Source organism: Sturnira hondurensis, unplaced genomic scaffold (assembly GCF_014824575.4).
Source record: "Sturnira hondurensis isolate 20B ecotype Veracruz unplaced genomic scaffold, ASM1482457v3 Scaffold0023357, whole genome shotgun sequence".
NCBI classification, from domain to species: Eukaryota; Metazoa; Chordata; class Mammalia; order Chiroptera; family Phyllostomidae; genus Sturnira; species Sturnira hondurensis.
This window is the reverse complement of record NW_028095988.1, coordinates 10,517,400-10,639,295: the sequence shown is the minus strand read 5'-3', so window position 1 is coordinate 10,639,295 and position 121,896 is coordinate 10,517,400. Positions and strand designations below refer to the sequence as shown.

General features: G+C 50.9%; 7 protein-coding genes across 12 annotated transcripts; 3 read left to right on the top strand and 4 right to left on the bottom strand.

The window, feature by feature from the left end:
* Positions 1-1,325: 1,325 nt before the first annotated feature.
* Positions 1,326-7,202, bottom strand: SLC22A17 (solute carrier family 22 member 17). 2 transcript variants are annotated; one of them, XM_037037551.1, is made up of 8 exons: positions 6,865-7,202; positions 4,294-4,448; positions 3,527-3,692; positions 3,192-3,337; positions 2,909-3,014; positions 2,531-2,748; positions 2,122-2,233; positions 1,326-1,970 (listed from the first exon to the last, which is right to left on the bottom strand). In XM_037037551.1, exons 2-8 carry the CDS (start codon positions 4,355-4,357, stop codon positions 1,682-1,684), a joined length of 1,101 nt encoding a protein of 366 aa, XP_036893446.1. In that variant the 5' UTR covers positions 4,358-4,448; positions 6,865-7,202; the 3' UTR covers positions 1,326-1,681. The 2 variants fall into 2 exon arrangements, with proteins under 2 accessions (XP_036893446.1, XP_036893447.1); XM_037037552.1 differs by lacking the exon at positions 6,865-7,202 and having other exon boundaries at positions 3,527-3,567; positions 4,294-4,381.
* A 4,322-nt stretch (positions 7,203-11,524) lies between these two features.
* EFS (embryonal Fyn-associated substrate) lies at positions 11,525-20,583 on the bottom strand. 3 transcript variants are annotated; one of them, XM_037037504.1, is made up of 6 exons: positions 19,140-20,583; positions 15,531-15,797; positions 15,143-15,283; positions 14,321-15,043; positions 13,834-13,923; positions 11,525-12,516 (listed from the first exon to the last, which is right to left on the bottom strand). In XM_037037504.1, the coding sequence occupies exons 1-6, from the start codon at positions 19,155-19,157 to the stop codon at positions 12,082-12,084; spliced, it is 1,674 nt and encodes a 557-aa protein (XP_036893399.1). In that variant the 5' UTR covers positions 19,158-20,583; the 3' UTR covers positions 11,525-12,081. The 3 variants fall into 3 exon arrangements, with proteins under 3 accessions (XP_036893399.1, XP_036893398.1, XP_036893400.1); XM_037037503.1 differs by lacking the exon at positions 19,140-20,583 and adding an exon at positions 16,230-17,191; XM_037037505.1 differs by lacking the exons at positions 11,525-12,516; positions 19,140-20,583 and adding exons at positions 12,722-13,156; positions 16,230-17,192.
* Positions 20,584-24,373: 3,790 nt separating this feature from the next.
* Positions 24,374-31,110, top strand: IL25 (interleukin 25). The gene is made up of 4 exons (XM_037037506.1): positions 24,374-24,548; positions 27,825-27,997; positions 28,174-28,418; positions 30,364-31,110. Exons 2-4 carry the CDS (start codon positions 27,989-27,991, stop codon positions 30,617-30,619), a joined length of 510 nt encoding a protein of 169 aa, XP_036893401.1. The 5' UTR covers positions 24,374-24,548; positions 27,825-27,988; the 3' UTR covers positions 30,620-31,110.
* A 602-nt stretch (positions 31,111-31,712) lies between these two features.
* On the top strand, positions 31,713-34,438 carry CMTM5 (CKLF like MARVEL transmembrane domain containing 5). 3 transcript variants are annotated; one of them, XM_037037489.1, is made up of 5 exons: positions 31,713-32,084; positions 33,051-33,203; positions 33,770-33,862; positions 34,003-34,087; positions 34,275-34,438. In XM_037037489.1, exons 1-5 carry the CDS (start codon positions 31,959-31,961, stop codon positions 34,286-34,288), a joined length of 471 nt encoding a protein of 156 aa, XP_036893384.1. In that variant the 5' UTR covers positions 31,713-31,958; the 3' UTR covers positions 34,289-34,438. The 3 variants fall into 3 exon arrangements, with proteins under 3 accessions (XP_036893384.1, XP_036893383.1, XP_036893386.1); XM_037037488.1 differs by having other exon boundaries at positions 31,714-32,084; positions 34,186-34,438; XM_037037491.1 differs by lacking the exon at positions 33,051-33,203 and having other exon boundaries at positions 31,714-32,084; positions 34,186-34,438.
* A 2,218-nt stretch (positions 34,439-36,656) lies between these two features.
* LOC118980806 (myosin-6) lies at positions 36,657-61,507 on the bottom strand. The gene is made up of 38 exons (XM_037037458.1): positions 61,473-61,507; positions 60,932-61,153; positions 59,572-59,715; positions 59,174-59,330; positions 59,048-59,075; positions 58,701-58,812; positions 58,320-58,412; positions 57,607-57,670; positions 57,243-57,341; positions 56,681-56,784; positions 56,447-56,585; positions 54,783-55,051; positions 54,352-54,522; positions 52,899-53,211; positions 52,147-52,211; positions 51,776-51,863; positions 51,570-51,687; positions 51,303-51,426; positions 50,883-51,019; positions 49,151-49,406; positions 48,773-49,015; positions 48,409-48,585; positions 47,975-48,120; positions 47,633-47,723; positions 45,196-45,585; positions 44,709-44,835; positions 44,500-44,618; positions 43,959-44,155; positions 43,239-43,422; positions 42,899-43,064; positions 42,674-42,798; positions 41,481-41,789; positions 41,026-41,229; positions 39,941-40,066; positions 39,564-39,839; positions 37,923-38,018; positions 37,109-37,243; positions 36,657-36,738 (listed from the first exon to the last, which is right to left on the bottom strand). Exons 2-38 carry the CDS (start codon positions 61,133-61,135, stop codon positions 36,715-36,717), a joined length of 5,820 nt encoding a protein of 1,939 aa, XP_036893353.1. The 5' UTR covers positions 61,136-61,153; positions 61,473-61,507; the 3' UTR covers positions 36,657-36,714.
* Positions 61,508-66,259: 4,752 nt separating this feature from the next.
* On the bottom strand, positions 66,260-87,850 carry MYH7 (myosin heavy chain 7). The gene is made up of 40 exons (XM_037037459.1): positions 87,802-87,850; positions 86,389-86,431; positions 85,774-85,982; positions 85,338-85,481; positions 84,906-85,062; positions 84,676-84,703; positions 83,972-84,080; positions 83,798-83,890; positions 83,636-83,699; positions 83,139-83,237; positions 82,803-82,906; positions 82,029-82,167; positions 81,800-81,918; positions 81,536-81,685; positions 81,105-81,275; positions 80,192-80,501; positions 79,840-79,907; positions 79,394-79,481; positions 78,633-78,750; positions 78,366-78,489; positions 77,946-78,082; positions 77,444-77,699; positions 76,615-76,857; positions 76,251-76,427; positions 75,310-75,455; positions 74,107-74,197; positions 72,975-73,364; positions 72,613-72,739; positions 72,358-72,476; positions 71,482-71,678; positions 70,740-70,923; positions 70,415-70,580; positions 70,158-70,282; positions 69,288-69,596; positions 68,833-69,036; positions 68,586-68,711; positions 68,209-68,484; positions 67,218-67,313; positions 66,965-67,099; positions 66,260-66,378 (listed from the first exon to the last, which is right to left on the bottom strand). Exons 3-40 carry the CDS (start codon positions 85,972-85,974, stop codon positions 66,361-66,363), a joined length of 5,808 nt encoding a protein of 1,935 aa, XP_036893354.1. The 5' UTR covers positions 85,975-85,982; positions 86,389-86,431; positions 87,802-87,850; the 3' UTR covers positions 66,260-66,360.
* A 19,470-nt stretch (positions 87,851-107,320) lies between these two features.
* NGDN (neuroguidin) lies at positions 107,321-114,994 on the top strand. The gene is made up of 11 exons (XM_037037567.1): positions 107,321-107,375; positions 107,676-107,735; positions 108,360-108,431; positions 112,039-112,176; positions 112,424-112,508; positions 112,594-112,646; positions 112,890-113,010; positions 113,104-113,272; positions 114,016-114,172; positions 114,313-114,370; positions 114,821-114,994. Exons 1-11 carry the CDS (start codon positions 107,355-107,357, stop codon positions 114,838-114,840), a joined length of 954 nt encoding a protein of 317 aa, XP_036893462.1. The 5' UTR covers positions 107,321-107,354; the 3' UTR covers positions 114,841-114,994.
* Positions 114,995-121,896: the final 6,902 nt, after the last annotated feature.

Here is a 121,896-nt window from a genome sequence, read left to right as displayed (position 1 = left end):
ACATATTAACTTTTGAACATCTATCATGAGTCAGACTTTAGAGTTTCAAAGCTGAGTAAGCCCAGTCCAGTGTGGCTCAGTCTTGGGCATCGTCTGACAAACGTGAAAGTCGTTGGTTTGATTCCTGGCCAGGGCACATGGCTGAGTGGCAGGTTCGGTCCCCCCGTTGGGGCACATATGGAAAGCAGCCAATGGATGTTTTTCTTGCACATGGATGTTTTTCTCCCTCTCCTCCCTCCTTTCCCATCTCTCTCTTAAAAAAAAAAAAAAGTTGAGTAAGACAAAGTTCCTGCCCTCAAGGAGGTTACCAGCTAGTGGATTAATTTAAGAGGCACTTGAATTGTCTCATTTAATCCTCATAGCAACCCTTGAAGGAAGCTGGAGGTTAAGAGATTTGCCCAAAGTGGTAAAGCCAGGCCAGGACTGGTCTGACCTAGAGGCAGAAATTCTAGTCTTTTACTTCTACCACTGAGCGCCTAGAGACTCACCCCTCACTTCCAATGATAGCACCCAAAGCTTGGATGCAGCTGGGAAGGTGGCCACAGGGTGCGTCAGTGAAGAGCTCCAGTCGTAGATCTAATCGTATCTCAGCTCTCCCTCGCTAGCTTTGTGGCCTTGGGCAAGTTACTCAGTCTCTCAGAGCATCCGTTTTCTCCTCTGCGAAAGCAGAACGCTGCAGTGGGCACCCATTGTTTTTACCTGTACAACATCCAGTCCTATTGCTGCTCATAGCACTCAGGTGTTGCTTTCCCACTGCCCAGCTGTCAGTGATATGGTGGAGGGGAGTGGTATGTTACTCAAGCCAGCCAGTCACTTGCTCTCTGGAAACAAATCTTCAGTGGGGAGACCCAAAAACTGCATCTCACTGGAGTTCACCAGGTGAAGCCCTGAAAAAATATTACTGGTTCCTATTCCCTCTGGTTTGTGAACTTTTTTTGACCAGTTCTGCTTCTCCTAACCTCCTCTTAGCTCCCCACCGCATCCCTCTATTTTCCCTTTTGTTTAAGTTTATTAGAGTCAGTTTTCATTGCTTGCAACGACAACAGAAAAAACTTAAATCGATCCAAACACCTACCTTGCAGTGTTGTAAGGATCAAGTGATTAAATGAAGTTTGTAAAGTGCTTAGCCCAGTCCTAGAAGCACGGCAAGCAATCAGTGACGGAGGTAGTTGTCTGGGAGTTAATTCAGGGTTGGGGGGCGCTGTGAGGGGATGAGGCAAGGGGCGGGGCACAGGGAGGGGAGGGAGATTGTTATCAGTTTCAGTTCCACTGAGAAACCTTCCCCCCTCAAGAGGTCATTAGAAGGACAACAGAAGGGAGGGAAGTCCAGGCTAAGGTATGCTCATTTATTCAAAATGTCTTTATTGAAACAGAATGATAGAGCAAGAAAGAATGAGGTCTGGGAGGATGTCTTTGGGCACAGGATGAAGCCCAGACCTAGTGCTTACACTGTGGAGCTCTCTCCCTGTCCCCTGACTCTTGCTTAGGAAGTCAGCACAAAGCAGCAGGGAAGAGATAGGGTAAGGACAGCCCTCTGGGCTCTCCTTGTTGGCTGGCGTGAGCTGCCTCTGAGCCTTCTGGGCAGCCTGCCTTCCTCACTCAGTCCTCCCAATCTCCTTGCCAGGGCCTTATGTCACCTTTCTGTATGGGCCAGCCTCCTGTCAGGGTGCTCAGAGGCCACTCAGAGGGCAGGGTTGGGGGTGGCAAGCAGCGGGACATGGTCACAGCGGTTAGGGGGCGGCTGCCTCAGCAGAGAAGGTCGGCGGCACAGCTCCCCATCCCGGAGCACCTCAGGCAGGAGCTTGCGCTTGGTTTCTGGCAGAAGCATGATACTGAGGATGCAGAGGAGAGCACAGGCCGCCAGCACTACATGCTGCAGGAAGGCTCCATGGCCCATGTGGAGGCGCTGGGCCGGGCCACTCAGTCCTCCAAGTGCCCCCAGTGCCATGATCAGGCCCAGACCTCGGCCCCTGGGAGAGATGGAGTTGGCACTCAGCCTCCAGCTGTGACCCTCACCCCAACCCTTCTCCAGCAGCATTCCCACCTTCATCCCTCAGGCCCTGTCCTTGGTGGGAGACTGGGAGGCCTGGCCCTGCCTCTGGGAGCACCCCTTGCTCTCACCGGACAGTGGTAGGGATGATTTCAGCAGCAAGGAGGGTACTGAGGAGGCCAGCAGCTTGGGACGAGAAGAGACCAAGGACAGAGAAGGTGGTGATGGCGGGCTCATTCAGATCTAGAGGACCAAGAGGGAGGTGTGAATGGAGGCTGGAGATCATGTTTGGCTAAGCCCTTGGTTCAGAGCCCCCTTGCTCTCTGATCCTATGGCTCTAGCTAGGTGGGCTCTGGGCATTCTCCAGTTGATTGGTAGAACAGACAGGGTGTGTGGCCAGGGGAAGGACTGTGGAGATCCGGGCAGGGGCTGGTCTTGTCTTAGGAGGCTTGTGCCGGAAGCAGTGCCTGAACCTGTCTGAGGCACCTCTGCCAGGGTTCCTTTGTTGAGGCCACATTGTGGGGAAGGGAGGATGCTCACAATCCCACAGGCCCAGCAGGACCAGGGACGCGATGCCAGTGAGGGTCATCGAGAGAAGCAGGATGCCCCGGCGGCCAAATCGGTCCACGGTGACCCCCAGGAAGACACAGGCCAGGGCTGCTGTGCCGCTGGCCAGCAGGGAACACAGGTAGAATTCCGATGGGCTCCCTCCTCCTCCCACAGGCTGGTAACAGTGGCGAATGGCGTGGGCAATAAAGCTGTGAGAAGGGGTGGAAAAGCAAAGAAGGGTGCCTGCATCCTCACCTGTAGCCTTCCACAGCCGTAGCCGCCCTCTGTGTGGGTCCACAGGCCTTCCCCACCCAGCCAGCCCCCATCCCAGCTACTGGCCTGGCCCTGGGCTCAGACACCCAGGCTCACTTGGTGAAGCCCAAGATAAGAAGATTTTTCCAGATGTTGCGGTAGTTGAGGAGGGATGTGAGGGAAAAGGAGGATGTTGCAGGGAGAGGGCAGGTGTTCTCCAGGTCTTCGGGGCAAAAGAGAGAGAGGGAGGAACTGTCTGTTAGAAGGAGCAGCAGAGATCCCAGAGTCCTCCCACAAGAGTGGTGGGGACCCTGGGAGAAGGTGGCTCAGCTATAGCCATGAAGAGGGCACCATTACGTGTGCACATGAGAGATCATCTGTAAGGACCCCTGTCTCTTACCCTGCAGGGCCTCCTGGGCCTCCTCTCCCAGCATCTGCCCATGGGGACGGTTCCTCTCAGCCAGGATTCTCAGCACTGACTGGGCCTCCTCAATCTGTCGCTTCACTATCAGCCACCGTGCAGACTCCAGAAACAGACCAGGCCAGCTGAGGGCAGGGTTGCAGGGTACATGGTGAAGCCTCCCAACTCCTGACACAGGGATGGGAACCTGCCCCCTCCGAGTGGCTGGGGCTAGGGCAGGACTGGATGAGGGGCAGTGGAAGAGGGGGTTCTCTGGGCTAGAGCTAAGGACTAGAGGAAGAGATGAGTATGGCCAGGTAAAGGGTGATACTGACCCATAAAACAGGAAGAGGATGCAGGGAGCGGTGATCATTCGCTGCAGAAATCGCCAGTCCTTAGAGACAAGGGCCAGGCCCAGGAACAGGAAGTGCCCCCCCACCCCCACCAACTCCCCTGCCAGGGCCACCCGAAGCCTCTGAGTTGGGTCGCACAGCTCCAGGCCTAGAGATGCAGCAGGAACAGGGAGGAGAGGTCAGGGAAGAAGGAGGTATGGGAGAGAAGAGGAGAGAGGGAGGGAGGAGAAGAGAGAGTGAGGTCAGACCCTGAGTGGAGGCTGCAGCTGTCAACTCCCACAGAATAACCTCTGAATGGCAAAGAGTGGAGAGATTGTTCAGTCCTCTCTCCTCTCCTGCTCAAACCTGGGAGGAGGAGGGCTCAAGGGTCAGAGTTCCTGGTGGGTGTTCAACATTTCCACTTACAGGCCCTTTCACATCAGACCTTATTGGACCTTCATATCAACACTTGTTCGAGGTCACACAGCTAGTCAGTTTTTGTTTTTTAAATAAAACTCTCTTCCCTGACAGCAGTAAGTCTAGGGCAAGGAAGTCCTTAGAGATAGATAGAGATAGTGAGGGGGTGTGGAAAGAAGTAAGGCCCCAGATCCTTCAAAGGCCCAGGCAGAAAGACAGCTGAGATTCTGGACAGCTGAAATTTGGAGCTGAAGAGGGACTGAGAGGACCCTAGCGGACAGTGGGAATGGCCTAGGATGCAGACAGACAGGGATGAGCCCCAAAGGAAGGATTTTTCGGGGAGTGCCACTTACGCATCAGGTAGACACCAAGGTCAACACCAGCAAGCAGAAAGCCCAGGAGGAATCGAAGAGCCATGACACCTGTGGAGGAGCCTGCAGCAGCCCCTCCCACTCCGCAGGGGCCCACCAGCCCCAAGGTCAGCAACACGATCCCACGACGGCCAAACCTGGAAAGTGTGGAGGGCCTCTAGTCACCCAGACTTCCTGAGAGAGTCACTGCTGGGTGGGGCCTAGCTCCCCAATTCACAGCTAGAGGTATGAGGATGAGGCCTAGGGAACAAGAGTTGGACTGAGGCTAGAGGAGATGGAAGGGATTGGGACCGTGCATTAAGTGATGTCTGGCAACTGGGCACTAGTGTATGGCTATGGTTCTTCAAGGATGGGACCAGCCTCTTGTGGATGGTCCACGGTGACACCCAGGAAGACACAGGCCAGGGCCGCTGTGCCGCTGGCCAGCAGGAAACACAGGTAGAATTCCGATAGGTTCCCTCCTCCTCCCACAGGCTGGTAACAGTGGCGAATGGTGTTACCAGCCAGTGGTAACACCAGTGCTGACAGCATTTCCCCATGGAAACGAGACCAACTATCAGAGGGCATGGGATATTGCTTAGGGGACTTGGAACCATTGATCCTTGGTGACACAGGTCAGTTGGGATGGAGCTTATCTCACTCAGACTGGTCAGCGAAGATGGGGTCATTGATATATGGGGTTGTAGCTACTGATCGTTGGTCACTTGTGCACAGAAATATATTGGTCATTGGAGATGGAGCTATTGATCTTAGGGGACTGAGTAATTGATTCGGGGGGATGAGGCCATTGTCCCATGGGGTTGGGGCATGGGTCTACTAGTCCACAGGGATGGTCAGTGGGGATGGGACCATTGGCTAGAAGATGGAGCCACTGATCCATGGGAATTAATCCATGGGGTAGGACTATGGATCAGTGAGGATAACCCCTAATCTTGAAGATCGGACATTTTACCTTCGGGGACAGAGCCATTGACTCATGGGATGAGGATCTTAGTTCATGTGGGTTGGCCAACTGGTCAGTAGGGATGAATCTATTAATCCATTGGGATAATAAGTAAGGGGGGGTGGTCACAGGCCAGGGGAAATTAGACTATTGGTCAGTGATGATGAACAGGTTTTCTGATCCTTGGCCACCAGGCTGTGACCTTCGGGGATGAAGCTTGGGATCACTGGTCATTAGGAAAGAGGCCTAATCCCTGAGAGAAAAGCTACTGACACAGTAGATTGGGATCTTATTTCCATGGGGATAAGCTTATTGGTTAATGGGACTAAGGCTACTGAATTTAGGAGACTGAATTATTGGTCTTAGGGGATGAAGCCGTGATTCCATTGGAATGACACTACTGGTCTATGAGAAAGAGACCACGAATGCGGGGGGATGGGCTATTGACCTATGGGTTTAGGATAATTCGCCCACAAGGATGTGTGACTGCTGGGCAGTGAGATTAGGTACTCCTTTTAAGGAACTGGACTATTGAATGTTGGGTTGCCTTTGATCCATGGGAGTTGGGCTATTACTCCATTTGAATAGGACTGTAGATCAGTGGAGATAAGTCTAAGAATCCATGGGGACGGTCAATGGAGGTGGAGCACTTGGTCAGTGGTGATGTGTCCAGAGTCAGAGGAGGTGGAAGTTTTGATCCCTGGGGTGAGCTGTCGGTTGGTGGGGATGAGCTGATCTTGAGATGAGGCCACTGATTCACAGAAATGAGGCCTTTAGTCTGACAGGATCTGCGAGCACTGAAGACCTATGAGGATGGGACTTCCCATTTCTGGGGAGGAGTGCTATTGTGGTCATTGATCCATGGGGGTTGGACTATTGGCCTATGAGGGTGGAATCATTTGTTTGTAGAGATGAACTATTGGTTGACTGGTTCATGCCGATAGTTAGGAACTAACACAATGATCTTTAGAACGGAGGCCATTGAGATGGAGCTGACAGTCCACTTGGACGGGGCTGCTAGTGGGGATGAGCCTATAATTTACGAAGATGGGGTAGGCGGTGGTTAGTGGTGGTGGAAACACAGAGGAAGAGCTAGGACTTCGGATGTGCAGAGATAGGGTTTTGGTCCCTGGGGATGGGGCTATTGTCTTTGGAGATGATGTGGTTGATCAGTGGGTGTGGGGAGTGGGGGGGTGAGGCATTCCCTGTGCAACAGAGGTGTGGAAGGAGTATTTCTCGATGGGAGTGCAGTTGGGACAGGGGTGGGGCTGCATATCATTCAACACAAGAAATCCGGAGAAGGCGGCTGAGTCCAACGCCTCCTGTCCAGCCTCTTGCTAACACCAGCGGCCTGGGCTAGCCTCCTAGCACCCTCTTATCTCTGCCTGGCCTGTCCCTGTTAGCCCTCACCTGTCCGCAGGGTAGCCCAGGAACAAGTAGCCAGAGGCAAAGCCCAAGATGAAGAGGATCTGCTCCAGGATCACCTGCCAGCCCAGGTCACACACCAGATCCCACTGGGAATGTGAGAGGGATGGAGTGGGTGTGAGGCCCTGCGCTGGTGGCCCTCAACCCGCCTGCCCTCAGACCCGCGGCCAATCGAGGCGCCTCACCTGGCCAATGGCGTTGGTGGTGAGCACCGGCAGGCCGTTATAGTCCCAATCCTTGAGACAGTGGTTGAAGTCCGGCGGGGCAAAGCCGCTGCACGAGGGGTCAGTACTGGTGGCGACGTGGCTGGCGGCGCTGGCGGCGCTGGCGGCAAGTGCCGCACTGGCGACGCCAACACTGCTGACGTTGGGGGGCTTCTCCCAGCCAGAGGTGTTGGGGGCAAAGTCTCCGTAGTGGCAATGCAGTGGGGGCGCCAGCGTGAAGATGGGGTCCGAGGCCAGGCCCAGAGCCACAAAGAGCACGGGCAGGCAGCAGAGGCCGAGCTGTAGCTGCTGCCCCCCGCCCAGCGCCCCTACCTGGGCGAGCAGCGCCTCGAAGCTGAGGGGGCCGGGAGGAACGCCCAGCGACAGATTGCTGCCCAGCCTGTCGCCTCCCGCATCGCCCTCCCCATCTCGCTCGCGCTCCCGCTCACCCTGCAGCTGCTCGGTGGGCACCACATCGCCGAGGGTCCCGACCTGCTGGGGGTGGGGGAGGGGCGGGGAGAGGCAGAAGAAGGGTGAATCGTAGAAAAGCGCAAAGCAAGGGAGGAAGGCGCGCGCGCACGAGCAAGACATTTAAGGGCTGAGGAGGAGCGGAGTAAAACGCCAGGCGTTTGTCGTGGGTGCAGGGAGGTGATGGCGTAGTCCTCAGGGCGTGGACACTTACTCCGTTGGGGCTGGGGGTGATCTCTACAGTGCTGTCGATACTGCTGCCGCCCCCGCCATTGGGCTCGGGGGTCCCGGTGGCCACCCGGGGAGCCAGCTTGCAGATTGCAGGGGCCCTGCCGGGCCTCACCGAAAGGATGCGCTGTCCTCCTCTGGCCTAGTGGTGCGCTGGATGCCGGACACAGACGCCAGAGAGACCCCGTTCTGCAGCTCTGGAGCTGCGGGCGCCTCCTTAGCCTCTGCGATCTTGCGCCGATTTCCCCTCCCCTTCCTCCAGACTCTCCTCCCCTTCTCACGTCAGCAGGTCCAGACTCTTCATCAGAGACAGGAAGGGGGGCCCGGGCTCAGAAGAGGGAGGGGATGGGGCTCTCTGTCTCTGTTCCCTGGGTCTGCGGGCCATTGCGGTAAACAGGAAAAAAAAAAAGCTGAAGGATAGTAGCTAACCCAGGCAGATGCCAGAGATTCCTTTTTTGCTTCCAATTCTTCCTCATCGACCATCCACCCGTCCATCCATCCACTCATTCATTCATCGGTAAAATTTATGAAGCTTCTGTTCTGTGGTTGGCCTTGTGCTAGGCTTGGGGGATAACCGAATGGACAAGACAACTTGGAGTAGCTTAGTAGCTTCCTGGGACACAGACGAGTGTACTGGCAGTGAGGGTTCGTGGAGCGCGGGGCTGGGCACGCCACTCAGCCCTGGCTGCTCTACTGGGTGAAAACACTTCTCCGGGGTTCTCTCTGCTTGAGTTACCGGTTCTCAACAATATTTGGCACTGTTGACCAAATCCCTCCCTCTAAATACTTTCTTCTTTGTCTGCTAAGAATCACACTCCCCTGTTTTGTTTTGTTTTGTTTTCCCTCTTGCTTCTCTTATCTCCACTGCAGGTTCACCCTCCTCTTCCTCATCATCGCTCAGTGTCTGATACTCAGAGGCTTAGTCCTAAGGCTTCCTCTTCTCTCACACTGCTTTCTGCACCTGGGGATCTCACCCACACCCCACGACTTCACCTGCGGTATAAACAATACAAACCAACACAAACCTGGTCCCCAGATTTACATTTCCAGCTCCTGTTACTGAACCACCTCCCCAAAGTCAGGTTTGTGTGCCTAATGTGCTACTAAGCCAAACACTGAGATCTGGGGGCTCGGGGACAGAGGTTTGTCTATTTGATTTGGCCAAATCAAGAGGATAGGGGAGCAAGATCTCTCAGATGCATCTTCCTCAAGAACCAAAACCAGGGAGTTTCTATGCACCTAAGGAGTAGGGGTGGTGTGTGTCAGGGACCTGAGGGGGAAATTTGTTTATTCGGTCACTGTTGAGGGTTTAACTTCCGCCCATCTTCTGAGCCCCAGACCTTTAAAGCCACTTCTTTGACCTCTTACCTTGGATGACCCATAGGGTCCTCAAACTTGGCATGCCCAAGCCCAAACTCATGCTCTTCCCCCCCTAACCTGGTTGTCTTCGTGTGTATCCTCAGTGCGTGGCACCCTCATCATCCAATAGCGGCCAGTTCTTTTGGAGATAGCCCTTACGGTGCCCTCTTCCTTACCCCCACATCCAGTCCTTTACAATGTCCCATCCATTTTACTTCCTACATAATTGTCTGGTGTTTCCCTTCTCCCCGTCTCTTAGAACCATTAATCAAGCTCGTCGCACAGACTGCTTTAGCTTCCTAATTCCTAGCTGCTGCTCTGTGTCCATTTGTTTTCAATCTACTTTCCCCACCTGTTATATATCGTACAGATGGAGTGACCTTCAAAATGCCGATCTGTTCGTGTCCCTTTCCTGCTTCACAACCTTCAGTGGCTTCTCCTCACCATGGAGATAGATAATATTTTGGACATGGTCCTGCATGCTTGGCCCCATGCTCTCTGCAGCTCCATCTCACTTCTCAAACATTGATTGCAGCCACACTGGACTTCTTTAGTTTTTTATCAATGCCACAGGGCCCTTGCACAAGCTTGTCTTTATGCTAGAAGGCTTCTCCCCCTGGAGTCAAGTTCTCACTCTTCAGCTGTCAGCTCAAGCATATTTGCCTCAGAGAAGCCTTCCCTAACTCCTGGAATTGCTTCTCAGCATGATTTACAGACCAGCAGCACCCACATCACCTGGGAGCTGGTTACAAAGGCAGAATCACAAGCCTTTTAGCCAGATCCCCATTAGAGATGCACTTGCCTAGATTTGATACCTAACAGGTACTTTATTCTCTAACCTCAGGCAAGGGCTGCAAAGGTGTATCCTGTCAGTCTGTCGGGAAATCCATTCCCTCTTCTCTGCACTGAACTGCACTTCCAATTTATCTCCTCTGTTCACAAATTTTCCATGTGTGGGAACCTCTTCTAGTGCACGTAGCAGCCTCCGCCATTTCCCCTCCCCCAACTCATGTCAGGACCTTTTCAGGGTTTACTTCAGTGCTGTCACTGCCAACAGCACCGAATTTGAGGATTTGTCTGTGTTTTTGTGTCTGCCCTGGAACTACCCCTTCACTTTATGTGGTGTTGGGCTGCTCATCCGTGTTATCTTCCTAGGGCCTCACAAAACCCCCGTGAGCCCATTAAAACCTCATGTCAAAGCTGAAACCAGGACTCAGATGGACTGACAGGATCTACCACAGACACAGAGGACCCTGGTGTTTCTGGGACTTGCACTGAAACTTCTTATTCTGGGCTGATCTCTTAAAACGCTGTCTGGATGATGGAGGGTGGCCTCTATCATGTCTTCAACACATAGGTGTAAATTTGGCCCCAGAATCTGGAAATGAGTGTTGAGAGGGAAATGAGAAAGGAACCCATAATGAAGGAGGCAAATGCATAGGGGACGCCAAGACACTAGGGTGTGACTGGTTTGTTTGGGGTGCTTCCGATCCAGTCTCTGTGCCAGGGCATCGTCCCAGGCAGACAGGACTGAAGCAGTGAAGCTGTGGCTTGGACTTCGCTTGTGGCAAATGGCTGGAGAGACCCTTCACCTGTGCTATGGCTCCCCAGTTTCGCCGAAGCCCCAAGCCCCATGGACTTCCAACATAGTGCATTCACCAGCCCTCAGCTTCTCTAAAAGGTGGTTTGTCCAGAATGGCGGTCAGCAGAAAGCCTGGGATAGATAGTGAGGTTAAGGGGCTAGACCCTCTTGGGCTAACCTAAGGGGGAGGGCACCCAGGCTGGTCAGCAGCACTCTCCAGCCGACCAGAGCTACCCAGTGGCACAAGGCTGAGAGTGAGGGGGACCATCAGCACAGCCCTTTCAGAGGCTCATGTGGCCAGCCGCTCCACGTGGGCAGTTCTCTAACAGCATCATTTGACAAGGTCTGGAGAAGCCCCTGATCAACCATCAGTCTTTCTGGAATGCTGGTTGTCACTCCTCTGGGCCCTCTCATCCTTGGGGGGTCTTAGCTCAGATGCCACCTCCCAACCAACCGGTCTAAAGTCTCCCTCAGTGGCCTTTCCCCCATCTTGTTGGTCCTTCACATTACCCTGTTTATTTCCATTGCCAGCAACTGTCAAATCTGTGGGAGATTTTTTTTTTACTTATTTTTGGCATAGAGGCTCAATCAGGACTCGGGCCTCCCACAAGGGACACTGGCAGGTGGGTCTTTTGTTCATCACGTCTTCTGCGCCTCACCACGGGGCAGAGATTTGGCTTTGGGCTCTTTCCTGTCACTGGGGGAATCCTGGTTAGTTTCTTTTCCTCTACTGACTAATATGCTTAAATTCAGTGGGTTGCCGCACCTGATCTGAGGTCACATTCAATCTACGATTTGAACTGATTAGCTTATGTCCATTCCACACCCACCATGTACCTTCAGAACTATGGCACATCATAGGAACTGAGAACCTGCTGAATGTTGTTCATGTCCCCTGAACCCCTAAAGGCTTCCTGTCCAGTGTACCCCCTAGGTTTGGCTCAGGGGCACAGACCTGCCCTCCTCCACCCCTCAGTCCCCCAGCTCCCAAGAAGCAGTCAGGGAACTAGAAAGTAGGGTTTATTGAGGTGCATGCCCAGTGCCCGAGGCCCAGCGCTCACCAGTTTCCTGTGGGGAAGAGCCCTCTGGCTTCTCCCAAGGTTCACATTCCGGGCACTCCACATCCTGCCCTCACCCTCACCTAACAGAGAGGCACTGATGTTCTACAGCCAGGATAGGGCGGCCCACTCTCATCCACCTGATTCTCTGTAGGGCCAACTTCCAGAGGTGGGTGGCAGTGCAGTGACCAAGTACCCCTGCCCCAGGCTGAGAGGAGGAAAAGTCCAGTTCCTCCTTGCCCCAGAGGGCCTAGCACCTGCTCCTGACAAAGCAGGGAATAATATTAAATAAAAATAATTTATACAAAATGGCTCATACAAAAAGCTGTGGGATGGGGGAAGAGACGCCTCTGTGAGAGACTGAGATGACAGGAAGGGGCAGGAATGGGGAAGTGTACCGCCACCTCTCCTAGTCCCTGAAACAGAGCCCTCCAACCGCTCAAAGACCTGAGCGGAGTGGGGCTCTGGCAGACAGGGGAGGGTCACAGCAGGGCCAGGGGAGCCTCAGGGGGCCAGGCTGGCGAGCAGGGAGGTGAACTGCAGGGCCTTGCCTGCCAGCTGTGTCACACACTGCGCCATCTTTTGGGCTGCGGAACCAGATGGGTAGCCCAGGGCGGCCCCCTTGACAGCGAGCACAGTAGCCCGCAATTCCTGGTCCAGTGCTGTACCTGCAGCCCCAACCTGTGCTCGGAGAGGGGCAGAGGCTGCCAGCCGGCCCAGGGTGTCCCCAACGAACACCAGGCGGTGAGCAGCCACCACCAGCCGCTTGCCATGGGGCACGAAGAGGCGTGGGGGCTGATTGGCCCTGGTGCTGGACATCAGGGCTGCCACAGCCGCCTGCAGTGCTGAGTAGTAGCTCTGGCACTGGCCTGCGTAGAAGTGCAGGAGCTGTAGGTCTCCGGCGGGCAGGACCTGCGGCTCCCCTGCCGGCAGGACCTCCTAAAGGCAAGAGGAGTGGTCAGTGGGAGGGCTCTCACGTCCTTTCTCCTCCCCTCCCTGTGTCCCTCAGTCCTTCCTTTCTGGGGCAATCCCTTTAGCTCTGACCTCTACCATCAGAAAATTTGGATGCTCATAGTGAGCAGCAGGGAAGGGCTTTCCATCGATGCCGGGTAAATCTGGCATCGAGGGAAAGCACAAACAACCTCAAACAAGTCTCTGAACTTTTTTGTTTCCTTATCTCTAAACTGGGGAGTCTAGTGCTGCACTTTCCAAACTAAATGTGATTTTAAATTTTATAGTAACTACCACACTAGGAAAAGAAACTGGTATGTTCTTAAACTCCAACTATAAAAAACGCTAGTCTGCAAAATCTGGGGTGCATTTTATATCACAGCACTTTTCAAGTCAGACTAGTCACATTTTGAGTAATTGGTAGCCATATGTGGCTAGTGGCTACCGTATTCGATAGTGCCAGCCCGAGTATCTGCCCCCTAAGGCCACAGAGAAGATGAAGTGATACAATATACAGAAAAGGCTCAAAACAGAGCATCGCATACTATGTCCTGTATGAATACTTGTTATGGCTATGTTAATGTTGGTGTGTGAGGTCTTAGAACAAGGTCTGGCACTTGGTAAATACCTGATAAATGGGAGCTATTGTAATTAAGACCATTTTAGACAGAGTCAAGGAGACCACTTTGCTTTCCTGAGGCCCAGAGAGACTTACTGGCCACTTCAGAGCCCCTGGCTTCTTAATGGTAGAGCTGGGATTAGGAGCCAGGTCTCTTAGGCGCCCAGGAATTTAGTTGGAAGGAGCCTCAGAAATCACCTGGACCAGCTCTGACCCACAGCCCAGAAACTTTCTGCTCCTGACTGCTTGGTTTTCTGATTCCTCTCCAATACATTCTTTCCCCTCTTTCTAAATTCTTGATATCCTTTTCATTTTTTTAATAAAGATTTTATTTATTTCAAGAGAGAGGGGAAGGGGAGAGGGAAACATCAATGTGTGGTTGCCTCTCACACGCCCCCTACTGGGGACTTGGCCTGCAACCCAAGTGCCCTGACTGGGAATCAAACTGGCGACTCTTTGGTTCACAGGCCGGCACTCAATCCACTGAGCCACACCAGCTCGGGCTGAAATCATTTTCTAAGTTCCAGCTCTTTCCTATTGAATTTTAACTCCCGTCTATTCCAACTGCTGTTTCACTGAACTTTTACCCAGTCCTCATCCAGTTCCCTTGATAGTTAAGAATACTCCTGTGTTCCTGCTCCTCCTTTCCCAGTCCCCCTTCTGTAGCATCGTCCCCACAGGATTACCTGCTGCTCTGGTGGGCCCTTCTCCAACAATTCAGGATCCCCAGGGAAGGTCTTCTCCAGGGGCCTAGATCCTTGAGCTTTATCCACACCCTGCAGGAAGGGGTCAGGGCCTCAGTGCAGGGGTGGGGCAACGGGGCCGGGTGGCTTCCTTAGTCTACCTGGCCCTCTCCACTTCCCATTCCTTCCGCAGGAGGTCCCTCCTGCCATTAGACATTGCAGTCGCTGGACTCCAGGTCTGGGAGAGCTCTGGTGGCAAGTCAGAGGGTTCAGGGACCCCAGCCTGGGTTTAGGGGGAGGAACGTGGCACTGGTACAAATGATATGGACAGGTCCTGGGTCCCAGACCAGAGGATGCAGGGCCAGTGGAGGGGTGGGAGGGAAGGGAGGGAAGGGAGGGAAGGGAGGAAGGGGGGCTCTGCACGTAGGCCCCAGGCCTCCTTGTTCCTTCCTGTGGTTCTTCAGGGAGGTTGAGCTGGAGGTGAGCTCACCTTCAGGTGGACGTAGTCATATTCCTCGGCCATCCGGATGCCCTCATACTCATTGTGGTGTTCTGCCGAATCATCCTCCACCTCCTGGCCCTCTGAATCCCCCTCGATCTTACAGCCCCCATAGCCAGACAGGCGGGGTGGGGGTGGAGGCAGAGGCCTGTCCTGGATGCTGCCCTTTCTGCTTGGAGCAGGAGAGGAAGCTGTGGAAGGACTGGGGACCTCAAGGACAGGCAGGGCAGGCAGAGGGCGGCGGGACAGGCTCTCGGCAGAGGGCAGGCGGGGCCTGTGAGAGGGTGGAGGGCTTCTGGCCAGAAGCAGGGCCAAGGTGTCTGTGTCACTGGAAGCTGAGGCTCTCGGGGGCTCCGGAGAAGAGGGTATCTCTGGCCCCAGCAGAGGCACGTCGTAGATGCCCTCGTCAGTGCCCCCACCTTCCCCGTTTGTCAGCAGTTCCTCTGGTGCTTCGTACAGATTGAGCAGGGCTGATGCCCGTTTCAGGTTGGAGGGGGCAGCATAGAGAGGGGGCCCTGGCTCTCGGCCCTCCTCCCACTCCAAATCTGGGTCCAGCTCTGATGGTGGCTTTGGGGCCAGAGGCACATCATAGGGAGCTTCATCCTCTCCAGGGGGTTTTGAAGTGACTCGGGCCAGAGGGTGGGAAAAGGAGGCAGGGGAGTCATACGGGTCACTGGAGGGAACTCGGAGGGCAGAGGGGGGCACGTCGTAGACCTGGAGAAGGAGTGGCTAGTTACTATCAGGTTTGGCACTGGGTTCCATCCAGGGCTCTCTGTTCCCTGTGCAACATGTGCGGAGACCTCTAACCCTCACCTCCAAGGCATCTCCAGGGGCAGCCAGTTGGGTCCCACTGCCTCTGGGGACCTTGTAGATGGGGTCAGGGGAGGGCAGGCAGGGTCCAGCTGGAGCTCCTGAGGTTAGACAGGGCCGGGCTGGGGGTGGTACCACATAAACCTGGGGGATCAAGACGTGGGGTTCAGGAGACAGTACCAGAGAATCAGACAATGTGGACCTCTGACGAGTAGACACCTTCCAACCCCCTCCCTGTCCCAAGGGGAAGTAGAACCCAGAAAGGGTTGGCAGACAGGCTTTCTACAGCAGAGCCCTGAAGAGCTGCGTTCTTAGGGCTCTCCCTGCCCAGGCACTGGCAGAAAGGGAAGGGGCTCTCCTGGCTGGGGGTTGGGAGGGCTCCAGCTCTCACCTCCTGGTCCTCATTGCTGTGCTCTGGGGCTGGATATGGTGAGCCAGGCACCTGGGAGAGGCTGGGCTTGGGTGCCGGGCCATCAGGAAGGAGCTTCACTCTGTTGGCGGGCACAATGCCCTGCTGGCCATGCAGGGAGCAGAGGCACCAGCCGTCCAGCCCACCAGCACCCTCCCTCTGCAGTACCCGTAGGACGTCCCCTCGGCGGAAGGACAGCTCCTGGGGGGACTCAGCGGTGTTGTCGTAGAGTGCCCGGGCCAGCAGGGTCTGGTGGGTGAGGTGGGAGTGGGAAGAGGGGTCTTCACACACATATTCAGTCATGCCACCTCCTGCTCAAAACACTTTAGAGCTCCCCATTTCCCTCAAGCTAAAAACCCGACTTCCTGTCTCAGCTCTTTCTGATTAGGCCTTGTCTCCCACTTCACTCTCTGCACTCTCCTTCTTCCTTCCTATTCCTTGAACTAGACAAGCTCTTTCCCACCTCAGGACCTTTGTACTTGCTGTTTCTTTTACCCAGAGGGCTCTTCCCCAGCTGGCCCTTTTGCTGTGAGAACAAGGACTGCTATGCTGTATTCCTAGCCTCCGAGACAAAGCCCAACCTGGAATCAGTCCTCAATAAACATACGTTAAATGAATTTCTTCCAAAGTCCCATGTACATATGGAAGTCCTGTTAAGCTCTCCCACAGAATCTCCTTTACCTTCCTTGTTGCCAGGTCAGCATCCCCCACGCACAAAAGGGTAGACAAAGCAGCTGCAGAGACCTCTCCCTGTGAGAGGGACTGGGAGAGACCCAGCCCCAGCAGTACCTCTCTCGGCATAATAAGAAAACAGAAACCCAAGCAATTGTTTTGTTCTCAGTCTGAGCAAACAAGGCTCTCAGAAGACATTGAGGTTACCATGGAGAAAAGTGTATAGACGTGCGTGTGCATCAGCCTGTTTCCGGTCCTGTCTCGTAGGGATATCTAAGCTTTTTCCTTGGAGAACAATAGGCTTAGGGAGTAAGTCACAGATACCAAGGGCAAATTAGGTACCCAGACACTGTGCAAGTCTTTGCACTCGTCTTCTCATTTAATCCTCACAGCAACCTAAGGGGGGCAGAGCCATCCTTGTGCCCACTTGGAAAGGAAACCAGAATGGAGAGGTTAGTACCGTTTCTTACGGCATACAGCTGGGACAGTGGGGGGCATGATTTGAACCTTAGGCCCTTTGATTACAGAGCCCGTATTCTCAGTCACTCTCCCGTCTCTACATAATCACCAACCTTAAGGATCTACTTTTTTCCAGTATTAGTAGCAGCGGTTAAGTCAAGAAAGTCTGTGACTCAAACACACACAAAATCTTCATTATACACAATTTCCCTTTGCCAGTCGCCCTTCGCTGGGCTCTGATTCCTTGGCGGAATCTAGCTCTAACCATAGACAGTACTGAAATATATTCCACTTCAGTTGTGTTTGCTAGGTGACTGGAAGCCAGGCAGTGGTGGCTTACACAGTGATGGTGGAGAACAGGTACTAGGGCATCACTGAGCAAGTACTCCGTTTGGGCTAATTTGGTAAAAAGTCTCAAACTAAAGATCTCTGGCAGGCTGTATCTGGTCACCAGGCCGTGGGGAAAAGGAGGCCTTGCTTAGCCGACAGGAGGGCATGTTTGTCTTGGCTGGCGTGTCCCTCAGCGGGAGTGGCTGTCCACCCCTCCGTGGCAGGGCGATTTCGACAATTTCGAATGACTTCTCTCACCCAATTCCAAACTCATCAAACCGTTTTATGACTATAGTGTCTTCTAATTGATATTGTCCCATAGAAAGAAAACATGCTAACCAGATGATGTAGTCCCAGGGGGACTACACCCAGAATTTTATGAATTCTTGGTTAACATGGCACTTTTCTTTCTAATTATAAATTATGAATTGGTATTTTAGTTCTAACCAAGGCTTTAAGAGTGTAGTTCGGAGGCAGACAGAACTGGGTTTGAGTCCTGGCTCTCTCCTTTTCTAACCGAGTGACTTGGGGCAGGTTGTAAAACTTTTCTCAGGCTTGCCCGGACTGGTGTGGCTCAGCTGGTCTAGCATCATTCACAAAGCAAAAGACCTGCCAGTTTGATTCCTGGTCAGGGCACGTGCCTGGGTTGGGGGCCAGGTCCCTGGCTGAGGGTGTGTGAGAGGCAACCAATCAAGGTTTCTCTTCCTCTCTGGAATGAATGAATGAACGAATAAATAAATAAATAAATACAAAACAATCCTTTCTGAGCCTCAGTTTCCTCTGTAGAATTCCATGTCCAACTATCCATTTTCTGATGAGTACCATCCTTGCAGATACATTGCGAAGACTGGACAAGATAATGCACTGAACAACCAGGACAAAGCTTAGGGCTAGTAAATGCTCAATAAATATTAGCTGTTTTGAGAATCCTGTGAGTTTGATTAGCATAAATACCCCACTTCTTGGTAAAAAGAAAAATGTACCTCCTGGGACTACATTGCTGACATCTTTACGTCAGCATCTTTACGTCAGAGGACATCCCCTATTTTCAGGGCCTCCTCTCTCCCAACCCTGAGCACCATGATGGTTTTTCTCGCCATCATGCAGATGGAGGAACCAAGAGCAGTTTGGTCTGAGGAGTGGAAATTAAACTCTTCCTACAGGGGTATGGGAGGATATCAGAAGCTATACTTGTCTTTCCAGCCTCCGGTTCAGAGTAACCATTCAGAGGGGGCAAGAACACAGGTGGCAGCCTTGCTTTCATTGGGAATCCTAGGGCCGAGGGAGGTGTGGAAAGGGAACAGAGTTGTTTGGAATTCAAACAAGGAGTGCAAGGCAGAAAGTGGAGGTGGGGCTATGGAGAGCTCCTCCCAGAGTTAGGTTTGAATTCTGTCCAATGGGCCAAACTTCCGGGCCTTGCAATTACAGGAACCCAGGCCAGAATTGCTGATAGACTGATTGATGATGGGTGTGGTCACCCCTGCTCTACCCCCTCCTCAGGGACCAGACTGACTTGTGTGGGAGGGGCTGCCTTAATGCGGGTGGCAGTGGGCCACATGCTCTCTGGGACTCCTCCTCCCACTGTCCCATCATGCAAGCTGCCTCCTCCCTTTGTCCCCCAAGTGGCCAGAGGCTAGCTGACATCACCTCCCCCTCCTATTTTCTCTTTCTCCCTGCAGGATCTCCCTCTCCTTCATCCCTCCTCTAGAGTAGGGCCTTCTTGGGCCCTCCTGCCTCTTCTGTTTTCCTGCAGCCACCTCCATTCTTTCAGCCCCCTCCCAACCTTTTACTTGCCTCCCAATCACAAGGCCCTGCCAGCCACCAGTGGCCATCTGTCCCCGCCAATAAATGAGCAGATAGGGCTAGACTTGCCCCCTCCCCTCTATCTAGGACAGCCTTTAGAAAGAAATCGGAGGAAGGGGACAGGGAAGGGAAAGGGGGGAACCCAGACCCAGAAGGAGCTAGGGAAGAGGAGAGAAAATGGAAAACAAAAGTGAGAGGAGAGGGACACAGCCTGCTGGGAAGGGGACCCAGGATAGAGACAAAGAAAAGGTAGAAATTAAAGTGACAGGAGTGCAGGGCAGCTGTGGAGGTCTCTGCCCAGCAGCCTCTTATCCTGGGTGGACTCACCGACGTGGCTATGGCCATGGCCTTGGCCTCCCGCGCGGCCTGCTTCAGGACAGGCTGGGTTTCGCTGACTTCAGCAGTGGCTGCCCAGCACCATGGAGGCGGCTCCCGGCTTTGGCGCTTGAGTCGTGGCCTCCACAGAGGTTGGAGGAGGAGAAAGAAAACCCACAAAAATCCCCAAATAGGAGGCAACTTGACTTGGCAGGAGGAGGAGCAGCGGGGCGGGCTGGGGCGTCGCTGCGGGACCTCATCCAAGGGTGCGCTCTCTGTACTGTCCCCGCGGTCTCCCAGGGGCCGCCGGGTTGGCCAGGCCCCCGGCGCTGCCCACCCTAGGTCGTGGAGGCACCCCAGGTCCGCAAGGTCCGGCTCCCTTCCACGGCCGAGGCAGGCGAGGAGGGAGCTGAGGCGCTCGATGACTGTCCAGGCCACTCACGACAGCCCCGAGGGCTGGAAGAAGCCGCCAGGGCGGTTGGGCTGGACGAGCAAGTTTAGGAACCAACTCAACCACACCCGGGGTCTGAGAGCAGGGCTCCTAGGGCTGCGGTCAGGGTTCCAGCGCAATGTGGCAGCCGGGCTGCGGGGGAGAACGGGAAAGCTAAAACCTAGCCCTAGGTCCCTCTTCAAACTCGCCCAACTTGGCGAAAGGAGGCCAGGCTGACGCCAAAGGCCTGCACGAGCGTGGCCGGGAGGGTGCGTTGCCCGAGCGCCTGTTTTCGGCCCAGGCACGCGCACCCCCGGCGGCGAGGCGTTCGCAGTCACGCACACTCGCTCTCTGCACGCCCGGGGTCTCGGGGAGCCGCGGCGGCACGCGGCACGGCTCGGATGGACGGAAGGGCCTTTCCAAAGCCAAAGAGAGGCTCACCCGGGCCCACTCGCCCTCCTCCGCCACTCGGCAGCAGAGCGCAGGGCCGCCTGCGCCAGCTGGGCCCGCGGCTCCCTGCCCTCGGCGCCGGCTCGCCGTCCCGCTCCCGCGCGCCCTGGACAGGTCCTTTCGTCTCCCCCCAGAGCTCGGAGAAGCTCCCGGTGTCTCTGGGAGCTGAGTAAAAGGCCACAAAGCTAAAGGAGCAAAGAGAGGGCGAGGGAGGGGCAGGGACCAGGGGCTTAGAGGTGGGGTGGACACTAAGAGGGCTGGGAAGGCTCTGGGGGTTGCGCGTGGCCTTTAGGCTCACCCCGGCTCTCGGCTCCCCTTCCCTCCCCTTCCCGGGCTCCAGGCTCCCTCTCAGGGCAGTTCCTTTCTCCTCCCCTCGGGCCCTCTCCGCTCCGGCGCGCGGGGCTCGGTCCTGGGGATTGAGCGAAAGAAGGGAGGGGAAAAGGGAGGGGAAGGGGACGGGAGGAGGAGAAAGGAGGACGCTCCCTCCGAAGGCGGGTGTTGAGTTTCAGCTCGGGACCCTCGGGGCAAACGGCACGCCCCCTCCCCGCCCCTCTCCTGGGTGTTTTCTTTCTCCAGACGTCGCGGGGCCCCTCCGGGTAGTCTAGTCCGCTCACTCCCGGGGGCTTGCCTCTCCCTGCCACGCCCCCGATCTCCCCCGCGGGTGCCGCGCCTCCCTCCGCCTCCCTTCCATTAGCCCGGCATCTGTCTTTCCCGTGGGAGGGAGCGCACTCCTTCCGCCCTTCTGGTGTCCTCCGTAGAGCCTCTCGTCTCCCTTGGCGTTGCCTTTGCAGGGGTGACAGGGTTAACGGCCTTTCCTGCGAGGGACAGGCGGGGGTCTGGGTCTGGACAGGCATCCTGGCCCTGGCGACAGAACGTAAAGCCTGAGCGTCTGGTCCCAGAGCTGCAGCCCCGCGAGTCGTGCTGCTTCTTACGCTCCTCTGCCAGTTTGGGCCTGTCCCCGGCCCTCTCCCCGGCTCGCGGCTGCTGCCATGAAGGGCAAGAGAGGGGACCACGGGCACAAAAGGGCAGAACTCTTTCAGAGGAGCTGTGATCTGGCCTTCCAGGAGTTTCAGCTGAAAGGGCAGGGTTCTTGGGTCTCCATACCTCTCCTGCCATCTTACTACTCTTTGATGTGTGTGTGCTGTTCTCTCTAGCTACCTTCCCCCATTCCTCCTCCCTTTTTTTCCTTTTGGGACACCGCACACATCAAGGCCTTGCAGAGGCTGGAGGGAAGCCTTCTTTCTTCTGTTTTTGAGGTGTCTCATATTTAAAAAGTGAGGTAGCAAACAGGATCGAAAAGTTGTAGTCTATTTTTTAATATTTATGTTTAACAAATTAACACTTCAAGTTGTTGATGTAAGAAACATCTAGACCTGTAGGGAATTTTTAGATGTCTATTTGAGCCAAGCTGAGAACAATCTGGGAAAGCAAGATCTCAAATGCTCAGGGGAGTGACAATTTTGCAGTTTCTTTTATACCTTTGGAGTTAATGAGAGAAGTTAAGGAAGACGACAGGAAGGTGGAAGAAAGCAAGGTACGGGATAGTTAACCAGATTATGTGCTCCCTCAAGGGTGGCTACACCTTCCACTGGTCTGGAAAAGAAGATTGGAAAAGAAGATTACCGGTACTTCTGGCATTTCAAAGGTGTGTTAACCTAGAGCAATGGGCAGGGCTTGCTTAAAAACCTTTACCAAAGAAGTTATAAGCCTGGGGCGTGACTACCATACTATGACCTGCTCAGTTAGGAATTTATGATCAGATCTTCCTATGAGGTTATTTTCAGTCACTTCACTTGTTCATATCCCCTTGTACATCCACAAAACACAAAAAAAATGGACTATGTATAACCTCATTTGGCAATAACATCGCAAATCTAATTTAAGGCCCTTTGTGAACCTTCGGTCTTGGGTAGTTGAATAAGCCCCTCTCCACATTCCACAGGCCCACAGACATTTCCCAGTGTGGGGAGGAGGTGAGAATACCTGCTTGAACTGATATTCTGAGAATACCACCCCTTCTTCCTTCCCTATTGCCTGGGCACCTGTGGAATACGTTCTGCAGCCCTGGCTGGTATGGCTCAGTGGATGGAGTGTTAGCCTGTTTGATTCCCAGTCAGGGCACATGCCTGGGTAGTGGACTCCCCAGTAGGGGGTACATGAGAGGCAACCACACATCGATGTTTCTCTCCCTCTCTTTCTTCCTCCCCCTGTCTAAAAATAAGTAAATAAATAAAATATTTTTTAAAAATAATAAAGATAAATAAATAAAATCTTTTAAAAAGTCAGAAATATCTAAAGAAATTAAAAAAGAAAGAAAGAACCCTTTGTAGAGGGAGGGGTAAAACCTATGGGATGGACAATGTTGGTTCTGGGCTTGGCTCAGGGATGGGAGCCCAGGTATGAACCTGGGCATGGGGCTGGGAATCCTGAACAAACTCAGACTCTGTCAGGATGGCAGAGGAACTTTTAAATCCCCAGGTACATCTGAAGGGAGAGTTCCCCCATCCCAGCTCCAGCCTGGTCCAACTTCCTACAGATCCCAGCCCTAGGAGGCCTGGCTGGGTGGAGCACTTGCGGGAAGGCCTCGACTCTGGGATCTCTGCCCAGGGGACTGCGAAGGTGAACACTCTGAGTGGCACATTGGAAATAGATGGAGGCCAGAAAAGCTAAGCAGGAAGCAAGCTCCAGGACCAGGTAAAGTTGTTGTTTGGGAGCTGGGCGATGGGGTCCAGTACTTGGGGAAACGTGAGTGTGGGCAGCAGAGTGCAAATCTGCAGGAAAATAAGACTGCCCCCGAGCGAAGACTGTCAGACTTGGAAGGGAATCCTGATTCATAAGCTGTGTGATCTTGGTCAAGCTATATAACATATCTGAGTCTCAGCTCCTCATCTGTAACAGGGACTTCGGTGAAGAGTGCGTATGTGTAAAGTGCCCCGCACCGTGGTGATTTCCCTCAATGGCTTTTCCTCTTCACCCTGGCTCTCCCCCAACTTGTGCTTTTGTGGAAGATGAAAGGGTTTTTTGCTGAGGGCAGGAAGAACCTTTCCCTCCTCAAGTACCTCGTGCTTGCCCTCTCTTTCACAGAGGTTTAAGATGATTCTAACTTGTTCAGGGAGAGCTACGGGCTCTGGGTTAAGTTAGAGAAAGCCCAGGCTGGATGGACAGCTAAGACCTGGGAGGCAGCCTCAGGCAGCCAGGCCCTCAGCTTCGAGACCGGCCTCTGCTATTTATATTCAGAGGAAGAAAGGAAGGGACACCTCCATCTGGCTTTCTGAGTCTCAGCCTTCTCTTCCCTTGCCAGCAGGACCCTGCTGGTCTCTCCCTCACCCGTCCCTGACTTCCTTGACCTCTTCGTGTTCTTCCTGTTACTCGAAACTTCTCAGGTGCTCATGGATTCTTCTAGTTCTTCTTTTCTGGGTCCCCGAGCATCCAGATTGCTTGGGTTCCAATCCTGCTTCCAACACTAGCTAGTGACTTCAGCAAGCTATACGACCTCTTGGAGCCTCTGGTTTCCTGTCTATAAAGTAGGGTAGTAGTGGAACTCATGATGTATAAATGTTGGATAAGAACAACTGTTATTGTTATTTGATGTCAGCCCCAAGTCCAGGGAGCAGAATATCAAGGACACGATGCCTGCTTTTGGGAAACTCACATTGCCAAGATCATGCCCGAATCCAGCCAATACTTCCCACTGACCTTGGAATAAAACCCCAATGCCCTACCATGGCACCCTATGTGCCCTGGCCCTGCCCACCTCTTCTACCTCATCACATCCCACTCTTGCCCTATCCTTTGTTTTCCATCTGCATTGTCTTCTCTGTTTCTCAAATGCACCCAGCTGCTTCCCGCCTCTAGGGCTCTGCATGTCCCTCTGCCCCTGCCTGGACCATTCATGCTCAGAGAGGCCTTCCTTGGCTTCCCAAATCAAAGCCACCCCCTGCCCCCATAACTTCTTACCTCATAACACTGTTTCATTGTCTTCACAGCACTTACTATTATCAGAAATGATCTGTTTCCTTATTTATCATCTGTCTCCTCCTGAGTTGGAAGTTTCCTGAGGCAGGAACCTTATCTGGCTTGTCCTCCTACTACTTAAAACAGTGTCTTATACTCTGGTTTCTCTTCAGATCGTATAAATCTTTGCCTTTTAAAATAGTGTCTGGTATAAAGTACAATAGATGCTCAGTACATGTTTGGTGAATGGATAGATGAACAGGGGCAGCCCTGACTGTAGGACAGAGCTGAGTAAGCCAGGGGCCCCCACCCTCAGGGGCGGTGGGGGAGATACAGGCACCCAGCTGGAGAGGGAGTTGTGGGGCTTCTTGTTCTGTGCAATTCGCTTCTCTGTGTGTCTCCCAGGCCAGACGGGGTTCTCTTTGAAGGCAGGCTCCGAGCCTAAGTGTCTTTGCAACTGAAGGTGGTGCTACAGACCACCAGCAACCGGTACCATTACCATGTATCACTTGGTACAGGAAGCGGCGCTCTGGAGGCCCTGTCCAAGCCAGGCCTTTAGTTGCAGGACCACAAGGAGGCTGTAATAGGTCGGGGTGGCCCCAGGCTGAGGATATCATCAATTTACCAGCAGGGGCAGAGGTATTTCAGCATTTTACCCAACAGTGTCCCCGCCTCACATCAGGTGAGTGGAGATGAGCTTCAGTAAACTCTGCTGAGTCCTGTGGCTTCAGCACTATTTCAGGAGCTGAGGTCCAGAGCGGCTAAGCTGGTTGGCACTTTTGTGGCCATCCAGGTTAAACTCCTGCCCACCCCCAACACACATACACTTCTGCAAGTAAGGAGAAAGGACCAGAGAAGGCCCAAGGTCAAGAGCTGATCAGAGGGAGGGTCAAGACTTCAAGGCAGCAGGTGAAGATGTGAGTGACTTTCTGAGGAAGGGCAGGGCAGCCATGCTCTAGCTTTCCTCACGCCCCAGACGCTTTTCCTGACCAAGGGCTGCATCTTCTCTGCCCTTTCCTGCTGGGCACTTGTCTCTCTTCCCAGGGGCACAGGGGTGGGTCTCCCACCAGGCCGGGCCCAGGCAGGTGAGAACAACACTGGGAGGCATCCCTGCTATCAGGTGTTGAGTGAACTTTTCTTTGCTCCCACCTCTGGCATTCTCCCCATTGCTACACCCATCTCCCACACCCCCAAGGATTCCCTGGAAGCTGAAGTGACTCAGGGATTCCAAAACTAGTCACCCCAGGAGGAAAACCCTCTGGAAAATGTTTCTCATGGCAGGGAGTCACCCTAAGGAGTCCCACAGAGATGCTGCTGAGATAAGAGCAGAGGCTGAGTGGGCAGGCGGGGTGGGGGTGTGTGGCTCAGAGCATGCTTCTCTGTCAGGCCTGATCACCCCTAGGGGAGACTCTGTGTGTGGAGGGGACCTCCTTCTGCCTTTCAAGGGGATTCCTCAGAGAAAGTCCTGCTACAGAGGTGGGGGGACACCCCAAAGGCCTCTCCTGAAGGTCAATGTCCTGGGCAAACATGGGGTTCTTGCAACACCAGCAAGTAATGAGTATCTAGGATCACTTCCAGCTCTTTTGAGCACCCCTCTCTGGACTGGGGCAAGGGGTAGGGGTGCGGGTTTGGGCCGATGACAGGCTCTGGGGATTTGATTGGTTTGGGAGAGACCTATATGGATTCAGGTCTTCTGGAAGAGCACTGCTCTCGCAGAGCCTTTTCTGGGGTCGGCGGTTGCTCGTGCCAGACCCAAGGCTGGGGATGGCAGCGAGGAGCAGCAGATCCCAGCCAGCGGGGCCGAAAGCCTGAGTGGCAGGAATGGCCTGTGGCCCCAGACAGGTTTAGGGGAGACCTGTCCCAGCCAAAGTCCAGGTGAGTAGGAGAGCACTTATGCGGGGACCTCCCTTCCCTTTGTGGCCAACCAGGGGCTGCACAGTGTGGCTCCACCATGCCAGGAGCTTGGGTTTGGAGTGGGTCAGGGCTGGAGTGGAAAACCAGCTCTGCCCCTTCCTGCGTGACCTCAAGGAGGCTACTAAATTTCTGTGGGTCTCAGTTTCCTCATCTTAATATGAGATAATAGGGATAAGGGCTTCCACGCATGGTGTTACTGGAAAGTAAAGTGAGCTGATGCATGTACAGGCCTGGACACCATCCTGGCGCGTGACACCCAGAGCTGAGGGATCAACAGAGGGTGGGCGTGAGCGTGTCTGGGAGCTCATGGGCGAAGAGGCGGGCAGTGGGAGCAGGGTGATGGACTCCCGACTCAGTGCTCTCTTAAGTGCTCCTGCTTCCCAGCAGCCACTTGTTGGCCCAGAGCCCTGCCCCACTCCCAGGTCCAGGGCCCTCACCACACAGCTTCTTCTGACCCTGCAGCATGCCCTTTGACCTCATCACTCCTATGCTTCGGCACTGCTTTGCCCTGAAGCAGCGATTTTCAACAGGTGCATGGAGACACTGATGTGCCACAAGAGTTTTTGATACATGCAGTGCCTGACTGTTTAGTCAAGGGCACTGACCTCTCTTCACTTCGATTGTCAAATTCAAAATGACAACAGCCAACACAAAAATAGTCATCTGGTGTGAATATATCAAAACTATACCTAATTTTTTTTGTCGGAGTGGAAAAAATATAATATAGTTTTTGGGGTGCTGCAGAATTTTAGTAATTAGTTTGTGTGTGCCACAGGGTGAAGAAGGTTGAAAATCGCTGCCCTTAAAGCGTTTGAAGGATTCCCCTTTACAGTTAGTCATTCCTGGTTCTCTTTGTTTATTGCCTATGTCCTTGGTTACAAGAGGAGTATTTTCTAAGGGAAAGCACATGCAAATAAGGAAACATCATTCTAGAGACAATGTCAATATACGGTGTGTGTATGAGTGGGGCTGGGTAACGGGTGTGGGGTTGGGGGGGGTCAGTGGCGGGCATGAGGGAAAAGGCATGGAGGGAAGAAGCCTCCAGTTGGCCTGCCCTCAGTACGGTGCCTCTCAGGCTGGGTGGTCCCTGGGGTCAGGCCCAGCTCGAGCCATTGTGAACACAGTTTTGCACTCTCACCCCAGCCAGGTGGGCTCATCTCATGGCCTGAGAGCAGCAGCCGCCCCTACCAAGACCTTGTCCCCAAGGCTCTGTGAGTGGGGGTGGGGACAGGCTGGTCCGTGGAACCAGGACCTCCTGTGGGATCTTAGATGAGTCAGTTTCCAGGCTCCTCCCCTTGGCTCTACCTTCTCACCTGTGCAATGGGACAGTCACCCACAGCTTCTGCCATCAGATCTTGCACATCCAGCCACCAAGCTGATGGGGTGAGGTCTTTCTGGCAGTCCTGTGGGGTCATAGAAAGGGTGGGGATGGGGGTTTGGGTGGCCACTGGAGAGAGTGAAGGTGAGTTAGGGAACAGGTGACAGACAGTGAGGAGAGTCATAGATGATGGGGGTCATAGAAGTTGGGGTCACTGAAAACGAGGAAGGGGTCAGAGAACACAAGGGTTGATGGTTGCGAGGGGTAGAGTGGAAATGTTCACTTGGGTGGCTGACAGGAGGACTTCTGGGAAGAAAGGGAGAGGTGCAGACAAGAGGCCAAGTAGGAGCAGCTGAGACCGTGAAAACGAGGCCCCTTGAAGAGAGGCCAGATAATGTTCCCTAATTTTGGCTACCAAGCTAATCAGAGAAATCCCCATAATGCCAGTTTTCAAAGTCTCAGAGGAGCAGAATACTATTGCTTTGAGTCCACGCAAAGAACAAGGTTTACCTGATTCATTTCCAGGCTTATGACGATGTTCATCACAACTTCCATGAGTACAGCATTTTAAACAGCTTTGGAAACCCTGTCAGGTTTTCTTTGGTTTTGTTTTGTTTTTTTTTAATCTCAGGTTACTCCCTCCAAAAGGTAGTGGAAATAAATTTGAATAAACAAAACAGGTTTGCTGAAAATAAAACCAGGACTCCTCAACTGCTCTAGCCAGCCTGCTTCCACAGGGCCCTGCCTGTCAGCCTGTACAGCACCTCGCTGGGCGAGCGGCATCCGGCATCCGGCATGTACCAGGTGAGTGTGCAGAGGCCCGGTGGGGACGCTGCCAAGTGGGAAAGTGGTAAGGAGGTTGGGCTCTGTGGCTTGGGGCTGGAGACCAGGTGGAGGTAGGAACCAGGATCTCAGGGAACAGCTGGGAGAGGGGCACCTGGACTGGATGGAACAGTTGTCTCACTGGCCTTTTCCTACAGGTGGTTGCCTTCTTGGCAGTAGTCACGGGAGCCCATGCCCTCACTCTGCGGCTTCAGAAAGACTGCATCCTCTGGCCCGGCTGCTTCCCTAGCCAAGGACAGGACCCCACTGAAGAGCTGCTGAAGCTGGACACGGTGCTCAGGCCTCCCCCAGAGGCTGACAGCCTGGCCCGCCACCCAGTGTCCTGCAGGGCCAGTGAAGATGGACCCCTCAACAGCAGGTCCATCTCCCCCTGGAGATACGAGTGAGTCTGCTGTCCCTTCCTGAGTTCTTGCATATGTGCCAGACAGGGTGCATGTGAGGGGCCAGGGGAGATCTACCCAGTTCCAGTCTACCGGCTCCGTTTTGTCTCAGAGAGGCCATGAAGGTTTGGGCGTTAGTCTGGGTCCTAGGTCTGACTCCTACGGGGCGACCTTGAGCCCAGTAACTCAAGGTTTCAACGTTCAGGTTATTTTTCATCTGTAAAGTGAGATAATACCACATGGGCTCGTGTAAAGATCATAGGAAATAATATATGTAGAGTCTATATTTAGTACATAGAATGTTGTTTCTCTCCTTTTTCCCTCCTTCATCCCTACAGCGACCATGCTTTTATAACCAGAATATCAGGGAATGATGCTATGATACAGGCAAGAAGCATCCCAACACCAAATGCTTTGCCCTGGGATGTGAGTGGGTTGTAAATACACCACGATGAGGAAACGCTCAACTGCGGGGGCAGCTGGGTGGGTGGAGCACCGGTTGCTTACCTTGGAATGTGGGCAGTCTCAGTCTTTCGCTCAGTGTGCCCCACAAATATTAGAATTCTCTATTCGTGCCATGATGTGAAAAATATTAGGAAGCACCGAAATAGAGACAATGAAACGGACTACTAGAAATTAGGCCTTAGGGGTCCTAACCACATCTCTCCTGTCTTGTCCTCACAGGGTGTCTGTGTTTTCACTCCTCCCAAGTCTAGTCTGGCTTAACCTTGGCTGTGGGGATGAAGGGAGAAGTTCAGTAGGTAGGGAGGGGGTTGGCTCTCATTGAGACTAGATCCAGGGTGGAGACTGCTAATCACCACGCTTTGAAGTGATTTCAGATGGCTGGTGGGGTCCTGGGCTACATGTGAAGGATGGAAGCCCCTTTGGGAAGGCTGGGGGTCAGCTGGCTCACTGGACTGGGGTCCAGATCCCTTGTAGGGAGGCTGTGAGCCCCTGATAACCACTCAGGTGGTCTTCCCCCACGGTTCTTTGCAACACTTGTCCCACAAGCTGCTCCTCAGGGAAACACTGATGATGTCCAAGCGTGGTGGGTAAGGCTGCTTCCCGCCCTGGCCCCTTGTAGACTCACAGTGTGCTCAGCACATTAGAGTCTGCCTTAAGTCAGCAGGAAAGAAACCATTGAACTCATCTGATCACCGACCCCTTTCCTTACAAGGCACTTATAAGGGAACCCACTTTGGAAAATTCTGTCCTCGCTGAGCCCTAACTTCTGAGGGCTTGTCTACACAGACAATGGTCTTACAACCTAGTAGCTATTTCTTGCTAGGCTTCTGGAGTCCCAGACCTATGAAACACCTATTTTTCACCATTTTTAGACCACCAGATCCTTTCAGAATAACTAAGTAAGTCTCTCCATGCACTCCCTCCCACCTGTGCTTACACTGCCCACACAGCTCTGTCTGGAGGAAGTGCAGAAAGTGCAGAAACGGTTGACAGTGGCGCCCTCTGGGGAGTGGGGCTGGTGGGCAGCTGCACTGTTAATCTTCGTTTGACACTTTGTAATGCAAGGGCAGCTTTTACTTGTATAATTAAAAGCACCCTAAAATGTAATAACGATTGCAAAGACAAACCTCACGTCAGAGCCCAGTGTGCGTTTCGGACAGCAGACCTGTTCTGGTGGAGGCTCGGGCAGGAGCCTGCTCGCTTTACTCTGCCTCCCTTAGGGTTCCGGGCCAGCTGGACAGAGAAGCTGCCCTGCCCACCCTCACAGTGGGGGAAGATAAGCCCCAGAGAGAAGGGGCTGATTTTTTCAAAGTCACGCAGCAAGTGGGTGCCAGAGCTAGGGCAAGAAGCCAGGCCTCCCGACCACACCATTTCCTTCCTCTGGCATTTCCATCCTCCCTGGGCACTCCCTGCTTCTGGCCCAGGCCCTTCTGCCTGGCCAGCTTCCCTCCAGGGCCTGACTGACTGGTGCCATCCCCACAGGTTGGACAGGGACTTGAACCGGCTCCCCCAGGACCTGTACCACGCCCGTTGCCTGTGTCCACACTGTGTCAGCCTACAGACAGGCTCCCACATGGACCCCCTGGGCAACTCGGAGCTGCTCTACCACAACCAGACCGTCTTCTATCGCCGGCCATGCCCTGGAGAGCAGGGCGCGAGTAATGGCTACTGCCTGGAACGCAGGCTCTACCGTGTCTCCTTGGCTTGCGTGTGCGTGCGGCCTCGTGTGATGGCCTAGTCATGCTGCCCATGGTGGTCCTCGGTGGAACGCTGGAGCTGGGTGTGCAACTGTCTACTAGAGTGAGCCCGGATGCCAAAGTGCTCACCCCTCCAAAGTATCACCTGGAGCAACAGGATCATGGGACAGGATGGGGACTTTAGAAGAAAACACACTTTGCACTTTTTGGAGTGGATAGGAAATGCAGGTGAAGCGAAGTGAGCATTGGCTGCAGTAGCCTCTTGGTATCTGGTATCCTGGCATTTCTTCTCAAAAAGGCTTTCAAAGCTCTGCCCATTCCTGGAGGCCACCACCCCATCTCTTCCTTTCCTTCCACCCCAGCTGTCATCGTGAGCACAGGCACTTTCTTGATATTTCCCCCCTTGCCGGCAGAGAGCCCCTCATTTCATTGATTTGTTCATTCATTCGCTCATTCATTCATTCAGTCATCAAACACTCAATGAGCACGTTACTGGTCTTCTGACATGGGTGACTCTGAGGAAGAGGCTGTTATTGAGCACGGAGAGACTTATCCAAATAAATAATCTATGTTTAAAAGTGGCTTAATTTGTCTTTGGCATCCTGGTGCCTGAACATCTTGTGGTCCCCAGCCCAGTCCCTTTTCTGCCCCATGGTCAGCCCTACCTATCGCTGTCTCCACAGTTTCCGCCATGGCCTGCCATCCTTCTCCTTCTCTGGCTCCCCAGTCTGCCCCTGAACACCAGGGTGGGGGTCAGGCCACCCTCCTGGTATACTGGAGAGACAGAGGCCCATTGAGGCACTGCAGCAGGAACAGAGCACCCCCTTGTCCCCCCAACAATCTGCCTTTGTCCTCTTTCTTGGCTGCTACAGCTGGGCCCTGGGGGTGCTGCTGGGCGTGCTCCAGCTCCCACCCTTCCTAAAAGGAAAAGGGAGAAAAGATGGGCCAAGGAAGAGGGTTAAGGTTAGGGGAGGGGATGCAAACTTCTTCAGGCTTAGGTCCTTGGGGGTTCCTAGTCCAGCCCTGTTTCTTGGCTCCACTCCCAACTCCTCCCGGTTGCCACAGACCTCCTCCCCCTCCTCCCTTGTCCAAGTAAGGGGAGGTTTGGCCACTCCTCCTCAGCCTCTCCCCTCCCCATATGCCTCCTGGGGGTTGGTGCAGACACTGGTGGGGCAGCTGAGTGGAAGGCCCATCTGGGCAGGCCTCCCCCAGCGCTGCCTTCTCCCAGGACCTCACAGCAGGGCTGCGCGTTTCACTTTCAGGTTTCTCAAAGTGCTTTCCTTCTTCTGTCTGCTTCCTTATCCTGCCAGGTTTCCGTCTTCCTGTTTCTCTTCCTGGGCTGCTGGCAGTGAGGGGCTGTGCCCAGTGGGCCTTGTGGAGATGCTCAGTGCTCTGGATCGCCGGGACCGGCCTCCTGAGGAGGGGCCAGCTGCAGGGCTCCAGGGCTTTGCTGTGGACAAGACCTTCTTCTCCTCCCTGAAAGGCATCCTGCTGGAAACTGAGCTGGTAACAACAGCCACCCCAACCTGGTGCCTCCATATCCCCTAGCCCTGGCCCCCCTGCCCCGCCCACCACCTCCCTTCCCAGGCTTTCTGGGCACCACTTCTATCCCCAGCTGCCCCTCCTTCATCACCTCCCTGCCTTCCTGTTGCCTCTGTATCTGGAAGTAGGTATAGTAGGTCTCAGGTGGGGCTGCTAGGACTGAAGTTAGATAGGACAGCTTTGTGGGACATTGAGGGAGGGCAAGACACAGGGACGGGATGAGGGTACCAGCAGCCTCTTTCCTGGGCTCTAAGATGGCCACTTCTTGGCATGTCCAAGAAGTCCAGCTATCTGAAACGGCAGAATTCCTGCAGCCCTGTTGTTCCTGTTTCTGCTCCCCGTGAACATCTGCTCCCAGGAAAGCATCTTCCCCTAGTCACTTAGCAAGGCCCTGGTGTGAAGGCAATACTTCTGCACATATGCTGTCCTATAGGGCCAGAGCTGAAGGGACCCCCAGACTCCACCATGGAACGTTTGTCTTCTAAACCTTGTATTTTGCATGGAGCCACAGGCTTCGGCTCCCGTTAGAGGAGTTTGAGGCATGCGGGAGAAAGGATCATGGGGCACGGGCTGATGCCTAGGGTGCGGGGCTGGTGCAGACATGACCCTGGGGGCGGCATTCACACTGCGTTCTGCGTTGCGCCCCAGCAGGACACCACGCGGTCAGGCCTGCTGGGACGCTGGGGCAGGAGGCAGCTTGTTGTCCCCAAACTAAAAGATCTGAGTCCTCCTGGGCTGGCAGAGGTGGGAGGTGGGAGCCTGCCCCTGGCCAAAAGCCATGGAATATGGTTCCTGCCATGAGGGATGGGGAGACCTCCAAGGACAGGTGGTGGGGGCCAGCCTGGGAGGGGTGCTCCTGAGGAAAGGAAGGCCAAGGTCAGGCCATGCCTGTGTCTCCTTCCTGGCAAGTCCACACACTTGGTCCTGCAGGCCCTGACCTTCATCATCTTCATCTGTTTCACCGCCTCCATCTCCGCCTACATGGCTGCGGCGCTGCTTGAATCCTTCATCACCCTCGCCTTCCTCTTCCTCTATGCCACCCAGTACTACCAGCGTTTTGACCGACTGAACTGGCCCTGTCTGGTGAGGGACCCCATCCACCCCACCCCATTCTGCTCCCTCTCTTCTCCTCTGAACTTTGGAGTTTCCCTTTCCTCTCCCAGCCTCCCTCCTTCACTTGGGCCCCCCAACCCCAGCTGGGCTTTGCCCCAAGCTGTGCCCTGTACTCAAAAACTGCTTTGACCTACACAGATTCACAGCTGCTGGGTCACTGATGGTGAGGACACGCAGCCTTTAGATATGCTCTCCCCCCTATTGAAGGCCCAGCCCCAGCCCTGCCCTGCTCTCCCGCACCTCCAGGCTGGCATCCCCAAGATGTGCCCCTTGGCTCCAGCTGCTGAGCCTGGGTCAGCTGCACCCAGACCCCTGGCTTTCTGTCCTGGTCACTCTGCATTCACTTGCATCCCTTCCCTGGATAATATGTGAACTCCCTCCCTCTTTTTCTCTCTTTAGTGCTTTAGGTAGTGTCCAGGGGTATCTTTATACAGGAATTCAGTGCCTGAGGGCCAAGTGCTGACTAGTCTGGAAAGTTCAGGGGGAATAACCCTGTACTCTGACTTCCCTTTGACCTGGAATCTTGGCCCCTCCAGGACTTCCTCCGCTGTGTCAGCGCCATCATCATCTTCCTAGTGGTCTCCTTTGCAGCTGTGACCTCCCGAGATGGAGCTGCCATTGCTGCTTTTGTGAGTCCAGCGCCCTCAAATCTCTTCAGTTCACTAAGGACCTCTAACTGGTGTTACCCACTTCCTGAGCCCCCCCCACCCAGGCCCCTCCCCTAATACCAGACGGCCTTTGTGATGCCATCTCCACTCCTGCTCCACAGGTTTTTGGCATCATCCTGGTTTCCGTCTTTGCTTATGATGCCTTCAAGATTTACCGAACTGACATTGTGCCCAGGGCCACCCAGGGTGAGTGCCTGTGCTCTGGGAGAGGAGGTGCCCCTCTACCCCCTGCCCCAGCTGTCCCAGCCTGATGTGCCCTTCCCTGCCTGGCTCCATTTTCACAGGGGACCAACAGTGACCCCAAGGCTACAGACCAAGGGGACAGTGGAGCCCAGGCGCATCTCCCTTGGATTCACTAAGCCTGCTGTCCCAGATCTGCAGAGATGAAGGCTGGCCTGAGAAGCCATGGGGACTTGCTTGTGGGCCTGATGCTCTGAGATATGGCTCCTGATGAAGCTGGACTGAAGAGGGGTATTATGGAGGGAGGAATGGGCAGGAGAAAGCTGGTCATTCCCAAATTAAAAGATTTGAATCCTACTGGTCAGTCTTTTCCTTCCCTAGGAAATAAGCATATCAGGAGTCCAAGGAGTATTCATGAAAATGTTGCCTGGAACAGGTCATGGTCCTTCTCCAGGAGCAGGTCATGGTCCTTCTCCGGGACCAGGTCTTGGTAATGAGGAAGTGGGGGGCTAGAATAAAGATACTGAAGACATTCTCAACACAAAACTTTCATGCCGCAGCCCTTTGTGTGCAAGGCCACTTTGTGGTGTGCCTGGTGGCTGGGCACCTGGAGTTCTGTGTCTGAGAGGAACAGCTTTCCCAATGTGAGTGCCCACCTGCCACTCCTGTACACGCAGATTTGTTAGTGGGCTTGAGGCTAGGTGCAAGCCTGGGCTGTGTGTAGAGCTCCCCCTTGTGGTGTGGGGAAGACTTGGCCTGCAGGCCACAGGGAAGAAGTCAGCCTGCAGCATCAGAAGAGGGCAGAGGTTCCCCAAAAGCAGTCACTAGAAGAGCCCTTAAATATCAGCCCTCATGACACATAAGAGAAAGCAATCCCATTAAGGAAAGTGACATTCTTATTTGTGATGGGGCTGGGACTAGAACCCAGAGCTCCCAACACTCAATTGGTGTTCTGAATACTGTACAGAACCCACTTGTATTGGCTCAGAAAACATGGCCTAACCTCATCTCCAGCTCCCTCTACCAGCATGTCCATCTTCCCAGCTTGCCAGCACCCAGCAAACTTCCTGAGCATCTCCTGTGTGCATACCTGGGCCCCAGGGATTCAGCAGTGACAAGCTGGGGAAGAGGCAGGCTAGTGAAAGGTGGTTATGATTCTCCACGATGAATGCCCTGGGGGAGATCTGCTCAGGGGGAGTTTGGAGCAGGCACTGCCACAGCCCAGAATCAGCCCTGTGGGGCCCATGAAAGTTCAGTGCAGCCAGGCTGTCCCTGCCCAGCCCCACAGAAACCAGTGTGACCTAGCTCAGCAGCACATCCAAGTGGACTTGCTATCTCCTCTCTCTAATGCTTGTTTGCTCCTATCCTGAAATGCCTTCCTTCTTCTGGGGTGCTCCTTCCAGATGCAGGACCCAGCCCCTAAACCCTGCTTGAGCCCTGGGACTATATATAGTAGAGGTACTTTGCTCCCCTTGGGGTTAACCATGGGTCTCTTGGTCTGATTTCTCTGGCCTCCTGCTTCTTGTTCTCCTAACCTCATGTCCTGGTTCCTTGCCAGGGCTAGAACCAACGTTTCTGTTGATCAATCTGTTCTTCTGGTCTTTACTCACAGTGGTCAGGGCTTTACACACAGACCATTCTGAAGACTTGTGGTTGAGCTTCAAGGGGCAGGGTCAAGGCCTCAGCCTCAGAGGAGGGCTAGAAAGGGCTTAGCCAGGGGCATCTGAGAGATGGGGTGCCAGGTGAGGGGATGAGAAGGTGGTCAGGAGAGCCTGGCTGTAAAGCCCAGGCAGGGGCAGGGATTTGCATAGAGCAGAATGGGGGGAGGACTAGCCCCGTTCCCTGAGCAGCAGTGTGACTCAGACCAGACAGTCTCCAGTGGGGTCTCAGAGACAGCGTGCCATCGTGGTGTGTACCCGCAAGGGCACCCGTGCTCACCTGTGTCTGTGGGAGAGGTCAAAATGAGAGAAGCAGTGCTCAGGTTTGGTGTGCACTGTGTGCTGGTTTGGACTCATCGTCTGCTGGCCCCAGAGCCTCAGGCTGCCCTCCTCGTGAGGAGCTGAGCCAGATCCTGGGGCGGTTCTTGGCCCCAGCTGACTGTCCCTGAAGCTGATGGGGAAAAGGACTCCTTGTGGGTTACTTCTAAGGGGCTGCTGAGCACAGTGGGATCTGTCCCACCTTTTCATCTGCCTCTGCATCCCAGCCAGCTCTGCACCTCTCCTGGTGTCAGTGGGAAATTCATGTTGGTGGAAATAGGTGTCCCAGGACACTTTTAACTCCTGTGGCCTCAGAGGTGGGGTAGCTGGAGAGTGGCTTCAGTTTTGGCACCCAGGGTCTAGAATTGGCCCACCCTTCTGGTGCTTTTGTTTTCTCCACTACTGAGATTTCTCCCTCTCATTCCTTATCTGGTTGACTTTGCAGAACTGAGACTCATGGCTCTGCTACCCCAGAAAAGACACCTCACTTCTTGGGGCCCGGCTTCCTCCTCTATAGATTGGAAAACCTTGGTTACTCCAGGGCAGGCACAGGGCAGAACTGCCCTCAGAGCTCAGGACAGAAATGACAGGGGTTCAGGCAGAGTCTGGGATTCAGATTTATTGTAGGTGAGCAAGAGCAAGGTCCGGAAGGCAGCATCACTCCTCATCATGCAGTTTTTGCTGAGAAAGGAATACAATGTGTGAGGGGACAGCTGGCAAGAGGGAGGATGAATGTGGGGAGAAATCTCTAGGGCTTAAAGGGGCCAAAGGATGACTTAGAGGGAGAGGTTCAGGCCTCAGGAATTTTGGAGCTTCATTTAAGGGGCCCTTGTGGTTTAGGATCCCTTAAATGGAACCCTCAGGTACTGGGGTTGTGTAGCGGTCCAGTCAGTAAGGGTGCTCTGAGCAGGAGGGGGATTCTTATGAATGGGTGCTCTGGGACTCTTGAGTTTGTCCAATTATAGGGTAAGAAGTGCCCACTTGGAGCGGCCCTGATGTTGGGGGGAAGCTGCTGTGGGGGAAACTAGCCAGGCCTGGGGAAGGGGCCAACCTTGGCACCGATGTCGCGGCTCCTGGCCCGCAGCTTGTTGACCTGGGACTCAGCGATGTCCGCCCGCTCCTCCGCCTCATCCAGCTCGTGCTGCACCTTGCGGAACTTGGACAGGTTGGTGTTGGCCTGCTCCTCCTGGGGGGGTTCAGGGCGTGGGAGGGTGAGGTGGGAGCGGGTGGGGGAACGGGGCTCAGTGCTTTCACCTTTCACCCACGTTCCTGCAGCAGCTCTGCCTACTCCTGGTTTGGTACCCTCCTCAAACTTGTCCAGCACTCAGAATCCTTCATGGTCGTCCACTGCCCAAGATGAATCCCATGCAGCCTGGTCCAGCTCCACTCAAAACCACCTTCACTGCACCTGCCACTGTGAGTGTGATACATGCTCCCGGCCCTGGGGTTTCCTGCACAGGCGTGCTCAGCAACACCTCACATCACACTTTTCTGCCCACCCAGATGTCTTCTTCACTGCACTATGCTCGGGCAGTTTCCTTTCCAGGCTCAATTTCACTGCCACCTTTCAGCTTATAGCTTTGTCTCGCCCCCTGACCCCCATTGGCAGCTGCACTGCCTTCTCTCGGGCTTACTGGCATATGAACTATAAGCAGGTTGTGGGCAAGTCCTGGGGCAAATAAGCACTGCTTTTATTAACTCAGAGTGCCTGACACACCTCTGAGCACACTTGGACATATATAACAAATGTTTGAGAGTTAAAGTTTGTAGCAAGCCCATTGTCCTGGCCCCATGCTGGGTGGACACTCATTGGTTTGAACACACAGGGACTGTGTTTATTTGAGTGGACCAAATCATGAACTCACCGCCTCCTCAGCCTGGCGCTTGTAGGCCTTGACCTTCAGCTGCAGCTTGTCTACCAGGTCCTGTAGCCGGAGCAGGTTCTTCTTGTCCTCCTCCGTCTGGGGGTGGATGGGCGGGAGCAGTCAGTTTGCGGGGAGGAGCAAGTGTAGTCATGTTTCCCTCCCTCGCCACTCCACTCTTCTCCCCTTGCCTTAGCTGCTCCTCCCTTGAACTGGCCAGAATGAAAAGGTGGGGGAAAGAGCTCTCCCTGACATTACTTGTAGGTCAAGGGGCCCAGGCAAAGGCCTCAGTCTGAGATCTAAAAAGCAATGAGAGCTGGCCCTGGCCGAGTAGCTCAGTTGGTTAGAGCATTGTCCTAATACACCAAGGCTGTGGGTTCAGTTCCCATCAGGGCACATATGAGTCAACCAATGAATGCATAAATAAGTGGAACAACAAATCAATGTTTCTCTTTCTCTCTGTCCCCTTCTTCCTCTCTCTCTCTAAAAATCAATAAATAACTTTTTAAAAGCCACAAGAGCTGCCGCCTTAAAGCTGGAAGTTGAGGGAAGGGCTCAGAACCCAATGTAATTCCATCATCTAATGATATGGAGACATTGGGCTGTTCCAGCTCCAACTGACCAGTCCCACCAGCATGACTGGAAAGGAAGCAGGGGAACGCAGAAAGAAGAGGGCGTTGTGGTTCAGGTCATTCCAGTCTATCATAACTCAATATTCTTTTTTTTAAAATTTATCTTTAGAGGGGAAGAGAAGGAGAGAGGGGGAGAAATATCAATGTGTGGTTACCTCTCGTGAGTCCCCTGCTGGGAACTGGCCTGCAACCCAGACATGTGCCCTGACTGGGAATTGAACCGCGATCCTCTGGTTTGCAGGCCCGCGCTCAATCTACCAAGCTAAACCAGCCAGGGCTCAATATTCTAATATGCTGTACGGGGCCAGATTTTGGCACCAGGATCACTGACTCCACTGTCACCTGATGCTGCCTGGGTTTTCATCATTGTATGTGCTGGGCTGACATTTCCTAGGCTGATATTATGCCCGTAGTACGTCTGCAGTTCTACGTCTGTATCTCCGTCCTGTGCCTTGTATCCAGTGTCAAGTGGATCAATACCCCTTTCTCTGTCTTTCATTACCAGGCACATTGGTTAAGGGCAAAAGCTATGAGCTATGCGAATACAGATCTTAGAATATTTTGGGATCCTCTTTCTCTATTGCCCCAGGAGTTCCATGCAAGATCTGTCTTTTCCCATCCCTGACTTTTATCCCTAAAGTGCCACACAATGTCCCTCCCGATCAGGCCTCTAGAAGGTGGAGAGCTCCTTGGACTATTCTGAAGCCTTCATGGTAGACCTGCAGGTTATTAACAAACCTGAGGAAATTCTGGTTAAAAAGACTTTCAAAAAGTAGAAGTAGATTCTCTTCCATTCACAAGAAAAATTCATGGACTTAAGCCAAACTGACTCTGAAGTACATGAAAGGAATACAGCTTCTAAAGACAGCTTCTTTAAAAAGCAGGAGCCAGGAGGGCCAGGTGGCATTTCCTGGATGGTGATTTGGCAAGGGATCTGTGGGGGCCAGGAGGGGGCGCTAGGGCAATGCTTCCACTCCTTAAGGTTCCACCCCAGAGCAGCCACCAGCCGCACCTGGTAGGTGAGCTCCTTGATGCGCCGCTCGCTCTTCCTCATGCCCTTGATCGATTCTGCGTTGCGCCTCTGCTCGGCCTCCAGCTCGTTCTCCAGCTCCCGCACCCGGGCCTCCAGCTTCTGCAGCTGCTTCTTGCCACCCTTGAGGGCGATCTGCTCAGCCTCGTCCAGCCGGTGCTGCAGGTCCTTGATGGTCTGCTCCATGTTCTTCTTCATGCGCTCCAGGTGGGCGCTGGTGTCCTGCTCCTTCTTCAGCTCCTCTGCCATCATGGCGGCCTGTGGACAGGAGAGAAGTGAGACACGGTGTGGCCGAGTCCTCTCACACTCATGGAAGGAAAGGCTGGTCTGGAGCAGGCGGGCGGGGTGGTGGCACTTACATCTGTGATGGCTTTCTTGGCCTTCTCCTCGGCGTTCCTGCACTCCTGCACCGCCTCCTCCACTTCTGACTGGAGTTGGGTCAGATCTGACTCCATCTTCTTCTTCTGATTGATGAGGCTGGTGTTCTAGATAAGGGCAGAGAAGACTACGGAATGTATACTGTGTCGCCTGGATCTGCACCTTTATCCAGAGAGAATTAAAACTGGTCATTTGTTAAAAACATGTCTTACTGCAGTATATTCCTTGATTTTCATCTGCTTTCCATTTTCTTCTGAAAATAGGTATGTTCTAAATGTTTTACCTAAAAGCATCGGCTCTGAAGCAAGACTTTAAGCAGTAAAGGGTTTGCAGTTCTGCTCTTGAGCTCTCTAGTAACATGTCTATGCAAGAGCATGGAAATATTTCAAGGAGAACAGGAATAACTTTTTACCAGGACGATGTCCTGGAAATAATTACAGCCCCAGAGAGAATGCAGTAGGGTGAGGAGCAGAGGCCCAGGTCAGTGCGTGACACTGTTCCCACACATTCCAGACGTGGACCAAACCCTGCAGGGCACTGCGGTGAGATGGCACAGAGCTCACTGCAGAGCGTATGGGGCTGCAGAACAACAGGGTTCTGTCGAGAATTTGGTTTGCAAATAGGTGCAGTTGGGCTCCTTTAAATTTCCAAAGTCCCATCTGTTACATAGCAAGATGAAAGTGGCTTCTGGATCAAGGATATCAAATAGCAGCATGTATTCCACTACTCCCAGATTTGTGACCCTGGCGGCCATCACTAATCGATCACGACATGCTTGGGGGTGGGGTGCTGGGTGCAGGTGGACAAAGCGAGAAAAAGTGGGGACAACTGAAATAGCATACACAATAAAATATAATTCAAAAAGTCACGACTATCTCAGCTTTTAAGTATAGACCCCCTTCTCAGGTAGTGGTTTCATAGCCATGACTAACAAATGAGGGCTGGCTCAAGAGATAATTTGTGATCTTGGTCAGACATGCTCACTCAGAACCTCTGGTTCAGAACATCTATGTCCCAGGCTCTGCCACTCAGCAGCTTTCTCCACGGTGGCCCCTGACCTCCTCACCTGGGAGTGCAGCAGCTGCACCCGCTCACTGGTCTCGATCAGCTCCTGCTCAGCCAGCTTCCGAGACCTCTCTGTCTGCTCCACCACGGACCGCAGCTCCTCCAGCTCAGCCTGCAGCAGGTTGTTGCGCCGCTCCACAATGGCGATGTTCTCCTTCAGGTCATCGTTGGCCCGCACTGCGTCGTCCAGCTGGATCTGAGTGTCCTGTGAATCAGGAGATGGGGCATGAGAGAGGCAGCTGGCCTCTGGGCCCACCAGGAAGTTGTTACTCTGAACTGGATGCTGATGGGGAGCCCACTGTGGTGGCTCAGGAGGAGCCTGTGGGTTGTCTCTGCAATGGCCCTGGGGCAGGAGGGATCTGGAGCTGTGACGGGACACCACCACCCAACTTGGCCACGTGGAGGCCATCTCCTCTCTGGGGAGCTGACTTCCTGCTCCCAAGAGTCACCGTGTACCTTCAGCAAGCCCTGGAGGTTCTTGAGTTGCTTCTGGGCCTCAGCAGCCATGCGGTTGGCATGGCTGAGCTGGATCTCCATCTCATTGAGGTCACCCTCCATCTTCTTCTTCACACGCAGAGCCTCATTGCGGCTGCGTGTCTCCGCATCCAGGGAGGTCTGCAGTGAGTCCACCATTCGCAGGTGGTTGCGTTTGGCCTGCTCCATCTCCTCGTCCTTCTCAGCCAGCTTCCGCTCCATCTCTGCCTTGATCTGGTTGAACTCCAGCTGGGCCCGAAGGATCTTGCCCTCCTCATGCTCCAGGGAGGCCTGGGAGAGGGGTGGGGTGAGAGGGTCGAGGCAGAAAGTCAGGGCATGGGGTGGGGTGAAGAGGGAGGCAGATAGGTGTGGGTGGCAATCAGAATTATGGCCTGGAGAGGAGAGCTGGGAAGAGATGAGGGGCTAGGCACTGCCTTTTAGGCCACCTGGGTGCCCTGGCAGGAGGAGAGGCCAGAGGCCCTGGGCTCCCTCTGTCAAGGAAAGTGCTTGGACCTCCCAATTGCCAAGACCCTCCTGCACTAACACTGTGTGGTCTTGACTCGTATAAAATGTCAAAGAAAAAGGAGGGGGTTTTATAACCACAAATTCAAAACTTTACCTTCATTTCCCAGGCTCCTCATCCTTTAGTGAAAAAAGTTAGAAGACCCAAAACTCAGGACTATCCCTAGGTTCTTAAAAATGAATAGTAACAATAGATAATATATCCAGTGCTTAACTGTGTTACCTTGTTCATATTCATAATAATCATTCATAAACCTTATGAGGTATACACAATTAACTTCATTCTCCAGATAAGAAAACTATGGTACAGAGAGGTTAAGGAACTCGCCCAATGACGCAGTGGAGGTCCTGAATCCAAGTTTCAAACTCAGATCTGTTTGACTCTAGAGCCACCCACCATATGAGGAGTTATTATGACAGCCAGGCTTAAATTTTATAAACCTCATGGGGAACCAAACCTGATGGCCTATGATTAGGTTGTGATGTTTTCTTGGCTTTGGAGGTAGTCATGGGTAGTTGGTAGACAACCTTAAACTAAGAATAAGGAGCTAATAGCTTAGTCTTGGGGTCATGGTGAGGTAGTCAGAGACAGTAGGGTTGGAGGGGACGGGAGAGGGTTCAAGGCAGGTGTGCAGGTGGAGCCAGGCCCTCACCTCCGCCTCCTCCAGGGCTGACTGCAACTCCAGCTTCTCCCCCTCCAGCTGCTTGCGGATCTTCTCCAGCTCGTGAACATTCTTTCCTCCTTCTCCCAGCTGCTCAGTCAGGTCGGAGATCTCCTCTGGGGGTCGAAGGGACAAAGAGCTCAAAGCTTGTGCTCTTCCTGACCCTTACTGGTCTTCTTTGCCCTCTCCCTTCCCCAGCCTTGGGCCTCAGCACACCTTGAAGGTTCTTGTTTTCCCTCTTGAAGGTCTCCAGGTGCTCCAAGGACTCCTCATAGGCATTCTTGAGCTTGAAGAGCTCGGTGCTGAGGGAGCGAGCCTCCTTCTGTGAGGACTCCAGCTCTGACTGCGACTCCTCATACTTCTGCTTCCATTCGGCCAGGATCTGCGGGGACAGGGCTGGGGCTCAGTGTGCAGTCCTGCCCCACCTCCAGAGGCTGCCCAGGCCCCTTGCCTGGGCTCAGCCTCCTCCCTGCCTCCAAGGAGGATGTTCCTGGCTTCACACTGATGCAGGTACCCCTGCTCTGCCCCCCTGGCTGCTGCCCCCACCAGGTCCCACCTTGTCAAAGTTCCTCTGCTTCTTGTCCAGGGCTGAGGCGGCTGCGTTGGAGCGCTCCACGTCCACCATCAGGTCCTCGATCTCATTCTGCAGCCGGTGTTTTGTCTTCTCCAGTGATGAGCACTTGGCATTGACAGCCTCCACGGCCTCCTCAGCATCCTGCAGCCTCTGGGCCAGCTTCTTCCTGCCAGGTTGGTTGTGTGTGTGTGTGTGTGTGACTCTACCCAGGAATAGTGGGGGCTTGGGACCACCCGCTCTCCTGGACTGCCACACAAGGAGGACCCACCCCTTTCCCACAGCTCCTTGGGATGATGAGCAGTTCCTTTAGGTCCTGGGACTCTTGCCTTGAGGGAGCCAAGACTATAGGGTGCCTAAAACAGTCTCCTTCTTACATGCACATCATCTGGGTGGCAGCCCCCACCTGTCCCCATGCCAGGCTTATCGGTGGTAGCTCCTCTGACCAACAAGCTTTTTGCTCGTCTTATACGTGAGCATCAGGTATAACCCGGGCCAAAAGCTCGCCCGTCACAGGAAGTGAGCCAGGGCCAGTCAGGGTTTACTCAGAGTGCAGGATCCATGCACCTCTACTTTCCATCACGTTTCTCCCATCCTCCTCTCTCTCCTACCCCAAATCCCCCTCCCATTCTCACTTTGTCTGTTTCACCCCATGTGCTCTGGCTCCTTCCATTCTTAGATTCAATGTGGGGGACTAGGACTTACTTGGCTTCCTCAAGCTCCTCGGTCCGCTGGATGGCGTCCGTCTCATACTTGGTCCTCCACTGGGCCACTTCTGAGTTGGCCTTGGACAGGACACGCTGAAGCTCGGCCTTGGCCTCTATCTCCTCCTCATACTGCTCCCTGAGCAGATCACAGTCATGCCGAGCTGATTGCACTGCGTGGGCCAGGGCGTTCTTCGCCTGGGGAGGTGAACACCAGGAGTGGGCTCAGCTCCCAGGCAACTCTCAGGATTTGCCTTCTGCCAATCCTTTTCATATCTATGAGTTTCAGCTAAGCCCCAGCCACATTCAAGGTGTGGAATGTCAATGTCCTGGAGTAGCTTCCCAGTTTGCCTGCCCCATCCCCTTACAAATAAGAAACGAGGCATTTGCTGACACAGGTGTGGCTTAGCCAAAAGGCTAGAAGAACCTAGACTGGAAGTCTCCCAATTCAGGGGCCTCTCTTTAGCCTTTTTCTGGTGTTGATGCTAACTGCTTCAGGGCTGCCATCAAGCCTGTCCTACTGCTTCCTCGCTGGGCCTTACCTTAACCTCCTCCTCCAACTGCCTCTTGAGGTCTTCCATTTGCTGGGTGTAGGAGAGCTTCCCTCGGGTCAGCTGGGAGATCAGTGCCTCCTTTTCTTCCAGTTGCCGGGACAGCTCACCTGGAGGTGGGAATGTGGGTTTGTAGGCCACAGAAGAAGGCAAATGATGGCTTATCCTGGGAAGACACAGGGCTGGTTAGGGATACCCACCATTCTCAGTCTGCAGTTTGGCTCTCTGAGTGGTGAAGTCATTGAGGGAGCGTTGGGCCTCTTCCAGCTTCATACGGTACTCATTGGCCTGGTCTTCCAATGTCCGAGACATTTTCTCCAGGTTTGCCTTTAGGCAGTAAAAGGACAGGGAATGGTGAATGTGGGAGGGGCTGGAGTTGTCAGGGAGTAGGAGCCAGGTGGACTAAAGGAAGGAAGGGAGGACCAAGACTGGGGGAACACAGAGGGCAGGGGGGTGAAATGGGATGGTGCTAGAGGGGCACAATCTGAAGAGGCTGCATGACTTAAAGAAGGGAAGAATGGCGAGGAGACAGAAATGTGGAGGGCAAGGGAGGGGCAAGGGCAAAGGAGAGAGAGACCAAAGTGTGCTGGAGGAAGTGACAATGACAGGAGAGATGGCAGATAAAGTAAAAGCAAGGCACAAGCTGTCAAGGAGAAGAGGGTGAGGAGAAGCTAAGCATAAGCCTACCTTGGCCTTGATGACCTGCTCCATGTTGGAAGTGACATCATCCAGCTCCAGCTTGAACTCACTCTTCTCCTTCTCCAGCTTCTGCTTCACACGCTGCAGGTTGTCGATCTGCTCGCTCAGCTCAGCCACACTGTCAGCATGCTTCTTGCGCAGGGCTGCTGCCGTGGCCTCATGCTGCAGAGTGGCCTCCTCCAGGTCCCTCCTCATCTTCTGGAACTCAGCCTCACGCTTCTTGTTCATCTCAATTTGGGCAGATGTGGCCCCACCGGCCTCTTCCAGACGCTCACTGATCTCCTCCAGCTCCCGGGACAGGTCTGAGCGCAGCTTCTCCACCTTGGCTCTGGCGGTGCGTTCAGCCTCCAGCTCTTCCTCCAGCTCCTCAATGCGTGCCTGGGCCCGGACACTAAGGGCTCAGACCCATTGCCTGGAACCCTCCATCAGAACCCCCTCCCCCTGCTCCAGAAGACTCCTGGCTCAAGTACTCAGGCCCTGTAGAGCAATGGTTCTCTAGGGGTCAGTTGGCAATGTCTGGAGACATTTTTGACATGGCACTGGGGAGGGAGGTTGCTACTAGCATCTAGGGGCCAGAAGCCAAGGATGCTGCTAAACAACATACAATGCAGGGGCCATCCATACGAATTTGGTTGAAGCCTGAACTTCAAGGCACTTCCAAGGGACATCTCAAACCCAGTCTGAGAATCTGCAGCTCTGAGTCCTGAGAATATGTGTTTGGAAGGAGATTGTAAGATCTTGTAAGATCCTGAATCTCATAGATTCCACAGATGCAGTAGAGTCTGCTCTCCTAACCATAAGGCAGGAAAGCAGGTGCCTTCATTTTACAAATATTTGCAACAACATGCCTCACAACAATCAAAATCTTATGTAGTTTTCCAAGTTGACCACAAAGTCCATCCAACCATATTCCTAGCTCTCCAGGTTTTGCTTTACTTATACCAGGGCTGGGCTCCAGTTTTATTGTTCCCTTCCAGGCCAGTTGAGTGCCTTCTTCTGCCTCTACCTCATTTTTCTGGCCTTAGCTTTGACTAAATTGGAATAATGTCTCATCTACCATTTTGATCTGTTGTCTAAATAGTCATGAGAAAAGGAACAAATTGGTGGGATCCCCTCATCTGTGGCTATGGATAATGTTAATGGAACGTGCATGGGTAGATCCTGGGAGCAGAAGAGAGAGGACCACCAGGCCTCTGCTCCCAGGGTGGAGAATTTGGGACCATGTGCAAGAGCTTGAGCAGGAAGAAAAAGGGGCCACAGCCTGTTGCCAAGATGTCATGAGGATAAGAGTACTATTTTCATGGGTCCATGAGTCAAAGAAGTTGTCTAGATCCATGGTAGAAGAATCTGAGGAAATACAACTTTCTGGCAAAAACCCAGAAGAGGCACCAAAGAAGATGGGAAGACACATTATCATTGATGTCAGGTCAGCTCCTGAGCAGCCCCCAGAGGAGTGGAATTGTGTTCATGTGTCACTTGCCCCCTGCACCATGAGCTCCAAATGCTAAAGGGGGACATCAGCTGTCTCCACCAACTGTCATCTGACTAGAAAATGAAAGGGTAAGGCCCTGCCCCCAGTAGTTGAGTGCCCATTGCCTTTGGGATCACTATGTCTAGAGCAAGCCTTGAAGCTTCTACAGTTATAAAAAGGGGATGATAGTACCTGCCTTCCTTGTTTCCAGGGTTCTGACAAACACAGGACTAAAAACACACTAAAATTTAGGGTACATTAAAAAGTAAGGTAGACTATGGCTGTTAATTTAATCTCCTGTTGAGGGATGAAAAGGCCATGGGAAGAAAAAAGAACCTGTCCTTGCTAGTTGGCTGGCTGACTTCTAGTTGACAGAATGGTTTCACACACGCTGTTTCCCCTGGTCCCCTGTAAGCCAGGGGTTATTAGTCCCATCTGGTAGGTGGTAAGAGACTCTGAGACTGTGAGGCTCTGAGGGGAAGTGACTTGCTCAAGGTTGTAGGAGTTCAGCCCGTATCATGGGTACTCTATTGAGATTTAGCCTGCATCAGTGGTGGGGGTCAGGACCCAGGAAGAATAGAAACAGAGCAGCCTATAGAAGAGGCTCCATGAAGGCACTTCTCACTCTCATGCGGGGCTAGAGGAATATTGAACACTAGCATTTGTCCCAGAGCAGAAAACTCATGAAGCAGAGCACAGCCCAGAAAGAGAACTCCTTTTGATAGGTACGATTCCCACTGCCCCCACCTCCACATGCAAAATAGTCTTGCTTCAGTAAGACATTATTGTTCTAATGGGAGAAGGCTGGTGTTTCCAAGTGCCGATAAATCAGAACTGGTGGGACCTTTGGGGTGACCAGGAATTGTAGATACTGTTTATAGCCCTAAGCAGCTCCTGAAGCCACAGCTCCCTCAGGGCCATGAGCACCCCTTGCCTGCACTGGGAAGAACTTACCTGATTTTCCTTCAGTTTTTTCTGTAGCTGAAGGGCCAGTGCCTGTTCATCTTCAATCTTACTATTCTGTTGGCTAATTTCAAATTCCTTCCTGGAGGAGAAGCAGGGTGGTAGGTGGTCTTTCTTTCTCTGTGCCCACTTTCTTCTCTTACCTCAACAGGCCAGCACTAGCATCCCCTCCCCAGCCCAGGCCAGGAGGATGAAAGAAAGAGGGCTATGATCGACACCTTATTCCCATTGTGCTCAAAGCAATCATGGCCAGTGGGGGTGCAGCACCCTATGCTCTAACCCTCCGTTAGCTAGCCCCTCCGTTAGCCCCTCCTAGCCACTGTAGGCTCCTACTTCTTGAGCTTTTCTTCCAGTTGCTGCTTGTCGTTCTCCAGGTCCATGATGCTCTCCTGGGTCATCTTCAAGTCACCCTCCAGCTTCCTCTTTGCTCGTTCCAGGTCCATGCGCACTTTCTTCTCCTGTTCCAGGGACCCTTCCAGCTGGTGGAGAGAAGGAAACAAACAGGGTATAGATAACCTGAGATCTACATTGCATGCTTACCTGGCCCCCTCCAAACTCAAAGTCCAGAGTATTGGAAGTCAAAGCCTGCAGAGAAATCCCTGCAAGCACAAAAGATTCAGAGACCCCCGGCTAGGGAGAAGCTACGGAGAACAAAAAGGCCCCAGGAGTCACAGAAGTTATTTCTAGGGATCAGGAACCCATTGGCCATTGGTGTTGGCTGCAAAATCCTGACCTGAGAGAGACAAATTATGGTTCAAATTACTCACATCGTCCACCTGCTGCTCCAGCTTGACTTTAGACTTGGTCAGGGTGTTGACCTTGTCCTCTTCAGCCTGGAGGTCATCCAGGGCCTGCTGGTGGGCCTCTTGTAGAGCTTTCTTCTCCTTGGTCAGCTTGGCAATGATCTCATCCAGCCCAGCCATCTCCTCTGTCAGGTTCTTCACCTGTCAACCAAGAACCCCATCCCTTGTAGGGTCAAAGGTCACCAGCATGGAGACATCTATGGAGATCTCCAGTGCCGAGGACCACACTGCTATCAGGATCCCCTGAATGGCTTGGCATTGGTTAAGGTCAGTGTGGTCTTTGAATCCTGAGGAGACCCAGGCTGAAACAAGAGGGAGCTGCCCTCACCTTGTTCTCTGTTGCGTGCTTCTCTTTCTCCACCTTGGCCAGTGTCAGCTCCAGGTCATCAATGTCCTTCTTGAGCTCAGAACACTCATCTTCCAGCTTGCGCTTCTTGGCAGTGAGCTCGGCGTTCATCTCCTCCTCGTCCTCCAGCCTCTCAGTCATCTCCTTCACCTTGGCCTCCAGCTGGATTTTGTTCTTGATCAGCTGGTCGCAGCGTTCCTCTGCATCATTGAGGTTGTCTTGTTCCTGGAAGAAGAGCACAGAGAAAAGAGCTGGTGATTAAAGACAGTAGAGATTCAGGGTCTTAGTCCCTGGTAATGAGATGGGCTGTAATCTTGGTGAGAGGAGATGAGAGCTGTAGAGATAATCATGTGGTCTTACCGCCTGCACTTGGAGCTGTAGGTCATTCTTCTCCTGCAGCAGGGACACCATCTTCTCCTCCAGCTCCTTCCGGCGAGCCTCCGACTTCTCCAGGGCGTCTTTGATGCGATCAAACTCCTCCTTCATGTTGGCCATCTCCTTTTCTGTCTCTGCACTCTTCAGCAGGGGCTTGATCTTGAAGTACAGCTTCATCCAGGGCCAGTTCTTGACTCCCATGAAGGCACGAATGTTCCACTGGATTACCAGCAAAGCATCTCTGGCAAGGAGGTGTGGAGGAAGGGAGGGGCACTATGAAAGAGCCCTTCTTAACCATGGAGCCAACTTCACTTGTCTCCCAGGCCATCTAAGCAAGTTTGTAGGCATCTGTGGGCAGGAACTCTATCTTGTAGCCTTGATAAATACTGCCACCCCAACACTAGCACACTGAACATGGAATTGCTCAAGAAACACTTGTTAGCTGATCATTTAAATGAAAGGGCCCTGGCTGGTGTGGCTTAGTGGATTGAGCACCAGCTTGCAAACTGAAAGGCCACCAGTCCAATTCCCAGTCAGGGCAAATGCCTGGGTTGTGGGCCAGATCTCCAGTTGGGGGTGTGTGACAGGCAACCTTATATTGATGTTTCTCTCACAAAGTGTCTCCCTCTCTTTCTCCCTGCCTTCCCCTCTCTCTGAAAATAAATAAATATAATCTTTAAAAAATAAATAAATAAACAAAAGGGCAAATTACATCTTCCCTACTGGGACTTGAGTAATAATGAAAGCTACCACTAACAAAGTGTTTACTAAGTCCAGTGTTTGTAATCTTATTAGAACCTCACGCATGTTAAAAGTTTTATTTTACATGTAAGGATATCTATATTATATAAGTTATTAAGCATGAAACAAAATGACTTTTCATGAACCTACTGTCCAGATGAGAACTAGAGCATCGCTGGCGGTGACTCTGCCCATGTCCTCCTTCCCCTCCCTTTCCCTGGTGCCCCCGCCTGAGGCAGCCACTGCCTTGAATCTTGTGGTTTTCATCTCTTAGCCTTTGCAAAAAGACTTTAACCTTATATGTATGTATCATTAAATGATGTGCCATCATTTTTACTATTTCTGAGCTTCATGAAAACTGCATCACACTGTATGTATCCTTCTATGACTTGTTTTTGTTTATTGAACAATATTCTTTTAAGGTTCAAACATACTGCACCATGTAGTTGTAGTTCCCTCCTTTTCTTTGCCGTGTACTGTTCTACTAGATGACTGGTAGAACTCTATAGGTGGAAAATAGAGTTGTTTCCAGATTTTTGCTATCTTTAGCAATGCTGCTATGAAGATTCCTTCGTTGCCTTGTGTTCTATACCTGCAGGAGTTTCTCTGTGGGCATGTACTCAGGAGTGGAATTGAAAGGTATGCAACCATTCATCTTTAAAAGATGATAAATTGTTACTCAAAGAGGTTGCACTAAATTGTACATGCGTAAGTGGTGAATAACACTTCTTGATTTTTTGATAAATCTAGTGTGTTTAAATGGTATCTTACCAAGATATTAACTGGCATTTCTCAATGAAAAACACTTTTTTTAAGAATTCAAAATGAGAGCCAGAGTGGCAAAACCATTTGCCCAGGCCAGCTGGTAAGTGATAGAGTCAGGATTTGAACTCAGGTCTTCTGACCCATGCCAGTTGACACTGTTTGTCTGCCTCTTACATCTCTGAGAGCACCTCTCCCTTCCCTCATGCCTCACCTGCGCTCCACGATTTTCTTGAACTCAATGCGCATGAGCAGGCCCCGGGATTGGGCCTGGATGCGGGTGATGATGCGGCTTAGCCTCTCATCTCGCATCTCTTCTAGCAGCCCCAGCAGCCCCGCTTTGAAGAACACCTGTGGCAAGGGGGAGAGCCAAGGGGACCACAGCCTCAGAGAAGGATATCTAGGGTGGAGGAAGGGGGGGGAGACCCAGGCTGAGCTCCCAAGGGACCCATGACCTGCGCATCCTACACCTGGGAGTAAAATGTGAAAGACCAGACAGAGAGGAAGCCTGGCTTCCAGCCTTTGGGTTGACACAGGGAGCCAGGAATCAGGGGTCTGCCTTCCAAACTCCCAGCTGCTCCACTCATGATGGCCGCACACCCTGCAATTCCACCCCATGCAGCTCTAGACTCACCTTGGTGTGGCCAAACTTGTACTGGTTGTGGTCAATGTCCAGGGAGCCCAGCAACTTCTCTGCTCCTTTTCTGCTGTCAATGAACTGCCCTTCAGGGATGGCTGATGGGTTTAGGATACGGTACCTGGGAAGGAGGTGCCCGGAGTCACCCATGGCTGCACAGATCCAGTCTGCCCACAGAATCTGGGGCCACCTGCAGACTCCCTTCCTGACCAAGGCTGCCTAGGCTTCCCCTGTTCCCTGGGCCCTGGGGCATCCTGTACCCACCTCTGCCTGAAGTCCCCATAGAGGATGCGGTTGGGGAAGCCTTTTCTGCAGATGCGAATGCCCTCCAGCACTCCATTGCAGCGCAGCTGGTGCATGACCAGGGGGTTGTCCATCACCCCTGCAGCAGGAGGAAGGAGAGAGGGGTCAGCCTCAGGGTAAATGATGTCAAGTGACCTCCCTAGACTAGACCCTTCCTCATGCCTCACCGGGAGCCTTCCGTTCATTGGGGATGAGGCAGCGCACAAAGTGAGGGTGGGTGGTCTTCAGATTGGCCATCAGCTTGTTCAGATTCTCCTGGGGGTGGGTAAGAGAGAGGAGTCAGGAGCCACAGAGACTATCCCTTTGGTCCCTGAACAAGTGAGCACCAGACAGCCTGTCACCAGAACCCACAAAGGGTAAGGAGTTGACACATAATTTACTATGTGAATTCAAGCTTGTATAGAATTGACATGTCGCAAATGGCCATGCAGCTCAGATTTCTTCCCCTGCCACCCCAAAATTAGAGCGTCAGTTTAGGGAGGTGCACCAAAGGCTCTGGGCTGGGCCTGCCCACCACAGGTGTCTGGGTTCTTCTTACCCGGTGGAGGGCCGACACTGTCTGAAAAGATGAGCCCTTTTTCTTGCCTCCTTTGCCTTTACCGCCACCATCTGATAATAAGAAGGAATGATGAACAAGAGCTTTAAACAGAGGAGCCCTCAGGCAGGGGCACGACTCTGCCCTTACTAGCGTGTGACTTCTTATTTCCAAGTCTCAGTTTTTCTGTGAGGAGGATAGTCACTACCTCTAAAGGTGTGAAGAAGACTGGAGAAGCTCAGCATGTCAGCCAGTGCTTGCCACCTACAGTAGGTGATGAAATTGTATCGGCTCTCTTCTCCCACCTCTTCTAACCCCGCACTTCGTGCTTACATCTTTCCGAAACTTTATGTTTGTCTTCTTGTATGTCATCCTCCTTGTTTCAGACCACACTCTTTCTCCTCTTTTCCTGACCTGGAGGCCGATTCATTCAGTGATCCTCTCAAAGTTTACCGAAACCTCCTGCAGGCACACTCTAACACTGGGCCTGGTGCAGTGGTGTGCGTGCTACCCTCACTGGCCTCCAGGTGCTCAGTCTTGATATGAGACACAACATATACACTGATATCCACAACACAAAGTAGAAAGTGGCACTTTCACAGAAGGGGTACAGATGGACTGCTGTGAGTTCTTCTGGCCCCCACCCCATGGCTCACAGGCTCCCTCCTGCCTCTAGAGTCCGAGCTTTGAAGCAGTGGGTCCCTGGCCACTTGCACCTCCAGAAGCGCTCTGGCCCAGTGCGTAGGCTGCCCTCTTACCAGAGTCGGCGGAAGCATATGAGGAGAAGAGTGTGGCCAAAAGCTTGAGGGATGACTTCTGGTACAGGCCCACCACCGTTTCATTGAGTGGATCTTTGTTCTTCTCCAGCCAGCCTATGATGTTGTAGTCCACGGTGCCAGCATAATGAACCAGGGAGAAGTGGGCTTCCTGCTTTCCCTTGACATTGCGTGGCTTCTGGAAGTTGTTGGACTTGCCCAGGTGGTTGTCATACAGCTTGGACTTGAAGGTCATGTCGGTGGCCTTAGGGAACATGCACTCTTCCTCCAGGATGGACATGATGCCCATGGGCTGAGAGCAGGGTGGGAGGTAGAAAGAGCATCACTGAGCACATAACAGGCTTCCAGAGTCCCACACCCTGACAGAGTATGAGCCCAGTATAACTAGCAAGCCACAGAGAGCCTGCTGGTGTCTCTTGTCCTTGTACAGTAAGCTGGTATTCTTGAAATTAACCCAATTCAATTATATTGAAATCTGGCCTGTATAACTTCTTTCTGCCCCAGAGTACCCAGTGAAGAGCCATGTACCCTAATCACCCTGTGAGGCCCCCAAGGCAACCCAGCACAACATTTCCTCCCTGGACAGCCCCTGCCCCAGAGGCCAGTGAGGGCAGGGATGGTTGCATGTCAGAGACACCAAGCTGCAGGGCTGGCTAGACTCCTATCTACACAACAGGTAACAATTCTTCAAGGGATGATTAGTGGGATCCAGGTTCTGCACAATGTCCTGCTGTTCAGAAAGCGTGGTGGTTCTTGACTTTTCTTGGGGCAAGGATCTTATTGAAAATTTGAGGGAGCAGGGACTGCCTCCCCAGAGAAATACATGTATACATACGCACACTCTCTTTTTCATACAATTACAGGGATTTTGAGGGCTCTGGAAGACCAGTACCCTAGATTACCACCCAAAGCCTATGGGAAGCTCTCCTGAAGGACAGTGGCTGGGCTGGATGAGAGTCAGTCCCTCTGGATTCTGGGCCTTAGCAGAGCCCAAGAACACCCTGAGGGCAAGTCAGCAATGGGCACCTCCCACAAGCTTCATCCTCATCTCCTGAGTATGTAGATAAGAGGGGTGAACACAAGTTTATTCTAATGAACAGGAAAAGGATGGAAAGCCAACATCTCTAGTTTCAGCCCAGAATCTTTCCATGAATGGTGCCTCTCAAGGCATGTCCGAGGGGCCAGGAGTCCCCTCCTGCACTACATCCCCTGCTTAAGACACTGAGATGTGACCACTGTGAGGACAAGTTCCCAGGACCAGCAGAGAGGGTCCTGGCCTGCCTATGCCTGCGACTCCACACTGGGTGAAAGCTGGGCCTGGAGAGAGGATTGGGATTTTAGAGACTCTGGTTTCTTGGATGTGGCAGGAATGGGACTGTCATTTTGTCTGAACGGTGAGGGAAGGGAACAGGTGATGGGGCTGAGGCAGCACCTTCTCTATGAGGTCGATGCAGGCCTGCAGGTCCATGCCAAAGTCGATGAACTCCCACTCGATGCCCTCCTTCTTGTACTCCTCCTGCTCCAGCACGAACATGTGGTGGTTGAAGAACTGCTGCAGCTTCTCGTTGGTGAAGTTGATGCAGAGCTGCTCGAAGCTGTTGAACTGCAGGGGGAATGAGGGCAGAGCCAGGTCAGGTAGGCAGGTGTCTGAGTGGCCAGTGGGCTCAGCTCAGGGCTGTGTCCAGCCCAGCGAGGGGTGTGGCTGGTCTTCTCCCCTGTCAGGGCAGGGAGGGAGTGGCCCTGAAGGCAGGATGATGCCTGCCTCCATCACTGCTGAAGGCCACTGCCTTCCCAGCCCTGGTGATGGCCATCCTGTTACATGTGCCAACGAGTGCATTATTATTCTCTCTACTCCCCACTCACATCGAAGATCTCAAAGCCGGCAATGTCCAGGACACCGATGAAGTACTGGCGTGGCTGCTTGGTCTCCAGGGTGGCATTGATCCGTGTCACCATCCAGTTGAACATCTTTTCATACACCGCCTTGGCCAGAGCCCCAATGGAGTAGTACACCTGCTGCACATTCTGCCCCTTGGTGACATACTCGTTGCCCACTTTCACCCGAGGGTGGCACAGCCCCTTGAGCAGGTCAGCTGAGTTCAGTCCCATGAGGTAGGCAGACTTGTCGGCATCTGGTGGAGAAGGAAAGGAGTGAGTGAATGCTTTCAACAGACTCTTCTTCCCTGCCCCAGGGCCTGAGCCTTTCTGAAACATCACATCCCTCTCATTAAGTAGCTGCAATGGAGGCCTGGAAGGACACAAGGCTTGCTGTGGTCACACCAGCAGCTTGTGTCTGAGTCAGCCTGAAGCCCAGACCCCTTCATTCACTGGGAGCCTCCCACAACCCAGCAGCCCCTCTTGCTCCATCTTTGTGTCTACCGGATGTCTCTGGTCTAGGCTCTTCACTAGGACTGCTGTTAGCATGTTTCTGAGCTCTCTGTACCCCCTCGTCTCTCCAGGGCAGGGGTGGGAGATGAACGCTGCTCCCTTCCTCCTTTGTTCCATCTCGGGACTGGCCCAGGATGGGGTGCACCCTACTCAATCCATATTTTGACCAACTTGACTGGCTGGGAAATTAAGTTCCTAATGCCGTGTTGAGCAGCTTCCTTGCCCCCAACTCCCAGCTCTCCAGATGTGCCTTCCCTATTTAGAGGATATTTACTTGTTTTCATTTCAAGCATTTTGTGATCATTGGTGACACGGCTATCATGACACCTGGGCTTGCATTTTGGTCTGGACAGACACAGAGAACGGCTCCTCAAAGACAGGTCGAGAGAAATGTCTCAGGTGTTTGTCCGTCAGTGTTCACACCTTCCTCTCTCTTTCTGAAAGAATCCTTGCAACTGCCCCAGAGAGAGCTGGGAAGGACGGTCCTCCATTTCACTGAAGAAGAAACTGAGGGCCAGGGAGTGGGCGACACCAATGCTGTGAGTGTGCCCTGACCTCTGGCCTGCTGCCTCCTGAACACCATGACAGGACCTGCGAGGGGTGCCCTTATGCACACGCTGCGTCAATCATGTGAATGCGTGAAGCTCAGGGTCCGCGTTTTCCTGGGCTTTGGTGAGATTCGGGCACAAGAGGAAAAATTCTCACCCCACTTCTGGTTAGTGCTGCCGGTATTGAGAACTTGGGGTGGTGGGGGCCTCCCTCCTCACTGTCTGCCCACCTCTCCCATGTCCCTTTCCCTGCTGCGTCCTCACCACACCCATCTACCCCATGAGCCTCAGGTCCTCTCTGGGGACAGTGGGTGGCCAGGGACCTGGCTAGACTGGCACAGAGCCTGGAGGCTGGGCTGAACAGGGAGGGGGCGGGGCAGATCCTAGCCCTTGGGAAAGGCATCTCCCTCTGACCCCCTGCTTCTCCGACTTCTGGCTTCTTCTCACTTTCTCTACTGTTGTCAACTTCACTCCTTAAGAATTGCTAAAAGGTACCACTTTGGGGCTTGGTGTGGGAGACCCTGCTCTGAGAGGACTGTTTCCTCTTGATGGGTGAAAACCCAGCATCTGAGGCCCTCCTGCCCCTCGAACCTTCGGTGCCATCAGGCTCTGCCTGTTCCTCCCGCTGCTTCTGCTTGAACTTCATGTTTCCATAGTGCATGATGGCACCTGTGAGCTTGTAGACACAGGATTTCTCCTCAGCAGTGAACCCCAGCACATCAAAGGCACTCTGGATACAGTGAGGGAGGCAAAGAAGTGGCTGGAGTCAGTGGCTCAGGAGCCCTCCGGAGCCCTCTGGAGCCCTCACACCACCTCCTCACTCACATCTGTGGCTATGAGCTCCTCGGAGTCATCAATGGAGGCCACGGACACCTCTCCCTGAGACACGAAGGCATAGTCGTAGGGGTTGGTGGTGACCAGCAGCATTTCTGTCCAGGCAAGGGGCAGGGCAGGAGACAAGGGGATGGGAGAGGGGGGCAGGGGGCAGAGAGGGGTTGAGAGGAGGAAGGAGCAAATAGAGATAGAGAGGAAGAGAGTCAGCAAGAACCCTGGAGAGACTCCAAAAGAAATGAAAAGGTAGGTGGGAGGGGAAGGTGACCCGGGGAGGGAGAGCAGTGAGGAGAAGACATCTATGAGTAGAAGAAGCACACAGAGAGGAGCAGGAGAAAGCTAACAAACAAGAGGAGAAAAATACAAAAAGGAAAGGGTGGCAAGGGAGGCAAGAGGAGATGCAGGAAGACCCAAGGTGGGGCAGAAAGAGAAAGCCACTGAGAAGATGGAGGAAGTGGGGAGGCAAGCAGAGCAGTGGGACAGGGCAAGGAGGCGGAGGGAGCCTGCCCTGTCTGGGGACAGCAGCGGGGCAGCAGGGGCCTGCGGCCAGGCTCACCCAGCAGCTCTGGCTTCTTGTTGGACAGGATCTGGTAGAAGATGTGGTAGTTCCTCTCAGCCTTGAGCTGGAAGATCACCCGGGACTTCTCTAGGAGATCTGAAGTGAGGAGAGGAGAAGGTGGATAAGGAAGGGGAGAGAGTCGATCCAGCAAAAGGGTGGAGATTAGGCTCCTACAGCAAGATGGAGAGAGTCAGGGGAAAACCACGGTTTGGGGAATAAAGGACTAAACTAAAGCCAAGAGTCAGATGCAGACAAAGACAGAAGATGGAGAGGAAATGATGAAATAGGGCCACCCACAAGGCAAAGAGGCAGCAGAGGAGGACCCGGAGCGGTGGGCAGGGAGGGCTGTCTGCATACTCACAGGTCTCTATGTCGGCAGAAGCCAGCTTTCCAGTGGCTCCGAAGTGGATTCTGATGAATTTCCCCTGGGGGCAGATGGGGCAGAGAGTGAGGGAACTGGCCGGAAGAGACAGAGTAAGGATTTCAGACCTCAACACAACTCAGAATGCCCTGGAAATGTAAATGACTGACTTGGGCTCCTAGTTCAGTATCAGCAAAATGACTTAGGGAGAGGATGCCCATCCCCACATCCATCCGGAAACAATGGTGCAGGAATGAGGACAGAGAGGATGCCTCCTGTTTGTACTTTTGATTTGACCTCATGTAATCCTCCCAGGGACTGTTAGGACCTGTTCCACAGATGGAGGGACTAGATCTGACAGGTGTGGGACTTGCTGGGTAAGTGCAAAGCTGGGGGATCGGCTCCAGTGCCTATGCTCCCTTCCCATTGTAACATGCAAGAGCTCTGGAAACAGACATAAGGAAAATCTAGAATGCGACCAGATCCACTCCTTGTCTTGGCTGGGAAACAGCTGTGGTGACTGTGGTCTGTTTTCTTGAGTTCCCAGAGCCAGGCTGAGTCAGGAGGGTTGTGTGTGTGTACACACACACTTGTTGATATTCCAAAGCCAAACACAGGACAATCAGTTGGGTGTGGTTAGTACTAGTAAAACAGCTCCCCCTTTTTTGGTTAAGGTCAGATGAAGCCAGTTGGTGGTGGTGGAGGGCACTCACAAAGCGGGAGGAGTTGTCATTCCGGACGGTCTTGGCGTTGCCGAAGGCCTCCAGGGCAGGGTTGGCCTGGATGATCTGGTCCTCCAGGGTGCCCTGCACAGGGAGCAGAACGTTGGGAGTTCATCTTCTGTCTACCTTTGGGAGCTGATAGCGAGGGCATGGGGCTGCTCTGGGGAATGGGGATGGAGCTGGGCGGGCTGCTGAGGAGGCTGCAGCTCCACAGGGCCATATTTGGACCTTCGAGTGTGTGCCTTTGTCCAGGAAGGTCTTGAGCACTGGGCTCAGTGCTGCTGCCACCACCCTTCCCCAGGTCAGGGCTCAGGGACACCAGGGTTTGTCTGCCCCAGACCCCTTCTGCTGAGCCTCTGGCCCATTCCGCACCTGGTTTGCATTGGGATTTTCCTTCTTGCCACGGTCACCTATGGCTGCGATGCTGGCAAAATACTGGATGACACGTTTTGTGTTCACAGTCTTCCCTGCCCCGGATTCTCCGCTGGAGGCAACAGGGACCTATCAGAATCTAGGATTCCCACTGCTCTTCACTTGGGGCTCAACACTGCCCCATCCTCCACCAGGAGAATTTCCCCAACACCATTGGTCACTCTGAGAGCCCAGTGCCCCACACTCCTTGCAATCACAACCTTAAATATTTCCTCCGCCCACCCTGGCTCTCAAGAATCAGCCTGGGTTCACCCAAGCCCCTCTGCGGATAGATGGCGCTCACTCACGTAATGAGGATGGACTGGTTCTCCCGATCTGGAAGAGAAAAGAGGGCAGGCAGTGGGGTCAGGGCTGAGGGCCTAGGCCCATGGCTGTGGGGCTGAGGGGGCAGAGGTTAGGGCCACAGGGCTCACCTGTCAGCATGTACTGATAGGCGTTGTCAGAGATGGAGAAGATGTGGGGCGGCGCCTCGCTCCTCTTCTTGCCCCGGTAGGCAGCCACCACCTCGGCATTGTACACCGGCAGCCACTTGTAGGGATTGACGGTGACACAGAAGAGGCCTGAATAGGTCTGGAGCAGGAGAGAGGCAGGCGTGAGAGGCTGGAAGGGAGAACCCGGGATGGGCAGTGGTTACAGGCAGGAGTCCCTAGTCACCCCAGCTGGCTCTTCTCTTCTTGCAGCTGACTGAGGGTTAGGAAGGCGGGGGGTGTCTCTTGGGAGAGTTTTGACCTTCTCGTCTTCGGAATGTTGCCCTGGCCTACTTAGGTCTCGGTCCAGGACGGGCTCCCTGCCATGTGCAGAATGCACTCACGTAGATCATCCAGGCTGCATAGCGCTCCTTGAGGTTGAAGAGCACGGCGGGCTCGTGCAGGAAGGTCAGCATGGCCATGTCCTCGATCTTGTCGAACTTGGGCGGGTTCTGCTGCAACACCTCGTCCTCCTTCACGGTCACCGTCTAGGGAGGGAGCATGGGCAGTAGGACAGGATGAGTATGCCTTCCAGTCTGTGGTCACCAGCCTCGCCCACTTACCTCCTCCCAGAACACAGGCCGCTACCTGGCCTCACTCCCCCAGCTTTTCTCTGACCGGTACCCAGGTCCTACTTCAGAGCTTCCTGGAAAATTTGCCCACCCACTATCTCTTTCACTCTAAGGATAGTCTTGGAGTCCCTGCATCTTGTTAATACCCTAGATCCTGTGCCCCTGAGTATTGCTTTTCAGTCCCTGCTTCAAGTGTCTAGGGGCAAACTTGGAGGGCTACCAGCTCTGCCACCTGTGCACATAACCTTACCATGACTCCTAGGGGCAGTGCTCGAGGCAAGACTTCGTCTCTACTGGAAAAATGTCTCACACAGCTACCCTGTTTACCCAAAGGCCACCGTCACTGGTCGGATTGGCGCGGGTCAGTTTGCCATGCCCTGGCATCATTAGATTCTGTGGGCAGGTATTCCAGCATTTGTTGCAGTGGAGGACACTGTGGCTTAGATGAAATGATTTCCTGGCATAGTGGCCAGTTCGTGGCAGAGGTGAGATAAGAGTCAAAACCCTTATCGGGCTGTGGCCACGATTCCACACCTCCACGGGATGCAACATTCAGTGAGTGTGTCTGTGAGGCACATGACTCTGAGCTGTTGCTGGTGACCAGTGCCAATTCTCACAGCTGGTATGAGAGACCAGGGACTCGGGGCTTCTGAGAGCAAGTCACTAGCCCCAAGACTGAGCATTCAGCTTAAGAGTTGCTGCTCTTTGTGTTCATCTGGATCTATGAGTTTGCTCTTGGTTTGGGTGAGGAGAATTGGGGAGGGGCTTGTTTGTGGAGGAACTGAGTCACAGAGAAGCTGGATACAAATTGGAGAAGGGAACTTCATGGGATGTTGTGACCATGCCCTCTATCAACAAGATCTCTCTGAGGAGGAAACCAGCTGAGGTTTCCAGCATCCTCTCTGGCAAGCAAGGGGTGTGCAGTGCTGGGATGGTGACTGTGGGGGTCCACCTGAGAAGGTCAGGGTTCTCGCTCAGATACAGGTCTCCTCAAGGGAGCATGTCCTGCCACCCTGCCGCTTTTGGCTCTTCTCCAGGACCCTTCAGCTCCCACTGAAAGTGGCGCCACCCTGCACCTCCCCAGAAACCTTCCGGGTTTCTTCTCCTTCCCCCGGCCCTGTGCTTCACACACCTTGCCATTCTCGGTCTCCGCAGTGACCTTGCCCCCTTCTCGGGATGTAACCTTGGCCTTGACATACTCCTCCTTGTCATCAGGCACAAAGCACTCAGTGCGGATGTCAAAAGGCCGTGTCTGGGCCTCCAGACGCTCCTTCTCTGACTTGCGGAGGTACTGGGCCGCCTCCCCAAAATCGGCCATCTGGGCGTCGTCACTCATCTTGTTGCTCCTCTGTGGCTGAGATAGGAGGGCCCAGGCCTTAGTAGTGGCACTGCTCTCTGTACCCCACTCCCTGCCCCACCTTCTTCTCACCACCTGGGTCCTATGGCTCTTCTGGCCCCTCCCTTGCGAACCCCTTGGTCCAGTCCTCCTTGCTCGAGTTCTGTTCCCTTCCCTTGCCCTTGTGAGTGGCACCGAGAAAGAATCTCTGTGAGGGGTCTGCAGGGGGTGGGACTGGCTTCAGTCTGCTAAGGGGGGTCCTGAGCTGCTCCAAGGACAAACAGTGAGCCCCTGTTCTAGCAACCTGGTTTCCAGGAGAAAATTGAGTGGTTCTCACCTGGTTACCACTTCACAAAGAATTCTGGAGTCTGGACCATGGGTGGAGCCACAGAGGTGCAGGCAGACAGAGAGAAGAGACAGAGGATGAGGAACCAAGGCAGCGGTCCGCCGGGGGAGAAGTGAGCAATCGGTGGAATCAGAGTGGGGGACAGAGAGAAGCAAGGAAATTAGAACTCACAACCAGGAAGGAAGAGCAAGGGGGACAAAGAAGTATTGATGAATATTGACAAAGATGAAGAAGTGAAATAAAACCCAACAAAGAGAGGAAAGCCATTAGAGGAGGGAGAATGACGGAGAAAGTGTGGGGAGGACGCGGAAAGGACAGGACAGTTGCAGGAAAGAAAGGCAGATGGGTGGAGAAAAGAGGTTTCTGATTTTTCCATTGAAACCTCCTCTCTGTCAGTGGGAACTTCCCAGGGCTGGAGAAAGGCAATGCTAGCAGCACCCTGGGGCCTCCAATCGACCTGCACCCCACTCTCCCATGAAGGCAGAGCCCCTCAAGGTAGGAGCTCTAGCAGTGGGCCACAGAGCCCCCCCCAACCCCCCCTCTTACCTGGTTCAAAGGAGCATCTGTCTGTCCTTGCAGCCTGCTCCTTTTATACCCTGCTGCCCCCACCCCCTGCCTAATTTGGAGTCCTTCCGGAGGGACCCTCCCTCCCACCTCTCTCCTCTTCTAGCTCCTCCTCCCTTGATCCCTTGGCTCTGAAGGTGAGAGAAGGACAACTGGGCTTCCAGATTTGCCCATGAAAGGTCTGTTGCCCTAGCCCCTTTGGTTCCAGGACCTTTTTTTAGTCCTTGTGCACATTCCTCCCCTCCAGAGGGCTGATGGGCAGAGAGTGGGGAGAGAGCACCTTCTCATACCACCTCCCCCTCCCTTACTTTGGTTATTTTTAACCTGAAGGGTGAGTTGAGCACACTGGGTGAGGGTCACCTTCTCCTGCAGGCCAGATGATTGTCCCCTGCCCTCCAACCACAGGCTCCCCCCATCTTTTCACCCTCTCCTTTTCACTCTGGCTTGTCTTCACACAGCCTCAGGCTGCGAGCGTTTCCCACTCTCCCACCTGGAGTCCTGTAGTGCTAGGGACTAGGAGCTGAAGCCAGGATGCCCAGGGAAAGGGTCTGCTGACCAGCTCCATGATATCTGTGCTGCTGTCTCTCAGCACAAAGGTTGTCTTGTTACTTTCTGTTCTCCAAGTTGTCAGGCAGGTGTCCTCTTGGGGACTTGAGGCTGTGCTGCCTTGGTGACACATCTGGAGCCCCCAGGCTCTCCCTTCACGCTCCTGATGCATTGGCCACCATCCGACCTCTCAAACAGGGGAAAGGGGGTTCCCTCACGCCACCATAGGAGATCTGTACTCAGACCGACAGTCCAGGACCCTGACATACAAACTTGACCACCACACGTCCACACCCATGCTTAGCCACACACATGTAGAATTTTCACACTTATAAACTTAATCTTGCAAATTATCCTCCTTGCTGTTATGTACACTGACACACACATTTGCACACATATGCTCACCGCCTCAACTGACACCCTTTGCTCCTGGTGGGGGGCAGTGAAGAGGCACTAATCTCTGGGGCCTGAGGGAAGAGGGGTGGGGGGCTGCTCCCTTCCATGTCTCTGGACTGCCAGAGAGTGCAGGAGCTGCTGAGGCTGACTGGGGCCTGGCAGGCCTGGAGATTTGCAACAGTTGGGCCTTTTGCTCTTTGTTGCCTGGGGTGGGGGGTGCGGGTGGAGCTCTGTAGTCTGCCACCCCTTCCCAGGTAGAACTCTGGTGCCCCTTCCAACCCAATGGGGCTCCTATTCACATGCCCTTCTTCATGGTGTCCCCAAGTGCCCCAGGCCCTCAAGGTCTCCCTCCCCAGCCTCCACTGATGCCACCTCTCAAAAGCAGTAGGTGTCAGGTCTTCACCAGCCGTGACTGTTATGACTAAGTGGACATTGTGTTCAGGAAACAAAGCCAGACTCCCCTGCTCTGGCTTTCCCCTACATGCTCACACCCAAGAATACTCTCCCAGCTCCCCCGCCCCCCCCAACTCCATCCACTCTCACCTCTCAATATAGCTCTAGAGTGTGGAGGTGGGTAGGACAGACAGGGGTCAGCTTCTCTGGGTAGGAGAGCTTTCCATTAAAGATGAGGCTTCTCCCTCAGGGTCCCCAACTCCCTAGGACCCTCCACTGCCCCATTAGCAGACTCAGGAATATACATCTGTCTCCAGATGACTTGTATCCTATATCCGATGTCCTGTGAGTCAAGCCCACATTCCCATCTCCTGCAGGTGCACATGTCAAATTGTTATCCCAGGGAATGCAGGCCACCTGTCCCCAGCTCTAGGTCATTTGAGGTCCCATTGTGCAAGCTGGGGGGTTAGTCCTGGCTCAGTGCCTCATGCCTGGTTCCCATTGCCCCGGGGGACGTGATAAGGGGCTGAGAACACCATGTCAGGCTAGGTCAGGTCCTGGTGACAAAGACGAGGCTTTGTCCTTAGGGAACCCTGTGTTCTGAGCAGACCAGATTTAATGTAGGTGGAGAGGTGGGTGAGGGGTGGCAGGCAGTTCCTGCTGTGTCCTATGGAAGGAGGAGGAGGGAAGGGGCTAACTTGGTTCCAGGGCTCTGCCCCCTCTGTGGTCTGGTTTCCCCTCCTCTTCCTTTCCTCGGCCCCTTCCACTCCCCTGGTTCTCACACCCACACTTGCTCTCCATCCTCTCTCAGCTCCTTCCAAAGCATCTCCTCATTCTGCGGGCAGTCCTAGAGTGTGAGGGCACAGGATGGAGGCTGCTGCCACAGGTGAGGGGATGAAGAGGTAAGGCCAGCGTCTTTGGCACCAAGTCGCCTCTCTTTGCCTGGTTCCCTGTATCTTTGTCTGTCTCTGAGTCTGACAATCCCTTCCCTCTGCCTGTTCCCTTTCTGAAAGTCAGAATTGGCCTGTGGCATGTTTCTGTCCATCTTGGGGTCTGACATGCCTATATTTTCACCAGTCTCTGCCTTCTTTGAGACTGATCTTTGCTTGTCCTTCTGCCTGTCTCATCTCTGCTTCCGCATCTTGCTCCAAGGTCTTTGTTGACCTCTTTCTAATCTCACTGTTCTCAGCTTTCTTGATTTTCCTTGCATCCGAAGGTGACCCAGGATTCTTTCCTTGGTGCAGAATCACCCTCATCAGCTCTTCTGGCTCCTCTGTCCAAGGCTCACCCTCCCTTCTCCTCTTCCATCCCCTCTCAGCACCCTCCTCTCCTGTGGCTCAGCTGCCAGGCCTCTCTCCCCCCCGCTGTTGTCTTTCATTCTCTCAGCATCCAGATCCCACTGTCTTCCGCTTTAGGAACTTAGGTTCTTTGGGTGTCCCCTGTATCTCTCTTTTTAAGCGTGTCCCTCTCTTTTCCCTACTGATTTCCTCATTGCTGTCCAAGTCCTTCCTAGGAAAAGAAATGGTCCTAGGGTGGAAGAATGAAGAAAAGTATGAGGAGAGAGGTGGGAGGGGCTGTGGACCTTTTCTCCTCACTTCCTGTATCTTTCTCTTTGTTGGTTTCCCTGGTCCTCCTGTGCCCCAGTTTCTTGAGCTCTCTCCCTTTCTTTCTCCTCAGGTCTTTCCTTTTTGCTTTCCTTCTCCCTTTCTCCCCTGTCTCTTCCCCTCCTGTAATCTAACACTGGCATCCCTCAGTCCTGGGATGGTACCCTGTCCTCACTCTGACTGTTGCATTCAGAGCTCAGGGTCAGAGTGTGGGGTGGAGCGGGAGCTTGGCTGGGAGTGGCTGTGTGTGGTAGGCTTGGGGAGACTCAGTTCAGGGGTGAACCAAGGCTTCAGGAGTTCCAATAGGAGGCCAATGGTCCCATTGCCTCTTAAGCCCTTGCTCTCTGTGATCCACAGTCCCAGGCCTTGCTAAGCAGCCCAGGTGTGGCAGTGACTCCAGGGGCCTGGGCTGGTTTCGCTGGAGTGGGGCTTGCTTTTTCTTCCCAGCCCTTCAGTGACCTGTCCCTTCCTCCTTTCCCCCTAGAGTCTGGTTCACACATGTCTCTTCCAGTCCCTCATCTGCCTGCTTCCTCTAAAGATGGCCTGTCATCAATGGACCAAAGATCCCCCACCTTCCAGCAAACCCAGATGAGGAGGGTCTTGTGAAAGGAAGTTATAGTGGGAAGAAATGAGAGAGAAGAAAGTAGCACCCTGGAGGGAGAGGCCAGGATGGAAGGTGGGCTGGGGGTACAGTTCTGCTGGTGAAGTGGGGAGAGGGGCCTGGTCTTTGCGCGTGGTTGGAGACAGTGGTGGCTGTGTCGGGAAGGGTAGTGGGTTACAGCTGCAAGTCCTTGTGCCCTCTCAGAGACCTGCTTTGGCTGGGCTTGGGGGTCAGTACCCTACCTGTCCAAGTGGGTCACACCTCATAGGGTATCCTACACACTAACCCTCCTCCCCCCAGCCCAGCCTTGTTGTTGTTGGGGGGGGGTAGCGTTGATCAGAGCTGGACTATATGTCTACAGCAGAGTGGCTCACATGCTCTCGGCAAATGTTAAGAGTCTCCCTAAATCTCTTTAACTTTGAGTGTCTGTGAGCCAGGGAGAGGGCTGGGAGGAGAGGTGTCAGCTTCTGAGGAGGAGGTGAAGGGGAGCACAGGCATCATTGCACTGGGGATGATCAGAGCCTCACCGGCTGCCCTGGGGCGCCGCCTTGGTCCAGCCTGTGAAGCTGCCCGCCCCCCACCCCTCACTCCTGTGTCCACCCTGGTATGCGTGTCCTTGTGGTTGGCAGGCAGTGAAGAAGAGTCCAGAGGTGGGATTTCACATCGAAGAACATTACTTTATTCTGCTTCCTCCAAAAAGGCCGTTTTACAGGCCCTAGGACTGGGACTCTGTTGGCATCCTCAGGGCTGAGCCAATCCAGAAGCTGTGGCAAAGCTACTCTTCATTCAAGCCCTTTGAAAGAAAATTTAGTTCAACTTAGCTCTGGAAAGGTGGGTGTTGGGTAGGGATTGGCACACAGAAAAAGGGGAGACAGGGCGCTCAGTGGGGCGGAGGACTGCTGTGTGGCTGGACAGGGGCCCCGCGATGGTGGGAGATGTGTCCTAGGGATCGGGGTGGAGGCCATGTTCTGGGTGGTAGGGCTCTGGGGTCCGCCAGAGGGAGCTGTATGGGTGAGGACAAGGGGTGCTTTGGCCTGTCTACTTTAAGTTTGCATTGCAAGGTTGTATGTAGGTCAAAACGAGGTGAAAGAGAAGTGGAGCCTAGCAGCTGGGAGAGACTGGAGCATACTGGGTATACTGACGAAGTAGGGTTTTCTAGGGTTGCTGACCACCCTAAGGCTGGGATTTGCAAAATGATTGAAAGTGAGAGCTGGAAGAATCTTAGAAATCACAGAGGACTGAATCACCTTGCCCTCCAGGGCCTTGGAGTTCAGTTGTGGCAGATGAATAAAGACATCAGCCACAAGACATCCTTGTGTTTGGGGCTGAGTCTGGGCACTGATGGGGGCCACTAACATTGCCTGGAGTAGGGAACCCACCTTGGTGCCAATGTCACGGCTCTTGGCCCGCAGCTTGTTGACCTGGGACTCAGCGATGTCTGCCCGCTCCTCTGCCTCATCCAGCTCGTGCTGCACCTTGCGGAACTTGGATAAGTTGGTGTTGGCCTGCTCCTCCTGTTGGGGTTCAGGGGGGGGAATGAGGTGAGAGGGGCCCTGGGGTTCTCAGCCTCCCAGCCTGAGCACTGGCTCCCGTGTCCTTCCTCCAGGCTCAGTCCCTAGCAAGGTCACTCACCGCCTCCTCGGCCTGGCGCTTGTAGGCCTTGACCTTCAGCTGCAGCTTGTCCACCAGGTCCTGCAGCCGCAGCAGATTCTTTCTGTCCTCTTCCGTCTGGAGGTCAGGGATGGTCAGGAGTGAGGACAGCACAGTCATAGGAGGCATGCCCCATTCCCCCTCTGGACATTTTTACTCTATTTTCTGATCCTCGCCAAATACTTGTGTTATCCTTATAACTTTCATCTGGCCCAAAAAAGTATAAATATTTTTGCTGGTATGCTTCAGGAAAGGATTAGGGAGCTGATAGGACTCTAGAAAGCAGGAGGAAGATTGTGTGCGTGTGTGCCATTTTGGGGAGCAGGCCCTTGGAGGTTCTGGGACCCCCCCAGAGGACAAACTTCACAGTTGTATAACCCAGCAGGGACTGGCAGTGGCTCTGGGACTGAAGGTTTGATGGGATCTCCTGGTTTGCAGGAAAATGACATAGACTTGATCAAAATAAAGGACAAATGTGTATAGAGAGATGGCGACTTTCTGGATTGGACAGAAACAAAATCTAAGTGAGAATCTATTCTAGAAAACACCATGGAAAGCTAAAGTCTATATCTACTTGTATAACTGAAAAGTTTTGTGATTTATTTGAATGGCTTTGGCATGTTTTTGATGGATTTTGGGGTGATGGTGCCAGGCCAACACTTGGCCACATACTTGCTTTCTGGTAACAGTGTGCAGGCTGAGCTCTGCCTGGAGTTTTGTGCGTGTCCCCAGCAGACAGACTGAGGGTGAATGCTGAGATAAAGCTCTCAGCCAGGAGTCCCAGGGACTGGTCTCTGTGCCTGGGAACACTGAGGGCAGGGCAGGGTCTGTGATGTGAAAATGGGCTTCCAGGGGTTACACTTCCACCCTTTGCCCTGGAGGAGGGTCACAGAGAACACTTCATTCCTTTTGGATGGTTGTCACCCTGGCTTCAGGCCATAATGCAGAGGACCCTGACCCAGAGCAGCCGCACCTGGTAGGTGAGCTCCTTGATGCGCCGCTCGCTCTTCCTCATGCCCTTGATCGATTCTGCGTTGCGCTTCTGCTCGGCCTCCAGCTCGTTCTCCAGCTCCCGCACCCGGGCCTCCAGCTTCTGCAGCTGCTTCTTGCCACCCTTGAGGGCGATCTGCTCAGCCTCATCCAGCCGGTGCTGCAGGTCCTTGATGGTCTGCTCCATGTTCTTCTTCATGCGCTCCAGGTGGGCGCTGGTGTCCTGCTCCTTCTTCAGCTCCTCTGCCATCATGGCGGCCTGTGGACAGGAGAGAAGTGAGACACGGTGTGGCCGAGTCCTCTCACACTCATGGAAGGAAAGGCTGGTCTGGAGCAGGCGGGCGGGGTGGTGGCACTTACATCTGTGATGGCTTTCTTGGCCTTCTCCTCGGCGTTCCTGCACTCCTGCACCGCATCCTCCACTTCAGTCTGAAGCTGCGACAGGTCTGCCTCCATCTTCTTCTTCTGGTTGAGGAGGCTGGTGTTCTGAGGGTAGGGGTGGGTAGAGCATGAAAAGCACTGCACATCCATGACTGGCTTCCAAACCTCCCCTGCTGGGTCCTGTAGCTTGCACTTGCCTCCAGGAATGCCCAGGGGAACCGCTCACCTGGGAGTGCAGCAGCTGCACCCGCTCACTGGTCTCGATCAGCTCCTGCTCAGCCAGCTTCCGAGACCTCTCTGTCTGCTCCACCACGGACCGCAGCTCCTCCAGCTCAGCCTGCAGCAGGTTGTTGCGCCGCTCCACAATGGCGATGTTCTCCTTCAGGTCATCGTTGACCCGCACTGCGTCGTCCAGCTGGATCTGAGTGTCCTGTGAATCAGGAGATGGGGCATGAGAGAGGCAGCTGGCCTCTGGGCCCACCAGGAAGTTGTTACTCTGAACTGGATGCTGATGGGGAGCCCACTGTGGTGGCTCAGGAGGAGCCTGTGGGTTGTCTCTGCAATGGCCCTGGGGCAGGAGGGATCTGGAGCTGTGACGGGACACCACCACCCAACTTGGCCACGTGGAGGCCATCTCCTCTCTGGGGAGCTGACTTCCTGCTCCCAAGAGTCACCGTGTACCTTCAGCAAGCTCTGGAGGTTCTTGAGTTGCTTCTGGGCCTCAGCAGCCATGCGGTTGGCATGGCTGAGCTGGATCTCCATCTCATTGAGGTCACCCTCCATCTTCTTCTTCACACGCAGGGCCTCATTGCGGCTGCGTGTCTCCGCATCCAGGGAGGTCTGCAGTGAGTCCACTACCCGCAGGTGGTTGCGTTTGGCCTGCTCCATCTCCTCGTCCTTCTCAGCCAGCTTCCGCTCCATCTCTGCCTTGATTTGGTTGAACTCCAGCTGGGCCCGAAGGATCTTGCCCTCCTCATGCTCCAGGGAGGCCTGGGAGAGGGGTGGGGTGAGAGGGTCGAGGCAGAGAGTCAGACACGTGGTGAGGGCAGGGGTCTGTCCATGAGTTACAGATATAAAGTGAATTCAAGAACGGTGTAAGTGGTTCAGTCAAAGAAACATCAAGAGGGAGAAGAAAAGAATTTAGAAGAAAAAAACCAGGCTCAATAGAAGGTGATTCAGGCCTCAGAGAAGAGCTAGCAATAAAGACAAAGGAAAATGAAGAGGAAGTTGTTACTAAGGAAACAAATGCAATCAGGCACAGACTGTGAAAATCCCAAAGAGGGAGGCAGAGGTGGAAATGGGAGGAGAGTGAAAACAGGAAATCTTTTCTAAGATGTAATAGGTAAAATGTTTGTGCAAAGTAAACTGGATGAACAGGTCACACACTGTTCATTCATTGTACAATATTTGTTGATTGCCTAGTTAGTATGTGCCAGGCACTGTTCTGGGCTCTGAGGATGTAACAGTGAACAAATCAGACAAAAGGGAGACAACAGCGAAGATTTCAGCCTAGAGCTCTACCTCCCCCTGCCCCCTCCCCCCGACACACACCTCCGCCTCCTCCAGGGCTGACTGCAACTCCAACTTCTCCCCCTCCAGCTGCTTGCGGATCTTCTCCAGCTCATGGATGCTCTTTCCGCTGGAACCCAGCTGCTCAGTTAGATCAGAGATCTCCTCTGTAGGAGGGGCCAAATGACTCAGTTAGAGGCTGCCCTGGTCCATTGGAGGGGGCATGCCTCTTAGTGGCCCTGTGTGCTCCAGAAGGGGGCATTCTTCCTACCCCTCCACAGCCTTGGGCCTCAGCACACCTTGAAGGTTCTTGTTTTCCCTCTTGAAGGTCTCCAGGTGCTCCAAGGACTCCTCATAGGCATTCTTGAGCTTGAAGAGCTCGGTGCTGAGGGAGCGAGCCTCCTTCTGTGAGGACTCCAGCTCTGACTGCGACTCCTCATACTTCTGCTTCCATTCGGCCAGGATCTGCGGGGACAGGGCTTGGGCTCAGTGTGCAGTCCTGCCCCACCTCCAGAGGCTGCCCAGGCCCCTTGCCTGGGCTCAGCCTCCTCCCTGCCTCCAAGGAGGATGTTCCTGGCCTCACCCCTGCCCTGCCCCCTGGCTGCTGCCCCCACCAGGTCCCACCTTGTCAAAGTTCCTCTGCTTCTTGTCCAGAGCTGCGGCGGCTGCGTTGGAGCGCTCCACGTCCACCATCAGGTCCTCGATCTCATTCTGCAGCCGGTGTTTGGTCTTCTCCAGTGATGAGCACTTGGCATTGACGGCCTCCACGGCCTCCTCAGCTTCCTGCAACCGCTGGGCCAGCTTCTTCCTGCCCCAGGAGATGGGGGTAGGAGGAGAGGATGGGGAAGATGGAGAGTGTGGATTTGGACAAGAGGAAATGACACGAGTCTTCTGGCAAACAATGCTTGAAAATTCAGAAGTGTATGGGAGAAGCCTGAGGTTGGGCCCCAGGGGGAGGAGAACTGAGCAGGCAGAGAGTTTTGGTGGCAAGGTATGAAGAACCACAGCACCCAGGAGAGCCTTCTTGGTGGCATCCCTCTAACCCTGGGCCAGCCTTTAGGCTGCAGACATGGAGGGCATATGAGCTTTACAGGCCACCCCACCTCCCCCACCCCAGCACCCTGCTCCAGGTGGGAGCGCTCTGCCCTCAGACAAACCTTTTGTTCGTCTTATATTCGAATGAGAAACATAACGCGAGCAAAAAGCTTCCCTGAGAGGAGAAGGAGATGGAGCCAGGGCAGGGTCCTCTGTGTTGTCAAAACTTAGCTAAGCATCCATCCCTTGTGGCCGATCAACTGGGGATCAGGCTGCACTATGTCCTGTCTGTGTCGGGGCCCCAGACAGAGGCGGGCTGCCTGGGACTCACTTGGCCTCCTCGAGCTCCTCTGTCCGCTGGATGGCGTCCGTCTCATACTTGGTCCTCCACTGGGCCACTTCTGAGTTGGCCTTGGACAGGACACGCTGCAGCTCGGCCTTGGCCTCTGTCTCCTCCTCATACTGCTCCCTGAGCAGATCACAGTCGTGCCGGGCTGATTGCAGTGCGTGGGCCAGGGCGTTCTTCGCCTGGGGAGGTGAACACCAGGAGTGGGCTCAGCTTTCTTTATAAAGCAATGCCAGGCCTTGCCCATTTCCTCACCCTACTTTCAGTAGCCTTTCCATGGCTCACGTATCTCTAACCCCCCGTGGACCAAGAATGGTTTACTGAATACTAATAAGGAAGCCCACCCATGCAGCACTGCACTATTTCCAGGAAGCTTCATGCCTGTCGCCCCTGTGCTCCTCATTGCAGCAGGCATTATCATCCTCCCCCCCTTTTGAAGGCAGGAGGCAGAGGCTCAGAAAGGTTAGGTGATTTCCCCAAGATCACCAGGCTCTAAGAGGCAGGTTAGAATTTGAGGCCTGGCCTTTTTAAAAAGCCACATCCTTTCCCCTTTTTCATGAGCCCAACAAAATCGTAGGAATAGGCTTCAGTGAATTTTTTTCTCTAGTTTCAAATTGCCTTGCTAACCTAGGACTCACCCTTTGCCCCTGACCTCCCCCACAGCCTTCCAGGATGGCAGCAGAAAGCCTCAGCCTAGGGATTAAAGAGGCATGTGGTAGGGTCTAGGCTATTATTCCTTTTGGAATTCTGGGAGAATAATGGACCCACAGCCACCCTAGACTGGGGAAAGGAAATGGATGTGGATAAAAGGCCAACTACTATGCTCTTGGCGGGGGCCAGTAGCCTGAGTCTAGACCTCACCTTAACCTCCTCCTCCAGCTGCCTCTTGAGGTCCTCCAGCTGCTGAGTGTAGGTGAGCTTTCCTCGGGTCAGCTGGGAGATCAGCGCCTCCTTCTCATCCAGCTGTCGGGACAGCTCACCTGGAAAGGTACCAAGGCACACCCAACTCTTAAAGGTCAGGCACTCCTCTCGCCCCCAGCCCCTCTCCTAACTCTCAGGCCTCATTCTCTGGAGAGGTATGTGTGTGTGTCTACCCAAGGTTGGGGTGATGCTCACCATTCTCAGTCTGTAGCTTGGCCCGCTGGCTCGTGAGGTCATTGACAGAACGCTGCGTCTCCTCAGCTTTGCTCCGGTGCTCATTCATCTGGTCTTCCAAGGTCCGGCACATTTTCTCCAGGTTAGCCTAAGAGAGGAAGGAGAGTCATACAATGGTTGTAGGGGGCACTTTCAGGGGCATACTGGGAGCAATTAAAAAAGAAGGAAGAAGGAAAGCATGGAAGGAAGGAGAGATCAGAGAACTCGGTAGAAGAACAAAAGTAGAAAACAGCCATCAAAGAAGAGAGGAGGAGACATGGGCAGAATGTGGAGGTGCGTGGAGGGAATTGGAGGAGGGAAGAGACTAAGCACAGACTAAGCACCTTGGCCTTGATGACCTGCTCCATGTTGGAAGTGACATCATCCAGCTCCAGCTTGAACTCACTCTTCTCCTTCTCCAGCTTCTGCTTCACACGCTGCAGGTTGTCGATCTGCTCGCTCAGCTCAGCCACACTGTCAGCGTGCTTCTTGCGCAGGGCTGCTGCCGTGGCCTCATGCTGCAGCGTGGCCTCCTCCAGGTCCCTCCTCATCTTCTGGAACTCAGCCTCACGCTTCTTGTTCATCTCAATCTGTACAGACGTGGCCCCGCCGGCCTCTTCCAGGCGCTCACTGATCTCCTCCAGCTCCCGGGACAGGTCTGAGCGCAGCTTCTCCACCTTGGCTCTGGCGGTGCGTTCAGCCTCCAGCTCTTCCTCCAGCTCCTCAATGCGTGCCTGGGCCCGGACACTAAGGGCTCAGACAAATTGCCTGGAACCCTCCATCAGAACCCCCTCCCCCTGCTCCAGAAGACTCCCAGTCCGTCTGGAACAGCAAGTTGGCTTAGTTCTCCCAGTGTGGTATGGAGAGAAAAGGATTTGGGGGAGGTGGTTTGGGCAGCAGTTAGCCTTCCTTCAGACCAGAACATTTACGTTCTCTTTACTGAAAGGAAAGTGGCCGAAGGTTGCTCTTGAAGAGGGACAGAAAGACCTGTGCTCTAGGGATAGTTAAAACAGTTTGGTGGGAAAAAGAATAAAAGTTAGAATGAGAGAGCCATGTTTGTCTGACTAGGTGACTAAAGACCTAACAGTGTCTGCTCTAGAGTAAGAACCAAAGTCATAGACCATCAGGGCTGAAGGGATCTTAAAATTACCAGGTAACAGGGGAGGACATGGAGACCCAGAGACCTGGAGCAGGCTCCCCCACTGTCATTAGCTAATCAGGAGCTGAAATAGGAAGCCAAGATTTCTGTCCCCCAGACCCGTGAGCTTTTCAAGATCTCTTCCTACTTAATCCTTGGATCACCCAGTCCCTCATGGAGGTGTTCCATGGGGGAGCTGTGATAGCTCAGTGTCCCGCTTCACGGGCCCATAGCAATCGCCTATAATGCTGGGGAGAGGACAGCCTGCAGGAGGGGGTTAGGAAGCTGAGAACCAGTCCGGGGAGTCCAGAATCCACCCTGGGCATCCCAGACTTTACCTGAAGCTCTTTGATCTTCTTCTGCAGCTGACTGCCCAGGGCCTGCTCATCCTCAATTTTTGCATTAAGGGCATTCAGCTCAAAGTCCTTCCTGTGGGGAAGGAGGGAGGGTGAGGATAGGGAGGCCATTTGGACTCCAGGAGAGCTCACCAGTGGTTGGAAATGGTAACAAAACAAATGAACAGCAGGATTTCATCAGAAAACAGCTTCCAGGCCTGATGGAGGGTCCACTTGCTGAAGGACTGAAGCCCAGCAGGAAATGTAATGGGAAGGGCACTGCCAGTGGAGTGACAGGACCTGGGCTCTGAGGGATTCTCCCTCTTTGGTCTGTAAAATAAGGGCGTTGGTCTGATCGTTTCAAAGACCCCTTTTAGCTCCAATGGTCTTTACTGCTGTCACTCTTGCTTCGAATCTGATTTATTTTTCTGAACCTTTGTTTCCCCTTTGGTAAACGGGAACTAAAAATACCATCCTCAAAAGGTGATTTGAGGACCATTGAGATCATATACTCCCTCATTCCACAGATACTGTGCCTGGGGGAGTGTGAAGCCTCCTGGGCAGACATAGCCCAGTGAGGATATGGATCATGATGATTCTCAGAGCCTTTCAAAGGACTGAGCGTAAAGTACCAGAGGATCCTTGAGTATCCACATATGTTCTGCAGGTTCACTGTTTACCAAGTTGGAAAGTGGAATTATACATTTTGGAAGAACTTGCAGTAAGGATTAGGACCACAAGTTCACCAGAACAAAAGAAATGGCCCAGACTCTGCACAGTTCAAGTGTGATGGCTGACCCATTTCTCTGTGCTCTGAGCTGTCTGTGAAGGACCTAAAAGAATGTTCTTGAGAGGCTGCTTTGTGGAGCCTTCTTTCGTGTTAACAGCCAGTCTCCAAAAAGACTTGTGTGTAAAGGGGGAAAGCTGTTATTTTCTGCCCCTTTTAAGTGCTCAAAAGAAAGAAAGAGCTTGAAGGATTCAAGTTAGACTCTTTGCCAACAAGGACTGTTGGGCCCTGAAGTGCATGTCTTGGGGAGGAAAGCATTCTTCCTAGAGGCTTTAACCACAATTCTGCACCCACTTATTAAAGCTGCACGAGGTGGTTGCCTCTGAGGATGGAGGTCTTGGGTCAGCTTAGACTGCCATCCACAGAACGGGGTGCTGGGCTGGGGAGGGTAAAAGGCAGCAGGGAGGGGAACACACTACTTTTTCAGCCGCTCATCCAGCTGCTGTTTGTCGTTCTCCAGGTCCATGATGCTCTCCTGGGTCAGTTTCAGGTCACCCTCCAGCTTCCTCTTTGCTCGTTCCAGGTCCATGCGCACTTTCTTTTCCTGTTCCAGGGACCCCTCCAGCTGGTGGGGAGAAGGACCGGTATGCTTCATGAGGACGAGATCTTGACTTGGTGGTTTGAAAGCTTAGTCAGTCTGGGGTTGGGGGATCCCAAGAGACATCCAGGAAGGAGGAAAGCTTCCCCAGAGCAGTCCCAATATTACCAGGGAGCTCTGAGAGTGCCTAGCATGTAGGGATGCTCAGTAACTGATAAATGATTCAATGAATGACTATGGGATGAAATACCTAAGCTACATTTATTTATTCTGCATCTTATAAGCACCTACTAGGTTTCAGGGACCATGCTAAGCACTGCAGAAACAAAATTGAATAAATCCAAGTTTCTGACTAAAAGCAGCCCAGTCTTATAGATGTGACAGATACTTCAATAATGGCAAGTCAGAGTAATAGGTGACTCAACAGAGATATGTACAAAGAACTATCTGTGGAAACGATGATCTCTGAGGGCCAGAGACTGCCTAAAATATTAGAAGTCTGAGGATCCTCTTTGAGGAGCCTCAAAAATTCCCAGAGAAATGTGTCGTGTTCTTATGAGATAACCCTCTAAATCCTGTGGTTGAAGGTAGTGATATTTAGACTTGAACCTAAATTGAGATAAGGAAGCCAATATCAGCTGTTGATCATATCAGTGAGATGATCTACATAACTCACATTTGATCACCCTCCCCCTTTTTGATTCCCCTGCTCCCTTCTAGAAAAGTTTTAGGAAAGAAAGCACTCTCCAATACCACCCCACAAACACACACACACAAGCACCAGTGGACATGTGTATGTAGGCCCTGTGACAATCTACTCACATCGTCCACCTGCTGCTCCAGCTTGACTTTGGCCTTGGTCAGGGTGTTGACTTTGTCCTCTTCAGCCTGGAGGTCATCCAGGGCCTGCTGGTGGGCCTCTTGTAGAGCTTTCTTCTCCTTGGTCAGCTTGACAATGATCTCATCCAGCCCAGCCATCTCTTCTGTCAGGTTCTTCACCTGTCAACCAAGAACCCCATCCCTTGTAGGGTCAAAGGTCACCAGCATGGAGACATCTATGGAGATCTCCAATGCCAAGGACCACACTGCTATCAGGGTCCCCTGAATGGCTTGGCATTGGTTAAGGTCAGTGTGGTCTTTGAATCCTGAGGAGACCCAGGCTGAAACAAGAGGGAGCTGCCCTCACCTTGTTCTCTGTTGCGTGCTTCTCTTTCTCCACCTTGGCCAGTGTCAGCTCCAGGTCATCAATGTCCTTCTTGAGCTCAGAACACTCATCTTCCAGCTTGCGCTTCTTGGCAGTGAGCTCGGCGTTCATCTCCTCCTCGTCCTCCAGCCTCTCAGTCATCTCCTTCACCTTGGCCTCCAGCTGGATTTTGTTCTTGATCAGCTGGTCGCAGCGTTCCTCTGCATCAGCCAAGTTGTCTTGTTCCTGAAGGTGAGACACAGAGGGGAGGTTTTTCAGTGGGTGGGGTCTTTGCTGTAGCAGGTGGAAGGAGGGAGAGGCTCAGCTATCACTATAGGAGCTCCAGAACATCCCCCCTCTGAGAAGAATCTCAGATGAATGGGAGGAGAAGAATTTCAGTGCAATGTAATGGGAGTATTGGAGGAAAGAAAATAATAAGTCTCTTCATCTGGCCCTCTTCCTCTGGTCCCCCGACTGAAGGGAGGAACTACATAAATACACATAACTTTATATATTTATAATGTAGTGACATGGACAGCTTTAAAGATGGGGACATTGAGATTCACAGATAATGCATAGTTTGCCCAAAGTCACAAAATTATTGAGCTGTGGATCCAGCATGAACCCAGGTGAAAAGCCTGTGTTTTAAAAGTTAATTCTTCCCCATACCCCTTCGCTTCCCCTCTCTCAAGGGGCCTCTTTGGAAGTCTTTGAAAGCATTGATTCCAGAGTCCTCTGCCTGTGAGGGAACAAGATGAAGAGACCTTGGGTAGGGAGGTGCAGGGTGCAGGCAGAGCTGGGTAGAAGAGCCAGCGGCAGCCCAGAGCCTCACCGCCTGCACTTGGAGCTGTAGGTCATTCTTCTCCTGCAGCAGGGACACCATCTTCTCCTCCAGCTCCTTCCGGCGAGCCTCCGACTTCTCCAGGGCCTCTTTGAGGCGTCCAAACTCCTCCTTCATGTTGGCCATCTCCTTTTCTGTCTCTGCACTCTTCAGCAGGGGCTTGATCTTGAAGTACAGCTTCATCCAGGGCCAGTTCTTGACTCCCATGAAGGCACGAATATTCCATTGGATTATCAGCAAGGAGTCTCTGTAGGGGCCCAGCGAGAGTGGTGGTGAGAGGTCCTTCCTCCTTCCTTCCTGGAGGGCCCTAGGAGGCCCTGACTCCTAGGTCCTTTTTCTCATCCGTCCCATTCCCTGACCATGAGGTCCACCCTCTGTCCCTATGAGACATTCCTGCTGGTTTCATTGTTTGAAGATACCATGAGCTTTTTCTCCTGACATCACCCCTGAACCAGCCTGTGCTGGTTGGCAACCTCCTTTTGAGATCTCCCACCTGCGTTCCACCAGCTTCTTGAACTCTATTCTGGAGAGCACGCCACGGGACTGGGCCTGGATGCGGGTGATGATGCGGCTTAGCCTCTCATCTCGCATCTCTTCTAGCAGCCCCAGCAGCCCTGCCTTGAAGAACACCTGTGGCAAGGGGGAGAGCCAAGGGGACCACAGCCTCAGAGAAGGGTATCTAGGGTGGAGGAAGAGGGGGGAGACCCAGGCTGAGCTCCCAAGGGACCCATGACCTGCGCATCCTACACCTGGGAGTAAAATGTGAAAGACCAGACAGAGAGGAAGCCTGGCTTCCAGCCTTTGGGTTGACACAGGGAGCCAGGAATCAGGGGTCTGCCTTCCAAACTCCCAGCTGCTCCACTCATGATGGCCGCACACCCTGCAATTCCACCCCATGCAGCTCTAGACTCACCTTGGTGTGGCCAAACTTGTACTGGTTGTGGTCAATGTCCAGGGAGCCCAGCAGCTTCTCTGCTCCTTTTCTGCTGTCAATGAACTGCCCTTCGGGGATGGCTGATGGGTTTAGGATACGGTACCTGGGAAGGAGGTGCCCGGAGTCACCCATGGCTGCACAGATCCAGTCTGCCCACAGAATCTGGGGCCACCTGCAGACTCCCTTCCTGACCAAGGCTGCCTAGGCTTCCCCTGTTCCCTGGGCCCTGGGGCATCCTGTACCCACCTCTGCCTGAAGTCCCCATAGAGGATGCGGTTGGGGAAGCCTTTTCTGCAGATGCGAATGCCCTCCAGCACTCCATTGCAGCGCAGCTGGTGCATGACCAGGGGGTTGTCCATCACCCCTGCAGCAGGAGGAAGGAGAGAGGAGTGTGTGGGGAGAACACCGGAATAAGTGCCAAGTGTCCTGAGTTCTGATCCTGCCTCTGCCACTTAAGTGCTGGTAACCATAGCAGGTCCATTTATAATGATCCTTAATTTCTTTTCATTTTTTACAGCTTATAAGAACAACCAAAAGCTTTCACATTTTTTATTGTTAATGTCTATTTTCACAGGGTAGCCAGAGCAGATATATTCCATTTTTCTAGAGAATAAACTAAGCCCAGACGGGTTAAGGCAAGAGAGACTAAGGCACTGGACCAAGACCTCCAAGTTGATCAGAACAGAGACAAGCCTTAAATACAGGCCCCTGAGCCTCCATCTCCTTATCAGTCAAAAAGGGATAAGCAATCTGTATACGTCTCAGTGGGGGTTGTACGGCACTAATGAGGTAATGTCCATCAAAGTCCCTTGCACATTGCCGTAAGTTACACATTCCAAATGTAAGATAGCACTAGGGCAGGGCATGATCTGTGAGATCTCATGGGGGACACGAGGAGAAGAATGTGATTTGGAAAGCACTGTAGTGAGAGATTAGGAGATGACTTAGAAGGCCTGCTCTTGGGCAGTGAGTCCAGCAGGGGGCTGGTCCTGAGGTCTGCGGCTCACCTGGAGACTTGGTCTCGTTGGGGATGATACAACGCACAAAGTGGGGATGTGTGGAGCGCAAGTTGGTCATCAGCTTGTTCAGATTTTCCTGTGACCCCCCAAATATGAGGGAAAAATAAAGAAAGAGAAGTGAGAATGAGAGAGGAGAGGGAGAATGAGAAAGAGAGATGGAGTGAATGCAAGGAGCTAACGAGAATGAAGGAATGTTAGGCAAGCGCACGGGGAAAGAGAGAGAGGATGGAAGGCAGGAAGGAAAGAAAAGAGATGGGATAGGAACTGAGTGGGGTAAGAGGCCAGCAAACAAAGGGAAAGAGAATGGAAAGGAAGATATGAGAAGACCAAGAGTGGGCTCACAGATGGAATGAGGAGACGGGGAATGGGAAGGATCAGGATGAACAAGGCAAGGAAAGAACCATGCTGGGCTGGGGCTGGGCTCACACACTTACCCTGTGCAGAGCTGACACAGTCTGAAAGGACGAGCCTTTTTTGGCCTTGCCTTTGCCCTTATCAACAGCTGTGGGAAGGGGAATTAAAAAAAGGGGCACAAGTGGGTGTGAGGGGAGGTCAGGACATGAGTGAAGAGTCACAGCTTCTAGTTCACATCTTCGCTGGTATTTGGCCTCCAGGGGAGGGTCTTCACTGTGGTTGCCTCAGTTTCTCCACCCAATTCTATCTCAATGAGCCTGTAAATCTTGGGCACAGTCTGACACAGAAATGGTGGGGTGTGGCAACTGACCTGCCTCAGATGCAGGGCAAAAACCTTGTTTTCTAGCCCCCTGGTTCCCAGTCTTTACTTACGTGTATCAGCCCCAGCATAATTGGCAAACAAGTTGCTGAGCAGCTTGAGGGATGACTTCTGGTACAGACCCACCACTGTCTCATTGAGTGGGTCTTTGTTCTTCTGCAGCCAGCCTATGATGTTGTAGTCCACGGTGCCAGCATAGTGGATCAGGGAGAAGTGAGCTTCCTGCTTCCCCTTGACATTGCGTGGCTTCTGGAAGTTGTTGGACTTGCCCAGGTGGTTGTCATACAGCTTGGCTTTGAAGGTCATATCGGTGGCCTTGGGGAACATGCACTCTTCCTCCAGGATGGACATGATGCCCATGGGCTGAGGGTGAAGGGGAGAGCATCACTGAGAAGACCTCATACAGATGGAGATAGATCCTGCTCTAGGGTCAATATTTCCTTATGGAAATGCCCCTTTGGGCATTGAGGTATCAGGCTCAGCTCTGAATATAGTTACCTACTGACTGACACCTGTGTAAGCCATCCCAAAGTGGAAGACTTTTATTTCAGAGGGACCTTTGTGAAAGTCTGGGAATGTGGATGCTATGGGTGCTTTACATGTCACCTGTCACCCACATCCCTGAGATGGTGGGGTTGAAAACAGGGGCACTCTTACAATTCCCCACCCCTACCCTCAAACTTTCCGCTCCTTGCATGGGTAAGGCAGGGTGGCTAACCACACTGGCGTGGGAGACTGTCCTGGAGGTGCCCGTCCTCTGTTTGTCTGCTCTCAAGCCCCTGGGAACTCAGCTCTCCCAGTTGTCACCCTGTACTAGGTGGCTAGGACAACACAGGGCTCTGGAAACTAGGGCTCCAGATTCTTCTGTTATCTAGATTCTGCTTCCCAGAAGAGATGGGGCTGCCATTTTGACTGGGGCATTAAGGTGGGTGTGAGTGGAGAGTTTAGGTGAGGCTGAGGCAGCACCTTCTCTATGAGGTCAATGCAGGCCTGCAGGTCCATGCCAAAGTCGATGAACTCCCACTCGATGCCCTCCTTCTTGTACTCCTCCTGCTCCAGCACGAACATGTGGTGGTTGAAGAACTGCTGCAGCTTCTCGTTGGTGAAGTTGATGCAGAGCTGCTCGAAGCTGTTGAACTGCAGGGGGAATGAGGGCAGAGCCAGGTCAGGTAGGCAGGTGTCTGAGTGGCCAGTGGGCTCAGCTCAGAGCTGTGTCCAGCCCAGCGAGGGGTGTGGCTGGTCTTCTCCCCTGTCAGGGCAGGGAGGGAGTGGCCCTGAAGGCAGGATGATGCCTGCCTCCATCACTGCTGAAGGCCACTGCCTTTTCAGCTCTGGTGATGGCCATCCTGTCACACGTGCCAACGAGTGCATTATTGTTCTCCCTATTCCCCACTCACATCGAAGATCTCAAAGCCGGCAATGTCCAGGACACCGATGAAGTACTGGCGTGGCTGCTTGGTCTCCAGACTAGCATTGATCCGTGTCACCATCCAGTTGAACATCTTTTCATACACCGCCTTAGCCAGTGCCCCAATGGCATATGACACCTGTAAGGTAGGGGAGAGACCCAGGTGAGCAGATTCACTGGGAAGAATGACTTTCAAAGCCCCCACTACACCAGGCAAGTCTTCATCACCATTTATTTTCTGAAGATGACCCACCTGCTGGACATTCTGCCCCTTGGTGACATACTCGTTGCCCACTTTCACCCGAGGGTGGCACAACCCCTTGAGCAGGTCAGCTGAGTTCAACCCCATAAGGTAGGCAGACTTGTCAGCCTCTGAAAGGAAAAGGCAGGTGGCAAAGTTGATAAAGAGATAACTCCTCTGCAGAGGCAGCCTTCAGTGACTCCGCAGCTGCTCCCAGAATCCCAGAATCCCAGACTCCCACCTTCAGTGCCGTCCGGCTCAGCTTGCTCCTCCCGCTGCTTCTGTTTGAACTTCATGTTTCCGAAGTGCATGATAGCGCCTGTCAGCTTGTAAATGGAGCTCTTCTCCTCTGGAGTGAAGCCCAGCACATCAAAGGCATTCTGTAAGAAGGCCCCATATTGGTGGATCATAGGAAAGGAAGTATGGCAGGTAAGAGAGATTTCTTTTCAGTTGGAGAGAAAACTCTGTGAGTTGTGAGATTCCCAGACCCAGTGGTGACTCCACAACAAAGATGAGAAGTATTGGCACAGAGGGCAGGCTGCCTCGGCCCCTGCTTTAGGGGTCACATCTGTCCTCTGGGGAGCCTCTGGGTTACCCATGCATGTTTCCTACTGTTTCTCCTTTTCTAAGCCCCACACTTGCTTCCCTGCCTGGACCTTTCATGTCTGTCCATATCTGGTATTTGTCTAACAGCTTGCCCAGCTCATGGAATCATCAGGACCCTTCCTTCCCTCCTTTCCTATATGATGCCTTATCTCTTGGCTTGTCTGCTTCCGTGCCCCATGGTTTTCAGTCCTCTCTGGTTTGATTGAACACCAAATACTGGCCAGTCCTGTCTCGTCACACCCATACCTTAGCACAACTCTGACCATAGGGACATGCTGCCCTTTAGGGAGGTCTATACCACTATGAACAACACACAGCCACTGTCAGCCCTGTTCCTGGACCAGTGGAATATCCATTTTCCCCTCACCACCAATACCCTCACGTCTAGACTGGGTCATTACACACTTACGTCAGTGGCCATGAGCTCCTCAGAGTCATCAATCGAAGCCACAGTGGTCTCTCCTTGGGAGATGAATGCATAATCATAGGGGTTGTTGGTGATCAGCAGCATATCTGTGGGGAGAAGATGCGGTCAGGACGTGGCACAAGCCCCTGGCTCTCACTGGGCAGCTTGCCACGGCGCAGGGCCTGTAGAGGAGCACAAGACAGGGCCTAATGTGGCTCCACATTCCCCAGAACTGAATCCAGAGTGCCCTAAACCGAGTGCATGACAACAAGCAGCAGCAAGCAGAAGGGACCAGGTTGCCATGGAGATAGTTGGTCTCAATTGGTAGTTCTGACTCACCCAGAAGCTCAGGTTTTTTATTAGACAGGATTTGGTAGAAAATATGATAATCTCTCTCTGATTTCAGCTGGAAAATAACTCTGGATTTTTCCAAAAGGTCTGTGAACAGTAGGGAAGAAGAAAGAAAGAAAGAAAAGGTTGTCGGATTTCGGTACAAGAAATGAATGATAAATGTAGCAAGCAAAAGGCAGAGGGAGAGAAGGAAAGAAAGAGTGAGAGATTCATACAGAGACACACAGAGGCAGGGATGGAGACAGAGACCCGGCAGGATAGAAATAGCCTCAGAGAAAGACACAGACCTGCAGAGACCGAGAGGGAGAAAGACCCGAGGAAGTCTCAGAGAGAGGTGGAGGTACAAACCTAATGCCACAGACACACTGAGACAGAGGGAGAAAGACTGAGGTCTGGAGACTCAGACACAGACAGACAGACAGACAGAGAGATGGATAGAACAAGAATGAGCTCAGGCTGAGCCCTAGTAGACTCATGGCACTCACAGGTTTCTATGTCAGCAGATGCCAACTTTCCAGTCGCCCCAAAATGGATTCGAATGAATTTTCCCTGGAGAGATGGGGGACTGATGAGTTGAGGGAAAGTTCATACTTGATGTCATCCCTTGACTGGCCCAAATCCCAAGTCCAAGGTCAGGGATCACTCACAAAGCGGGAGGAGTTGTCATTCCGGACGGTCTTGGCGTTGCCGAAGGCCTCCAGGGCAGGGTTGGCCTGGATGATCTGGTCCTCCAGGGTGCCCTGCAGAGGTCAGGAGGATGACAGGTGAGAGAGGTCTCTTCCCCTTTTGCAGCATGGGACTTTGGAGGACAATAGGCCTACCTTGCTTGGGTTCTGGTCCTTCTTGCTGCGGTCCCCAATGGCGGCGATAACAGCAAAGTACTGAATGACCCTCTTGGTGTTAACTGTCTTCCCGGCCCCGGATTCTCCGCTGTCAGGACATTCAGGGGCTCATCAGGCAGTGCACAAACACTGCTTGAGGCCAACAAGCCTGATCCTACTCAACAGTGGGAGCCCTGACACCAGCAGCTGACGGGTACTAAGCACCCCAAACATAGCTGTACTCTGACACACAGGGTCAGGGGTAGCAACCAGAAAAATGGCACAAGAAGGTGCTGGATTTGGGGGGCTGGAACATAGTTTTAGTTGGGAGAAGTCAATCAGAAGAGATAGGCCTGGGACATTTTGAATAAGAAGGAGTGGGGCTGGAGGAATAGGGAAGGTTTCTGAAAGAAAAGTGGGAGGAAGAGAAGAGTTGAAGAAAATATGGTGATACTGAGCTTAGGGATAAATGATAAGTGGAAGGATACTGGGTGAAGGAGATTGGAGAGGGAAAATAAGAGAGGGAAGGGAGAGAGCAAAGAGAAGGTAAGAGGAAAGGTGGGAGAAGAAAAAGGAGCTGGCATGGAAGTGGAGGAAAAGAGTGAGCCCTGTACAGGGCTTGGGTGCCCTTATGGGGCTGGGGACCTTGATGGGGCTGAGGTCAGGGGGATTCTGGAAGGGAACTGGGTAGGAACCACACTCACGTAATCAGGATGGACTGGTTTTCTCTGTCTGTGAGGAGGAAATGGGGAGGGAAGGTCAGGAGCCACATAGGATGATGCTCTTGTTTGGCATCCTCCCACCCATCTCCCCACCCCCTGCCCTTCTCCAGGCCTGTCCCAGCTGCCAAACCCCTCAGGAGGAGAAAGAGAGCCAGCATGTGCGGTTCTTACTGCGGGGCCCCCAGGAAAACCCTTCACTTGGGGCCTGTCACCTGTCAGCATGTACTGATAGGCGTTGTCAGAGATGGAGAAGATGTGGGGCGGCGCCTCGGTCCTCTTCTTGCCCCGGTAGGCAGCCACCACCTCGGCATTGTACACCGGCAGCCACTTGTAGGGGTTGATGGTGACACAGAAGAGGCCTGAGTAGGTCTAGGGGGAGAAAAAGAAGAATGCGTTGCCAGTGGGAAGGATGGCATTAGAGTTAGAGAAAGATCCCAAGAAAGAAGAGAAAGGAAAATCTATGAATACACTAAATCTGAGTAATGCCAGCCCTCAGGGTATTAGAACTGACCCAAGGATGTGGGAACTAGGACAGTGCAAGGCTGCATGAGCACAAAGAACAGAAACTCTTGGCTCCAGAGGGTAGATACAGACAGACCAGGAAGCTACCAGATTCAGAGGGATGTCATAGGTGGAGCACTCACGTAGATCATCCAGGATGCATAGCGCTCCTTGAGGTTGTAGAGCACGGCAGGCTCGTGCAGGAAGGTCAGCATGGCCATGTCCTCGATCTTGTCGAACTTGGGCGGGTTCTGCTGCAACACCTGGTCCTCCTTCACGGTCACCGTCTGCAACAGCCCCCACACAGAGCCACTGTCAGCCCTCCCTCAGCAGGGGTAGGAGATGGGAGAGTGACAGGACATTCTTCCTTCGAGAGAGAAGGATGCAGGATCACAGAGAAGATACTCTAGATGTTGGGAATGAGAAGAGCTATTTGGAGGATCTGGATCCCTACCTACAGGAAGGAAAAATTGGACCTTCCTTAGGTCTGTGTGGGGTGGACCCGGATTACACACATCTCTGTCCACACAGGTGTGGAGTTTGTCCAGGGTGGCTTCTCACGCTAGCCCTGCCACCCACCTTGCCATTCTCGGTCTCAGCAGTGACTTTGCCACCCTCTCGAGACACGATCTTGGCCTTGACAAACTCTTCCTTGTCATCAGGTACGAAGACATCCTTCTTGAGGTCAAAGGGCCTGGTCTGGGCTTCCAGCCGCTCCTTCTCTGACTTGCGCAGGAAGGGGGCGGCAGCCCCAAATGCTGCCATCTCTGCATCGCCCATGGCTGTGCCTGCAGCGGGCAAGAGAAGCAGCTGGCTCTCCTCCCCTCTGCTCTCCTGTACCCTGGAAGCCCCAGTGTCTAGCACCATGCAGAGGAGTCAGGCGGGGTCACTGGCAAGTCCCTGGTCCCTTGAACTTATATCCGTTAACCTGAGACTGCCTCAAAAATCTGTTTGGGCAGATGCTGACTTTTGTTCAGCCTGGGGCTCTCCTGGAAAAGGGAGGAGTGTCCTAGGCTTCTCATGGGAGCAGGAATTTGACTATATCCATCTCTGAGCTTTGTCCTTCCCCATCCTCCTCACTAGTCACAGGTAAGGATTCCTGGTCACCAGAACATTCTCCCCAAGGCCACACAGAAACTAGAGTTCTTTATCTTCCACCATCTACCCCCACACCCCACCTGCAGCTTTCCTTACCTTGGCTTCTCAAAAATGTCTACGAGAGGAAACAGTCTCAAACCTGCAGGGGACATGGAGAGAGTGAAGGCTGCATTGGGGCCACCTCCCTGCTGCTCCCTGGCTCTGCCCTTCAGCACCCACTCATCCCTCCCCTAGGGCTGCAAATAGGTGGGAAGTGCTAGTCTGCTCCCCTGGTCCTGTCCTCTCTTGCTTTCCAAGCACACTCTTTCTCCAGTCCCCTGAGCACTGATTCTAGTTTCCTGACATCAAATCAGCCCTGAGCCCTGGTCGTCCTTCCTCCTCCTGGGAGGTGGTCCCACCCTTGCCTATACCCATCTACTGAAACTTGCTTTCCTGGAGGCACCTGATGAACAACAAATGCTCACATTTGTTCAGAGCTGTACAGTCTCCAAAGCATTTTGTGTACATTCTCTTAGTCAATCCTCACCCCGTTCTACAGATGGAGAAATCAAGATTACAGGGTTTGCTTGTCCAAGAACACATAGCAATAAGTGGTGGAGCCAGGATTCGAACCCTAGTCTTATGACTCGAAAGCCAGTTCTCTTCCACTCTGTCTTCATCTGGTTCTCAGTCATTGTGGACACTTTCAGAGGGGAGTGCCTGTGGGCATCCTCTCATAGACACACCTATCACACAGCCAAACTTGTTCTTCATGTCCTTCAATAAATGCGTGTGCCTGCCGCTCATGTCTCACACAGACACACTCCTTTCCTTCACGTACCTTGGCACACACTCCCTTCCAGTGTGCCCTTACGCCTCAGCAATAGATGTGCCCTTAAATATATGCACAGCATAAATAGGCTCACATGCTGTACACTGTCGAGTATACAGAGAACTGGAACAACCTCACTACCTGCCTGCGAACTCCTTTTGCAGAGTGTATGCACACTGCAGCAGTTGTGACTCCTGGATGCGCACACAAACACCTCCATGTGTGTGGACACGGGTAGTTACAGATTGGAGACCTCACACTTCCTAAGTGATCATTCCCTGTCATCCTCTTCCCCTGTGCCTACTGCCAAATGAGGCCACTTGTCCTCAGGAATGATCACAAACACCTGTCTCCCGCTTGATATTTTTTATCTTAGGTAGTAAGGTACATACTCTCCCTCACCATGTGTCAGACCATGCATGCTTGTACACACACACACACACACGCACACACACACACACATGCACACACTCTATTAAATTCTGGTCTCATCTGCATGAATACAGACATCCCCCAGTAATACATGAGCCTCACCCCAGGGCATGTACACACATGTTTAGAGTTAAACATGTGTGTTCAGTTACCAGACCCAGTACTCTGCATGATACCCTGCTTGCAGCTTGCTACTCCTAGAGAAGTCCTTTTCTAAACCTGGGGTCTATTACCCCAGAGGGTGGCTTCCAGCTCCACGCTCCTACCTGACAGCAGAAAGGACAGAGTGCAGGACAGAGCTGTGGAGCCTGACCTGGTTAGGGGCTGTATATATGGGGCAGCAGGGCGCCCCCACCCCCACCTGCGCCCAGTCCCCAGCCGGATTTAGAAAGGACTGTTGTCACTAGAAGCATTTCCCCCAGCCCCCCCCCTTTCTAACAGCACTCCCCTCCCCCTTTCCAGTGAGGAAACAATTGGAAGTGGTCGTCATTGTTATGGCATGGAGTGTGCAGGGTCTGAGTTCCACGGGGCGGGGATGGCTCTAAGTGCAGCCAAAATATCTCCCAGGCCTCACATTCCACAGCTGGCAGGAGAGAGAACTGACCACAACCGACCACCCCGTGACCTCAGGCAGGCAGGGCCTTGGCCCTCCCCCAGGGCTCCCCTGGACCCTAACACTGCTGCCCCTCAGTCCCCTGCCCCAAGCACTGGCCTGGCCCCTTGAACAGTGTCTTCTCTGCTCGCTGGCTTGGATCCTGCATCCAACTTTGCAATGGGAGGGGGCTGAGCATCAGCAGCAGAGGGTAAGGCAGAGCTGGGGGCCTGTCCCTAAGGTGGGAGCCAGACTGAGGCAGCTGAAGAAGTTTTCCCGGCCAAGTGACAAGAACAATGACCAGAAAACTTAGAGATGAGGATTCTGGCTCAGGTACCAATTTCCTTGGACCAACCAGGTGATGTTGAGGTCACTGAGCCTCAGAGCCAGATAGGAATTAGTGATGGGTCCAAGCCCTTCATTTTATGGAGAGGGGAAGTACCTTCTTTAAGGTCGAGCAGCCAGTCAGGGCAGCAAGATTCAAGGGTGGAAAGAAAACTCAGCAAGTCAGCGGAGAGCGCAGCCTGTGGAGGCAGGCTGGGAAAGGGGCGGGGAGTCTAAGGAGACAAGGGCCCAATGTGTGCAGAAGGCAGGGTCTGGCTTTCAGATGGTCCTGCCAGATGGGGCCTTTGCCTGACTCCTTTTCTTAGCTCTGTCCACAGGTATTAAATGCCTAGCCCAGAGCCAGATACTCCGGAACCACAAATGATAACACAGCTCCTGCAGAAGGAGACCCTTAACCAAGACAGCCATTGCCTGGCCCACCCAACCTCTTCTGTTCTGTGGGATGGTCTCTATCCAGACCTGGTGAGACTGGTGCTCTGGCAAGTGGGGCAGAGAGACAGCAAAGATCTCCCCCTTTCCTAAAGGCCTTAGGAGCAGCCACAGAGTCAGTGAGGAAAAGGAGCTGGGGCTCAGCCTGTGAGCACAGGACACAGGCAATGCCAAGCTCTTCCAGCAATGGGGGGAGGGGGAGCTGAGTTTGCAAGCTTCGCTGGCTCGGTGTCCAGGCAATCGCTGCCTAGTTTGGTTTGGAATCCCCCTCTTTTCCAGCCACAGCTCTTCAGCGCATGTGGGTTAACCTACCTGATTAGCTGTCAGCTTGGAAGGACAGTGGCAGGCCTCGGGGATGGAGGCAGAGTAGGCACACTTTGAAGGTGGAGTGGGAAAGGCAGGGAAGGAAAAATCTAGGTAGGGGGCCTCAGTACTCTGCATGAAACCCTGCTTGCAGCTTCTTGGTAACCAAAGAACAGCCTGGGGTCATTGAGCAGCTGTAGGAAAAGGGGGCAGGCAAGCGGGGGTAGACCATGAATGCAAGGGTCTTGCCCCGTGCAACTGCAGCTACACAGATGCTGGCTTGGGGCCCACGGGCTGACTGCTAACAGGTCCAGCAGAACAAACTCAGGGGCCCAAGAGGCCTTGCCAGTGACTGGAATCAAGCCCACTGATAGGGACCCCAGAGATTGGCAATGAAAGGCAAAATCTTTCTTTATTTTTGAGAGGCTAATTACTATTTTATTGTTGAATTATATTGTAAAGTCTACATTTACAGTCTAATCAGGAAGAAACTCTTCAGCAAAGTCTCTTTTCATCCACCCATTCCAGGTGTCCAAGCTCAAAGCTGCCACCCCTCTCTGATTTCCCAGGGCTCAGGCACAGAGGCAGGCAACTGAGATGCACCGAGTGTACTTGGGACACAGCTGAGCCATTTCAAAGCCAGTGTCTTCACCACGGGCCAGCCTCCGTGGCCACTGGGAAGCCTTTCCTGTGTTTAGTAAATCAACTGTGCTTTGTTTTCCTCCTGTTGGGCTTTGGGGCACTGGCTACTGGTATTGCAGTGTTACTATTCTCCGCACCCCATTGCAGAATAGGACTCAGCCTCCCTCCCTCGAGACTCTCTGCCTCGGATCTCCAGTCTGGAGACAGAATGGAATGATGATGTCCTCAGACATCCCCACTCATCCCTCAACCCTCTGGCCCCTGCTTTTGGCTCCACCATGATTCTTTTTCTTCTGCTCACTGTTATATGAACTGAGAAGCTTTGCTGATCTCTTCATTCAGTAAGTATTTATTGAGGGCCTACTACGTGCCAGGCATTGTTCTAGTCAATAAGAATCGAATACTGACCAAATAAAGGCCCTTCTTCTAGGCAGCTCTAGTTACCTAACTGTTTACAGAGTTGAAATTCAAGCCTGAGCTTATAGCCAGTGCCTTTGCTCACAGCACATGCCCGGTGGGGGAAGTGAGGGGCCAGGGGCCCCACCGGGTGAGGGTGGGTGGGGATCTCGCAGAGTGTACTCCAGAGTGATAGCAGACAAGACAAAGGCGAGCAGAGCAAAATGCTATAAATAAAGAGGGCCTGGAGGAAGGCTCCCTCACCAAGGTAGACCAAATAAGGCCTTAAGTGGAAGGAAGGTGATCTGTCCCCCCACCCCTCCCTCTTCTCCCCTTGCCTCTCCCCCCTTCCCTCCCCTCAGATCCCCGGCATTGTGCCTGCTTTGTCTGGGCTCTGTCACCACCCCGATCAAGTGTCAGGCCCAAACAGGGGCCATTTGCTGTGAACATGCCAGTGGGAGTTCAGAGGAAAAGTTGCTAAAATTACTACTAGGAATGGGGGGAGGAGAGGCACACTAAGGCAAGTTAGAGGAGACCCCAGAGTGGAAAGAAGCCCCCCAATCCAAAGGGATGGGAACAGGAGACGGGTAGAAAGAAGCAGGGGCTTGGCCCGAGAAGAGGAATGAGGCACCAGCTGTCTGTGTGCATGGGAGAAGGGACCCACCCTGGAGTGGGCTGGGCGCTCCTGTCTGCCTGCTCCCAGGACCCCTGACCTTGGGGGGATCTCAACCCTGGCTCCACAGGAGCCTGAGATTAGGGCCTGAGCTTTGTGCCTGTCTCAGGTTTCCCTTTGCAAACAGCTGCTCCTTCTTGTCATTCTTTTGTCTTCCTGCTGGCTCCACAATCTTTTGTACCCTCCTGCACCCCGCCCTCATTCCCTAGTCCAGAGTCTCTGCTTTCCGATAGACAGTGGACAGCTGGAAAGGTGGGGGCAGGGCCTGGGCCTGGCTTAGTTTTGTTTGGAGTGTTTGGGAAGGTGAGTCTGACTATCAGAGAGCGTTTGGTTGAGCAGAACTTACCCAAAAGGAGGCTTTGTGGACTTGACCAGTCTGAATCTAGGACTGGAGGCCTCAGAGGGCATGCCTGGTGACCTTTGGGGTCAGAAACAAAGATTCACTCCATTTTCCAGCTGTGAGGTGTGAGAACCTCTCCGCATCAGTTTTGTCATCTGTAACATGGGGACAGCCACATGTCTTTTCCTTCTAGGGCTATAAAGACCTCCAGAGTTTGTACAGGCAGAGGGTATAGCACAGCTTCAGACACACAGGAGGACCTCACTCAGTGGCAGCTTTTATTGTCAGGAACATAGCCCTCACCGTAGGTGGGTCAGGCAGCTACCCAGCCGCCAGTTCTCTGCCCCACATCTCCCTCAGCCCCGCTAAAAGGGATGGTCTGGGCCAGGGCCGAGGAGAGATTCAGCAATCCTGTGGTCTCTTCCTCCCAGATTATGGTTGCTCTTGGGAATATCCTGGCCAGGAGGCCAAGTCTTCAGGCTCTCCCAGGCTCAGTCTAAGCCCACAACCCAGCCCTGAGGCTGGGAGAGGTAGCTCTGTCTACGTGTGGACCATGGGCTAGCCCTCAGGACAGGCCAGTGTGCTGAGCTGAGGTCCACCCAGAGTTGTCCAGGCTAAGTGGTGACCAAGGACAAGTGGTGACCATTAACCAAGGACATCTGACAGGAGCAGAGGGCCCAAGGGAGAGGCTGCTTGGCCATTAGAGCCAACCATCAGCTAGATTTTTGTGTATGTCCTGGCTCAAGATCTTAGGGATTCTGAGTGGAGTTGCCTGGGAGAGCTGGGCTGGCCTTAGGAAATGGCAGCTGGGTAGTGGTGGGGAGAAAGATTAAACTGAGGAGACGGGAAGCAACCCGGGCTGGAGCCGGACTTAGGATGCAGAGGGGCTAGCAACTTCTGGGCACTGCCAGGGTACTGTGGTGTGAAATAATTGGACAAACTGAAAAACAGCATCCAGAGTCATTTGCCAGAGCCCTGCACACTGCTCTCTCTCTGTTGGGCCCCAGCTGGGGATCCAGCACAGGCTCCTGTTCCTCCACTGCAGGGCCTGCTCACAGGCAACCCGTGGTTGCCGGGCCTGGAGCAGCCTGAGCTGGCGAGACAGCATGGGATTTACTAGGAGTGAGCGGTGATTGCTCAGTGTGGTGCCAAGAGGCTGAGTAATCAGCAGCACCCTTCCCAAGGGGAGAAGAAATTCTGTATTTCATTCCTTTCTTCAGAGGCCCCATTTCTTTAAGCAGGCCTCCCTGGGGCCATCACCTGTCTCCCTGCCTCCATCTCTACCATAAATGCAGTGAGCACACACGAGTGCACTTGCACACAAGCGCACATGTGCCTATGTATACATCTCTGCACAAAGACCTATAACACAGTCTCCATTACCTTCTGTACTAGTCTTAACACAGAGCATTGGTGCTTGGTGAACTTGCTAGGAGTGCCCCCTCCCAGCGTCCAGCCTATCTCATTCTTCCTTCCACCACCCAGCTGTGTCCCAGTCAGCCACTCAATCAGAGGCTTTGCTGACCCTGCTGTATGCCAAGCTCTGTGGGGGCCACAGGAGGATCCCATGGCCTCTGACTCGTAGACATTTCCATCAGTTCAGGAAGCCACAAGTACCATATTGGAAAACAAGGGAAGGTGGTCCAGGGCTACTCAGTGTAGTCCACATCCAAAATAACCCAAAGGCAGAGAAGCTCTTTTTCAGTGTGGGCTGGAACTGTCAAAGGTTTCTAGGTGGGCTTCTGAACCCCAGTTCAGGGTGCTTCAGGGTAGGGTTTTCAGAAGCACTGGGAATGGGAATGTGGTCTAGGTGGTCAGAGTCACAGCATGACCAAAGGCGTGGCAGGGGATGGCATGCTGAGGCAGTAAGGACCCCAGGGGCATAGGGCATATTTCTGGTTGGACTATGGAGGTCTGGAGATTTCATGTGGGACCACATTATAGAAGAGGGAAAGGGCTGTTGTGCATGGAGAGCCTGCCTGTGCCAGGCACCACGCATATCATTGCCCTTAATGCTCACGTTTGCCTGTCAATTAAATTGGATTTTATGGTTGAACAACAGAGTCCAGGGAGGCTAGGGTGTTTGTCCAAGATTAAGCAGGAAGTGTGGGGCTGGGATTCAAACCCAGGTCTGTCCTACTCCCAGGTGCTTTCTACTGACACTACCATGAAAATCACTGTGCCATTGTGACAGTAGAGTTTGAGGGGCCTCACAGGAGTATTATTGGGTGCTTTTAAGAAAAAGAGGCTGGAGGAGGGGAAATTCGAGAAGAGGACAGAGTGGCAGTCAATGTCAGGAGAGGATGTGGCTAGCAAACACGAAGCAAAAAGGGCAAAGCTGGAAGGATTTCTAAGGATGAAAAGAAGATCTTGCTGACAGACTGGACTTGGGATATGAAGAAGGAAGACTCACAACTTCATGACGGACGTTTGGCAAGGGCAGGGGCAACAGCAAAAGGGAACCAGCTCGTAAGCAGGCAGGAGGAAGGGCTGTTTAACTGGGGTGGTCAGCAGTAACAGTGGGCGTCTGTGGAAGAGACTTTGCATCCCTGTAGGAAGTTGGAAGTACGGTAGGCGGGCTGCTGAATGACGCAGTGCCTGAAGGACAGTGGAAGAAGCTGTAAGGTTGGAGGGCAGAGGAAAAGCACTAGGAGATACCCACGGTACCAAGGTGGAAGAAGGAAGAGAAGCTTGCAGAGAATGGAGAAGGTGACCAAAGAGAGCCAGGGAACATGAGAAAAGAGCCGTTTCCTAGAAGCCAGAAGTGCTTCAAGAGGAACAGGTGGCTGGCTGTAGTGTCAGATGCCAAGGAAAGACTTGGTGTCAGGGAGACGGAGAAGAGGAACTTGAGTGATCTTGGAGCAAGTGCCTTCTGTAGAGTCACAGGGCAGGCCAGCCTGCAGTGAGGTACTAAGAAAAGGATGAATGAACAGGAAGTGGAGGCAGTGGTTGTAAACTATGCATCTGAGGAACTTGGCAGCGAAATGAAAGAGATTAGACAGCAAGTAAAAGGGGAAGAGGGCCAACTCACACTGTTTTGTTTTTAAGACCAGGCAATCCCAAACACATGAAGAGGGGGTGATAAAAATGCCCTTATTTTGTTCCCCATTCTCTTTTACATGCTCTGGTTCTGTTTTCTTATTCCCATCTTTCATTTCGGAAGCCTAAGAGGTGGTCTGGGAAATACCTGGAGAGTTGAGATGCTTACCACCACAAAGTGGGCTTGCGAATGTTAGGCTCAGCCAGCTCTCTCTGCATCTCCAGATACAAACATAAGGAGTTCAGAGCAGAGCTTGGGGAAACTCTGGCCCTTATCCTTTGGCCCTCACCAGCTGGCCTTAGGAAAGTCTTGGCCTTCTGTGTTCCAGGATATGAGGACTAATGTAGGCCTGGAGGGCAAGGAGTAGCTCTAGAGAGTCATCTGGAAACACAATTAGCACCTGTGACTCAGCTTCTTCTCCTTGACTCTGCCTCAGCATTTTGATGCTACGGCATAACCCATAACCTAGCCGTGGGGCAATTGCTGTCCCAGAGAGCAGGGCTTTTGCTGGTATTCCAAGAAGATGGAAGGTGGAAGGGAGGCTGATCCATCACTGACATTCCTAAGCTGCAGAACCCTGTAGCATTCCTGCTGCTGGAAGTGCTTTGCTACACATGCTACACATGCTCCAAAGTTCTACCCAAATATTAGAAACTGATTAAGAACACACAGAGCTGCACACATCATGCAGGTCCTTCCAGCCATTGGGGAGTGTGGTGAGTGACTTCCCTGGGTCTGCTTGGTAATGGAGGAGCCTGGGGAACTGGCTGCTATCTTCTCTCAGTGGAGCTTTGCAGGGGTAGCTGGCAGCCTGATTGCCAGATCCGTGACACCAGGGAACCATGGGCAAGACCAGGGTCCAGAGTTGGGGTCTTAGCTTCCTTACCTTCAGTAAGGCAAGAAGGGCCTTTATCCAAGGGCTTGGGACTTGCTAGACAAAAAGAGCCCAACCCATTCTGAGCAGGAAGAGCGGAAAGGGAGCAAGATGTTGAAGTAGTTGGTTTGCTGAGAGTGGGGGAGAGCCAGGAAAGGGTCCTTGGGGAGCTGGAGAGAGGGGCACGCCTGTTAGGGTAGGACTGGCAGAATGGAATTTAGCTGTGCAGTGAATAGGCCAAGACTGCAGAAAGGGGCAGAGCTGTGCGGCCGAATGCCTCTGTGTGTCATGGGTGGGGTGTTCATGACCTTGCCCCAAGGGCAGAGTCTCATGGCTCTGAGAATTCCGGGCAGGGGGCACAGGTTCCAGCCTGGCTTAGCCATGCCTGGGCCCCTTGTCTCTGAGATTACAGCCCTGGCTGCCAAAAGCAGCTCCACGGGGGTGTGAAACAAAGCAAAGGGCCCTTTTGTGGTACTGGGTTCCTAAGAATAGCTCTGGCTGGGCTTGGGGAGGTGTCTACCATGGCCTGTACGTCCTGGGTCTTGTTCTCAGAGGTGTCCCTATGCCTGCTGTCCGGCGGTGATGACTGCCAGTTGTAAGGGGGTGGAGGCTGTCAGGTCACCCGGCCTCTGTTACTGTGCTCATGCAGCTCAGCTTTGAGGGAGGGCCTAGCAATGGGGCAGAGGGAGGAGTGGACAGGAAACCGGTTTAAATATGTTAGGAAAGGGAGACAAAGGCCAGGGGTCTGAAAAATAAATCTGGCTCCTGAAGCTGAAGAGAGTGAGGATCCCGGGAGGAGAGAGAGTGGGGCAAAGTGGCCAGAAGGGAGCTGGAAGTGGGGAGAAGGACAAGGGGGAAGGGCTTTTAGGAGGTGGTGGGAGGAAGCAGAGCAAGGCAGAGAAGTAAGGAGAATAGGTGCAGGAGACAGGAACATGGGAAGAAAAAGGAATGAGGTATTAGGATGGCTGGAGAGGAAGGCGGGGAGGGGGGTGGATGGAAGAGCCGGGAACAGATGGGCACTGACAGAGGAGAGCAGAAGAAAGGAGAGAAAGAAGTGGTGAAAGACTGTGAGCACTCCTCCGTAGACACAGGACAGAGGAGGGAGTGGTGCAGCTCTTGGAAGGGCTGGGGAAAAAAGGCTCTCAAACACCATTCCAGTCAGATAACAAAGCGTTTCAAATCCCTCCCTAATCTCCCCTCCTATTATTAGCCCTGCGTCCTCTCATGGAAGAGGCCACAGGTCCCTGGGCATTGTCCTTTCCCCCATGCCCTTGGCTAGAATTAGACAGACGTGCCTATGTGGTCATCTGCTAACCATGGTCCTTATGGTTTCTGGCAATGTCACTGGAGAAGAACATGGAGAGGTGGCCGGAGGGGACAGGAAGGTCACTGTCCACCCTCTGTGGAACAGGCAACACCTGGACAACAAAAGGGGTAAAGCAGGCAGGTCAGAATCCTGTTTGTCCTCAAAAAGTTTTCAGATCACTGAATATAGGGCCAATACGGTCATAGGTCCAGAGTGACAACAGTTAACACGTGCAAAATAACTGAAAGTTATCTCACCCCTAGAAATACAGGAATGCAGAAGTATTGTCAGTAAGGGCAGAGGGGTGAGGGGAGAGGGCAACTGGGGAGGTTTATGGGCTGGCTCAGCTGGGGGTGGTCCCTGAAAGGGCTGGGTCTTCAGCAACCACATGCATGGCCATGGTCAGCGCTGCTGGTTTTCTGGAGGAAATAGGGTGATGAGGGCAGCTGGGTCCACCTTTCTGGCACAGCCTCTAGGAAGCAAGGTTGTCGCAGCACAGACCAAGTGAAGCCGCCCCCAGGGTTTTAAGCAGACTGAAATGTGTTGCTATTAACTTGAAACTGCTGTTTCTTTCTTGTCCAATATGTTCTTTTTTGTTTTTCTCTTGCCCTCCCTCTTGCCTCTAGTTTCCTTAATAATATTCATCATTTTGATGTTTTAAATGGTCAAAAGTTATTATGTGTATTTTTATCTCGAGCTCTCTCAGCTTGGATAAATCTAACCAAAATACACGATGAATAATGTACCAGTGAGGGCGAACAGCTGCAGCCTGCTATTCCTGTGAGGGTTCCAATTGCTCCTGCAGGATAAGGGACATAGATGAGATTCCCTGGGTCTTATTCAGGGACGGGGCGGGGTGGAGGCCACACCACTCTCCCCTTGCCTCCCACCCTCCCTTCCTCTTACCTCTTGCTTTTTTTTGGTCTTTCTGTCCTTTCTTCTCTCTCTCAAATATCTTTTCTCCTTTCTCTCTTGTCCCTCCTCCTTTTCTTCCCCCCAAATTATAAAAGTAATGCTCACAGAGAAGGGATGTACAGCACAGGGAATAGAGTCAGTAATATACTAACTCTGTACCTTGGCAGATGGTCACTGGACTTGTCGTGGTGGCCATTTCGTAAGATACATAAATATCAAATCATGGTGGCACACCTGAAACGAATACAGTATTGTATGCCAACATCATTAAAAATGAATTTTTAAAAAGGTCATGCTCATTACTTTAAAAATTCAAACAATGAATCCTTTATAAAGCAAAAGAGGTGGATCCCCTTCCACTATTCACAGTCCCACTCCACAAAGATATCCACAGTCAGTAGTCGGAGTGTATCTGCCCAGACTCTTTATGTGTATGTATAAAATATATGCCAGGTTTTTCTAACTGGGATTCACAAAACGACATGTTTGCAGTTTCTGGAGGCTTGAAGTCATGGATTTCCAGGGTTCCCTCCTCCAGTGACGTGCATTTGCATAGTTATCAGAGTCTCCAGAGGCTACACACTTACCTGCTATCAAAAGTGAGTCAGCCCTGGCTGGTGTGGCTCGGTGGATTGGATGAAGGCATGTGAGCTGTAGGATCACGGTTCGATTCCCAGTCAGGGCACATGCCTAGGTTGCAGGCTAGTCCTCAGCAGGGGACCCATGAGAGGCAACCATACATTGATATTTCTCTCCTTCTCTCCTTCCCTTCCCCTCTAAAGATAAATAAATAAAATATTTTTTTAAAAAGTGAATCAAAGAAGCCCTGACTGGTGTGCTTCAGTTGGTTGGGCGTCATTCAGCAAAGCAAAAGGTTTAATTCCCAGTTATGGCACATGCCTCGGTGGCAGTTTGGTCCCCGGTCTAGGTGTGTGCAAGAGGCAACCAATCTGTTACTCTTGGGCATCGGTGCTTCTCTCCCTCTCTTTCTCACTCCCACTCTTCTCTTTAAAAATAAATAAATAAGATATTTTAAAAAACAAATTAAAAATGAATCAGAGAGGAAGAATCTGTAGGAGAAGGCCTGCAAACATTCTCCTTCTGCCTCTTCTTTGCCCCTGGACATCCTCCTCGCAAAGAATGGGGTCACTTGACAGAGATGCTCTGCCTGGGGGCAGAAGTGACAGGAGGTACGTGATGGGCTCTAGGGTCATGAGAAATTATTCTAAGATAGCAGAGGCAATTATCTGTCTCTGCTGTGAAAAACATTTTTTTCCCACAACAATAACACTGACATAATGATACCTGATCATTTCTTTTGCAAAGCCAATTCTGAATTGTCTCATTTTTCATGCTTGGAAATTTATCTGGTCATTTCTGTTTTAGGCTCTGTAACTTATCTTTTAGGCAACATTTGTACCTCTCCTTTGTTGTGGCAGCCCTGAAGTGGCCTTTAGCCAAAAGTCAATCAAAAGTTCTGGCCAAGATCCTAATATAGTTGGTGACTTTGATGCAGCCCTCGAGCTGACAGCAGGGGTACTGTGGATGGCTAGATTCCTGATGCAAAAGCATAAGCCCAAAAGCATCTGAAACACTCTGTTCCCTGCTCTCCCCTTGCTCTGTGCTGCTCCCATGGGCCCACCACTCCCCACTGCAGACCCCAGACTGAGCCAAGGGTAGCACCTCTGGTTTCTGCTGTGTCCCAGAGACCTATGCCCTGACAATCAAAGGGAACAGTCAGGATGGAAAAATAAAGAAAAGAACAATCCAAGGCACTTGTTATAGATCCTGATGGAGCAAGGTCAGTAGGATAAGGACCTGAGATATGGAACTGTCTTGTCATGCAAACAGGGAGTGTGCTTGTGGAGGACTAAAGTGGGAAGAAGGCTTGAGATCAGGAGATAGAGGGTGGAAAAAGAGAACCCAGGGAGTGGGGTCTACAGCCCCAAAGGACTGGTGAGTCCCAGGAAAGCCTAGCCAAGGATCCTAGATAGGAGAGCCAGAAGCATGGCCTGGCTCCCATCCTTCGTCCTCTCTCTCCTCACCTGTGCCTCATCACACCTGTAGAATCAGTCTTGCCCCTGCATCTGGCCCCATTTCAGGCCCCAGGGAAAGGGATAGAATGGGCTCTTGTCCACATTTGAGTCTCAATGTCAAGTCGTCCTTGCTGCTGTAACCTAGATCTAGAAACTCAGCTTCTATCTTGTTTCTAAGACTTGGGTCCCACCCTGTGCCCCAATCTGGTAACTGAGACCTGGTCCTGTTTCCTTTGCTAGAAGACCCTCTCTTGGTAACCTTATTCATTTTTCTGACCCCTGTCTACTGATTAGAAATTAGATTTTCCCCTTAAGCTCCAGACTGGAAGCTGGGGGCCCTGTTTTCTGCCAATAGAAGGAAATAGCATATCTTAATGATTTAGAGTAAGTTTTAACATCAGATAGACCTGCGTTCAAAAACCCTGGCTCCACTATCCACCTCTGTGAGAAAAAATTAAAGTATCACGCAGAGTGTTATGCCTCAAAGTGTGACCCGTGAACTAATACATCCATCCGCATCGGTGGGGGCTTGTTAGAATTGTAGAATCTCAGGCATCAACCCAGACCTATTGAAACAGAATCTGCATTTTAACAAGACACTCCCCCCTCAGTGATTTAATGCACATTTAATTTTAAAAAGCACTAATGTAGAAGAAAGAGCACAGGCTTTGGAACTAATGCTTTGAATTGCAGCATTAAAACTGAATCTTACCTGTCAAATGTGAATGGTAATACCTACCACATATACTTGGCTTTAGGAGTATGTATATAAAGTTAAGTGGTATAGCCAATATAGAAAACAGGAGGAAGATTCATCGAAGAATTAAAAATTAAAGTAACATATAATCTAGCAATCTCACTTCTAGGTGTATATCCGAAGGAAATGAAATCACTGCCTCAAAGAGATATCTGCATGTCATGTTCATTGCAGAATTATTTATAATAGTCAAAAAATGGAAACAACCTAAATGTCCATTGAAATATAAAGGAATAAAGAAAATGTGATATAGCCCTGGCTGGTGTAGCTCAGTGGATTGAGTGCCAACCTGTAAACCAAAGGGTCGCTGGTTGGATTCCCAGTCAGGGCACGTGCCTGGATTGTGGAACAGGTTCCCAGTCAGGGGTGCACAAGAGACAACCACACATTGATGTTTCTCTTCCTCTCTTTCTCCCTCCCTTCCTCTCTCTAAAAATAAATAAGTAAAAGCTTTTAAAAAAGAAAATATGAGATATATATATGTGTGTGTGAATATTAGCCTTAAAAAAGGAAAACTTGTCATTTGTGACAACGTGGACGAAGCTGGAGGATATTATGCTCAGCGAGATAAGCCAGACACAGAAAGACATGTACTGCATGATTTCACTCATACGTGAAATGTCAGGAGGATAAGGATAAGGTCAGTAGGAACCTAAAAAAGTCATACTCTTAGAGGTGGAGAGTAGAATTATGATTCTCAGTAAGTGGAAGGTGAGGCAAATGTTGCTTGAAGGGTAGGAAGTTTGGCATGAAGGATAAGCAAGCTCTGGCGATCTAATGTACAATACAAGATGGTGGTGACCAGAGTTAACAGGACTGGGTTGGATACTTCAAATTTGCTGAGAGAGTAGATCGTAAGTGTTCTCACCAAAAGAAAGGGAAGAGGAAAGAAAAGAAGATATGAGGTGATAGATATGTTAATTACCTTGATTGTAGTAATCATTTCACAATGTATACATATATTGAAACATCATGCTGTACATCTTAAATACAAATAATTTTTATTTATCAAATGTACCTCAATGAAGATAGGAAAAAAGAAGTTATAGATACAGCTCCCAACAAGTAGTGACTACTCAATAAGTGGTATCTATTACTACCATTTGCCGGCTTAGCTTTCCAAACCTGTCCCGGTGCCCTCTTATTAGAACATCTTCCTGATTCCAAGTGCTTTAATGGACTACCTACTTTTATCTGATGCCAGGCTAGTCTGGACTTCCGTCTAGCATCTGCAATGACAATGTTCTCTGGGGTCTTCCCCCTGTCAGTGGGCCCTGTGTGATACTTCCAGATCCCAGCTCCTTCCAGTTTTGACTGTGCAGCTCGTGTTAATGGGCATGACAATGCTAATGGGAGCGGGCTCCACCAGCCCAGGAATGAACATTCATTCCACCAGTACTAATCAAGCACCAGCTTTGTGGCAGGAACTGTTCTGGCTTCAGGAGCTCACAGATTACCACAAGGGACAGACAAGCAACATACAGGGACAGTATAGTATGACAGGTACAATAACGGGAGAAATGCCTGGCAATATGATGGAAGAGGTCCTGGAGCACAAAGTAAGGCTACCTAATTTGGACTGGAGGTCAGGGAAGGCTCTCTGGAGGAAATGACTTTTAAGGTGAGACTTGAAGGGTGAGCTGGAGTGGGTAAAGGAAAGAAGAGCTGGGTAGAGAGATCAGCATGTCTGAGGGCCTGAGAGGAATTGAAATGAATTCAGTGTGACTGAAGAATGGGAGTAATCAGGGAAGTATGGAAAGAGCAGGTGAGTGCTGGTCACAAAGGACCTTATGAACCAAATTAAGAGAGTTTAGACTTTAATCTACATGAACTGAACAGCCATTAATGTGAGTTTTTTTCATTGATTTTTTTTTTAGAGAGAGAGAGAGAGGAAGGGTGGGGGAGAGAGAACAAGTGAGAGAGACATCAATTTATAGTTCCACTTATTTATGCATTCACTGGTTGATTCTTATATGTGTCCTGAGTGGGGCTCAAACCCACAAGCTGGTATATTGGGATGAATGACACTGGAACCAACTGAGCTACTCTGACCAGGGCTTGGTTAATATGTTTTGAGAGGGGAAAGTGAGGTAACTGATTTTATAGACTAGGTGGTAAAAAGTGACATAAAGTTTGCTGATTCATTTCTACAGGGGATTCTAGATTTGTTGTCACAGATAGGAAATGAAGAGAAATGCCTAGAGAAGCTGAGAATTAGAGATGAAAAGTGGGAAGAGTTTCAGGAGAAAGGGACCTAACATTATTTGTATTATTCTGCAGATTTCACCTTCAACACATCCTGTCTCCTCCTTTCTTTTCCATTCTCTCCGTAAAATTACTAGGTAAGGCCCCAAACACAAGTGTCCTCATAAAACACAAGCAGAGAAAGGATATTTGACACACAGAGAAGAAGCAATGTGACCAAGGAGGCAGGTATTAGAGTTACCAGCTTGGAAGAGGCAAGGAATGGACTATCCTCTTGAGCTTCCAGAGGGAGCATGACCCTCCCAACACCTCGATTTCATACCAGTGAAAGTAATCTCAGACTTCTGGTTTTCTGAACAGTGAGACAATACATTTCTGTTGCTCTAAGGCACCAAGTTTGTGGTAATTTGTAAAAACGGCCATTGGAAATCAATATAAAATAAAAACATAAAACTCTTAAGAGAAGTGCAAAACTTACTCTCTGAAGAGTAGAAAAGATGATTAAAAGATATTTTCAAAGACTTAAACAAATAGAAAGACATCTCATGCTCTTGAATCAGAAGGCTCAATTTTGTTAACAAGGCAATACTCTTTAAATTGATCTGCAGATTCAACACAATCCCTATCAAAATTCCAGCTGGCTTTTTTGCAGAAATTTACAAACTTATCCTAAAGTTCGTATGAAAACGCAAGGGACACAGAACAGCCAAACAATCTTGGAGGACCCACACTTCCCAGTTCCATGTTGTAAAATTTTTATTGATTGATTGATTTTAGAGAGAGAGAGGGGAAGGGAAAGAGGGAGGAGGGAAGGAGGGAGAGAGAGAAAGAAATTTGTTGTTACACTTATTTATGCATTCATTGGTTATTCTTGTATGTACTCCAACTGGGGATCAAACCTGCAACCTTGGTGGATCAGGACAATGCTCTAACCAACTGAGATACCTGGCCAGGGTGCACATTTCCCAATTTCAAAACTTATTACAAAGGTACAGTAATCAAGATAGTATAAAGACAGGCATATAGATAGATCAACAGAATAGAATTAAAAGTCCAGAAATAAACCTGTACATTTATGGTCAATTGATTTTCAAAAAGGGTATGAGACAATTAAGAATAGTTTTTAATAAGTGATGCAGGGACAACTGAATATTAAAATGAAAAAGAATGAAGGTGGACCCCTATATCACACCAAAAACTAACTCAATGTGGATCAAATACTTAAATGTAAAAGCTAAACTCTTAGTATAAAACATAAACATAAGTCTTTATAATCTTGAAAAAAACCACAATGGCTTCTCATCTATGATACTTAAAGCACAAGCAACCAAAGAAAAATCAGATAAGTTGGACTTCATCAAAATTAAAAATGTTTGTGCCTCAAATGGTACAAATGATACACATCGAGTAAGTAAAAAGACAACACACAGAATGGGAGAAAATATTTTCAAATCATGTATTTGGTAAAAGACTTGTATCCAGAATACACGAAGAATTCTTTTAACCAATAATGAAAAGACAAATAACCCACTTAAAATTGGACAAATGTTGTGCATAGATACTTCTTCAAAGAAGATATACAAATGGCCCATAAGCACACGAGAAGCTGCTCAACATCATTAGCCACTAGGGGATTGCAAATCAATATCATAATGAGATACTACATCATTCTCACTAGGGTGGCTATAATTAAGAAGGCAGATTAAAGTAAGTGTTGGCAAGGACATAGAGAAATTGGAACACTCATTCATTGCTGGTAGATGTGTAGAATGGTGCGTCCTCTTTGAAAAACAGTCTACAAGTTCCTCAAATGATTAAACAGAGTTAAAACATGACCGAGCAACTACACTTCTAGGTATATATACCCAAAAGAAATGAAAACACATCTCTCCACAAAAACTCATATAAAACATTCATAGCACTATTTACAACAGCCAAAAAATGGAAACAACTCAAATGTCCATTAACTGATGATTACATAAATAAAATGTGGCATGTCCACACAATGAAATATTATTCAGCAATAAAAAGGGATAAAGTTATGATATGGTACAGATGAACCTTGAAAACATCATGTTGCCCTGGCTAGTATGGCTCAGTGGATTGAGCATTAGTCTGCAAACTGGAATGTCCCAGGTTCGATTCTTGGTCAGGGCACATGCCTGTGTTTTGGGCCAAGTCACCAGTTTGGTGTGTGTGTGAGGCATCTGATTGATCTTGCACATGTTTCTCTCCCTCTTTTTCTCCTTCCTTTCCCTTTTTTCTAAAAATAAATAAATAAAACCTTTTAAATTTTTTGGAAAAAAAAAACCACGTTATGCTAAGTGAAAGTGCCAGTCACAAAAGGCCACATATTGTATGATTCCATTTTAATGAAATGCCCGGAATAAGCAAATCTATAGGACCACAATGATTAGTGGTTGCATAGGGATAAGTGGCGAGGGGTGGGTAACTGCTGTCGGGCACATTCTTTTAGGGAATAATAAAACTGTTCTAAAAATTGTGATATTTGTACAACTCAGTGAATATACTAAAATTCTCAGTGAATATACTAAAATTATTGAATTATATGCTTTAAATGGGTGAATTATATGGTGTGTGTATTAAATTTCAATAAAGCTGTTAAAAAACTTACTCAGTATGTATTGGGTTGGCCAAAAAGTTCATTTGTTTTTTTTCCCCATAAGGCAGCTCGAATAGCACTTAGTTGTCTTTAACTTGATTCAAAACAATTTTGTCAGATTATATTGTGACAGCTGTCATATCAGCATGCACTGAAAAAAAACTTACCAAATTGGTGAATTTTTGTGTAGTCATTTAAATAGTGGGGATAGAAGAAAATAAGTGACATTTTCAGCATATGATGCTTTATTATTTCAAGAAGGTAAAAACGCAAGTGAAACACAAAAAAGATTTATGTAGTGTATAGAGAAGGGGCTGCAGCTGATTGAATGTATCAAAAGTGGTTTGTGAGCCCAGGCTGGTGTGGCTCAGTCGGTTGGGCATGATCCTGCAAACTGAAAGGTTGTGAGTTTGATTCCCAATCAGGGTACATACCAGGGGTGAGGGTTTGGTCCTCAGTCGGGGTGTTTCTCTCTCTCTCTTCCCTCCTTTCCCCATCTCTAAAATTTAAAAATAAAAAAAAAGTGGTTTGTGAAGTTTCGTGCTGGAGATGATTTCTCTCGCTGAACAAATGCTCCCTCCATGGTTGGTCAGGCAGATCAGTTGAAGTTGATAGTGATCAAATTGAGACATTAATTGAGAACAATCAATGTTATACCATGCAGAGATAACCAACATACTCTAAATATCCAAATCAATAGAGTTATTGGTGAAAATGAAAAATGTGTCTTTTATTTTATGGAAAAACCATACAGACTTTTTGGCCAACCCAATATGTGCAAATGTTAGGAATGACTGCCAGTTTACGATCTTGTTTTCTTCGCCAACATTTGTTGATTGATCCTAGAGGAGTTTTACAAAGACTTATTGTATTGTTACTACAAGATTTTCTTGTAACAAAATAGCTGGCAAGTGTTTAATGATCAAAAGCAAAACAAGGCAGTATAGTTTTGTCATTGATATAATGGATACAAACAAACTAAATTTCAAGTTTCAAGGAAAGGAAAAGACTATTTGTGACCTTATTAGAGAATTTATGTTGAAATGGAAACTTTTCCTCATACAAATCCTGACAAATGGTGCAAAAATGATTTAACTGTTAAAGCACCCTGAGCCTGCATGCTGGGCTGAGGCAGCAAATGTTAGAAGCATAGGCATGTGGATTGGATACCCCTTCCTTCTTCTTCCTAAATCCAGCAAAAGATTTAGAAACCAAGGATTTTCCCATCCTGGCTACTGAGATAATGGAGGTTAGTCGTTCCCTAACCCAGAAGGCCGCTCCAAATCAGAAGAGCTGATTTCTGGTCCTAGGTCCACTGTGCAAATGCGAGGTGAATTCAAGACCATCATTTGCCCTTGCAGTGCTTTTTTTCCTAAGGCAGACGAGGGGAACAATTAACACCCATTCAACTTACTTTACTTGTGAGAAGCAGGAGTGGATTGCCACATTCGAGAGCATTGAGAAAGTTTGAAAAAGGGCATAATGAAATATGCACAGGCTGGGTTTATACCAAGTTCTGCTGCCAACCTGTATGACCAGGGACAAATCACGTAAATCTGAAACAGCTTCCTTTTTTTGTAAAATGTACACGCTTTCATGTCTCCAAACTAGTAGAAGTGCGGAGTGTTGGGGCAGCATCTGAGGTTTTCCCCGCCGTAGCGCCCCTCTGTGTGCTCAATGAGGGCGAGGGTCCTGGTTTTCTGTGTCTAAACCCTAGGCGTCTCTGGCCCAATTCTCTTATTTGCAGATAAACGAAGCTCACTGACTGACTTCTCTGTGGTCACACAGAACTACGGTCACAAAACTGCATCAAAGGGCCTTGGCGTCTATGAGCAATCTCCCGCGGCCAGAGGTGGAGCATCAGCCCCCGAGGGCAGCTGCACAACGTGGCTACTTTCTTAAAGTTACGCGGAGGCCTGCCACCTACAGGCGGGTTCAGGCCTCGCATGGGAAGCATCGTGAAAAGACTCTGGGTATGCGGCATCCAGGAGCCAATACTCTCTCAGTTACCTCTGCTACCTCCTTTTCTCCATTGGGCCTCGGTAAATGTCAATCAATCATTCTCCCAGTTTTTATTGGTTCAGCTTCAATCATTCTACTGAATTTACTAATCACATGTTTCTTTCCCAGAGAATCTTTACGTCATTTAGGTCTCTGCCTAAATCTGACGGATTTAACCAGTTCTTCTATTCCATTGGCTGAACCTGGTCCCTCTTCTTGTACATCCTGTTCGAGCGGAAGTGAGAGATCCTCTATTCCTATTGGCTTAGGTTCGAAGCTCCTGGTTGTTCAAAGTTCTCTGGGCCCAGAAGTACGACTCCGGAAGAGGCGGTCTTTGTGAAGATGGCGGCGCCGGTGAGCGCGGTATGTTATCTTTCTCGAGTTGCTATCGTGAACGGTTTCTTTACCCTAAGTGTCTTAGGCAAGTTATTGGCGTGAACCTTCTTGGCACAGCGCGGGGAAAAGCAGCAGTAGGGAGACGGGGCTGGAGTTACCGCTACTCTTCAGTATCCTTTGAGGGGCTGGCCCGCTAGGAGGCGAGGATGCTTTGTGAATCTGACTGAGCGGGAAGGCCGGAAGTCAGGGTGTCTGAAGGAAACAGGGGGCTTTTCCACCTCATAATCTTAAAGAAGGAATGTTTTTTCTTTACTCTCCCACCTGTAGGAAGTGCTGGAGTCAGACCTGTCAAGTTCCGTGGCGCTTTTCAAAAACCTCCAGGAGCAGGTGAGTAGTGTCACCTCTTTGGAATAGATTAATCACGGTTTGATTTTGTGTGCCAGACCTCCAAATTTTGGTGATTTGGGGGCATATATTTGAGTGCTACCCGATACCATTAAAAGCAAAATGATTTGATGAAGACCTTTTCAGGTTACAATGAAAAGTAATTGATTTTTGCATTCAAAGGCATGCAGAAGACTCAAGAAAGAAATTATATCTGAATCAGTTTTCTTTATACTTAAAGCTAAGGAATCCGACGCTAGAAAAGGTTATGTGATTTGCCCTTTGCAAGCCCAGCTAATTGACATTTATATAGTTCTATGCATTGCAAGTGCAACCAGTACAGATGGAGTTACAACCCATCACCACTGACCCAGTCCCCATTGTTTCCCTATGGGTTTGCTAAGGTGGTTTCTTTAGCTTTAAGGATAGATGGAAGTCTTTTCTACCTTTTGAAGAAGTGTTGGAAACCATCTCTCCTATTATTTCCCAGAACTGAAAAGAAGATAGAGCTGTATGTTGGACGACGTTTAGGATAATTTTTAGGTGGCATTGTTTAGCTTTTGTTCTTCACAGCCCACAGAGATCATGATGTATTCTAGTCAGCTGTTTTATTTGGACTAATTTCAGGTAATGGCTGTGACTGCACACATTCAGGCTCTGACAAAAAAAGTCCAAGCTAGAGCTTATCCTACAGAGAAGGTAAGACTTAGATAAAGAGTAAGCATCCCCTGACTTTATGTTCTCAACAGCTCTTTCATGATTGGTTTATTGAGTGTCTGTATGTCCTAAGTGTTGAAGTTTTAAAGATGAAGAAAATCCAGTTTTTGCGCTGAAATCTAGTGAGTAAGATAGATCAACGAAGTGGGTATAAGCAGTAGCATCCATGTCACTGTACTGTACAAGCCAAGGAGAGAGATTAAATAATTGTCAAAGAAGCAGAGGAAGTCAGGGAAGACTTCTCAGAAGAGGTAACAGGATTGTGTGGAATAAATAGGCATCAGAGGTACAGAAGGAAACAGATATGTGAAGGCACAGAGGCCTGAAAGCATGGTAATGTTCTGGGAAAGGAGGTAAGTCCTTCAGTGTGGTTGGATCTACATTGTATGTGTGTGCGCATGTGTGTTAGGGGTAGGAAATAAGACTGGGAAAGTCTGAAAAGTCTTGTCAACTGAGTAGTTAACTGTTGTATTTTATCCAATGTGAGATGATCTTAACTGAGGACATACCATTCACTTTCTACATACAGTACTAAGAAAAAATGCTGCCTATTAATCTGTGACATAATGCTAAGATACCAGTGATTAAAAGATGCATCCTGACTTCAAAGATGTGAAAATATGACAACAATGTGCATCGTAAAATTGAAATGTAGAGTTTATAAATTAAGGTTTTGTAGAACCTTCTCAAGGATCATTGAATATAGTCAGAACAGGCAGGGTTTTAGATCTCTCCTACTTGCTTGAACTGGAAAATCTGGTATTAATCTGTTTTATATATTGAGCTTTGTCCTAAGATGTTATGTAAGCAAAACATTCCATAAGCAAAACATTCCATAGTTCAACACAAGTATGAAAATCATGACATTGGGATAATAAGAATCATTGAAGGGTTTTTAATCATGGGATTTATGCTTTAGAAAGAGAGCTAATAGCATTTTTAATATATTCTTTGCCTTTCTCATCATTAAACTTTGTTCCTGTCTATTTTCATATTTTCTGATTTTTTTTTTGCCAGTCCTTGATTTTTCTTCCTTTGCGTTTCTCTCATGAGCTTATAACCCAGTTTGTACTTGACAGTGCCTGAGCATTTCAGAAGAGCCTACTTCTCAAATTCTTGGCTGTCTTTATTCTAGGTACTATGCTTTGCTCCATTATAATGTCTTTTTGAGAGAGGCTGCCAGCATGTGTCTTAGTTTATTATATATTTGTTTCTTCATTGAACAGATACTTGCTGGCTTTTACTAGGTGTTTTGTAGGTTATACAGTGCTTTCATATTATCTTAGTTTGGGCCTCATAATTACTCTTTGACATGGGTAGGAAATACTGTTCATAATACAGATGGGGAGACTGATTTTAGAAGGTTAAGTAACTTACCCAATATGTGACTAAACACCTTAGTCAGAACTTAACTTGTCTGTTTTTAATTCCTTTGCTTATCTTCCTGTTCTACACTAATACTGATCTTAAGAGCTCATCTTATTGGTTTAAAGATATCTGAGGCTTAGGTATTAGAGTTTGATACCTAAGGTATAAGACTGAGTTTGAATTCCAGCTCTACTCTTACTACTGTATAATTTTGGGCAGAGTATTCGGCCTGCCTGACATGGGTGTTCCCAGGTCTATGGACTTTCTTAGTTTCATTTTGTGCAACAGCGAATCCTTATATATATATATATATATATCTATATATATATATAGATATATATATATATATCTATATATATATATCTTGTCACTGCTCATACATATTATTTTCTTTTACTTAAAAGAATAAACTTATATAATATTTGCTTAATTTTATGCCTGTAGATATAATAAACTTAGTTTTAGCAAGGTTTTTTTTTTAATTTTAGGAAGTTTGGAAGATATGTAAAAACACGAAAATTAAAAACCAATATAATCACTGTTCTGAGATAACCACTAGCATACGTTATTTAGAAATTTCTTTGATTGTAAAAGTAATACATGTTTGATGGAGAAACAGCTTCACAGTACAAGCTCTTCATTTATTCCTTTTTCTCATTTTGATTTCCAGAGATAGCAGTTGTTAATTGGGTTTTATTTTCTGGACATATTTCCATACATATAAAATGTGTGTACATCATACCCCCCATCTTTAGTTGAAACGCTATTGTACACACTTTCTGCATAATGTAGAGAGTGTGTTGACATGGAATTAAGTTAGTACAATAGGCATTATGTCAGTATGTATAAGTCATTGTTTTTACCTATATCATATAATTCCATTGTATGAGGATAAAATCAATAATTATTTTGATTAAATTAGCTTAGAATTCAGCAGTATATGGAGACATTTAAAATTTTTTTATAAGAATTTATTTCAGCCAAACTAATGACATAAGCTATGGAATAAGATCTCAAATGCTCTCAAGAATAACGGTTTTGCAGTTCTGTCTATGCATTTGTAATTAAGGAGGGGATATAAGGAAGATTGGAGAAAGTGAGGCAGGGATTGTTTTATAAGATAGTTAAAACATTATGTGCTGTCTTGAGGGTTAATGTCCCACTTCTCACATTTCAAAGGTGTGTTAACCTTAATGCACAAGAACAGTGGGCAGGGCTGCCTTAAAACCTTTCACTAAAAAAGTTACAGGCCTAGGTTGTGACCACCCATCATGACACACCCAGTTAGGAATTTTTGATCAGATCACCCTGTGAGGTTCCTTTTCATAAAACCTTTTTTCCTCCATGATTCTTTCTTTTGGTCATAAATCAATCTGAAGGATGCATTGATAATAAACCTTTTGATTGGGTAGTGTGATCTCAAAGCACTGGGAAGGCTCATTCCTAGGAATTGTCAGTATTGACATCTGTTAACTACTGGGGATGGGGCAGTACTGTAATCACAGATTCTGAGTCGAGGCAGAATTTTTCCCAGAAAAGGGAAAGGCAGGTAAATGGAAGGCAGTGAGGTCTTACGGTCTTTACTGTGAAAAAACTCTGGATCATTTCTGTCCCGTGAAGTATCATGATCTGAGTTTTGCCTTCTCATCTTTCTATATTTGGCATTTAGTGTAACATTTACATGAGCCGTGAAGAATATTAACAGGTATTTCCTATGTGTTCAGTAATCGAACAGTTGGACTATATGGAAAAACCCAAAGTGGCTTTTGTCCCAGTGGCTTCTGTGGCTGGTACAGGTCACACTGGGACTCTGAAGACATTTTTGATTGTCACAACTTGAGGGGCTTCGGTGAAGAGAGGCCGACGATACTGCTGAACATCCTCTAGTGTCTGGACAGCGCTCCACAAATCTGTTTCCCCAAATGTTAATAGCTCTGAGGTTGAGAAATCTGTCAACGGTCATTTGGCGGGGGGATGCTGTATTGATTTTCTTGTGCTCATTGTTTCAGGAGTGCTCTGAGGTTTGCTTCTCTCATGTTAGTATAATTTCTCTGTGGCCATTTTAGGTACAGCCACTGCCTGAACACTTCTCTAGATACCTTATATGAATTGATTGGGAAATACTTGAACTTGGAAAAAATTACCCTCTTTGTCCTAGGCTCTCCCCCCGATTCTCTGGCTAAAACCGACTTTGCATCTTTTACTGTTTTATTCAACTCAGGGTCTCAGCCTCTTAGAAGTGAAAGACCAGCTGCTGCTCATGTACCTGATGGATCTGAGCCATCTTATCCTGGACAAAGCCTCAGGAGGGTCTCTTCAGGGACATGCTGCGGTTCTGAGACTGGTGGAGATTCGTACGGTGTGAAGTATTTGGCATCTTAGAGTTCTAGGTTCCCAAATCCCAAACCCCAGGACTAGCACACGATAGCTGTCATTTAAGTGCATACTATGTTTAAGTGAGAAAACCAAATGAAAAATAGTATTTTTTCTCTTCATTTGTTCTAGTTTGTGCATATTTTAAGTGCTTTATTTGGCAACTTAATATAGGGACTCTGGTATATGCTTAACTTTGGGAAGGGAGTGTGATCCTTTTAACCACGTTACAGGTTTTGGAAAAACTTCGACCCTTGGACCAAAAACTGAAGTATCAAATTGACAAACTGGTCAAGACTGCGGTGACAGGCAGCCTCAGTAAGTGGGGGAAGCTGTAAGGTTATGTTGGGTCTGCCATGAAGTCCCAAATCTTGTAAAAAATTTTGTTTTTTTAATGTTTCAGATGAGAATGACCCACTCCGTTTTAAGCCTCACCCCAACAGTATGATGAGCAAGGTAAGGGGTCACGTTGCCCTGACTTTCCTGAGTAATCCAAGCCTGAATGAGCCTGTGGTCATCCTGCTGCTCCTGGGATTCCCTTATTACTGTTGATCCCAGCCTTAGAGTGTTGAGTATGAGAATCCCCCTCCTCCTTTTTGTTTATATGTCCGCCTCCCCAGGTTACACCAGCCTTGGAGTTTCTGATCACCCATCCAACTAATACTTCCTAAGTTTGTGGACATTATATTCTTTTTGTAGTTGAGCTCTGAGGATGAGGAAGATGAAGCAGAGAAAGGCCAGTCTGGGGCTTCAGGGAAGAAATCTGCAAATGGAGCAGTTAAGAAATACGTTCCACCACGCTTGGTTCCAGTACATTATGGTATAAACTGTGGCTACTACCCACTCTGTGAATTGTGTTTCTCTTCGCCTTTTCTCTATTCTGGGATAACCCTTGCCAATTCTTATCACATAGATGAAACGGAGGCTGAGCGGGAAAAGAAGCATCTAGAACGAGCCAAGAGGCGAGCATTGAGCAGCTCTGTCATTCGTGAACTTAAGGAGCAGTACTCAGATGCCCCAGAGGAAATCCGTGATGCCCGGCATCCTCATGTTACTCGCCAGAGTCAGGAGGATCAACACAGGTCTGAGTCCTTGCAATTAGACATTGTTTTCTAGGCTGTAAAGACCTGTGCTTGTGCTTTGGATGAATATGATTGAGTCTGGTACCAAGAGAGCCCACATTATATAGGAAATGGAGTGGAATGCTTGGGAGAGCAGTTTCTAAGAATTAGGGGTTTGAAGTACAGAGTAAGAACTAGGGGAAAAAAATCTACCCTTGACCCCAACTGTTTAGGCCAAGCAAATGCTATGTGAAGAGAAATACGTAGTGTTCCACCTCGTAGGGCTTTAACATTCTGTATCTCATTTTCACAGCTCTAACTTTTGTTCTGAAGGCAATAAAAGCAGGTTTTTTATAATAGCATCGAGAGTGCTAGATAAGTTCAAGAAAGAGTAGAAAAGTGATTATAACTTGAATACAAACTCATTGACTTTGCCCAGTTGACAGGTTTGAGTGAAAGGGCCCATGTAGCTAATGCTGTTTATGGGTCTGAAATACAAGAATTTTCTGACATAATAGGTCAAATATTTCTATGGTCGGGCTGTCACCTTGGGGAGGAGGAAGTTCTAGCACAAAGGACATTTCCTTGAGGAAGCTCAGTAGTAAGCTTTGGGTATGTCCTTACTAGATACTATATTGCTGTGCTGTGAAATTTATTGAGAACTGTCTGAATAAGGGATGAGTAAATGTCTGGGCCCAGGTTCTGGGCTGCAGCTTTGTGTCTTATGGACTGAGCATGCTAGAAAGTGTCTCTTTCTTTGGCAGGATTAACTATGAGGAGAGCATGATGGTGCGTTTAAGTGTCAGTAAGCGAGAGAAAGGACGGAGAAAACGAGCAAGTGTCATGAGCTCACAACTTCATTCTCTCACGCACTTCAGTGACATCAGTGCTTTGACAGGAGGAACCCCTCATCTTGATGAGGTGAGGTTGTGATACAGTGATGGGGGGTGACCTCCATGCTTTTAGCCAAAAGTACATTGGTCTTCTTACCATGGGAACTTGGGAAGGGATACTAGCATGCAAGTGCACTGCTATTCCTTCATTTCTCCATCTGTCTCCAGGATCAGAATCCTGTTAAGAAGCGGAAGAAGATACCTAAGAAAGGTCGGAAGAAAAAAGGTCAGTAAATGGCTCGGACTTAGGTGATCAAGTGCAGGGTGGAGATTGTGAATTGGGATGTCAGCTTCGGATTTGCCATCCTGGGTCTTACCAGCCACTATAATATCTCTTCCACGTTGGGCATTAATATCTTTAGAGGTGGGCTTTTATTTTTCTTCCTTCCCAAGCTCAAAATCAGCATCATTCACAAAAGAGATTTTTGGATTCTTTCTCTAAGGTCCCATAACTCTTCAGGCTTCCTTAAGTAGAGCTATAAAAGTGTCACTTGAGGGACCCATTATCCCATTTCAGTGTCTTCCTACCTCTAGTCTTTTGTCCTGGGACGATACAGAGTAGGGCATGGGGGACCCACCCCTGCTCATGAGCCCTTCTCTCTAGATGTCTTTTTGTTCTGTCCCTTCAGTTTCCCCATCTGTCCTTTGCCTCATTCTCGGTTTCCCTTCCTTTCAGGTTTTCGGAGGCGGCGGTGATTTTGGGTGTACATGTTTATATATTGTTTTGTTATCCTGGGATACTTCTAGTATCACTGTATGCAGTTTTTCGCCCCTTGGAATTTATTAATTGTTTGTTCTGGATGTATGGAAAGACCTTTATTAATAAAATTGATTGTACTTACAAACTGAAGTCCTTTGCACATGTGTGACTCAGTTGCTTTGTGGGGAGTGTTTTAGGTCAATGAAAGGGAAAGAAGGGTGAGATTTTGGGAGGAGTGGGACAAGTTTGGCTGTATATAGTTTTCTTGGATAATAGGAACTAGAAATTGGTTATTTAACAACAAAAAAGAGAGATTAGGGTAGCATAATCAACTCTTCCAACTCACATTGTCCCAAATTCCTATATGATTTGTTATAATACAGATAATCTGAAATACATGGATTTTATGTTTTATAATCTTGCTGGCCACCAGGTGGCATTAGTGGTTCAGAAAAGTTCAGTTGGTGCTTGACTAATCCAAAGCAAGCTAGAACCTTCCCTCATCAGTGAAAGTTAACTCTTGTCACCACTTCTCTGCATTTTTTTTTTCTTTCTAAAATAGCACGAACACAGGCTGATCTTAGCTTGCCTATTGAGAGGTAATCTGCAGAGAGTAGTTGAATGAGAAGACTGGAGTGTGAAGAGTCAGTCTGATCTTGTGTTTTTTAGCCTCTCTGACCTTCTTTCAACTAAGGCCTCAGTTTACCAGTCAGTAAAGGCCAGCTCTTTTACAAACAGCTTGCAGAAGAATTCCAGCAAGCAGGCAGAAAGCAAGTTCCTAGCTTAAAGACCAAAAGAGTGAAATTCTCACAGAAATGTCTTCCCAAGTCTGGAGACTGGTGGGAGTTACGTACCCGAGATCTGTTCTCTTCAGAGAATGACCTGTCAGTGAGAGAGCCCTCAGGCCTTGGATAATACAGAAGGTGAAAAGGGATGGGAAGAGAGAAGCTGAGGAATCTGTGGAGTTAATTCATTGGAGTTTAAGGCCTTGGGGTCTCATGAACACCTGATTTTGAAGTCTGACCTTCCTGGGTAGTGTCATGAAAAGGGTTATAGTTTGGGTCATTGCTTCACTAAAACCTTGCTGGTTGTGGTTCCTATGAATTTGGATTTCTGTTGGTTGCTTGATTGGGGGGGCGTCTGTTTTCAGTCAGCAGCATCCTGGTAGAAAGTTGTTAGAAGACAGCCTCGTAATGTTTTTTGTTAACTGTGATCTTGGGCAAATCACTTAACATCTCTGGTCTTTAATTTTCCTCAGCTGAAAAATATATGTGTTAGGCAATCTCTGAGATCCTCTCCAAACCAAAGAGCCTAAAGCTGTTCCTCATGGATGACACCAAAATGTCTTTACTTCTGGATCTTCTCTTAGTCCCTGGCAGCTCCGTGTTCTCTGAGAGCCTGACATACCCAGGGCCCTCGTGCTTCTGTGTCCTTGAATGAAACCAAGCGAAGAGGCACAAGAACAGACTTAGAGATTCTTTTGCCTTTCTGGCTGAACTAACTGAACAAGAGGTTCAGTAAAAAATGCTTTTTAAAAAAAAAAAAAGATTTTATGTATTTATTTATCTTTAGAGGGAAAGGAGAGAGGGAGAGAAACATCAATGTATGGTTGCCTTTTGTGCGTCCCCTGCTGGGAGTTGGCCTGCAGGGAACCGGCCTGCAACCCAGGCATGTGCCCTGACTGGGAATCGAACCGCGATCCTCTGGTTCGCAGGCCCGTGCTCAATCCACTGAGCTACGGCAGCCAGGAAAAAATGCTTTCCTGAATGTTCCAAAAATGCTTTAGGACCACTACATTTGCTTAGGACTATTGTTTGCTTCTAATTTATGAAAAATTTTTGGATTTTAGGAACTGCCAAGAGAAAGGAGGTGCCTTTTAAAAAAATTTTTAGCTCTTTGTGTTACATACTGAGCTAAGTGCTTTACACTTAATCCTTACAAAATATATGTCATTTCTATATTATTAATGAGGAAACTGAGACACAGGTTATTTGGCCAAGATTACTACCAGTGCTTGTGCAACATGGAGGATGGAGGACCTCAAGTGTCCTGAGTTATGAAAGTCTTCAGAATTAAAAAATAATAATATTGGTGGGGAGTTTATAACCTCAAGCTCTCCCCTCCCTGCTGCTCATTTCTATTCCAGGACTTGCCTAAAAGGAAACCGTAAGTTCCAGGCACTGTTTTGGCTTCTTGGTGTAGCAGTAAACTGAACAGACAAAAATTCCTCCCTCCCTTCGTGGATCTTACATTAATTCAATTCAGTCTTGTAATCCCAGGACATCTTGCTGTCCCTGCCCTCATAGACGACAGGCATTATTTGAAAGAGGTTTCCAACAAGAAGTTGAATAATATCTGAGAATATTTGCCCCAGAGTCATCAATGTTTAGAGTACATTGTTGATAAAGCTTTACATGGATTTTCAACGTGTAAAATGGGCATACAGGAGGTTGCTTTTGTTAAAATTGGAATGAAGGGTCCTGCAGCTCCATGTTCTCATGGCCCTCTTTCCCTGAGGTTTCTGAGAAGCTCCAAGGAACCTTTAGAACACCGTAGAATGTAGTTTGAAGACCACTGTAGTAGAGCAAGGGACCTGAGACTTAGGATTTGAGGATTTCTTTATGGCCATTGTTTTCCTTCTTTCTCAATCCTGCTCATAAATTCAATTCTGATCGTCCAGACCACATGAATGTCAGATTTCCTCAGTGCAGTGCTAACAACAGATCATTCCTTCCGAGTGCTCATGAGAATGTTTATCATTAGTGCACATGAGCACCTGTTCAGTTTTTTCATATGATGATAAAGAGTCTTGGCTTTGTTCTGGATGAGTAAGTTAACATCTCTGCCTTGGTATTTTCATCTGGCGGGTAAGGAAGAGGGTTTGACCAAGACCTGTTTTTGCCTCTAAAGCTTTTGTTACGATTTTATGAAGGCTTGGAGAAATGTCTGCCAGGAGTTCACGTAGTCTTCATGGATATCTTATTAGAAAAATATGTTTTGCTTAATAAGGAAAGCACGGCCTGATTATGTTCCTTTTCAGCACCATGGAGAGTTCAAGCACATTCCTTTTTGGGGGTTGGTGAAAGTGCACAGTTAAACTAATGCATGGAGCTGTGTGTATAGTCCTGCCTTTTTGCAGAGCTCAGTTTAGCTGTCTAGGCTCCAGTTCTGATTGGTACGGATTTGAGTGAATGTAAACAGTAGTCCCAAGTGTCCCCATCCTTCCTGGAATCTATTAGGTATATAAACCCCAGATTCATGTGTAGACTTACCCAATGGTTTGACCAACTTAACATAGGGAAATGAGTGAAATCCTGCCTTCTGCTCTATTGGTAACATCACTCATATTGTGATGCACAAGGTTTTAACAGTCATTGAGGAAAAACGGTCTCCTACTCTTCTTTGGTTACAGACCCTTGAGAAGACTTAAAGTTGCTTTTTCATTCCTTGGGCTCAGCCTCCTTTTCTGCCTCTGCATGGAGAGGGGCATCATTGTGCTGGCTCTCTGCCCAGTCTTGCTTTTGTATTTCTTTGATCTCATTGTTCAGAGGGTCTCAGAGAAACCCCAAGAGCCATGCCTTTGCATGTTTAAGCTATTGATGCTTTTGAAATAACAGCATCACTGTGTAAGAAGTGTATTAAAGGTCTATCTTGAACAAATTTGGGTCAATAGGTGGCAGTAGTCACCTAGTCCCGAGGCCCTGGCACCCCCTGAACACAAGCACATTTGATGACCGTTATATTTAAGGTTCTGAGAAAGGAGGCTGAGGTAAAAATGGGGGGAATGCAATCCTTTTTGTTGAAATTCAGGAAATGCTGATATGTACTGATCACTTCTGTGAGGGTATTGGAGTGGGGAGATTGCTGTCAGCTGTGAAGGGTGTGGTAGGAAAGAGGGAGGGGCCTCAGGATTGAGGGAGTAGTGTGTGGGTGCTGGGGCTTCTGAGAGTTGGGGTAAGACTATTAAATGAGCACCAGTGCTGAAAGAATTGAGTCTAAGGTTGGGGGGGAGTAGAGAGAGGGGGAGAAGCGGAGGAGGGAGAGGCAGAGCTGTGTGAAGGGATCATGGAAGGGGTGGGCTGTGATGGGGAGGACTGCGGGGGGAGGGGGAGGCTGCTGCAGTACTGAGCCTATGTAGTGGGGGAGGGGAGGGGAGATACTGTGCTGCAGCTGCATTGGCTCCCCTCCCCCACACTTCCCAAGGAGCCAGAGCAATGCTGGCAAATCTGTCCTCATGTATTTATTATTATTAAAAATGTGAAGGATCCTTCCTCCTTGGAAGCACAACAAATACCACTGATCACATTTCTTTCTCCCCTCCCTTCTGCAGAGCAGTTTACATTCTCTCATTCTTTCCACCCTAGTCCTCCCACCCCCAGGTCTGTTTGACGGGTGGGGGGCACTCTTCCCTTTCCTTCTAGGAGCTTGGTGGCTCCCTGGGGGTTTCTAATGATGGTTGGGAGTTGCAAGGCTATGCTGGGAGGAAGCAGCTGAATGAGGGGCATCCATGCTCCAGGGAGGGAGCTGCACTCCCACCTCCAGTGGGGAAAGAAAATCACTTGGAAATAAAGATGAAATCCTTTCTCAAGCTAATGAGGGGAGAAGTAGGTGCACATATTCCTTTCTGAATACCCCTTTCCTCTCTGCTGCCTGAATTCTGAGTGGGGAAACCCTTTGGAATGGAAAAAGCCAGGAGTTCTCTGTCCTCCCTCCCTCACCTTGTTAAGTCCCTCTCCTCCCAGGAGAACCATATAGGACTTTTTCTTCTAGCCTGTGTGTCGTGTAACTGAGGGGTTTGAAGGGCATAAGCCTTGGCTTCTCCCTCCCCACCTGCACCCCAGACTCGCATGCCCAGGCCGGGGCCTCTTTTGTTGCTGTCTGTAACTCTTCACCATGCCCATAGGTGGTGCTGCTGCTGCTCCTCGCGCGGGGTCCTCCTCTCCGACACCATTCGCGCCCACCCGCTTTCCCCAGCCCTCTACTGCCTGATTGTTATTCCACTAGCGTCTCCTCTACTGTTCCCTTCCTCAAATTAATTTTGTGGCGGTCTTTTTTCCGCAGTGCCATCTTCTTCCCCTCCCCCCTGTTCCAGCTCTCTTGCTTTCTCTGTCTTTATTTCTTTCTCTCTCTCTCTCTCTGCAGGATTTCCATCTTACAGCCTAATCTAAAATCTACACTCTTTCCTACTGTTTTTCTTTATCTCTTCTACCTTTGGCATCTTGCAGGTGACTCTCCTAATGAAAAGGGGCTGTAGGTGAGAGTGGGCTAGAAGGAAACAGGGTGAGGGGAACTTGGGTGTCAGTGTTGAGGGCTAGGTTAGGAGCACGGTGAGACACCGTGAGGGAAGTGAGTAGAAATGGGGACGTAAAGGAATCCTTTGCTCTTCAAATCTATTCAGTTCCTGGATTTGGATAGTGAGAGTTCAGCTGCCAAGGGACACTGTGTTATCTGAATTTTTTGAATTTCGTTCCACATGCTGGGAAAATGGGAGATAGGGAATCACGAGAATTGAGATAATAAGGGCTTCATCCAAAAACTCTGGTTTCACTTGCTAAGGATTGCTCTGCTTTTGTTATCCTGTATTTCGAAGACTCCGCAGGAAAACCACACTCTGAAAGCCGTTCTGTGGTTTCTCATGAAATGTCCTGCTACTGATCTCTCAAGTCCTCAGAAGGTTTCTTGCTAGGGCAGGTAGGGCATGTGATGGGAGCCCTTGGCTCTCAGGACACCTTGGAGCACAATATTGGCTGCAGGATCTTAGCGCTTGTAGCCTGCCTCCTCCTTCTGTTACTCTGTTCCATCCTTTATCTCGGCCAAGTTTACATGGTTGTCCCACTCAGCCATAGCTCCCTTTATTGTTTTGTCTTTCCAGAATGTAGCTCAAACTCATCAGACCATTATCCTAGCTCTGGCCCCCCCTTGCTTAATTTTATCTGGAGATTACTCATTACGTGACCAATGTGACCCCTCAGCTAACTCAGCAGTGTTGTTGTCTATAAAGTTATCAATTTCTAGGATGGCTAATTTTCTCTTATTGACTTACTTTTATGGATTAGTAATAGCATCATAGTAACTCCCTGGGTAATAGTGCTGAGTCTTTGCCTTGGAATTATCTGCAACATGGACAATGTGGCCGCTTTCCTCATTCCCTGGTATGAGGAGGTTTTCTGTCGCTTAATGTCTGGCTTCCATCTCCCCAGCATGCGTGTGCCAAGGCTGACTTCTAGACTGTGAAGAGAGGCAGAATTGGCCTACCCAGCAGAGCCCCTGAAGGAGCCACAGGGAAAAATGGGCTAGAACACCACACCCTTCACTTTATTTTCTGAGCCTTGGGGATGCCTGTAGAAACCTCTCTTTCGTCTGCCTCTCTTGCCTTCCTAAGGCATGTACATCGGGGAGGCATATGGGCCTGTGGCCTCTTTGTTTAGAGACCACTCTTGTCCTATTTAGGCCACTCTAGTTAGGGTCATGGACTCAGGTGATACAGACAGTGGTCCTTGTTAAGGTCCCTCTCTTAAAAACAAGCCTCAATAAATATTTGTTGCAAGTGATAGGGCTTTCTAGCTTTAGTACTTTTCTACAGAATAAACTTACACATGAAGTTGTAACTATTTCTTTGTTGGGTGCTATGGTGCTGTAGCTAAAGTTGGTTGATTTTTGTTTTATTTCCACTCAGGCCCTATGAGGGGAGTGATTTATCCAAAACTGTACAGATAAACCATTAGCAAAGCAGACATTTGAACCTATATCTTCTTGGACATCCAGATTTTTTGTTAACAATCCCCTGGAAACCAATGTTCCCATTTCACCCCTAGCAGGTCAGGTTCTGTGTCTAAGCCAGCCTTGGCAGGGCTGCCGAGGGAGAGCATCGAGGTGGGAGAGGGGGTGTGTAGCCAGGTGAGGTGCCGGGCTCACCAAAAAGGGGTTGGCATTCCCCTTGGGTATCATACAGCCCAGCCTGCCGGAGCTGCCGAGACAGTGCCAAGGTAGGGGATTTCCACAGCCCTGGCTTCTATTTTCCATTTCAGATTCGATTTGACCTCCCTGCTAAC

What these genes read in the sequence shown, in the direction of transcription:
- SLC22A17 (XM_037037551.1), bottom strand. Translation starts at nt 4,357, where the DNA reads ATGGCTCTTCGATTCCTCCTGGGCTTTCTGCTTGCTGGTGTTGACCTT. An exon ending in ATCCTCTTCCTGTTTTATGG is followed by an intron (nt 3,338 to 3,526) that starts GTCAGTATCACC and finishes CCCTGCCCTCAG; the next exon opens with CTGGCCTGGTCTGTTTCTGG. An exon ending in CTTATCTTGGGCTTCACCAA is followed by an intron (nt 2,749 to 2,908) that starts GTGAGCCTGGGT and finishes CCCTTCTCACAG; the next exon opens with CTTTATTGCCCACGCCATTC.
- EFS (XM_037037503.1), bottom strand. Translation starts at nt 16,349, where the DNA reads ATGCCGAGAGAGGTACTGCTGGGGCTGGGTCTCTCCCAGTCCCTCTCA. An exon ending in ATGACTACGTCCACCTGAAG is followed by an intron (nt 13,924 to 14,320) that starts GTGAGCTCACCT and finishes CCCTTCCTGCAG; the next exon opens with GGTGTGGATAAAGCTCAAGG. An exon ending in AGGGCCCACCAGAGCAGCAG is followed by an intron (nt 12,517 to 13,833) that starts GTAATCCTGTGG and finishes TCTTGCCTTTAG; the next exon opens with GAGGTCCTGCCGGCAGGGGA.
- IL25 (XM_037037506.1), top strand. An exon ending in ATCTCCCCCTGGAGATACGA is followed by an intron (nt 28,419 to 30,363) that starts GTGAGTCTGCTG and finishes CCATCCCCACAG; the next exon opens with GTTGGACAGGGACTTGAACC.
- CMTM5 (XM_037037489.1), top strand. Translation starts at nt 31,959, where the DNA reads ATGCTCAGTGCTCTGGATCGCCGGGACCGGCCTCCTGAGGAGGGGCCA. An exon ending in GACTGAACTGGCCCTGTCTG is followed by an intron (nt 33,204 to 33,769) that starts GTGAGGGACCCC and finishes TGGCCCCTCCAG; the next exon opens with GACTTCCTCCGCTGTGTCAG. An exon ending in GAGCTGCCATTGCTGCTTTT is followed by an intron (nt 33,863 to 34,002) that starts GTGAGTCCAGCG and finishes CCTGCTCCACAG; the next exon opens with GTTTTTGGCATCATCCTGGT.
- LOC118980806 (XM_037037458.1), bottom strand. Translation starts at nt 61,135, where the DNA reads ATGAGTGACGACGCCCAGATGGCCGATTTTGGGGAGGCGGCCCAGTAC. An exon ending in TCAAGGAGCTCACCTACCAG is followed by an intron (nt 38,019 to 39,563) that starts GTGCGGCTGGTG and finishes ATCCACCCCCAG; the next exon opens with ACGGAGGAGGACAAGAAGAA. An exon ending in GCCGCGACATCGGTGCCAAG is followed by an intron (nt 36,739 to 37,108) that starts GTTGGCCCCTTC and finishes TTCCTTTCTCAG; the next exon opens with CAAAAACTGCATGATGAGGA.
- MYH7 (XM_037037459.1), bottom strand. Translation starts at nt 85,974, where the DNA reads ATGGGCGATGCAGAGATGGCAGCATTTGGGGCTGCCGCCCCCTTCCTG. An exon ending in ATCTGCTGACATAGAAACCT is followed by an intron (nt 83,238 to 83,635) that starts GTGAGTGCCATG and finishes TACTGTTCACAG; the next exon opens with ACCTTTTGGAAAAATCCAGA. An exon ending in AGGAGCTCATGGCCACTGAC is followed by an intron (nt 82,168 to 82,802) that starts GTAAGTGTGTAA and finishes GCCTTCTTACAG; the next exon opens with AATGCCTTTGATGTGCTGGG.
- NGDN (XM_037037567.1), top strand. Translation starts at nt 107,355, where the DNA reads ATGGCGGCGCCGGTGAGCGCG. An exon ending in TGGCGGCGCCGGTGAGCGCG is followed by an intron (nt 107,376 to 107,675) that starts GTATGTTATCTT and finishes TCCCACCTGTAG; the next exon opens with GAAGTGCTGGAGTCAGACCT. An exon ending in GAAAGGTCGGAAGAAAAAAG is followed by an intron (nt 114,371 to 114,820) that starts GTCAGTAAATGG and finishes CCTTCCTTTCAG; the next exon opens with GTTTTCGGAGGCGGCGGTGA.